The 144,179-nt window shown below is 43.5% G+C and overlaps 4 protein-coding genes and 1 long non-coding RNA gene across 9 annotated transcripts; 2 read left to right on the top strand and 3 right to left on the bottom strand.

Moving 5' to 3' along the window:
• Positions 1-67: 67 nt before the first annotated feature.
• Positions 68-48,174, bottom strand: LOC129811488 (transcription regulator protein BACH2-like). Its single transcript, XM_055862844.1, has 5 exons — positions 47,821-48,174; positions 10,879-11,154; positions 6,167-7,744; positions 3,895-4,101; positions 68-3,140 (listed from the first exon to the last, which is right to left on the bottom strand). Exons 2-5 carry the CDS (start codon positions 11,140-11,142, stop codon positions 2,646-2,648), a joined length of 2,544 nt encoding a protein of 847 aa, XP_055718819.1. The 5' UTR covers positions 11,143-11,154; positions 47,821-48,174; the 3' UTR covers positions 68-2,645.
• A 6,726-nt stretch (positions 48,175-54,900) lies between these two features.
• LOC129811486 (mitogen-activated protein kinase kinase kinase 7-like) lies at positions 54,901-74,403 on the bottom strand. Its single transcript, XM_055862843.1, has 15 exons — positions 74,170-74,403; positions 73,907-74,003; positions 72,612-72,722; positions 72,297-72,362; positions 72,040-72,085; positions 71,553-71,691; positions 62,226-62,354; positions 61,939-62,063; positions 61,592-61,722; positions 61,294-61,381; positions 60,961-61,094; positions 60,730-60,886; positions 60,491-60,552; positions 60,123-60,238; positions 54,901-57,316 (listed from the first exon to the last, which is right to left on the bottom strand). The coding sequence occupies exons 2-15, from the start codon at positions 73,970-73,972 to the stop codon at positions 57,148-57,150; spliced, it is 1,539 nt and encodes a 512-aa protein (XP_055718818.1). The 5' UTR covers positions 73,973-74,003; positions 74,170-74,403; the 3' UTR covers positions 54,901-57,147.
• Positions 74,404-74,748: 345 nt separating this feature from the next.
• LOC129811484 (rab3 GTPase-activating protein non-catalytic subunit-like) lies at positions 74,749-99,606 on the top strand. 4 transcript variants are annotated; one of them, XM_055862839.1, is made up of 35 exons: positions 74,749-75,150; positions 76,373-76,455; positions 76,585-76,705; positions 76,883-76,964; positions 80,345-80,392; positions 80,513-80,588; positions 80,677-80,778; positions 80,882-80,981; positions 83,119-83,139; positions 83,387-83,485; positions 83,695-83,843; positions 84,314-84,393; positions 84,767-84,856; positions 85,045-85,184; positions 85,581-85,776; positions 85,915-86,058; positions 87,721-87,803; positions 87,917-87,981; positions 88,114-88,204; positions 88,584-88,711; positions 88,881-89,094; positions 89,219-89,316; positions 89,476-89,581; positions 89,709-89,869; positions 89,999-90,173; positions 90,311-90,484; positions 90,581-90,687; positions 92,465-92,531; positions 92,615-92,685; positions 96,090-96,125; positions 96,231-96,305; positions 96,599-96,814; positions 97,078-97,365; positions 98,382-98,546; positions 98,786-99,606. In XM_055862839.1, the coding sequence occupies exons 1-35, from the start codon at positions 75,042-75,044 to the stop codon at positions 98,936-98,938; spliced, it is 4,113 nt and encodes a 1,370-aa protein (XP_055718814.1). In that variant the 5' UTR covers positions 74,749-75,041; the 3' UTR covers positions 98,939-99,606. The 4 variants fall into 4 exon arrangements, with proteins under 4 accessions (XP_055718814.1, XP_055718812.1, XP_055718813.1 ...); XM_055862837.1 differs by having other exon boundaries at positions 96,231-96,377; XM_055862838.1 differs by lacking the exon at positions 83,119-83,139 and having other exon boundaries at positions 96,231-96,377.
• Positions 99,607-100,125: 519 nt separating this feature from the next.
• On the bottom strand, positions 100,126-120,533 carry iars2 (isoleucyl-tRNA synthetase 2, mitochondrial). 2 transcript variants are annotated; one of them, XM_055862841.1, is made up of 22 exons: positions 120,122-120,533; positions 119,726-119,848; positions 119,408-119,561; positions 118,911-119,059; positions 118,738-118,787; positions 115,703-115,903; positions 115,479-115,594; positions 115,224-115,393; positions 114,317-114,407; positions 114,051-114,202; positions 113,534-113,694; positions 113,347-113,449; positions 111,963-112,056; positions 111,384-111,464; positions 110,417-110,519; positions 110,188-110,290; positions 109,930-110,055; positions 109,574-109,812; positions 109,277-109,422; positions 109,002-109,192; positions 108,686-108,830; positions 100,126-100,852 (listed from the first exon to the last, which is right to left on the bottom strand). In XM_055862841.1, exons 1-22 carry the CDS (start codon positions 120,380-120,382, stop codon positions 100,707-100,709), a joined length of 3,105 nt encoding a protein of 1,034 aa, XP_055718816.1. In that variant the 5' UTR covers positions 120,383-120,533; the 3' UTR covers positions 100,126-100,706. The 2 variants fall into 2 exon arrangements, with proteins under 2 accessions (XP_055718816.1, XP_055718817.1); XM_055862842.1 differs by lacking the exon at positions 111,384-111,464.
• Positions 120,534-122,657: 2,124 nt separating this feature from the next.
• On the top strand, positions 122,658-124,386 carry LOC129812142 (uncharacterized). Its single transcript, XR_008752991.1, has 2 exons — positions 122,658-122,917; positions 123,448-124,386. It is a non-coding gene; the product is annotated as an uncharacterized LOC129812142 (long non-coding RNA).
• The last annotated feature ends 19,793 nt before the right edge of the window (positions 124,387-144,179 follow it).

Below are 144,179 nucleotides of genomic sequence, written 5' to 3'. Positions count from 1 at the left end.
GAATGTTGGTGAGTATGCAAACCATGGAAAATGTCATCTTGTCCCTGGAAAAACTTTTATATGAGCATTCACTTTTATAAACCTTTTATTTAGTTTGAACTTTTTTAAGTTAAACATTCAACAATAGATTCTTATGAGTGTGTAGTTGTTTGATACACAATCTTAATTCATGACATTAAATGCTTATTTACTAAAACTGAAAATCACTTTTTGTCATCGTCTTTGATGGATTATTTTTGAGATATATCATAATTTTACACTAAAAAATATACAAAGAATTGGCGCATGCTATTTGTTTTAATCCGTAAACAGAAATTGCGTCTTGACAAAAAGTTTTCTTCCAAAACATTTGCATGTCAAATTAACAAAAACAACAGTTACATAATATTTACAATATAACAAACTCAGGCAATTTGAACATTAAAAGCTAAAAAGGGAAAAGTGAAACAGCTGATATCTTTCGTCTTGCGGTTTACTCAAATTACACATAAAAAATATCTCACCAAAAATCTACAAATACAATAATAACCATAGAAACAAAACCACACACAACGTATTCCAACTGTACAGTCCTTGACCAAAAATGAGAGGTATGCAGAATTGCAGGTAGATAAGTGTAAGAGTCCATAAAGTTCATGAGGCATAACCTCTGCATACACTCAGGCTGGGATTCAATCAAACCTGCACCGTGGAAAAATAACATTGTTAATGCACATTAAGAGAAAATGCGACTATGTTTTCCCCAAACAAGTAAACATTGTGGTTGTACTGAAATCAGTCATTTCTTTCATGGTATGGACAGAATGTTATTTTTCCACAGTATGGTTTTAAATTGACACCTTCCCTTCCCTTTCACGTGAGTTTGGCCTTTGAAACCTCTAAGGCAAGACTTGGAGCTGCATTTGTCAAACATACGTTTAAAATCTTGTGTGAACACATCATCCACTTACAATTGTATGTTCCATTTTAAAAACAGTTCAAAACCCAAACGTATCAATCCAATGATGCAAAGTCTCTTGTCATGGAAAAATCCTTAAAAAACACAAACATGTTACACAGACTTTTGTAAACACTTTTACCGCTTTAAACGTTTGCTTAATTTGTACTAAATAAGGACATTGTGAATCATAAAACAAAGAAAAGATTTGTCTTTCATCCAAATTGTCAGTAAAAACAACAACCATTAAAAATCACAAGAATCAATGTTAGGAAATGTACAGGCCTACATTTTGTGCCAACAATTCATCCCCACAGAAACATTGTCAAAATAAATAACTGAACATGTTTTTATTTATTTTTCAAATTCAAAAATATCAAAATGGGGTGATCGGTATATTCAGTGTACTCAGAGTAACAGTACATTCTGTGGAGCTCTGTCATTGGTACTTTATACTGTGAGGAAAACTAAAGGATGTCAATTGAAATTCCCAGAATATGACATTGGAAAGTTCCTAGAGAAAACAACAAAGAAACCACTAATCTAACCATGACACATGCTACAGAACGATCTTCCACAATGGAATAATTTGGCATTACCATGGACCAACAACTATCTAAGCATCTCTTTGAATTAGTATTCAACATTTCATCTGATAATACACCATTAGGAATACTGGACAAGTTTAGAGGATAAATTGCACTCTTATATTTAAGGATTATCAAACCAGGAATATGTGGTGACTTCCACTTCCACCCCAATTCTTTAATACATCTGATTCACACTAAATGTAATGGAAAATACCTCAGAACAAAATATTACATTTTCACCACGTGGGACAATACATTTCTACCTCTAAAAGAGCAATATGGTTTAGATAAGAATGATAGTCTTTGACACCATTTATATTTGTTGAATATAATTTAAGTAAGTACTTGGCTTGGGAGTTTTTCATTTCTAAGTGCCAATGTCAATGCATTTGCTAGTGTAAATGCATTGTTAGTATAAATGAGATAGATTACCTCTGAACGGTGCAAACGGTACCTCTACCGCTGAATGGTGCAAACGGTACCTCTACCGCTGAACGGTGCAAACGGTACCTCTACCGTTGAACGGTGCAATACGTTTTTGTTTTTCTTCTATTTCCCACTTTAGCTACTGTGTGTTGATTCCTTTCTTTCACCATAGATGTTACTGTGTGTTGATTCCTTTCTTTCTTTCACCATAGATGCTACTGTGTGTTAAAGGCAAAAGAGGAATGTACATAAACAATGCAGGAAAAAGAAAGTGAGAAATTAGAACTGAAGGAAACTTTGCATATGAGAGTTCATTCTACTCGCAGCTATATAGAAGAACTCTTCAGATGTACAATTTGAAATTAAATAGCTTTTTACAGAGACATTATTGAACATTATTAAACATTCAGAGGAATTCCTGAGTTTACTCCCATGATGGGAGAGAGGGAGGGAGGGAGGGAGAGACAGAAATAGAGAGAGAGAGAGGGGAAGCTGCCAGAGCAATGTTGTATGGAGTTTGATATCTCCAAAATACCTGTTTAAAAGTATTGCTGATAAGACAACTGTAGTGTCATCCTTTAAAAAACACAGAGAACAAATGTACTTCAAACTTTATACATCAAGGTAGCGATGTGTGTCATAATAACAATAAAAACACACCCTGTTACTAGCTATTCATTTTCCGTTGCTAGCTAGATACAGTCCTGTCTGGGCTGTTCTTCTGTTGTACATTTCTCAGTCATCTCCTGAGAGAAATCCACCGAAACAGTGGGGCTACACACACCCGTAGACGCTCCAGGCTCCAGGGAAGACTCAGGGTCCTCCTGCCCTAGGACAGATACATCTATCTCCCCACTGCCCTGCCGCCTCTGCCCAGCGCCAACGGCTCTCTCCATGGGGCTTTCAGAGGGGCAGGGGGACTTGACCTGGCTGCCCTCTGAGGTGGGGGAGCCTGGGTTGGAGGTGAGGTCGATGCTGGCCGTGATGGAGATGCTGTTGGTGGTGGCAGTAGGATCTCTGGACCTGTGTGTAGGGAGCAGAGCGTGGGTCTTCTCGTGGTTCCCCTGTACCTCCCTGCACACCTCCTGGGACACAGCCTGGGACAGGTAGGAGAGGTTCTGCCACAGCTCACCCATACACACCTTCAGCTGGTTCCTCTCACTCAGCAGCTTGTCCTTGTCATGCACCTGCAAGGACACACATACAGTACATGACTGTTATGGGTACACTGAGAATACACACACACCGTACACACATTGAATACACACATAGCTTACACACATTGAATACACACATAGTTTGCATACACTGAATACACACACAGCTTACATACATTGAATACACATACAGCTTACACACACATCTTACACACATTGAATACACACACAGTTTGCATACATTGAATACACACACAGCTTACACACATTGAATACACACACAGCTTAGACACATTGAATACACACACAGCTTACACACATTGAATATACACACAGCTTACACACATTGAATACACACACAGCTTACACAGATTGAATACACACACAGCTTACACAGATTGAATACACACACAGCTTACACACATTGAATACACACACAGCTTACACACATTGAATACACACACAGCTTACACACATTGAATACACACCTAGAGAATCAATATGTACACAGTACATAACCACAAACACACAGACAACCACATGCATAAGGAAACACAAATTAAACCATTTTTAAAAGTGACAGTACTACAAATGCTAACAGTAGAGATTAAACTTTTCATTGTATAATAAGTAGACCTGAGTCTTAACATGGACATTTTAGTCATTTAGCAGCCTTATCTAGAGTGCATACATTTTCATACTATTCCCCCGTAGGAGTGGAACCCACAACCCTGGCATTGCAAGCACCATGCTACCAACAGGACCATTACAACAGTGTATGTACCAGTCTGTGTATCTCCACCTCCAGGTTCTGGATGCAGTCCAGCTTTCTCTTGCGGCAGCGCTGGGCGGCGATGCGGTTCTTACTGCGCCGCCGGAGGTCGTGGATGAACTCCAGCTGCTCTGAGGTCAGTTTGTGCATCTTTATCATGATCTGGAAGTCATTACGCGGAAGATTGGTGATCTGATCCACCGGGAAGGGAAGTTTGACCTTAACAAACACAGAGGAATGCATTAGAGATATACAGTAGTTTCTACCTGGTGTACAATTCAAAACAACTTTCTTGTCCATGATACAGCAAGCAATGGACATTTGTCCTCTGCTCTCATTACTCAACTCCCCCAGATAGCATCCATCTCACACAGTTGTACCCACCCAGCCCACTAGGTGGCACTGTTATTCTACCTCTAATAGATGGTCAGAGCCTGTGCATGGTACTCCACTTATTTGAAATCAATCGCTTACAGTGTAATAGACAATAACTGTAGGATAAAATTAGTAATTTACTTACAATTGACACAAACTATTGTAGAAAAATACAGATTAACTGATGTTCTCAAATTGATGTTTGAGATACAATAAAGTTCTCAGTTTACGTCATAAGGAACTCCTCCATCGTCTGAATGATGTTCCCATTTGAAAGTGCTATCATTCAGTGTTTAATAATGGGTCAGTATATGCTGTGTGACGTTCTGCCATGTGTCTCACAGAGAGTTGGGTAGAGGCAGGGGACTGAGGGAGTGCTCCGTTTCAGCTGTGATCTTGGGGGGCCTTTTCTGTCTCTCTGTCTCTCTGTCTGTCTCTCTCTCTGTGTCTCTGAGTCTCTCTCGCTCTGTCTGTGTCTCTCTCTTTCTTCTCTCTCTCTATTGTTCTGGTTTCTCTTTTTAACTCTACATCCCTCCTGTCAGTTCATTACTCTGCTCTGTGAGTGGGCCAGCACTGACATGATGGCCTCATCTGTGTCAACTGGTGTGTGTCTGTGTGTGTGTGTGGGGGGGGGGGGGGGGGGGTGAGTGCGTGCGTGCGTGCGTATTATATGGGCCAGGTCCTGGCCCTGTCTTCAGGCAGGGGGCTCGCCTAGCACACTGTCCCAGTTAGGAGGGTCTAAACTGGGTGAGGGTGCCAGATGGTGGAGGGTACAGGGACACCTGTCCGTTCTGTCTGAACCAAGTGTCAGCGCTGAGAACTGCTATGAGCATATGGAGACACACAAACACACATGCACGCACACACACATTTCAGCTCCTTTTCCGACTTGAGAGAGAAAAATCGGGAAAGCATTAACCCTCATTATGAACGAAATCTAATTCAATAAAAAATTGACACCTCTACGGAACTCTACCTACCCGAGCATTATATCCATTGCTTTCCATTCATCTAAAAACAGCTGTGATAAAAAGCTCAATGATTCTGTCCATCACTGTTTGTGTATTTTCAGCAGTCATTCATTGTATTACATCAATCTCTTTCCCACTCACACCGTTCCACCAGCCTGTCTCTCACTGACTCACCATTGGTTCTGAAATAAAGTTGATATAGATTAGTTAATAGAAGACGCTGCTGATTGTGTGTGAGTCTCTCAGAGCGGCTGAATGACAGACTTCAGCACACAGTGGAGCACAAGAAGAATCGTCTAATTTCTCTCCACACAGCAACATGAGAGATGGAGTGGGCGCTTAAGCATTGCCATGGCAATCCCTGCGGTTCTCTTAAAGTAAACAAAGAGTTTGAAATCAAGGTCTTATCCTTAGAGGCTTTAGGCTGTGAATAGGGGAGATTGGCTTGTATGGACGGATGGAGTGTGCATGGATGGGCCATGACTATAGCTTTAGAGGTGAATAGCATCCAGACATTTTGTCAAACAGAAATCTCACAGATGACTGAGACTATTACTGTTCTAAGCTCTCTAGGCTCTTCTTCCCCAGAACAACAGTTGTCATATACTGTACAGTTAACTAGTCTATTCAATTTCCTGTCGCTCTCTCTCTTTCTGTCTTAAGTCTTCACCACTGCTTTGTTAGCAGTTCATAAAGAGGACTGGTCCTAGCTATTTGTTCAGATATTTATCCCTTTTGGTTTTAAGAAGTAACTCTGACAACCATCAAAACATAATTATTACAACACAGTTCATCTTCCCAGCCATAACACTAACCGTGTGGTATCTCTCTGACACAGTAACATTTTGTCAGAGCAATTTTAGTTGTTGGCAAAACGCATTTTGAATAGCACAGATCACAATTTCAATATGTAGTATAGATAGATAAATTATACTGACTTCGGGACCTGGCTCTCTGGCAGGGCCAGACTCACTGTCTCCCTCTGAGAAGGACCCGGATTCATCAGTGGAGTTGGCCCCATACGACCGTTCACACTTGATCTTGGTGCGGCCCTGAGAGAAGATGGCTTCCCCTACCACCATCCCACTGTGCTCCCTCTGCTCCCCCACCAGGCAGCGAGCCAAGCCTGAGCCCGACACAGAGCATGGGGAAGAGGAGAAGTCAAACTGAGGCAGGCTGGAGGGCGAGTCCCCACTGCCCCCGTCCTCCAGGTAGGAGAAAGATGAGCAGGAGCTGGAGGTGCGTGTGCGTGGCTCGCAGGCGGGGGAGCAGGGGGAGATCTTTATGGGCAGAGGGCAGCTGGTGGTGGGCCGCGGTCGGCAGGCCATAGTCGGCAGGGGGTCCTGGAGGGCGGTGGGGGGGGTGGTGGAGGAGGGTAGGGGAGAGTATGTCTGGTGGAAGGGGAGAGACTGACTAACCCCTGTCCACAGGGATTTCGAGGTGATCTCCAACAGATCTTTTTCCAGAGACTTCCGGTCAGAGTAGGATTGAGATGGTGTTCCCAGATGGTCACATGCCCCGGGGGAGAAAATGACGCTGCTGCGGCGATCCAACTCTACTTCCTGTTTGCTGACTCCGTCTGAGACAAGGGGCTTCATTGCCATGCCCTCTACTACCCCCTCTATGTCTCCAACAGAAGATCCCACTGTCTCTGCAGACACCGCCCTGAGGTCCCTTCCACCCTCCCCCTGAGATGCCTCCCTGTCTCTGTCCCTGTTATGGGCTAGTGAGAGTCTGTTGGTCAGTAGCTGCTGGGTGAGAGGAGTGGAAGGTAGGGTGCTGGCTCGGTTGTTGAGATCCAGGAGGCCCCTCTGGAGGTAGGAGTGCAGGCAAGATGGAGAACCTCTGCTGGGGGGATGCGCTGAGGGCTCCGGCCTCCCCTCCCACTCCAGCTCCAGGACATTCTGGCTATCCTCTGACAGTCCTGGGGGGCTCTCCTCTCCCTCGCCCCCGGAGCGGGGCTCGTCTTTGATTCTGGAGGGGGAGAGGGGGTGTATCCCTTGGTGGGTGCTGCTGGTCTCTGAGCGGCCTGGGGAGGCTGAGGCATGGCATAGTGACGAGGCGGCCGAGGTGACGCTATCATCGTCCTTGTTCTCTCCGTTGTGCTTGGCGCAGGCCTGCTGGTACTTCCTGTATTTGGGGCATTGTGGGAGGTCAGAGGTCAGGCTGCTGGTGAGGGGCATGAGGGTAGAGTGATTGGGTCGCCACCTCGTCGAAGAGGATGACGTCACTCTGGGGGTCTCGGACGACACAGAACCACCACCGTCACCGTCCTCCTCCGTGATGAGGTCATCTGTGTGCGCCGACGGCGGCAGCTCCTTGCGACAAAGGCCATTGTTGTGATCAGTCGTGTCGCTATGCAGCTGGGCCTGTAGAAAGCGGAAGCAGGAGTCTTCTAGGTTGTGAACGCCCAGGAAGTCAGCACAGCGGATCACCTCATGGATGTTCTCTCTGCTCAGAACCAGTTTGGCTGTGTAGGCAAACTGTAGCAGCGGGGCAAACCCCCTGGCTGTGATCTGATGAGAGGAGGAAACACAGTGTTATCTGTTGTGTTGTTACTCGTCCTGGGGATTTTGTGTGGAGAGTGAGAGTTTGGAAAAATCTGCTGCTAACACACACAGTTAAACAAACCCTGAATTGTGTAGACTACACATTCATGTTTTATTTTAACACATTTTGACAAAAAATTGAGATGGGGGGAGAGAGCAAACTAACTGGAGCACATCCCCTCTCCCTCCCACCATCATCCCAATGAGTGCCTATCATCCCTCTCTGAAGGTGAAAGTCACCCATCCTTAAAATATGTCTCTCACTTGTTGTCATCTCCCCCTTCAGCTCACCTACTCCCCCATCCTCTCCCCCTCCTTTTACCCTCCTAGCCCCCCCTATCCTCTCCTCTCCCCATCCTCTCTAGCTCCCCATCCCCCATCCTCTCCCCCTTCATCTCTCTCCTGTTCTCTCTCTTAGTAGCTGATAGCCAGCAGGCCTGGTGTATGTGTGTGTGTGTGCCCGTTTCTGTGTGTGTGTGTTTGTGTGCAGTGCGTGCTTGCCTGTGTGTGTGCGTGTGTGAGCGCAGTGTGTGCATGTCTGTGTGTGTGTGTTTGTGTGCACAGTGAGTGCTTGCCTGTGTGTGTTTGTGCGTGTGTATGTGTGTGTGTGTGTGTGTGTGTGTGAGCGCAGTGTGTGCGTGTCTGTGTGTGTGTGTGTCAGGGGCTGGGGGGGAGGAGGTAGAGTGCCGTTAGAGTGCTGAGTGTTCTGAGGGTCTATTTTCAGCTAGCGTCAGCAGCTGCCTCATGTGCCTGCAGAAGCATGTCTTTATGAACACACAGAATCATGTCTTTATGAACACACAGAATCATGTCTTTATGAACACAGAGAAGCATGTCTTTATGAACACACAGAAGCATGTCTTTATGAACACACAGAAGCATGTCTTTATGAACACACACAAGCATGTCTTTATGAACACACAGAAGCATGTCTTTATGAACACACAGAAGCATGTCTTTACGAACACACAGAAGATTGTCTTTATGAACACACAGAAACCAGACAAGCCTTTTTTAATGTTACTACTGTACCAGCCCTTCTAATGAGGACAGGCAGAGAAAGGGAAAACAGAATGAGAGAGAAAACGGAGAGAGAGAGAGAGGAAGAGATTGCGAGAGATACTACAAAGCAAAAAGGAGGCAAGTGAAAGGATGGATAGACAGAGTGAGAAAGAGAAAATCCACACTACAAAGAGACCGGTAGAAGGAGAGAGGGGATGTCTGTAGAGAAAGAGAAGAGAGAAAATAAGCAATGCTTTCTAGTCATTAGAGGATGGATTTTGACGTGTAAAGTCGTTGATAGTGATTACTGTATGAGGTAGAGTCAAAGAGACATACAGTATTAATCAAATTGACAGATCTAGGACATTACATGCTAATGGAGGCAGTGGAATGTGGGCCGGGGCTGTTCTGCCCACGATTAGTTACAGAGGCAGAAATATAATGTATCACTGATTCTAAAAATTCCCACAGGGTTTTCAGGAATCCTGCCAACACTACATACACAAGCAAAGGAGTGCTAAAGTGTGACAACTGAGCAAGCTACCCGGCCGCCTCCCTCCCTCTTACCCCCTCTTTCTCCCTCTCTCTCTTTTTCTCTCTCAGTCTCTCAATTTCAATTCAATTCAAATTGCTTTCAATTCAAATTGCTTTATTGACATGACATAACACTGTACATATAGCAAAAGAGTACTTTGGAAATTTCATGTAAGTTATTAATTGACAGTATTAACATAATTAAAATAATAATAATAATAAAGATTTTCAACGGGGCAATCATTAACAATAATAATCAAGAGTAAAAAATAACCATAAAATGGACAATAATAATGGCATAGAGATCATGCAGGTTGGTTGGTCTGTCCGACACTGTCACTCATCTTATGGCAGACAGCAATCTAGTGCACTGCCAACCCACAGCTCTCTGATTCCTCCCCCAACAGGATGGGTAGCCTATTCTCATCAGAAGTCTGAAACCTTGAATTAGGGTTTTGTCACGACTTCCACGGTCCCTCTCCTTGTTCGGGCGGCGTTCGTCGGTCGACGTCACCGGCCTTCTAGCCATGTGGCCGCAGAGGGCACACTGCTGGCCGGTGGTGGGGGGGTTCCTCAGGGAGTCGAGGCAGCAGGCAGGGCACTATCGTGTCACCCCAGGTGAGTTGGCACCAGGCTCACCCAGAGCCCCCTGTTGCTCACATGTATGTGTTTATTACATTTCCTGAGTTTTCCCCGCATTCCCAGCATAAGGCGCTTGTAGATTCAGGCGCAGCTGGGAATTTTATTGACCGTTCATTTGCCCTCTATCTCGGGTTCTGCTGTGGTGCAGTGGTTGCACAACCTTTCCTCTATAGGGAGACAGGTTTTCCTGTGTCTACCCTTCTCAATGGCAAGACTTTGCTAACTAAGCCTGTACTTTGTCAAGGCTTTTCTAATGTTTGGTACAGAAACCCAGGTCAAATAGTTTGCCATGGTGTACTGTCCATTTAGGGCCAGATAGCACTGTGTTTTGCTTTGTGCTTGTGTTTCCCAATAGGTAGTGTAGTTTTGTTTGACTGTGTTGTAATTTGGTTGTTATTCTGATTGATTGGGCTTCAGTGTGTAAGAAGAACAGGTTTGTGAACTCAGCCCCAGGACCAGCTGGATGACGGGACAATTTTTTTTGCTCAGCTCTCAATATTGCAGGGCTTGGATGTCACTGTATTTTAGACGTTTCCAAAACTGAATTGCTCTTTTTTTCTGTTTTTATTATGAATGGACATTGACTTAATTCTGTCCTGCATACATTGTTTTTAGTTTTCCTCTAGACATGTAGGAGAACCTCTGTCTGTCTGTCACATGAACACAAAAGAGAGTGAATTTTGAGACTCAATAAAAGTCTAGATTCTCTCTCCTTCTCCCTCTGACTGACACGCCCGTTTTACCACACTAGTACAGGTCTCTGAATGTAATGGAAGGGCTGTTATAATATAGCAGCATAACAGTATAAAAATGGCTACGCCGAGGGGAGCCTAAAGTCTGTCAAGTCAAGTCAGGTAATTAATGCTTTCTCAGGGTGTTACCGTCGACATACATATACATGTGCATCATTGGTCGTTACTCACCTTGTCAGACAGGCTGATGATTGGCTCCTGCTCGGGTTGTGTGTGTCCCAGCAGCACCTGTAGGAAGTATCTGCTGCTGGCTGCCAGGACGGCCCTGTGGGCCCTGATCTCTGTCCCCTCCACCACCACCGTCACATCACACAAGATGTTCAGCCGCCGCTGGTCCTCCAAACTCAGCAGCACGTTGGCACAGTGCACCGTCGACTCATACACATACATGGGCGTCTCCCTAGACCCGGCGTGGGCCCCCTCATCCAGAGACATCCCGCTCACACCCTGCAGAACAAACACACACACACACACACACACACAGAGACAAGACATTGGTTGGATGCACAGTCAATGGGCTCCAAGGATGAAAAGGACCCAATTACTTGGAGGTTGTAGAAATGCCATTTTTTTATATGGAGAAAATAAAACGTTCTCTCTCTCCTCCATACACGTACATACATGTCCATGTGCATGCACTCGCACACAAAATGGACAGGGGACATACCACAGGAATGACAAACCTCAAACATCTTTCTATCACCTCTCCGCCAATAGCTTCAACAGAGAATCCAAGATTCAACACCTCTTCAAGGCAGCCTGACACACATCCTCTGGTACTTCCTAATAGGATACAGATGTAGTCTCTGTACCAGTCTCTCTTGACCCACATTCATAGCTCAGACGCTCATGGAGATTTGTAAGCAGGCTTGTGAGATTACTAGCCTACTGCACAAACAGCATTATCTTGTTGTGTGCTGATACCTAGGAAAGGACAACGATGACATTAGAGATAAGGGCTGTAACGAGCTGTTTGTTTAGAGCACATTGGAAATCATTCAATGTGACAATAAAAGTATTGAAAATAAATATATTAAGTATGTGCAGGAAATCTTAGTCGGTGCAACTCAAAATGGTTCCACATTGACTTAAAGAGGTGCAATGCAAAGCCTTGCACTGTGCTCACCTCAACACTGTCGCACTTAAAGCTCCTGTAGCCTACAGTACAGACAGCTGAGGCTGCAGTCTGCCTGTCTGAGCCCAGGAGTGTGTGTGCACCTGTGGTTGAGTGTGTGTGTGTGTGTGTGTGTGTGTGTGTGTGTGTGTGTGTGTGTGTGTGTGTGTGTGTGTGTGTGTGTGTGTGTGTGTGTGCGTGTGCGTGTGCGTGTGTGTGTGTGGACTCATCAGGCTTGGAGGGCTTTCTTTCTGCTGAGTCATAGTGTTGTAATGTGCAGAGCATGGAGCCAGGGGCCTGCAGTAGAGGAACAGACTCCAGGTGGGAATCATCTCAGAATTATACATCTGCTATTTGCCATCAGGTTTCCTTTATAACTAAAAGAGACCCTAACACAATGCAAATCAAAGGACTATGGGAGAGAAGGCTCACATCATCATAAGAGGAGGAGGATCAGACTGTAGGCCTCTTTGTATCTCAATAAAGAAACGGTGATGCTTGCAAATATTATTCATAAGGCACGTTGGTGTTCCTCTCCTCATAATAGTTTAGTTATTGCAGAAGATACATTTTAGCACTGATGTGTTTTCTCCTGGTCAACATTAAACATCTAGTGTATTTCTCTAGTGCAGTGTTGTTCAGTATGACTACAGTAATACACCTTATTCCCTTCATCAGAATCTTGATTGAAAAGAATCAGAACTTGATTGAACAGATTGACTGCTCTAGTCTCGAGTTTCTCTCTGTGAGCTAAACAGGCCAGCAGCAGAACATAACTAATGTCTCTGTATCAGTTTGAAATGTGGAGGACAAACCACAAATCAGCCACAGGCAAAGAACTTGCAACACACCGATATGTCAACGGAAATTTGCCATCACTGCGACCCAGTGACAATACCTTCACAATACCTTTGTACATTAGACTAACAAACTCCATGCCATACCTTTGTTAATTAGACTAACAAACTCCATGCCATACCTTTGTTAATTAGACTAACAAACTCCATGCCATACCTTTGTTAATTAGACTAACAAACTCCATGACATACCTTTGTAAATTAGACTAACAAACTCCATGCCATACCTTTGTTAATTAGACTAACAAACTCCATGCCATACCTTTGTTAATTAGACTAACAAACTCCATGCCATACCTTTGTAAATTAGACTAACAAACTCCATGCCATACCTTTGTACATTAGACTAACAAACTCCATGCCATACCTTTGTTAATTAGACTAACAAACTCCCATGCCATACCTTTTGTCACGCCCTGACCTTAGATATCTCTGTTTTTCTATATATTTTGGTTAGGTCAGGGTGTGACTAGGGTGGGTACGCTAGTTTTGTATGTCTAGGGTTTTTGTATGTCTAGGGTGTTGTATGTCTAGGGGTTTTGTATGTCTATGTTGGCCTGATATGGTTCCCAATCAGAGACAGCTGTTTATCGTTGTCTCTGATTGGGGATAATATTTAGGTAGCCATTTTCCTCGTTTAATGTTGTAGGATCTTGTCTACATTGAGTTGCCTGAGTGCACACCTGTAGCTTTGCGGTTCGTTTGGTTGTTTGTTGTTTTGTTAGGTGAGTTTCAGTTGATTAAAATTATGTGGAACTCTACTCATGCTGTGCCTTGGTCTCATCTTTACGACGAACGTGACACCTTTGTAAATTAGACTAACAAACTCCATGCCATACCTTTGTTAATTAGACTAACAAACTCCATGCCATAACTTTGTTAATTAGACTAACAAACTCCATGCCATACCTTTGTTAATTAGACTAACAAACTCCATGCCATACCTTTGTAAATTAGACTAACAAACTCCATGCCATACCTTTGTTAATTAGACTAGCTATCATTGTTATTCATGACACTTGCTCTTGGCTGTCAAAGTCCTTAACTCACCACAAACACCGGATACATTTGTTAAAATAGTCTGTTTCTGTAAACAAGCTGTTGCAGATTGTTTCATCATGTTGCCTGCTGTGTGTGGGTGATATATTTCAACATCATGTTTGTCTGCCAGACAGACAGCTTATAGACAGACAGGCAGCTATAATCTCACAAGCTGTAAACTGTATAATCATTACTCCAGGCTTCTGGGAGTCCAACTGTTAATACTTGATGAGAGCCAGGGGACTAGAGTGTATCCTCCTTCTAACCCCTTCCTCCTCACCCCCTCCTTCTTACCCCCTTCTCCTCACCCACTTCTTCTTATAGGGTGTGAACTGAGGATGGGTATTCACAGTATAAATTAGGACTTTGCCTTGGTTTGTCTGTAGGCGACTATACTGCAATAGGATACAGTGTACCAAGACGTTGTATAGGCAAAAGCAGACATAAACTCAGTGATATACACCAGTCGTCATTTTAGAGCACAGTAGGCTGATATAGAGGACGAGAGAATCAGTCTCTCAGATGATGAGAGAGATAATCAACTGATGATACTGACACTATTATATGAGCAACGACTATCAGCCAAGTGAGGAACTGTGTGTGTGTGTGTGGGGGGGGGCGGGGGGGGGGGGGGGGGGGGGGGTGACATTACAAAGGCAATAAACAAACACATTAACAAAGCCCCCCCCACCAATTCCCCTTTGTAGATGACTTATGAATCTGTATTAGTGGCAACAATTAAATATTGAACAGCTCTTCTGGGCCACTCTGTGTCTGCCTGCGGTGCAAATGAACAAGATCAGCACTAGATAGCACAGCTGTGATAAAACCTCAGAAGCTCAACTCAAAGGAAAGCAGCGGTGTAAAGTACTTAAGTAAAAATACTTTAAAGAACTACTTAAGTAGTTTTTTGGGGTATCTGTACTTATTTATATTTTTTGACTACTTTTACTTTTACGTCACTACATTCCTGAATAAAATATTGTACTTTTTACTCCATACATTTTCCTTGACACCCAAAAGTACTCAGTACAATTTGAATGCTTAGCAGGACAGGAAAATAGTCAAATTCACACGCTTATCAACCGAACATCCCTGGTCATTCCTACTGCCTCTGATCTGGTGGACTAACTAAACACACATGCTTTGTTTGTAAATGATGTCTGAGTGTTGGAGTGTGCCCCTGGCTTTCTGTAAATAAAAAAAACAAGAAAATGGTGCCATCTGATTTGCTTAATATAAGGAATTTGAAATGATTTAACTTTTACTCTTGATACTTACTTTTACTTGAGTCATTTTCTATTAAGGTATCTTTACTTTTACTCAAGTATGACAGTTGGGTACTTTTTCCACCACTGAAGGAAAGTCACGTAGACCCACATCAACTCCCATAGTAACAATTCCAAAAGAAATCGATACAAAAAAAGAATAATCACAATATAAAAAAATTATCCAGTCGAGTCACTGAAAATAAATGCTCTATTATACATTTTTCAACCTGGAATTTCCACAGGGAATGCACGGAAACGTAGAGTAATTTAGTGAGCAATATTATAACGATATTATAACATGATAGTTAAAAGTGAGGCTAGCCTATATTCAACCTATCTGCATCCATAAACAGCCACACATCTAAGGCTGCCCCCTGAGTGAGAGGGAGAGAGAAAACACACCCCTCGTGGCCATCGGCAGATCTGATAGAGATTATCAGCAAACAAACGTAAATTATTTATCACAGAGCACAGAGAGCGGGGCCACAGTCTTCCTCTGGGCTGGCAGAGAAATATTAATTAACAAACAGTAATAATTCAGGGCTCCCCACTCGAGGGCCGATAGTGGTGGTACACTATACACCACTGACAACTGTTATGCCCTACTTCCCTCTCTCCTGTCTTCTCTCTGCCCTGAATATGTCTTATTTTCAACTCACCAAAATGTGTGTGTCTGCATGTGTTTGTGTGTGTGTGCGCTCATTGGGGGTGTGTGAGAGAGAGAATAAGAAAAGGAGGGTTTGAGAGTGGCTTTTATATGATACCCAGCTCGACGGCTACATCTGAAATCAATAACACAATGTTTGACTTATTTTCTTCCAAGACATAATCAGTAAACAATAGGGCCATTAGGTTGCATGAGACATTAAAAGAGTGACATTAAAAACGCAAAAGGATCTGGGCAACAGAGTACATTACCAGGGCCCTTGCTCAGAGCTGCTGGGCCGGAAATGCACCAGTCACATCATCTGTGTTTAACAATACCTCTTTGTTCCAGAATCAGGGTTAGGATGTCTCACTTTCAGAAGGTCAGTGTAAACCATGATATATGTCTTCTGAGGTCATTCCTAACACTGTTTGTGCAACTCTCAATCTTCTTTATTGCTATAAGTCACCCTGGCATTGTCAAGTATCTTGCCCTGCAGACAAGATAATGGCATATTTAAGGGTTACTCGAGAGGCAACTGAAGGGCGAGACGACCTGTGCATGGCCAGCCTGTTCAATTTAAGGGACTGATTCATTTAAAATGGACTAAGTAAGAGCATATGTCATGTGAAATGTATACATCATGAAGAATAGAGATCATCCTTTATGAGTAGTTCATGATTTAACTACAGAGTGGAGAGAAAAAGCCAGCGAGAGATAAGGAAAAAGTGTGCTTGTGTGTGTGTGTGTGTGTGAGTGAGTGGGTGAGTGAGTGAGTGAGTGAGTGAGTGAGTGAGTGAGAGTGCACAGTAGTAGTAGTGGTGTAAGTTACAATCTACTCCCATCTAGACGCTGACATGATACAGTGGCTCCCATCCCTGGCCACTCACTATCAATACTCAATTTCACCTTGTTCGCTACTTCAGCATCCACCACAACCATGACTCATGCAATGCATACCTCAGACAACTTTACAGAGAAGTATCATGTCTCTCTCTAGTCCACGGCAAGGTCAGTGACTCCAGTTAAATGTGCCGTAGTAAACCCTCTCCCTCAGAGGGCATGGGCTGGTATTTCTCATGGCTAACAGCAGGAAGGCATCCATGCTAGCCAGCCAATCAGTGGGGAGCGCTGTCACGGTGTAGTAGGCTGTAAAGAACTTTTGCCGTATGGTGATGACTAAACTAAAGTGAACTAAGCGGAGGGTGCAGGAGGAGTGAATCATGACCTACCACAGCTAAGTGTTATGTTGGTCAGAGCCCAGCCAACCCAGGGTGATTCACAACCACAGCCCAGTTTAAAATGGTAACAGACAGCTCAGCAAGCCGACCGGCCATGTGATAGAAACACACACTGCTGCGCTGGCAAGGAATAACCCCAGCAGTCAGTGAGTGTAGAGAACTATTCATTCATGGTCAAACATGGACCGGCTACTGAATGGGTGTGTGTTTGTGTGTGTCTGCATGGCTGCTTCATGACTGACAAAAGCCAAGTCAGTACAAACAGATATTTTTTCTGAATGCATCAGTTTTGCCTCGCAAAATGCAAGAACCTTACAAATTGAAGATTTATACATTGAGAACGATTCCACAAATACAGTCCACACCTACGTATTGGATGAAAGCAAATGGAAAAATAAATCATCTCAGATTCAATGGTGCATAAAACCTCAAAGTTTTCACTCTCGGCCCCCTGGGAAGTGTGTGTGGTCCCTGGCTGGCGCTGGCAGCACACCAGGAGATCTGTGGCTGATCATGTTTCACCCCAGAGCTGGGTGACGACCTCACAACAGCCGGTGTGTGTATATGTACCAGAGAGAGTGAGAGGGAGAGAGGGAGAGAGAGAGAGAGAGAGAGAGAGAGACTTTACTTGCTTTGGCAATGTTAACATATGTTTCCCATGCCAATGAAACCCCTTGAATTGAACTGAATTGAGAGTGAGAGAGAGAGAGAGAGAGAGAGGAGTGAGGAGAGAGTGAGTGGAATGTGACTTCAAAACATGAAAACATCAAATATCTGTAAATTGCAACAACAAAAAATGAAATGCCATCAGGGGTCCACTCATATTTGCCCTGTGGTTAACAAGTTAAAAACAGTACAGGTCAGGAACAACAACGACATGCCTCCACAGTTTATCGCGCCTCCATTAGTATAGCATCCGTTGTCAGATCAAGTGGAAATAGTCTGGGGGAGGAAAGGAGGTTTGGGCTGTGACAGAAAGCACAACCTTAATGTCACTGTGAGGGAGGACCTGGTGTAATATCACAGCAGGGAAAGTCAAGAGGACATTAAGGGCCAAAAACGTGAAGGAAGTGAGAGAAAGTCTGTGAGACAAAACCACAGGGTGACTTTCTGTTAAATACATTCTGGTTTTGGGGTACTTTCAGAGGGAGAAGAAATACAGGGAACTGGGTCTTTAGCAGCTCTGAGCGTCAGGTCAACAGCCACCGTTTCCACTTCCTCTAAAACATACATGGAAAACAGAACATCACTCAAATAATCATCTTGAATCAATATCATAATCCATAGGGACAATTAATTGGGGCGGCAGGTAGCATAGTGGTTAGAGCGTTGAACTAGTAACAGAAAGGTTGCAAGTTCAAATCCCCAAGCTGACAAGGTAAACATCTGTCCTTCTGCCCCTGAACAAGGCGGTTAACCCACTGTTCCTAGGCTGTCATTGAAAATAAGAATTTGTTCTTAACTGACTTGCCTAGTTAAATAAAGGCTAAATGTATCTGGATATTTTATAATTTTACTCATGTGGAAATGATCAGAACTAATATTGATGTATGGGGACAAAATAAATGTAAAAATAGTAATTGTAAAAATAGTTTGAGTGAATACCATGAAGGTGTAAAACCTCTCCAAATCGCTTTCATGTAGGATATTTCATTCACTGGTTAACACTATCATTCTCTGCAGCTGAAAGCGAAAGTACACGTGTGGGTCGTTCCACACCCACAGTGTTTCCATAAAGGGAAATATACCTGTTTAATGTGTTAAAGAAGGATAATGCAGTACACAATGATGTGATCTGTTATAGTTATCAGGATCTGTAAATGTATTCTGTAAGGGCCAAATCCTAACTCAGATATTTGTGGCAAATCATGCATTGACGTCAACAGCACATTTAGGTTACACGTGCGTTTAGGTTACATGTGCGTTTAGGTTACACATGTGTTTAGGTTACACGTGCGTTTAGGTTTACACGTGCGTTTAGGTTACACGTGCATTTAGGTTACACGTGCATTTAGGTTACACGTGCGTTTAGGTTACACGTGCGTTTAGGTTACACGTGCGTTTAGGTTACACATGTGTTTAGGTTACACGTGCGTTTAGGTTACACGTGCGTTTAGGTTTCACGTGCGTTTAGGTTTACACGTGCGTTTAGGTTACACGTGCATTTAGGTTACACGTGCGTTTAGGTTACACGTGCGTTTAGGTTACAAGTGCATTTAGGTTTACATGTGCGTTTAGGTTACACGTGCGTTTAGGTTACACGTGCGTTTAGTTTACACGTGCGTTTAGGTTACACGTGCGTTTAGGTTACACGTGCGTTTAGGTTACACGTGCGTTTAGGTTACACGTGCATTTAGGTTTACACGTGCGTTTAGGTTTACACGTGCGCTTAGGTTTACACGTGCGCTTAGGTTTACACGTGCGCTTAGGTTTCACGTGCGTTTAGGTTTACACGTGCGTTTAGGTTACACGTGCGTTTAGGTTACACGTGCGTTTAGGTTACACGTGCGTTTAGATTTACATGTGCGTTTAGGTTTACATGTGCGTTTAGGTTACACGTGCGTTTAGGTTACACGTGCGTTTAGGTTTACACGTGCGTTTAGGTTACACGTGCGTTTAGGTTACACGTGCGTTTAGGTTACACGTGCGTTTAGGTTACACGTGCGTTTAGGTTACACGTGCGTTTAGGTTTACACGTGCGTTTAGGTTACACGTGCGTTTAGGTTACACGTGCGTTTAGGTTACATGTGCGTTTAGGTTTACACGTGCGTTTAGGTTACACGTGCGTTTAGGTTGCATGTGCATTTAAGTTACATGTGTGTTTAGGTTACATGTGCGTTTAGGTTACACGTGCGTTTAGGTTACAAGTGCATTTAGGTGTACACGTGCGTTTAGGTTACACGTGCGTTTAGGTTACACGTGCGTTTAGGTTACACGTGCGTTTCAGCCCTAAAAAGAGAAGATATAGACTTTTCATCTATGAAATCAGAGCGTAGTCAATTGGTGTATTTCATCCAGGGACTGAGTCACTGTGAACTGGTTACTGGATCCGAGGATATTGCTAAGAAGAGATATTCTTAAGAAGAGACATCTCACCCCCCCCTCTCTGTCTACTCCTCCCTTCTCACATGAAGACAGTGATTATGACAACTACTGACCCTAATAAAAGCTGTAGGCCTTGATGATCAAGTCCCAACCAACAAGGTGAGTGTATACATTACACATGTCCTAACCCAAACAGGGGAGTTTCCATCTGTAGGGACTTACTCTTCAATGGCTATCAGTGCATTTCCTGGCTGAAGTCGTCCATTCTCCTCTTCTTTCAGCTCTGCGTCTGACATCATTTATGGCCTGGGGCTTTTGGTTCTGTCTCCATGTCGTGCACACTAGGGTTTCAGGTAAACTCAGGTGTTCCTCGAATATGATTGGATGTCTCACATCTGTGGATTAACGCGATGGGAGAATTCTAGAGCATCTAGTGCCAACACAAAAGTTATCGGCTAGGAACCCACCCAAAATGAGTTATGGGTGATATTCAAACAAGTAAGAAAGACAGGTTACGGATCACACGGTATCAATGTACTTCCCCAACAATCCTCAACATCCTCCCGACTAACTGTACCTTTTCGATCTCTCTCCTTCTAGCCTAGGGGTGTCAAAACGTATTTTTACCAGCGGGCCGCATTCGGTCTTTACCATGGTCTGGGGGGGGCCATACTTAAAATGCATAATATTTCCTCGCCGGGAGAAATTTGCATGTTTTTACTCAAACCTCCCGCAGATCGGATTGATGTTTGACACCCCTGCTCTAGCATATGCATCAAAATATGGTATTTTCTCTATAATCGCTGTCCCTACCAAAGTCATTAGATTACGCCCAAAGAAGCGCCTCTTAGGGCCTTCACAGCTCCATCAATGTTAATGGAACATGATGAGGAACATTAACACGAGCCCCAAAGACCAACTAACTGCCTTGTGTCATCGCAAAATGATCAGATTATGCACCACACATCGCAATTAACATGACACAGCAGCCATTTCTGCATCATTATCTGTAATATATTCACAGCTGGCCAAAAGATTCCAGGCTATTTCATAGAGAGACATGAATAATGTCAATCTCTAAAGGACCTCTCAAATGTGAGTATATGTCATATATTGGATGTGTATGACAGTGCTGTGGGGGCTTGTGAGACCTCTTACCAAGAAACTAGAAAAGAGACAATGTTTGGCGGCAGGTAACCTAGCGGTTAGAGGTTGGGCCAGTGAACAAAAGGTCGCTGTTCGAATACCTGAGCCGACAACAGTCTGACGATGTGCACTTGAGCAAGGCATTTAACCCTCATTTGCTCCAGGGGCGCCGTACTACGACGTCTGACCCTGTAAAATAACCCATTTCACTGCACCTATCCAGTGCATGAGACAATTTGTTTTTAAATTGTGAGCATTCCAAGTAAAAGGTTAAAAAAAATACTTGTAGGAGGATGTTGTAGGAGGATATAGCATGTTGTAGGAGGATATAGCATGTTGTAGGAGGATATAGCATGTTGTAGGAGGATATAGCATGTTGTAGGAGGATATAGCATGTTGTAGGAGGATATAGCATGTTGTAGGAGGATATAGCATGTTGTAGGAGGATATAGCATGTTGTATGAGGATATAGCATGTTGTAGGAGGATATAGCATGTTGTAGGAGGATATAGCATGTTGTAGGAGGATATAGCATGTTGTAGGAGGATATAGCATGTTGTAGGAGGATATAGCATGTTGTATGACGATATAGCATGTTGTAGGAGGATATAGCATGTTGTAGGAGGATATAGCATGTTGTAGGAGGATATAGCATGTTGTATGAGGATATAGCATGTTGTAGGAGGATATAGCATGTTGTAGGAGGATATAGCATGTTGTAGGAGGATATAGCATTTTTAACCTAAGCTTGTTTTCATATTGGAGGGTGAAAGCATGGTGGTGTATGACTGCATGCGAGTATGACCAAGTGGTTGTTAATTTACCTCCTACTGTACTATATAATCTGTCCCAGGGCTGTCGAGGCTCACAAACACTAATCCCCTCACATCAAAGACCAAACCATGTCTTGTTACAGTCACAAACATGAAAATGAATGTGGGAGCATAATAATGTGAGAAGACAGGTGTAACCTCCACCACATAGGGCACAGTCTCACATCCTTCAGTATTGGCACATTATTCTCCACGGTTATATCAAACATTGCTATGTTCCGTAGTCTTATTTCAAACCGAGGGGAGAGAGAGAGGGAGAGCGAGAGCGAGAGAGACCGAGAGAGAGAGAGAGACAGAGAGAGAGATCTTTCATCACTCCACCTCCGCTCGGCACGAACCAGGGGGGAGGATTTCACCACTGTGACTGCAACTAGGAGAAACAGTGAAAAGAGTGACATCACATCATGGATTCAGAAAAACTAGCTGAATGAAAAATCTAAATCATTTAGCAAAGTATTTTTAAGTTTAGTTTAGTTTATTAGGATCCTCTTTAGTTACTGCACATGCAGAATCTACTCTTCCTGGGTCCACATAAAACATACAAATACATGACAAAGTACAGAAGAGTTATAGACAAGAACATCATAAGATATTACATTACATTACATTCAATAAAATTAAAATTAAAGTTATATTAGAAAGACACCAAGAGACAATTAAAATACTATTTACACACTATTCATATAATCATTTTCAGATTCTTATATATAGTCATGTTAAATTAGGCACTGTGAGAAAATGTGTTTTTCTATCTGTTTTTTAAAGCTAAACTTGCTTTTTGCCTGAGTAACCTCTGGTGGCAGAGCATTCCATGATGGCATAGCTCTATACATAACTGCACAACGCATGAAATCTGTTTTTGGTTTGGGTACAGTGAAGAAACCCATAGTGGCGTGTCTGCTGGAGTATGTATGTCTGTTTGAAGTGTATGCAAATAGATTATACAAGAGGTTAGGCATTTTCAACACACAAATGTTTTTTAAAAAGACTAGAAGGGAAGAATTCAATTTCTTCTCAACCCTTAACCATGCATGTTGTTGATGTTAGTTCTGTGTGTGTAGTTAAGGGCAAGACGTGCTGCTTTGTTTTGAGCCAGCTGCAACTTTGCTAGGTCTTTCTTTGCTGCACCTGACCATATTACCGAACAGTAATCAAGATGGGACAAGATCAGAACCATCTTTTTTGTAACAGACATTATAAGGGCACAAGGCGAGACCCAGATGCAGACACGGGAGGCAGATGGTTTGAGTCTTTGATATTTATTAATCAATCCAAAAGGGGTAGGCAAGAGAATGGTCGTGGACAGGCAAAAGGTCAAAACCAGTTCAGAGTCCAGGAGGTACAGAGTGGCAGGCAGGCTCGAGGTCAGGGCAGGCAGAATGGTCAGGCAGGCGGGTACGGAGCCCAGAAACAGGCAAGGGTCAAAACCGGGAGGACTAGCAAAAAGAGAATAGAAGCAGGAGTACGGCAAAACACCCTGGTTGACTTGAATAACATACAAGACGAACTGGCACAGAGAGACAGGAAACACAGGGATAAATACACCAGCGAAAATAAGCGACACCTGGAGGGGGTGGAGACAATCACAAGGACAGGTGAACAGATCAGGGTGTGACAGACATACCTCTGCCCATCTTCACAACTTTGTCAGTATGACTTGACCATGATAACTGACCACCCAATGGTAATCCTAGGAGTTCAGCTTCTTCCAACTTGTTCAATGGTCACACACTTTATGCACAACTCCAGTTGAGGTTTAGGTCTAAGAGAATGCTTTGAACCAGATACAATGCTTTTGGTTTTAGATGTATTTAAGGCCAATGTATTGTTAATTACCCATTCTGACACTGACTAACTACTTGGTAAGATTCTCATTGAACTCCCTGGCTTCAGGTGCTGATGTGCAATCATCAGCATACATATTCCTTTTAGCTTCTTGTATGACAAGTGGCAAATAATTTGTAAGAATAGAGAAGAGTAACGGCCCAAGACAACTGCCCTGAGGGATACCACACTGTACATATCTGATGTTAGAGAAGCTTCCATTGAAGAACACTCTCTGGGTTCTATTTGATAAGTTACTCTCCAACCATGTGATGTCAGGTGATATAAAGCCATAGCAAGTGAGTTTTTACAATAACAAATTATAATCAATAACATAAAAAGCTGCAATGAAATCTAACAATACATCTTAAACTATCATCTTTTTATCCATTTAATTTTTGCCAATCATCAGTCATCTGAGTCAGTGCAGTACAACTTGAGTGCTGTTCCATATATGCATGCTGAAGATCAGTGGTTAATTTGTTCTTTGAAAAATAGCATTATATTTGTTCAAACACAATTTTCTCCATCAGTTTACTAAGAACAGGCAGCAAACTGATTGGTCGGTTGTTAGAGCCAGCAAAGGGTGCTTTACTATTTTTAGGCAGTGGAATTACTTTAGCTTCCTTCCACATCTCTTGACACACACTCCTTTTCGCTTTCGTTAAAAACATGGCAAATAGGGGTGGCAATACAGTCTGCTACCATTCTCAATAGTTTCCCATATAGGTTGACTATACCTGGTGTATTATCATTACTGATGGATAAAAATGTTTTTTTCCATCTCTTCCACACAAACTTGACCAAATTCAAAACAGCAATTCTTCTCTTTCATTATTAGATCTTCAATACACAAATATGATGGTTCACTCTTCAATGTTGTCATTTCACTTCTCAGTTTGTCCACTTTACCAGTGAAATAGTCATTGAAATGATTGGCTATATCAAAAGGTTTTGTTATAAATGACCCATCAACTTCAATGAACGATGAAGAGGAATTGGGTTTTCTGACCAAAATATCATTTGAGGTGCTAAAAAGTATTTTTTTCCCATCGTTTTTTTATATGATTTCTTATTTATGTAATATAATTTCTTATTAAAAAAATATTTATTCACAACATTTCTCAATTGACAGTATGTCAACCAATCAGCCTGACTTGTTTGCAACCTCTTGTATAATTTCTTTCAACTATACAATTGAGCAATTCATCATCGATCCAGGGGGCTTTAACAGTTCTCTGCATGTTTGTCAACAATTGGCAAAAATAATTTTACAAATACTCCAAGTGCTGCATCTGGATTCTCCTCATAAACATCAGACCAACATACAGTACCAGTCAAAAGTTTGGACACACTTGCTCATTCAGGGGTTTTTCTTTATTTTTCACATTGTAGAATAATAGTGAAGACATCAAAACTATGAAACAACACACATGGAATCATGTAGTAATCAAAAAAGTGTAAAACAAATCAAAATATTTTTTGTTTGAGATTCTTCAAAGTAGCCACCCTTTGCCTTGATGACAGCTTTGCACAAACGTTTGACAGGTACTGTACATTTTTTTACATCTTCAACAAAATAGTCCTGAAAAAACATTTTGAATGATGTCTTATGAATAACTTTAGACCATGTCTTTGGTACTTTGGCTTTCCTTGTTATTGCCACACTTGTTATGGTCACTACAGCCAATGGGAACTGATATTGCTTTGGAGCAAAGCTCTGCAGCATTAGTGACGATATGATCTATACAAGTGGATGTCACAGATCCAACACTATTGGTATGCACTCTAGTTGGTTGTGTGATAACCTGGGTCCTGTTAACGGCATTAGTTACAGTAAGAAATGATAGTGCAATTTTGTATTGTATTGCATTGTATTAACATGAGGTTATTAATCGATAACTTATCAACAGTTACCACAACTCCTGCAAAACAAAATATTTTTAGAATAAGAACCTGTGAAGAGAAGTGGAGCAGGACAACCATGTTCTTTCCACATTCAAATAAAAGAGGTGGAAACGCTGACTAAGTGATCAAACATAACAAAGATGACCTGTGTGTCACGATCGTCTTGATGAGGAAGAGTGGACCAAGGCGCAGCGTGATATGAATACATCCTCTTTAATAAATGAAGATGAAAACGAACACTAATACACACTAAACAAAAACAACAAACGACCGTGAAGCTACAAACAAAAGTGCATACACAAGCTACAAACGTTAGACATAGACAATTACCCACAACAGCCTAATGCCTATGGCTGCCTTAAATATGGCTCCCAATCAGAGACAATGAAAGACAGATGTCTCTGATTGAGAACCACTCAGGCAACCATAGACATACCTAGACACCTACACTGAACACAACCCCATAATCTCTACAAAACCCCCTATACAATACAACCACCCAAGACGAGACAAATACACACAAACATCCACCCTGTCACACCCTGACCTAACTAAAATAATACAGAAAACAAAGATAACCCCGTGTGGCTCAGTTGGTAGAGCATGGTGCTTGCAACGCCAGGGTTGGGGGTTCGTTTCCCACGGGGGGCCAGTACAAAAAAAAAAAGTATGAATGTATGTACTTGTAAGTCGCTCTGGATAAGAGCGTCTGCTAAATGACTTAAATGTAAATAACTAAGGCCAGGGCGTGACACTGTGTTTGTTTACTTGATTGGACTGGTTTTCCTTCTCAATTATTTTTTATTTTTTACCTTTATTTAACTAGGCAAGTCAGTTAAGAACAAATTCTTATTTTTAATGGCGGCCAGTGGGTTATAACTGCCTTGTTCAGGGGCAGAACGACAGATTTTTACCTTGTCAGCTCAGGGATTCAGATCTTGCAACCTTTCGGTTACTAGTCCAACACTCTAACCACGAGGCTACCTGCCACCCCTCAATGACCCCTCGGTGTTCGTAGAGCACATGACTCTAAGTCACAGAGTCTGACTGGTCGGCTGGCTCACAGGAGGAACCTCACAGCCCTACTCAGGTTGGTTAATGACTGACAGCATGTACCACGTAGCCACAGTTAAAGTGCATTCCAAGGACCCAGCTCATTCTCTCAAGCTCTGCCTGTGTTCCTTCCCGTGGTTCTGTAGGGTTTCCATGCCTGCCTGCCTAACTCCTCTCTCTGCATGAAGCTTCTCAAGGTTTCATCTCTCACTCTCTTCGTTCACACACTCGCAAAGAGCTTGATGAGTTCTACAGGCCTTTTTCCTAGAGACATGTTCTCTGGCTTCATGCTGGCTCTTCGACTGCAAGGCCTTTGTCGCTGTTTTAACCAGTGGTGCCGAGACTCATTCTCATATCAAATACGGCCTATCTGTAACTGGAGGTCCCATAGAGAAGGATAGAGGATGGGGATAAACAACATGGGATTTGGCTTATCTGGAGGCCCACCCATGAAATGCATGGATTAATGCACCCCCCAAAACAACAATGACCCAGGGTATGATCATCTTACCATCTGATCCCCGGCTATACTAATCATGCCCTGCCATGCCAGATGGGTTGCCAGATCTATGGAAAGGTTATTCAACCCCAACCCAGTAGCCATGAGCTGTGCGAATACTGGGCCAGAATGCCCAGACTTGGGACATAATCGGTAAGCCTGGTGCAGTCAATGGCAGAAAGTAGCTACAATGGGGTGGAAGCCTGGTGTAAATCAGTGATGCGGTGCACAATTGGCCCAGCGTTGTCCGGGTTTGGCCAGGGTAGGCCGTCATTGTAAATAAGAATTTGTTCTTAATGAACTGACTTGCCTCGTTAAATAAAGGAGCTCCAATAGGGATGGCAGGGAAATCGCAGATTCTCAATTTCGATAAATCACAGACTGTCGGCCACAGTTTACCATAGCCTGAAATGTGAAATGTGCTTTTCTTTCAAAAACAAGGACATTTCTAAGTGACCCCAAACTTTTGAACGGTAGTGTATAATTCAAGAGGATTGAAACAGAGGAGTTGTAATGCCTTTATCGACTTGATTGGTCAAAAAACAGAGACGAACATTAGACTTGATGCAGCACCCATTCTACGGGCAAGGGGGGAGGGTTCTGATGTGCCAAGAAGCCCAAATATTCAACCACAATGTCAAAACAACTGTCATGCTGTGAACATGATTCGTCAATAGTTGATGACTCAACCAAAAACAACGCCTATTGAATATGATGTACTTGCAGCACAGATACGAGTGCATGGAACAGCATGCATCAGGACTTGGGAGGTGCTTTAATGTCAGGAACACATACTTTAGACACATTTCTTTTGTGCAAGTGACACATTTTCCTTGTTGCAAGGTGCAAACAGATGTATTCATCAAATATTGAATGAGCAACAGTAGAAAAGGCCAACACGTTTTATCAATGTGTGTACTTTTATAAATCTTGCATTAAAATGCATAAATGTGTATGTCATATAGGAATTTGAAGGAATATAGGTTTAGATGTAGGTTTGCGGAGCCTTATTTAGGGTAGCCATAGGCTCTCATTGGGTGTGGGTAATTGTCTATGTAAGAACGTTTGTAGCCTGTTTGTATGTGCACAACGTTTGCAGCTTCACGGTCGTTTTCTTGTTTTGTATAGTTTTTGTTATAGTGTTTCGTGTCGTGTTCATCTTCGTCTTTTAAATAAAAAAAGAGAAGATGTATTCATATCCAGCTGCGCCTTGGTCCTCATTCTCTCCAGTACACGATCGTGACAGAATTACCCACCATCAATGAGAGCCTATGGCTACCCTAAATAAGGCTCCCAATCAGAGACAACCGAAATCAGCTGTCTCTAATTGGGAACTCATTCAGGTAACCATAGACTCTTCCAGATCACTCACCAACATAAACAACTCTAGACATCTACACTAAACACAAAACCATATATTACACCCCATAACCCCTTTACCAAATAAACACCCAAAACCAACAAAACATAAACATTACCCATGTCACACCCTGACCTAACTAAAATAATAAAGAAAACCAATAATACTAAGGCCAGGGTGTGACATAACCCCCCCCTTGAGGCGCGAACTCCGGGCGCACCATACACAGTCTAGGGGAGGGTCTGGGTGGGCTTCCATCCACGGTGGCGGCTCCGGCTCTGGTCGCGGTCCCCACGTCACCACAGTACCTAAACACCTCCTAGGCTTCCACCAAACGACCCCCCTCCACCTTAACCCCATTGCATTCAGGGGCAGTTCCGGACTAAGAGGCAGTACCAGGGTAAGAGGCAGTACCAGGGTCAGGGGCAGTACTAGGGTCAGGGACAGTACCAGGGTCAGGGGCAGTACCAGGGTAAGGGGCAGCACCAGGGTAAGGGGCAGCACCAGGGTAAGGGGCAGCTCCAGGGGAAGGGGCAGCTCCAGGGTAAGGGGCAGCTCCGGACTGAGGAATGGCAGCTCCGGACTGAGGGACTGCAGCTCCGGACTGAGGGACTGCAGCTCCGGACTGAGGGACGGCCCATGGCTGGCTGACAGATCTGGCTGCTCATGGCTGGCTAACGGATCTGGCTGCTCATGGCTGGCTAACTGATCTGGCTGCTCATGGCTGGCTGACTGATCTGGCTGCTCATGGCTGGCTGACGGATCTGGCTGCTCATGGCTGGCTGACGGATCTGGCTGCTCATGGCTAGCTGACGGATCTGGCTGCTCATGGCTAGCTGACGGATCTGGCTGCTCATGGCTAGCTGACGGATCTGGCTGCTCATGGCTAGCTGACGGATCTGGCTGCTCATGGCTAGCTGACGGATCTGGCTGCTCATGGCTAACTGACGGATCTGGCTGCTCATGGCTAGCTGACGGATCTGGCTGCTCATGGCTGGCTGACGGATCTGGCTGCTCATGGCTGGCTGACTGATCTGGCTGCTCATGGCTGGCTGACTGATCTGGCTGCTCCTGTCTGGTTGGCGGCTCTGGCAGATCCTGTCTGGTTGGCGGCTCTGGCAGATCCTGTCTGGTTGGCGGCTCTGGCAGATCCTGTCTGACGGACGGCTCTAGCGGCTCCTGTCTGGCTGGCGGCTCTAGCGGCTCCTGTCTGGCGGACGGCTCAGTGGGCTCATGGCAGACGGGCGGCTTTGCAGGCTCATGGCAGACGGGCGGCTTTGCAGGCTCATTGCAGACGGATGGCTCAGATGGCGCTGGGGAGACGGATGGCTCAGATGGCGCTGGGGAGACGGATGGCTCAGATGGCGCTTGGCAGACGGGCAGTTCAGTCATTGCAGTGCAGACGGCAGACTCCTGCCGGCTGAGGCGCACTGTAGGCCTGGTGCGTGGTGCCGGGACTGGTGGCACCGGGCTGGGGACACGCATCTCAGGGCTAGTGCGGGGAGCAGCAACAGGACGCACAGGACTCTGGGGACACACAGGAGGCTTGGTGCGTGGTTTAGACACTGGTGGTAAAGGGCTGGAGACACGCACCATATAGCTAGTGCGTGGAGGAGGCACTGGTGGTACTGGATTGGGGCGGGGAGGTGGCGCCGGAAATACCGGACCGTGCAGGCGTACTGGCTCCCTTGAACGCCGAGCCTGCCCAACCTTACCTGGTTGTATGCTCCCCGTCGCCTGACCAGTGCGGGGAGGTGGAATGACCCGCACCGGCCTATGTAGGCGAACCGGGGACACCATGCGTAAGGCTGGTGCCATGTACGCCGGCCCGAGGAGACGCACTGGTGACCAGATGCGTTGGGCCGGCTTCATGACATATGGCTCAACGCTCAGTCTAGCCCGGCCGATACGTGGAGCTGCAATGTACCGAACCGGGCTATGCACGCGTACAGGAGACACCGTGCGCTCTACTGCGTAACACGGTGTCTGCCCGTACTCTCGCTCTCCACGGTAAGTACAGGGAGTAGGCGCAGGTTTCCTACCTGACTTCGCCACACTCCCTTTAAGGCCCCCCCCAAGAAATTTTTGGGTTGTACTCACGGGCTTCCAGCCTTGTCTCCGTGCTGCCTCCTCATATCGCCTCCTCTCGGCTTTCGCTGCCTCCAGCTCTTCACGAGGGAGGCGATATTCTCCAGGTTGATCCCAAGGCCCCTTACCATCCAGTATCTCCTCCCATGTCCAGAAATCCTTTGTGGGTAGGTCCTGTTGCCGCCTTCCATGCCGCTTGGTCCTATGGTGGGTAATTCTGTCACGATCGTGTGGCGGATTGACAGACCAAAATGCAGCAGTTGGAAAATAAGCCATCTTCTTTTATTTAACAACACGAAGATGAACACGACACGAAACACTATAACAAAAACTATACAAAACAAGAAAACGACCGTGAAGCTACAAACGTTGTGCACATACAAACAGGCTACAAACGTTCTTACATAGACAATTACCCACACCCAATGAGAGCCTATGGCTACCCTAAATAAGGCTCCCAATCAGAGACAACCGAAATCAGCTGTCTCTAATTGGGAACTCATTCAGGTAACCATAGACTCTTCCAGATCACTCACCAACATAAACAACTCTAGACATCTACACTAAACACAAAACCATATATTACACCCCATAACCCCTTTACCAAATAAACACCCAAAACCAACAAAACATAAACATTACCCATGTCACACCCTGACCTAACTAAAATAATAAAGAAAACCAATAATACTAAGGCCAGGGTGTGACATGATGTCTCGTATTGATAGATTCTGTACTAAATGGGTAGATTCTGTAGTAAAATGCCAGATGTCTTTCTCTGGTTGGGTTGAATCTAATGCATTGGTTTCACTGTCTGCATCTCCCCCTCTGTGTGGCAGCACTGAGAAACACCTCACAGTGCTTCACCACACATAATGTAAGAAATTAGATATGCAGGATGCCCTCCTCAGAAAGATAGAGTTCTGAGGACGTTTTTTCCCCACTGTAGATATACAGTGCATTCGGAAAGTGTTCAGACCCCTTCCCTTTTCCACATTTTGTTATGTATTAAATAAACAAATCCTCATCAATCTACACACAATACCCCATAATGACGAAGCAAAACAGTTTTTACTTAAACAGAAATACCTTACTTACATAAGTATTCAGACCTTTTGCTATGGGACTCGAAATTGAGCTCAGGTGCATTCTGTTTCCATTGATCATCCTTGAAATGTTTCTACAACTTGATTGGAGTCCACCTGTAGTAAATTCAATTGATTGGACATGATTTGGAAAGGCCCACACCTGTCTACATAAGGTCCCACAGTTGACAGTGCATGTCTGAGCAATAAACCAAGTCACGAGGTCAAAGGAACTGTCTGCAGAGCTCCGAGACAGGATTGTGTCGAGGCACAGATCTGTCTGCAGCATTGAAGGTCCCCAAGAACACATTGGCCTCCATCATTCTTAAATGAAAGAAGTTTGGAACCACCAAGACTCTTCCTAGAGCTGGCCACCCGGCCAAACTGAGCAATCAGGAGAGAAGGGCCTTGGTCAGGGAGGTGACCAAGAACCCGATGGTCACTCTGACAGAGCTTCAGAGTTCCTCTGTGAAGATGGGAGAACCTTCCAGAATGGCACTCCACCAATCAAGCCTTTATGGTAAAGTGGTCAGACGGAAGCAACTCCTCAATAAAACGCACATGCCAGCATGCTTGGAGTTTGCCAAAAGGCACCTAAAGGACTCTCAGACCATGACAAACAAGATGTTCTGGTCTGATGAAACCAAGATTGAACTCTTTAGCCTGAATGCCAAGCATCACATCTGGAGGAAACCTGGGATCATCCCTACGGTGAAGCATGGTGGCGGCAGGGACTGGAAGTCTAGTCAGGATGGAGGGAAAGATGAACGGAGCAAAGTACAGAGAGCTCCTTGATGAAAACCTGCTCCAGAGCACTCAGGACCTCAGACTGGGGCAAAAGTTCACCTTCCAACAGGACAACGACTCTAAGCACACTGCCAAGACAATGCAGGAGTGGCTTGGGGACAAATCTCTGAGTGTCTTTGAGTGGCTCAGCCAGAGCCCGGACTTGAACCCAATCTAACATTTCTGGAGAGACCTCATTCATCACAAAACCGACTGATGTTACTTTAATGAATGTTACTGAACTACTTTCATGATTTTTTCATTGGCAAGATTAAACAGGAATTGCAATTTTAAATTCGGTAAAGTTAGTGTGGAAGAGCTGAAAAAAGAATTGTTGTCTATCAACAATGACAAGCCACCGGGGTCTGACAACTTGGATGGAAAATGACTGAGGATAATAACGGACGATATTGCCACTCCTATTGGCCATATATTCAACTTAAGCCTACTAGAAAGTGTGTGTCCTCAGGCTTGGAGGGAAGAAAAATCCATTCAGCTACATAAGAACAGTAAAGCCCCCTTTACTGGCTCAAATAGTCGACCAATCAGCCCGTTACCAACCCTGAGTAAAGTTTGGGGAAAAATTGTATTGACCAGATACAATGCTATTTTACAGTAAACAAATTGACAACAGACTTTCCGCACGCTTATAGGGAAAGACATTCAACAAGCACAGCATTTGACTGATGATTGGCTGAGAGAAATTGATGATAAAAAGATTGCGGGGGCTGTTTTGTTAGACTTCAGTGCGGCTTTTGACATTATCGACCTTAGTCTGTTGCTGGAAAAACGCATGTGTTATGGCTTTACACCCCCTGCTGTATTGTGGATAACAGAGTTACCTGTCTCACAGAACAAATAGGGTGTCTTTAATGGAAGCCTCTACAATATAATCAATGTAGAATCAGGAATTCTCCCGGGCATCAGTCTAGGCCCCTTACTTTTTTCAATCTTTACTAACGACATGCCAATGGCTTTGAGAAAAGCCAGTTTGTCTATGTATGTGGATGACCTAACACTATACACATCAGCTGCTACAGTGACTGAAATGACTGCAACACTTAACAAAGAGCTCAAGTTAGTTTCAGAATGCTTTGTCCCAAATAAAAGCATTGTATTTGGGACAAAATCATTCACTAAACCCTAAACCTCAACTAAAACGTGTAGTAAATAATGTGTAAATTGAGCAAGTTGAGGTGACTAAACTGCTTGGAGTAACCCTGGATTGTAAACTGTCATGGTCAAAACCTTTTGATACGACAGTAGCTAAGATGAGGAGAAGTCTGTCCATACTAAAGTGCTGCTCTGCCTTCTTAATAGCACTATCAACAAGGTAGATCCTACAGGCCCTAGTTTTGTCACACCTGGAATAATGTTCAGTCATGTAGTCAGGTGCCACAAAGAGACGTAGGAAAATTGCAATTGGCTCAGAACAGGGCAGCACAGCTGGCCCTTGGATGTACACAGATAGAAAACATTAATAATATGCATGTCAATCTCTCCTGGCTCAAAGTGGAGGAGAGATTCATCAATACTTGTATTTGTGAGAGGTATTGACATGTTGAAAGCACCCAGCTGTCTGTTTAAACGACTAGCACACAGCTCAGACACCCATGCATACCCCACAAGACATGCCACCAGAGGTCTCTTCACAGTCCCCAAGTCCAGAACAGACTATGGGAGGTGCACAGTACTACATAGAGCCATGACTACATGGAACTCTTTTTCACATCAGGTAACTGATGTAGGCAGTAGAATCAGATTTTTAAAAAACTGATAAAAATATGGAACAACGGGGACTGTGAAGCAACACAAACATAGGCACAGACACATGCATACACACACATGATAACATACACACTATACACACACATACACATGTATTTTGTGTTGTAGATATGTGGTAGCGGAGTAGAGGCCTGAGGGAACACACTTAGTGTGTTGTGAAATTTGTTATGAATGTATTGTAATGTTTTTAAAATTGTATAACTGCCTGAATTTTGCCGGACCCCAGGAAGTGTAGCTAATGGGGATCCACAATAAATACAAATACAAAATAGCTGTGCAGCAACGCACCCCATCAAACCTGACAGAGCTTGAGAGGATCTGCAGAGAAGAATGGGAGAAACTCCCAAAATACAGGTGTGCCAGCTTATAGCCTCATACCCAAGAAGACTCAAGGCTTTAATTGCTGCCAAAGGTGCTTCAACAAAGTATATATTTTTTATTTTTTATTTCACCTTTATTTAACCAGGTAGGCCAGTTGAGAACAAGTTCTCATTTACAACTGCGACCTGGCCAAGATAAAGCATAGCAGTGCGACACAAACAACAACACAGAGTTACACATTAACAAACATACAGTCAATAACACAAAATAAAATAAAAATAGAAAGATCTATGTACAGTGTGTGCAAGTACTGAGTAAAGGGTCTGAATACTTATGTAAATGTGATAAATAAATATATATTTTTATATATAAATTACAAAAAATGTCCACAAACCTGTTTTTGCTTCATCATTATGGGGTATTGTGTGTCGATTGATGAGGGGAAAAAACTATGTAATACATTTTAGACCAAGGCTGTAACGTAACAAAATGTGTGAAAAGTCAAGGGGTCTGAAAACTTTCCAAATGCACTGTAGATATATCTGTATGCTGTATCTCTATTTTGGAGTTGAAACTAGGGCGATATGGCCTAAAACTTATATCTCAATATTTTCAAATTTATGGGCAATTCACAATATACATTACCAGTCATATGTTTGGATACACCTACTCATTTTCTTTATTTTTACTATTTTATACATTGTAGAATAATAGTGAAGACATCAAAACTGTGTAATAACACATATAGAATCAGGTAGTAACCAAAAAATTGTTAAACAAATCAAAATATATTTGAGATTTGAGATTCTTCAAAGTAGCCACCCTTTGCCTTGATGACAGCTTTGCACACTCTTGGCATTCGCTCAACCAGCTTAATAAGGTAGTCACCTAGAATGCATTTAAATTAACAGGTGTGCCTTGTTAAACATTAATATGTGGAATTTATTTTAGTCTTCAGCCAATCAGTTGTGTTGTGACAAGGTAGGGGTGGTATACAGAAAATAGCCCTATTCGGTAAAAGACCAAGTCCATATTATGGAAAAAACAGCTCAAATAAGCAAAGAGAAACGAAGAGTCCATCATTACTTTAAGACATGAAGGTCAGTCAATACAGAAAAGTTTCTTCAAGTGCAGTTGCAAAAACCATCAAGCGCTATAATGAAACTGGCTCTCATGAAGACCACTAGAGGAAAGGGAGACCCAGAGATACCACTGCTGCAGAGGGTAAGTCCATTAGAGTTAACTGCACCTCAGATTGCAGCCCAAATAAATGCTTCACCGATTTCAAGTAACAGATATCTCAACATCAACTGTTCAGAGGAGACTGCGTGAATCAGGCCTTCATGGTCAATTTGCTGCAAGGAAACCACTACTAAATGACACCAATAAGAAGAAGAGACTTGCTTGAGCCAAGAAACACGAGCAATGGACATTAGACTGGTGGAAAGTCCAAATTTGAGATTTTTGGATCGAAATGCCGTGTCTTTGTGAGATGCAGAGTAGGTGAACGGATGATCTCTGCATGTGTGGTTCCCACCGTGAAGCATGGAGGAGGAGGAGGTGTGATGTTGTGGGAGTGCTTTGCTGGTGACACTGTCTGTGATTTATTTAGAATTCAAGGCACACTGCATTCTGCAGCGATACGCCATCCCATTTGGTTTGCGCTTAGTGGGACTATCATTTGTTTTTCAACAGGACATTGACCCAGCACACCTCCAGGCTGTGTAAGGACTATTTGACCAAGAAGGAGAGTATTGGAGTGCTGCATAAGATGACATGGCCTCCACAATCACCCAACCTCAACCCAATTGAGATGGTTTGGGATGAGTTGGACCGCAGAGTGAAGGAAAAGCAGCCAACAAGTAATCAGCATATATGGGAACTCCTTCAAGACTGTTGGAAAATCATTCCAGGTGAAGCTGGTTAAGATAATGCTAATAGTGTGCAAAGCTGTCATCAAGGCAAAGTGAGGCTACTATGAAGAATCTAAAACGTACAATATATTTTGATTTGTTTAACACTTTTTTGGTTACTACATGATTCCATATGTGTTATTTCATAGTTTTGATGTCTTCACTATTATTCTACAATGTAGAATATAGTAAAAATAAAGAAAAACCCTTGAATGAGTAGGTGTGCCCAAACTTTTGACTGGTACTGTATATCTCCATTTTGTACGTTTTCTTTAAATAAGCTTTGTTGTACAATTACAGGTAAAATACACTGCATTTCAAACAGTCAGCAATAATTTAATGAATTAAGAGCTTATACCTAGGCTGGATATATGCCTTTGTGGCCTGCTGGAGGTCATTTTGCAGGGCTCTGGCAGTGCACCTCCTTGCACAAAGGCGGAGGTAGCGGTCCTGCTGCTGGGTTGTTGCCCTCCTACGGCCTCCTCCACGTCTCCTGATGTACTGGCCTGTCTCCTGGTAGCGCCTCCATGCTCTGGACACTACGCTGACAGACACAGCAAACCTTTTTTGCCACAGCTCGCATTGATGTGCCATCCTGGATGAACTGCACTACCTGAGCCACTTGTGTGGGTTGCTCTCACTCTAGTGGTAGTCTCATGCTACCACTAGAGTGAGAGCACCGCCAGCATTCAAAAGTGACCAAAACATCAGCCAGGAAGCATAGGAACTGAGAAGTGGTCTGTGGTCACCACCTGCAGAATCACTCCTTTTTTGGGGGTGTCTTGCTAATTGGCTATAATTTCCACCTTTTGTCTATTCCATTTGCACAACAGCATGTGAAATTTATTGTCAATCAGTGTTGCTTCCTAAGTGGACAGTTTGATTTCACAGAAGTGTGATTGACTTGGAGTTACATTGTGTTGTTTAAGTGTTCCCTTTATTTTTTTGAGCAGTGTATTATCTTCTGGGCCTGAGTAGCAGGCAGTTTACTCTGGGCACGCTTTCATCCAAACGTGAAAATACTGCCCCCTATCCCAAACAGGTTAAAGAACAAATTCTTATTTACAACGACGGCCTACCAAAAGGCAAAGACCTCCTGCAGGGACCTGGACTAGGATAAAAAATTACAAATAAATTAAATAAAAATATAGGACAAAACACACATCATGACAAGAGAGACAACACAACACTACATAAAGAGAGACCTAAGACAACAACATAGCATGGCAGCAACACATGACAACACAGCATGGTAGCAACACAACATGACAACAACATGGTAGAAACAACATGGCAGCGGCACATGGTAGCAGCACAAAACGTGGTACAAACTAGGGTTGCACATTTTGTAAAATATTCAGAGATGGAAACTTTCTGTGGGAATTAACGGGAATATATGGAAATATATGCAAATTAATGTAGATATTTTTGCATTGGATATATTCACCATATCATATGAAGACAGAAACATAAACCTTTTACCTTATCATAAGTAGACATAATTGCACATTTTTAAATCCTTCCAATATAAACTTTAATTAAATGAGTAGACTCTTCACATGGGATTATTTCACTGAACAACAAAAGAAAGGGAATATTGAATGATCACCAATGATCCATCGCATCTCCCAAAAACGTTTTCAACATACATCTGTAAAATGATAGTCTAAAAACTAAAGCTTTGGTTGTCTTCCTCTCAGGCTTCCATGTCTTCTCCCTGGACATCTATGACCACTTCTTGAACATCAGACTCTGAGGCCTCATCTCCACTGTCACTTTCCAACCTTGTTGAGGATGGCTCATTGTCAGGCTCCAAAAGCCTCAAATTTGCCTGGATGGCCACCAATTCTTCAACCCTTGAATTGGTCAGCCTGTTGTGTGCTTTGTGTGTTCCAAAACAAGGACCAGTTGCGCTCTGAGGCGGCTGATGTTGCTGGGATTTTGGAGGATGATGGAGGCAACAGGGGAAAGAGCTTCAGATCCACAAAGTCCCTTCCACCAGGTGGCTGATGAGATATGTTGGCACGACTGCCATATCGCATCTCCATCCCAAAGCCCTTGCTTGGAAGTGTACTTCGCCAGAATGCCAAGAACCTTGTCCTCATCCAGGCCAAGGTGGCGAGACACGGTAGTGATGACACCTTAGGCCTTGTTGATCTCTGCACCAGACAGGATGCTCTTGCCAGCGTACTTGGGGTCCAACATGTACACTGCGGCGTGTATGAGCTTCAGGCAGAATCTTCAAGCTTTTTGATGTATTTCAGAACGGCAGTTTCCTCTGCTTGGAACAACAGTGAAGTGGGCAGGGCAGTATGGATTTATTGTTGGCATTGTCTCCCTCAATCCGTGCAATGGCTACTGCTATTGGTTTCAGGAGTTTCAGGCTGCTTACCACTCTCTCCCAAAATACAACATCCAGGAGGATCCTCTTGATGGGGCTGTCCATATCGGCAGACTGTGATATGGCCATTTCTTGGAGAGACTCCTTTCCCTCTTGGAGACTGTCAAACATGATGACAACACCACCCCAACGGGTGTTGCTGGGCAGCTTCAATGTGGTGCTCTTATTCTTCCCACTTTGCTTGGTGATGTAGATTGCTGCTATAACTTGATGACCCTTCACATACCTAACCATTTCCTTGGCTCTCTTGTAGAGTGTATCCATTGTTTTCAGTGCCATTATGTCCTTGAGGAACAGATTCAATGCATGAGCAGCACAGCCAATGGGTGTGATGTGAGGGTAGGACTCCTCCACTTTAGACCAAGCAGCCTTCATGTTCACAGCATTGTCTGTCACCAGTGCAAATACAGTTGAAGTCAGAAGTTTACATACAATTAGGTTGGAGTCATTAAAACTAGTTTTTCAACCGCTACACAAATGTCTTGTTAACAAACTATAGTTTTGGCAAGTCGGTTAGGACATCTACTTTGTGCATGACAGAAGTCATTTTTCCAACAATTGTTTACAGACAGATTATTTCACTTATAATTCACAGTATCACAATTCCAGTGGGTCAGAAGTTTACATACACAAAGTTGACAGTGACAATACGCCTCCGTACATACACAGCATTTTAATGAGTTTAATGAGCAGGCTTTCTTTCATGATACAGCCACATATCACAGTCTCTGTAAGCACATTTTTCCTCAATAAAGAAGTTATTAGCAAAGTCGGTGCTTGGGCTGTTACGATGATCGTATTAACGCCACACTGGCAGTCAAGAGACATGACCACAGTAAAATTCTACATGACCGTTGAGTCACGGTAATCTCCGCTAATGCACTCTGGACATGGTTCTTGTGGAGGTTGTTTCAAAGCCTAACAACTAAATGGACAGTGCTTTCTAAGGTAATGATTAATTCAAAACACCCATATGCAAATTAGAGCTTGTGCATAAGCATAGGCCCATACCGTATATGAGCACAAGTCCAAAAAAAAAACTGATTTAAAATAATGATTGTGCCTTTATATATACATAGCCAACAGCATATTACACAAGTCAGAAAAACATAATGCTGATTTAAGATATCTTTGGTACATAATTGGTCTAGCCTAAATTAATCTAATTCAAATAAAGCCTACAATTATAGTGAATTTGTTTTAGATTTTGAATAGCCTAGTAATATGGATTTTTCTCAAATGTAATAATTAATAGACTGACACATTACCTTTAGCTACAGAATATCTCACCACCATGAGTTTCCATCTCTTCACCTCTCTCCTTCATTCCTTTCTCCAGCACGCAGAGGGGCTGTCAACAGTTCAATTAAATATGCTTCGTTGTGAAAACATGTTACTATCGATGTTCCCGAACATATTTCACTTGGTTTCACAAATTAAGCACGGGGTAGTTGCAAGAACAGAGCCCATTGGGAGAATACAGAGTTTGGGCGGAATATCACCTGTGGTGCAGCGAAATTACTGGAGTAGCCTACCCAACATAAGTGAAAAACTTATCGGCGAGAAAGTGGCCTCCATTCGCTATTCCAGTGCATATGTATAACATGTATTTTTCGTATTTCCCCTGTTCTTGCCCATTTGATAATGGACCATTCTATACTGAACAAAAATATAAACGCAACATGTAACATCTTCAACGATTTTACTGAGTTACAGTTCATATAAGTAAATCAGTTAATTGAAATAAATTCAATCGGCCTTAATCTATGGATTTCACATGACGCAGCTGTGGGTGGGGAGTCAGGCCCAGGCAATCAGAGTGAGTTTTTCCCCACAAAAGGGCTTTATTAGACAGAAATACTCCTCAGTTTCATCAGCTGTCTGGGAGGCTGGTCTCAAACGATCCCGCAGGTGAAGACGCCAGATTTGGAGGTCCTGGTCTGCTGTGGTTACACGTGGTCTGCGGTTGTGAGGTCAGTTGGACATACTGCCAAATTCTCTAAACCGATGTTGGAGGCAGCTTATGGTAGAGAAATTAACATTCAATTCTCTGGCAACAGCTCTGGTGATAATTTCTGCAGTCAGCATGCCAATTGCACACTCTGCAAAACTTGAGACATCTGTGGCATTGTGTTGTGTGACTAAACTGCACATTTTAGAGTGGCCTTTTATTGTCCCCAGCACAAGGTGCACCTGTGTAATGATTATTCTGTTTAATCAGCTTCTTGATATGCCACACCTGTCAGGTGGATGGATTATCTTGGCGAAGGAGAAATGCTCACTAACAGGGATGTAAACAAATTTGTGCACAACATTTGAGAGAAATATGCTTTTTGTGATTATGGAACATTTCTGGGATCTTTTATTTCAGCTCATGAAACATGGGAACAACACTTTACATGTTCTGTTTATACTTTTCTTCAGTATAAATCTAAACTAATTTTACATATTAGTAAAGACAAGATTAAATTGAGAATAGTCTGATAGGTGAAAATATGATCTCTTGATGAGAAAACAGTGTGTGCAGCCTGAGGTAAGGAACAGAGAGCAAGCTTTTTTTTGCAATTTTCTGAAATCATCAATGGCCTGTAGTCACATCATGCAGCCCATACAGTATATATTTTGATTTCTAATGCATTCTAAGGTTTGTATCATTCACAGCTAAAGATGACAAATAACTCTAAATCTAGCGTATAGGACCTGTTTCAAATGATCCCTTTTACGCTCAACATCGCCACTTCATATGCACACACTCTCACTCCGGAATGGGAAATATATCCATTGTATTTTATTCAGCTGTCCAAATATATTCTTCTTACTATAAAATTATATAATATAAAATAATGGCACAGGACTTATAAGCATATCCTGTCTGCTAAATGAACAAGCCTACAGCCTATGGCATGGTACATAACCAGATAACATACAGTAAGCCAACTCATATTCTATTCTTCTGAAATACATTTTCTTAATATAATAATGTTTCTTTAGACCTGACGAAAATAAATAATGAATTTATTGTGATGGTGCATATTCAATTGACTTATCAGACTTTTTAAAATGTAGATGTTCCAATGGCGTGCATCAGAGGATTGTATGAGTGGAGCCTTGAGATGCTAAACATGTTTATGTTAATTAATGGTCAATTACCTTGAGACCGGCAGTCTTTTGCATGACAATAACCAGCTGACAGAATTTCATGACCGCCACAGCCCTAGTTGGTCCTTGTTGGAAAACTCAAGTCAATGTTTAGTTTTTTTGTCATATCAGCAACACACCATAGATTTGTGGAGCAAGATTGAGCTTTGACAATACGCCTTAAGGAGGATATTATTGTGTCAAGTGTGGCGTGTGTTCTACTTCCGTGACTTTGAGTGAGTGAGTACGTGTGTGTGTGTGTGTGTGTGTGTGTGTGTGTGTGTGTGTGTGTGTGTGTGTGTGTGTGTGTGTGTGTGTGTGTGTGTGTGTGTGTGTGTGTGTGTGTGTGTGTGTGTGTGTGTGTGTGTGTGTGTGTGTGTGTGTGTGTGTGTGTGTGTGAGGTGGGCAGGTTCAGGTTGGTGGTTTGCATCCTGTGACCGGCATACAGGTGGTTGGGAGGAGAGTGAAGGTGTGAAACACACTTCCTGCGCTGTGTATGTACGGAGGCGTATTGTCACTGTCACTCAGTAAAATAACAGGATTCACTTGTAACTTCTCACTGCCTTGTCATTTACATTTCAGACATTAAGCAGACGCTCTTATCAAGATCAACTTACAGTTAGTGCATGCATCTTAAGATAGCTAGGTGATACAACCACATATCACAGTCGTCGTAAGCACATTTTTCCTCAATAATGAAGTTATCGGCAAAGTCAGTGCTTGTAGGAAAAGTCAAGTGCAAGGTTTACTTTTTTGTCATATCAGCAACACACTGTAGATTTGTGGACAGCTTACAGAAAAGCAAAATACATCTCACAGAAACATTTTGACAATCACATACTGTATAGCAGGGCTCTTCAACTCTGTTCCTGGAGAGCTACGGTCCTGTAGGTTTTCACTCTAACCCTAATCTAGCACACCTGATTGTAATAATTAGCTGGTTGATAAGCTGAACCAGGTTAGTTACAACTGGGGTTGGAGCGAAAACCTACACGAGGGTAGCTCACCAGGAACAGGATTGGAGACCCCTGGTATACAGAGTGTAGGCTGTGGATTGCGTCTGTATATTTTGTGGCAGCATATTGAGTCACTGATGGTAAACTGAATAACTAGGACTGGCTGAACTGAATGCAGGTCTATTTTCATCTTAGCTCCGTCATGTGAGGAAATTGCCAGAGGGTGTTTTGTGTGTGTTCGTCCGCCTGTGTGTGCAAGTGTGTGTGTGTTTGTATGTGGACCAGATTCCACTGGTGGCTCAGAATACCTCATCATCTTGTCAGTGTGCCTGCCACCACTGGTTGCACCCCAGTGTATAAGAGCCAAGATGGGAGCCACAACCACACACACACACACGCACACACACAATCAGACAGGGATTTTCTATACCGCACAGAGAAAACATATACACAACTTCTGTACAAATCTATTTTTTTGTCTGTTTGTTTTCACACAACACTTCTTGGGTAGCTCAAGTATTGCCTGTTAATGAGAGAACAGTCCTGGTTCAACAACCAACTAAAGCATATATTTATTGACCCAGGCCAGGTCCGTTCAGAATGAGGTTGAAGCTACAGATCCCTTCTCCGCACCACATAAACACCCTATCCCCACTGGAACGGCCTTAAAGTTAGCATCCCTCCAAATACACTGTCCCCGAGTCATCCAAGCTCAAGTACAGAGATACAGAGTACAGAGACACTGTACATCACAAGGGAAAGGTACAACCAAAGGGGAATTGAATGGGGCTAGGCAGTACAGTCCGTGGGGGGGTGATGGGAACTGACTGGGAATGGGGCTAGGCAGTACAGTACGTGAGGGGGTGATGGGGACTGACTGGGAATGGGGCTAGGCAGTACAGTACGTGAGGGGGTGATGGGAACTGACTGGGAATGGGGCTAGGCAGTACAGTACGTGATGGGAACTGACTGGGAATGGGGCTAGGCAGTACAGTACGTGAGGGGGTGATGGGAACTGACTGGGAATGGGGCTAGGCAGTACAGTACGTGAGGGGGTGATGGGAACTGACTGGGAATGGGGCTAGGCAGTACAGTACGTGAGGGGGTGATGGGAACTGACTGGGAATGGGGCTAGGCAGTACAGTACGTGATGGGAACTGACTGGGAATGGGGCTAGGCAGTACAGTACGTGAGGGGGTGATGGGAACTGACTGGGAATGGGGCTAGGCAGTACAGTACGTGAGGGGGTGATGGGAACTGACTGGGAATGGGGCTAGGCAGTACAGTACGTGAGGGGGTGATGGGAACTGACTGGGAATGGGGATTGGCAGTACAGTACGTGAGGGGGTGATGGGAACTGACTGGGAATGGGGATTGGCAATACAGTCCATGAGGGGGTGATGGGAACTGACTGGGAATGGGGATTGGCAGTACAGTACATGAGGGGGTGATGGGAACTGACTGGGAATGGGGATTGGCAGTACAGTACGTGAGGGGGTGATGGGAACTGACTGGGAATGGGGATTGGCAGTACAGTCCATGGGGGGGTGATGGGAACTGACTGGGAATGGGGATTGGCAGTACAGTACGTGAGGGGGTGATGGGAACTGACTGGGAATGGGGATTGGCAGTACAGTATGTGAGGGGGTGATGGGAACTGACTGGGAATGGGGATTGGCAGTACAGTCCGTGAGGGGGTGATGGGAACTGACTGGGAATGGGGATTGGCAGTACAGTATGTGAGGGGGTGATGGGAACTGACTGGGAATGGGGATTGGCAGTACAGTATGTGAGGGGGTGATGGGAACTGACTGGGAATGGGGATTGGCAGTACAGTACGTGAGGGGGTGATGGGAACTGACTGGGAATGGGGCTAGGCAGTACAGTCCATGAGGGGGTGATGGGAACTGACTGGGAATGGGGATTGGCAGTACAGTCCGTGAGGGGGTGATGGGAACTGACTGGGAATGGGGATTGGCAGTACAGTACGTGAGGGGGTGATGGGAACTGACTGGGAATGGGGATTGGCAGTACAGTACGTGAGGGGGTGATGGGAACTGACTGGGTATGGGGATTGGCAGTACAGTACGTGAGGGGGTGATGGGAACTGACTGGGAATGGGGCTAGGCAGTACAGTCCATGAGGGGGTGATGGGAACTGACTGGGAATGGGGATTGGCAGTACAGTACGTGAGGGGGTGATGGGAACTGACTGGGTATGGGGATTGGCAGTACAGTACGTGAGGGGGTGATGGGAACTGACTGGGAATGGGGATTGGCAGTACAGTATGTGAGGGGGTGATGGGAACTGACTGGGTATGGGGATTGGCAGTACAGTCCGTGAGGGGGTGATGGGAACTGACTGGGAATGGGGATTGGCAGAGGAAGATACACTGGTTGTTGTGGTCCTTTGTCGGGTCATCCAGTGTCAACTCCAAAATAGAGATACAGTATACTGATAAATCTATATCTACAGTGGGGGAAAAACGTCCTCAGAACTCTATCTTTCTGAGGAGGGCATTCTGCATATCTAATTTCTTACATGATGTGTGGTGAAGCACTGTGAGGTGTTTCTCAGTGTTGCCACACAGAGGGGGAGATGCAGACAGTGAAACCAATGTATTGGATTCAACCCAACCAGAGAAAGACATCTGGCATTTTACTACAGAATCTACCCATTTAGTACAGAATCTATCAATACGAGACATCACCTCATATGTTATTCTTCCACACACTGTCTGGCAAGCAGTCTTGAAGCACATCCCTTTAGTATGTACAGAGTGCAGACAGTACTGTGAGGTGCATGTATAATTTACAGTGTACAGTGTAGTGAAAGTCAAGCGTAGGGTGTGACTGAGGGTGTATCAGGATTCCCGTTCGTCTGAGAGGTTTGCTGAGGTGCATGAAAAGCGATTGGAGCGACGCCTCCTCTCCCCTTTACTACTCCCATCAACCCGTCCAAGGTGATAAGGACAGACTGTCTCTGGGGACGCCTTAGCGCCAGACCAAACTGTGTAGAGAAGGATGAATGTCCCTGTCTCTCCATCTATTGCTTTCATTTGCTCTCTCTTTCTGTACTCTCGCTATCTTTAGCTTTCCCCCCTTTATGCACCTTGATGCGTTCTCTCTCTCTCTCCTGTGTTCTCTCTCTCATTATGTTCTCTCTCTCTCTCATTATGTTCTCTCTTCATTGCTCTCTCTCTCTCTCTCAATTCAATAGCTTTATTGGCATGGGAAACATATGTTAACATTGCCAAAGCAAGTGAACTAGATAATAAACAATAAAAATTAACAGTAAACATTACACTCACAGAAGTTCCAAAATAATAAAGACATTTCAAATGTCATAGTGTGTCTATTTACAGTTTAGTAGCTGTAAGTACAAAAGGGAAAATAAATAAACTTAAATATGGGTTGTATTCTCTCTCTCATTATGTTCTCTCTCTCTCTCTCATGTTCTCTCTCTCATTGTGTTCTCTCTCTCTCATTATGTTCTCTATCTCTCATTATGTTCTCTCTCTCTCATTATGTTCTCTCTCTCTCATTATGTTCTCTCTCTCTTTCCTCCTGTCTCTTTTCTCTGTTTTTTATGCCTGCTGTATTTACAACATTACATTTTACAGTAGTATTTGTGGTTTAATAGTTAAGTTGCTGAGAATATTGTTTAGAATAGTGAGGTTATATGAAACAGGTAGGTTAATTTGAGGAAAATTCCTTTCAAAACAATGATGTAAGACTGCTTCCCGGGAATCCAGTAACTCAAGTATTTGAGTTAATATTCTCAAGTATTTGAGTTACTGGTGCACCCAGTCACCCTTTCTCCATCATGTGAGACCTTAAACAGGGAAAATTAAGGGAAAGCAAATGACCTTATTAAGATCAGATGCAAAAAAACATGGCAGGAAGTGACACCACATTTCAGATTGAAAGATTACAATATTATTAGATGGCCAGAAGGGGTAGACCAAGAGGAACATTGAGGTTCATGCGTGGCACTGAAACTAAATCCATTATATTCAATACAATTTGAATCAATCCATAAAAACCTTTAGGTCATTCAATCGGTGATTCAAAAAGTATAACTAGAATTAGGCATTCATCTGCATTTGTTAAGATTTATTGTCAGCTTTAATTGGTGTTTGTAGCCTAACACGTGGGGAGCAGAGCGACATCTAGCCGTGACACAGTTCTCTATGGAAATTCTTATAGTAGCCTATTTCAATAGCTGAGCATATCACGGCGGTTTACTGGCATCTAACAAGCATAAAACATGTCCATGTGCAATCTATTTACCGTTTTTGTTCGTTAAAATCAACACTGCATTATTCCAGGTCACTAATTCGTTGAAAACAAATAATCAAATGTCTTTCTATAGCGGCCAATGGCGGGAATACGAGCTACTCGATGAGATCCTTTGTCCCACTCTGCTCCCGCTTTCCGCAAAATGACAGTGCCCTATCATGTCATATTGACCATGTAGCGACCACAGCCTCGTTCGAAAACATTCCCTGCACAACAAAGCGCACTGTCACCGCTCTGCGCAATAGGAAGACCACCTCAATGTATTAATAGCAAAACAAAGGCTATTGGTGCGCTAAACTGATAATTAAACAACAAAAAACAAGCGTCTCCATGCATATTTATGATTTTATATCAACAAATGTATAAGAAATGTAATGCACTAGCAGAAAAAAATCACTGCAAATGGGAAAATGCAATAAAGGGGAAAGGACGCACTCTAAACCAAAGCCATCGTGTAATTGGATATAGGCCTAGGTAACAAAACAGTAATAAGCTCACCTTAACTTTCCTGTTTTCTTGCACGTCAGCGCTCCGTCCGTCTCTTACAAATTAGATTGATTCCACATGGTGACTTCAGCAGCACAGACTCCAAACTGCTGAAAGCGCGCGTTTAGCAATAGTCATCAATATTTCGTATTATAACGTATAACGTGTGGTTAGGCCTAATATGTGTTACGACTGCTCTTAAGTGAATGTTGTCGTTTTTGTCTCTTTGAAAAACAGCGTGCAGCTTCCTCTGCTGTTTGTATCCCTCGTATGAAATGCTTTCGCCCAGCTCTACATTGTTGACATCCGAGCGCTGACGTCACCCTGTCCCTCATTCACAACATTGCGCTGTGCAGAAATTACACCACAGCCCCCGTAGATTTTAAATTTTACTCCAAATCGTGGGCGCATTTGGGATTGGTGAATTGCCTTTACAACCATGTCACCGTAAATTCCGTTATTATTGTAGATGTGTGTGATTCATCGCGGAGCAAGGAACGGGAGAATGGCTAGGGATAATGAAGCGCCTACAAATGATGATCCTTTGAACCACCATCAACAGGCTAAAATAACATCCTTTGGATGCATATCATCATGCCAACCCGAAGATATACATAAAAAAAATAAACACTACATTTTGACAGCATAATTTAAGAATAATACATCTCACTTATGACATTTATTACCAACCCCCCCATTAACTGATTATAACCACTCAGAGAAAAACAATCTCATAGTGCACATCATCAGCTTCCCCTTGAGTAGATGCTCTTCAGACTCATTCACACCCCTGTTAGCCTACACCTAGGACACATAAAGCATAATCTCATCCTGCTATAGATCCTTGACTGACTGAACAGTCTCCAGCCTTTTTACATTTTATTTTTTAACCTTTATTTAACTAAGCAAGTCAATTAAAAACAAATTCTTATTTACAATGACGGCCTACCCCGGCCAAACCCTAACCCAGACAACGCAGGTCCAATTGTGCGCCGCCCTGTGGGACTCCCAATCCCGGAAGGTTGTGATACAGCCTGGAATCAAACCAGGGTGTGTTGTGATGCCTCTAGCACTGAGATGCAGTGCCTTAGACCACTGCGCCACTCCGGCGCCTACTCTGAGTCAATATTCACATCATAAAAATGAATTCCCTTCGACCACACCCACAAATTGGGGAAAACAGACATTCTTTCCCATTGAGCCCCATTGTAAAATAGCCAACTTTGTCGTCGATTTTATGTTATACAGAGCTAACCAAACATTCAGAAAAGCTGCTGTGTTATTCAATGTACATGTAACCTGGTAAAAAATCCAAACCTATGGTTCGCAATGCTCGTCAGTAGAGAAACAGAGCCCGCAAGATGAGCCCTGTAGCTTCAGGCTATTCGGTGTGGGAGCGTGGGAAATGTGGGGATCCGGTAGGCCACACTTAGCTATGTGCGAAAACGTTTCATCACAGGTAAGACATTTACAGTGTCTTCAGAAAGTATTCATACCCCTTGATTTATTCCACATTTTGTTGTGTTACAGCCTGAATTCAAAATGTATTAAATATCTGTTTTTTTCTCACCCATCTACACACAATACTCCATAATGACAAAGTGAAAACATGTTTTTAGAAATGTTTGCAAATGTATTAAAAATGAAATACAGAAATATCGAATTTATATAAGTATTCACACCCCTGAGTCAATACATTGTAGAAGCGGCAATTACACCTTTGCGGCGATTACAGCTTTGAATCGTCTTGGGTATGTCTGTATCAGCTTTGCACATCTGGTTGTTTTAGGAATTTTCTTCTATTCATCCTTGCAGATTATCTCAAGCTCTGTTAAATTAGATGGGAAGCAGCAGTGAACAGCAATGATCATGTCTTTCCACAGATTTTGTATGGGATTAAATCTGGGCTTTGGCTTGGCCACTCAAGGACTTTCACATTCTTGTTCTGAAGCCATTCGAGCTTTGCTTTGGCTGTGTGCTTGGGGTCATTGTCCTGTTGGAACGGAAATCTTTGCCCCCAGTCTAAAGTCATTTGCACTCTGAAGCAGCTTCTCATCAAGGAGTTCCCTGTATTTAAATCCATTCATTGTTCCCTCTATCCTTGCCATTCTCTGAGTATCCCCATAGTATGATGCTGCCACCACCATGCTTCACGGTAGGGATGGTGTTAGACAGGTGATGAGCTGTGCCTGGTTTTCTCCAGACATAGCGCTTTTCATTCAGGCCAAATAGTAAATGTTTGGTCTCAGACCACAGAATCTTTTGCCTTATGATCTCAGAGTCTTTCAGGTGCCTTTTTGCAAACTCCAGGTGTGCTGTCATGTGCCTTTTTATCAGGAGTGGCTTCCATCTGGCCACTCTCCCACAAAGCCCAGATTGGGGAAGTTCTGTGGAGACTGTTGTCCTTCTGGCAGGTTCTCCCATCTTGGCCAAGGAACTCGGTAGTTCTGTCCAAAAATCATCCTCAGTGACAATTATTTGGATGTTATGTGCACAAATTGTTTTTCATATCCAATTCAAATCTGTTTTGCTTCCTGCAGTCTGAACAGCCGAAAAGCACAAGGAGTCAGATATTTCAAACCACATTTCAAACCTCCTTTTTAAGTGGTTTGAAATCAGATTATAAATCAGATTCCTGGCCATGCAACTGATTTATTTGCTCTCAAGTGGTTTTTAGACTGCTATTTGACATATCTTGTTGCTTGCTAGCTTCTCTGTTCACAGTTTGACAAGAACATGTGGTAGCTAGCTAACTAACTTGTTAATTATTTACAGACAAATTAGTGAATGCTAGAGAGCTAAACAGCTGCCTAGCTAGCTAGTTGACTGCTGTGGCTTGTTTTAAAAGTTGGATCAATGTATCCTTTGAGGCTTTAAAAGTGTTCTTACATTGTGATTTTGAACACCTAAAGCAACTGGGAAACATCCATGGCAGGCATTGTTGTCAACATATTAGCTTGCTAGCTACCTCACTTCTGAGCTATGGGAAGCATGAGCACCACAACCAATCATCCTACACCACTGCGCACACACCCGCCATGACAATTAGCGTAGCCATGTAAACAAATGACTGCTGGCTGAACTCACACCAACCAGATTTAGTCACTTGTAACTTGCAGTTTGGGCAGTCAGTATTCCAAAACGGATTTCAAAAACAAAACTGAGAATTTGAGCATTAAGCCTTTGAGCATTAAGGCCTGTGAACAAGGCTTTAGTCACCCACAGTGAAACATCCAGACAACCTATTTCAAGGTAATTGTTCCAGGCTGTAAGACATAATGTGTGAGTCTCCACCAGAACAAGAATCTCACCTGGACAAACAACAGAGCTACATTTCATATGAATGATCAATTATAGACAATCATAATTTCAGTCATCATTTATGGCCATATGTTACATAATTAGACAGATATGATTCAGAGGTTGAGAGAGTGTCCTCTCCTCTGCATTATGCAGAAACGTAGGACTATTGGTTCAGTACGGAGGCTGCATTAGTCAGGCAGAGAGAGCGTGATTTATAATATAGAGACAGCAGATCCCCAAGGAGCTGGCAAGCTATTACGTTTTATCAGGTTGCCACAGACTTGCTGCTCCTGGAGCCCATGTATTTTCCCTGGGTGGTATTCAGATCAGCCCACATTCTCAATGTCAAGTGGTATAAATAATCAAAGCTGATTCAATCTGCTCAACAGCAGGAAATGATGTACAAAGTGGTAATGCAAGGAGCCAGTGATGGGGATAATCACACAATTTACCTATGCTTCAAATACAGTGTAAAATTGACAAGGAAGAAACACAGATTTTGCTTTGCTAGTCATGTCCCATATACGCTACTGCCAACAACGCATTTTTACAACAGATACTGGAGACAAAATAGACAGGGAGACACAACTACACACAGTCAAACTGACAAGGCTCTCAGAAAACTAAACAACATGAGACCATTGCCTACGTTTGAACATGACCTGATATTGAACAAGACACTTCTGCAAGTGAAAGAAAATAGCAGAGCTCTCGATAAAAGGAAGTGGAGGACTAGGCTTAGCCACACTGGGGGGCTTTGAGGAATTAGTCTGTCACCAAACCATACTGTCAATTCCCTCGTTTCCTCTACTCCTTTCTTTTTAAAGGAGAGATTACAGATGATACAGCAGTGACAGACAAGCTTGTTATTTGTCTTGATGGAAACATGTAGGCTACATTCCTGTGTGGGCAGGTTGGTGGGTGTGGCCTTGGGTTCAAACTGTCCAAATGTTTTGTTTAAGACTGAATGATTGTATGGAAGCATTCATACACAGAACTTGAAATTGAACAACCATATCAAATTATTGCATCCAAGATTATTATACTCCAGTTTTGACCTAATCAAGCTACTGAAATATGATGGTAACTTTTGAAACACTTTCAAGAAAAGTGTTTTGCAAACATTATGAACACAATATCTATCATACATACTTCACAAAATAATGTTGTAGTTTTTGGATATAACTTCATACTCGCAAACAAGTCAATGTAAGGGTCAAAGACAAAGCATATTTATTCACCATGCAGGGTATATCCCTCAGGTTAATGTCAGGCTGCTCATCATACTGTAGCCACGACATTTACCTTCCAGAGAACAATATAACATTTACAGGAAAGAAACAAGTGAATGCTCCATGTGATGAAGATACTGTAGTAGGTTTCTTACTTTAACTATATTTTCACAGTAGCTAGCTTGTAACAGGAATAGCAGGAATGACGGAGAGTGAGATCATCAGTCTTCTTAGCCAACACAAGCCAGTCATATTAGTCACAAGTCAGTGATATAGCCGTCATCCTCACTGCACTGCAGACAAAGCGAACCCCCTCTATTGTCACTGTGCTGTTTCAACTGGGAGACACAAAAACGTACTTGTAACGGTCATTCTCCTCCTCTTCGTCTGAAGAGGAGGAGTAGGGATTGGACCAAAGCGCAGCGTGGAATGTGGACATAATGATATTTATTAAAGTAAAGACGAAAGACGAAAACACTTCAACAAACTACAAAACAAATAAACGATGTAGACAGACCTGGACTTGAGAACTTACAAATGTACAAAGAACGCACGAACAGGAACAGACTACATACACGAACGAAAACGAAACAGTCCCGTGTGGTGCGACATACACAGACACGGAAGACAATCACCCACAAACAAACAGTGAGAAAAGCCTACCTTAATATGGTTCTCAATCAGAGGAAACGTCAAACACCTGCCTCTAATTGAGAACCATATCAGGCAACACATTAAACCCAACATAGAAACACAATACATAGAATGCCCACCCCAACTCACGCCCTGACCAACTAAACACATAAAAAAACAAGAGAAAACAGGTCAGGAACGTGACAGTACTTCAGAAACATAAAAATGCTTTCAGATTTTGTTCCATACCTTCCTCATATATTTAATTTACACTGAACAAAAATATAAACGCAATATGTAAAGTGTTGGTCCCATGTTTCATGAGCTGAAATAAAAGATCACAGAAATGTTCCATACGCAGAAAAATCTTATTTCTCTGAAATTTTGTTTACATCCCTGTTAGTGAATATTTCTCCTTTGCCAAGATAATCCATCCACCTGACAGAAGCTGGTTAAACAGCATGATCATTACACAGGTGCAACTTGTGCTGGGGACAATAAAAATAGACTAAAATGTGCAGTTTTGTCACACAATATTGATGTCTCGAGTTTTGAGAGTGAGTGCAATTGGCATGTTGAAACGAGGGAATGTCTACCAGAGTTGTTGCCAGAGAATTTAATGTTAATTCCTCTACCATAAGCCACCTGGCAGTACTTCCAACCGGCCTCACAACCGCAGACCATGTGTAACCACGTCAGCCCAGGACCTGCACATTTGACTTCTTCACCTGCGGGATCGTCTGAGACTAGCCACCCAGACGGCTGATGAAACTGTGGGTTTGCACAACCGAAGAATTTCTGCTAAAACTGTCAGAAACCAGGGAAATTCATCTGCATGCTCGTCGTCCTCACCAGGGTCTTGTCCTGACTGCAGTTCGACGTCGTAACCGACTTCAGTGGGCAAATGCTCACCTTCGATGGCCACTGGCACGCTTGGGAAGTGTGCTCTTCACGGATGAATCCCGGGTTCAACTGTACCGGGCAGTTGGCAGACAGCGTGTACGGCATCGTTAGTGCAAGTGGTTTGTTGATGTCAACGTTGTGAACAGAGTTCCTCATGGTGGCGGTGGGGTTATGGTATGGGCAGGCATAAGGTACGAACAACAAACAGAATTGCATTTTATTGATGGGAATTTCAATGCACAGATACCGTGACGAGATCCTGATGCCCATTGTCGTGCTATTCATCCAAAGGTATCACCTCATGTTTCAGCATGATAATGCACGGCCCATATCGCAAGGATCTGTACACAATTCCTGGATGCTGAAAATGTCCCAGTTCTTCTATACTCCCCAGACATGTCACCCATTGAGGATGTTTGGGATGCTCTGGATCGACGTGCACGACAGCTTGTTCCAGTTCCGGACAATATCCTGCAACTTCGCATAGCCATTCCACAGGCCACAATCAACAGCCTGATCTACTCTATGTGAAGGAAATGTGTCGCACTGCATGAGGCAAATGGTGGTCACACCAGATACTAACTGGTTTTCTGATCCACACCCCTTTCCTGTTTTGAAGGTATCTGTGACCAACAGATGCATATCTGTATTCCCAATCATGTGAAATCCATAGATTAGGGCCTAATGAATTTCTTTCAATTGACTAGTTCCTTATATGAACTGTAACTCAGTAGAATCTTAGAAATTGTTGTGTTTATATTTGTGTTCTGTGTAGCTTTAAAAGGAGTTCATTACTTTACTCAGTAGTTTTGATAAGCACACATGTGAACAGGGGCTACCAAAATGATTTGTTATGCATCACGCGCATGACAGAGGACAAAACTGAAATAAAGGAGATTAAAAAACAGTGCTCAAAGGGTGTCACCAAGTGGTTTAAAAAAAGGGACAAGTCAATTGAAATAATGACATTTGTGCAGATATTATTCTACAGAATATACAGAATATACCAAAACCATTGAAATCGTAGATATTAGGAACTGTTTTATGCACTTAAGTATACAGGCATTTCAGATACACTGAGTGACACACAAAGTGCAAATTAAATCAAAAAGATATGCTAGGGAAACATTATTTTAGCGATGTCCTTTATACAAATAATGTAAAAATAGCCTTTTCTTGTGTGCATTACCTTTTATTTGAGTACTTTTGAAATCCTTAGATATACAGTGAGCTCCAAATGTATTGGAACAGTGACATCTTTAATTTGAGGGTAATTTCATCCATATACAGTGAACTGTTTAGAAATTACAACACTTTTTGTACATAGTCCCCCCATTTACAGTTCTAATGAGCACAAAATAACCTGAAACAAACAAAACAAAGAGCAAATACATCCAACAAGTGACTCCAAAATGACACAATACATTATTTACCATTCATTTCTATTGGGCACAAAACAATCTGAAACACAACCAAAACAAACAGCAAATTATTTTCAACAAGTTTGTAGAGTCACAAGCTTGATGAAATCATTGTGTACTAGGAAATGGGACCAAAAATAGTGAATTTGTTCTTTTGGTCCCCTAAAATGCGGGGGGTACTATGTACAAAAATGTATGTAATTTCTAAACGGTTCACCTGATATGAAAATAAATAAATACCCTCAAATGAAAGCTGACAGTTTGCACTTCAACCTCATAGTCATTGTATCATTTCAAATCCAAAGCGCTGAAGCACTGAGCCAAAACAACAACAAATGTGTCAATGTCCCAATACTTTTGAGCTCACCGTACATTCAAAAGTGCATTGACGACATCTGGTTTTGCAAGTCAAAACGCTATTTTTAAAAATACAGTACAGAAAGTGAGATATAGCCTAAGGCAACTTGTGAACACGCGCACACAGAGGGCAAATAAAGCGAACAAAAGTGTATAACACATTGGTGGAAGTGCTAGAACAAGACCAAACTCTTAGTCCACAACCAGCACATACACATTTAACACTATAGGGGTGAATACAAAAGTGAAATAATTGACTAAATTAACAAAATATAAAAACTAATACTTAGTGGTGGTGGCATTCTAAATTTAGAAAATGAGAAGAAAAAATATCTAAAACCTACAAGGCAGAAAGATTGAGAAAAATCTCAAAACAAATGTAAAACTTTGCTGATTCACCGAACATGGAGAAGTATAGGCTATATAAAATAAAAATGAAGATACATTTAAAATAGTGTCATTACTTCTCAATGAGCCAGTGCATATGAAAAGAGGAAAAGATATAAGAATGCCATAGAAATTTAAAAAGACGCAAATATATATCAAATGACAGCCTTTTGTGCACATCTTAGTCATCCCCATACAAAGCTAGCTGTCACAGAGAGGTCAGAGCCAGAGAAGAACAACAAGCTGAGCCACTTCTTTCAATACTAGCACCTCTACAACAGCCCTGGGGAGGGGACAGACATCTGCCGCAAGACAGGAAACACCTCAAGTCGTCTGAGGTGTTACTGCAAGTCATCCATCTTAACAACACCAACAACACTCTGATGCTTCCTGGATGCCACACTAAGAGCAGAAATTAAACTTAGGCACAGATCTAGGATCAGCTTGTCCTCCTCAAATCCTAACTTTAAACATTGGGGAGGGGAATACAAAACTGACCAAAGATCAATCTCTAGAGGCAACTGCATTTATTTTGGATGTCGACAGCTACAGTAGGAGAAGATGTTACAGGGCCTCCAGGCTTCCCTTGTTCAACGAGTCCACTGTTCCTCTGGCAGAATAGAATAACGTCTTTGCGAGACATGCGTGCAAATGAACTGAGCTGTTAATGAGACATCTTGCACAATATTATTGTTGTACTGAATGCGGCAGAGTATCTTAACTGTACAGCGCATTGGGGAGCAAGGACCTGAGGGGAGACCTGCTGTGTGCAGTCTGCTGCTGACTGTGGATCAGTTGAGGATCCACAAAACATTCATAATAGTATGGCTTTCCTCTTTGGCCAATGATCCAAGAACAGTTTAAGAGCAACAGGGAAGTGTTAACAAATGGCCAGTCTCTTTAGCTGCTCATCCGAAAACAGTTAATGAGCAATATGAAGCATTCATTACAAATATGGTAGGTATATTTGGCTGCAGCTGATCCCAAAACAGCTGAGGGTCAACAGAAGAGACATCACAAAATGGCCACTTGACAGACAGTGTCTTCGGCTGCTGCTGATCTGAGGACAGTTCTAGGGCAACAGGCACACATCAGGAGGCATTCTAACTCGTCTGTTGCTGACTCTGGATCCGCTCCAGCTTGTTCTTACAAATGTGGAAGTAGGTGGAGAGACTCTTGTTCTCGTCCAACAGTTTAGTGTGTTCCTGAATCAGACGGGACGTGTTCTGCTGCTGCCTCTCATCCTGGTGCAGCTCAGAGATCAGCTCCTTCCTACACATCACCACCACAAAGGGAGAGAGAACATGTTTAGCATTTAGGTAGCCTATATTCACTGTAACTGTACAATAAATGACTACACAGTAAAATATTATACAGTTTTGGAAACAAATTCTAATGAATTTACTCATGTTAAGAGTAACTGGTATCACAACAGATACAACAAGTAAACCAGTAAGTCATTAGTCACACTAGAGTACAGTGCCATCTGAGGTATAGTGTCTGCAAATTGGATGAACATCTTCTGTCAAAGCAACGGGAAGCTGGGTAAATATTTATTTATTTGAAAATGTGCAGGATGAAATCTCGAGATGCATCATCTTTTTTTCTAGAGTACCCCCCCCCCCCAAAATGTTCCAAGAATAATATGCAATTACTGTTAAATAATAATAACAATAAAAAACTGAAACTTACATTTACACCATAAATAGTTGTGAACTACTAATAGGCCTAAAACTAATAAAAACTACTGCTACAACTACCAAGAAAACTAAATACCTATAATTAATATACATAAATAATGTGACTTAAGTGACTGTGAATATATACAGTGTCTTCAGAAAGTATTCATACCCCTTGACATATTCCACATTTTGTTGTGTTACAGCCTGAATTCAAAATTCTTATTTATTTCACCTTTATTTAAACAGGTAGGCTAGTTGAGAACAAGTTCTCATTTACAACTGCGACCTGGCCAAGAATAAAGCAAAGTAGTTCGACACATTCAACAACACAGAGTTATACATGGAACAAACATACAGTCAATAATACAGTAGAAAAAGTCTATATACAGTATGTGCAAATGAGGTAAGATAAGGGAGGTAAGGCAATAAATAGGCCATGGTGGCGAAGTAATTACAATATACCAATTAAACACTGGAGTGATTGATGTGCAGAAGATGAATGTGCAAGTAGAGATACTAGATACTATACGATGTACTGTACAGTCGTGGCCAAAAGTTTTGAGAATGACACAAATATTAATTTTCACAAAGTAGAGATACTGGGGTGCAAAGGAGCAAGATAAATAAATAAATACAGTATGGGGATGAGGTAGTTGGATCGGGTATATTACAGATGGGCTATGTACAGGTGCATTGATCTGTGAGCTGCTCTGATAGCTGGTGCCTAAAGCTAGTGAGGGAGATATGAGTCTCCAGCTTCAGTGATTTTTGTAGTTTGTTCCAGTCATTGGCAGCAGAGAACTGGAAGGAAAGGCGGTCAAAGGCGGAATTGGCTTTGGGCTTTCGACTCTGTCAATCACCACATTCTTATCAGCAGACTCAACAGCCTTGGTTTCGCAAATGACTGCCTCGCCTGGTTCACCAACTACTTCTCTGATAGAGTTCAGTGTGTCAAATCGGAGGGCCTGTTGTTTGGACCTCTGGCATTCTCTATGGGGGCGCCACAGGGTTACATTCTCGGGCCGACTCTCTTCTCTGTATACATCAATGATGTCGCTCTTGCTGCTGGTGATTCTCTGACCCACCTCTACGCAGACGACACCATTCTGTATACGTCTGGCCCTTCTTTGGACACTGTGTTAACTAGCCTCCAGACGAGCTTCAATGCCATACAACTCTCCTTCCGTGGCCTCCAACTGCTCTTAAATGCTAGTAAAACTAAATGCATGCTCTTCAACCGATCGCTGCCCGCACCTGCCCGCCCGTCCAGCATCACTACTCTGGACGGTTCAGACTTAGAATATGTGGACAACTACAAATACCTAGGTGTCTGGTTAGGCTGTAAACTCTCCTTCCAGACTCACATTAAGCATCTCCAATCCAAAATTAAATCTAGAATTGGCTTCCTATTTCACAACAAAGCATCCTTCACTCATGCTGCCAAACATACCCTCGTAAAACTGACCATCCTACCGATCCTCGACTTCGGTGATGTCATTTACAAAATAGCCTCCAACACTCTACTCAACAAATTGGATGCAGTCTATCACAGTGCCATCCGTTTTGTCACCAAAGCCCCATATACTACCCACTCTTGCGACCTGTACGCTCTGGTTGGCTGGCCCTCGCTTCATACTCATCGCCAAACCCACTGGCTCCAGGTCATCTACAAGTCTCTGCTAGGTAATGCCCAGCCTTATCTCAGCTCACTGGTCACCATAGCAGCACCCACCCGTAGCACTCGCTCCAGCAGGTATATTTCACTGGTCACCCCCAGGGCCAATTCCTACTTTGGCCGCCTCTCCTTCCAATTCTCTGAAACTGGAAACACTTATCTCCCTCACCAGCTTTAAGCACCAGCTGTCAGAGCAGCTCACAGATCACTGCACCTGTACATAGCCCATCTATAAATAGCCCAAACAATTACCTCATCCCTTACTGTATTTTTGCATCCCAGTATTTCTACTTTGCACATTCACCTACTGCAAATCTACAATTCCAGTGTTTTTTAATTGCTATATTGTATTTACTTCGCCACCGTGGCCTCTTTATTGCCTTTACCTCCCTTATCTCACCTCATTTGTTCACATTGTATATAGACTTATTTTTGTACTGTTTTATTGACTGTATGTTTGTTTTACTCCATGTGCAACCCTGTGTTGTTGTATGTGCCGAACTGCTTTGCTTTATACTGGCCAGGTCGCAGTTGTAAATGAGAACTTGTTCTCAACTTGCCTACCTGGTTAAACAAAGGTAAAATAAAATAAACAAAGATGGGTGAGAAAAAAAAGCTATTTAATCGATTTTGAATTCACGCTGTTCGACAACAAAATGAATAAGTCAAGGGGTATGAATACTTTCTGAAGGCACTGTATATATGGTAATATGTGACATACTTTCTTTGGGTGAGAAGGGCGATTTCAGTCTGCACTTTAAGGTACTCCTGGGCCATTCTGCAGTGCTGCTCAAACACAGCCATGGACTCTTTGGAGTTAGAGAATGGGGCCAGGGGCTAAACACAACCCAGAAACACACATCACCGTCATGCACTTACAATTTATCACATTGTTCTTATTGTACATTACTTAACTTCTTTAACATATTTCCTATTTCAAGTAGAGGACACATGAAATCCCCAAAAAGGTAGTAAGTAAGCTTTTAGATAGTGTGTCAAATGTGACTGGTTTGTTATCAGTATCAATAGGATTTAGTATCAGTCAGCATTGAAGATGAATGGAGAAAGAACTCCCCATTCCTGCAGTACCTGCAGCTGGTGATCCAGTGTCAGATAAGCCATGGGGATGGAGCTGTCCAAACCATTTATATCTGAAGACATAGAAAATGTACTGGTAAGTATGACATGTTTACTGTATGTTGTACGGTACTGCCCCCTGGTGAACACTGCAGTGACATAATGTGTCAGACATACAGTAGATTCCGGTCATATAACATATTTTGTAAGCTAGCTCTATTACGACAACCAAAACTAAATAGGGCCCATACCTGTGGGACTGATAGGCACCCTCAGCTCTGGCCCCGATTGGCCAGCACATTGCACTTTGATCTCAGTGGGAGCAGGACTCTGGGTACGCTCACGATCAGGCAGGCTCTCCACACTAGCCCTTCTGGACGAGGGCAGGCTGGGGCGTAATGTTCCCCCCTGAGAAGGTACATGAACAGCATGAACATTGGTATGGATGAAATAACTTAATACTCCAACTATATCTGCATCACCTTTGATTGTTTGAACTGAAGTGGAAATCTAGCTTCAATGCTTTTCAGGGTGTCATCTCTCCCTTGACAGTTTGTTCTGTGTTCCATGTTGCTTTCAGTTCGGTAGCTGTTGATAGTGTTGTCTGCATAGGAACCTACAGAAGAGACGATGGCGTTTCCAATCTGTTTTTACAGAAACTTCTGCAATAACAGAATCTTCTGAATTTCATTCATATGCATTTTGAAAGCAATTACTACATAGCACAATGTTAGTACAATGTAAAGTGATACTTGTCAACAACTGTTTATAAAATCCGTCAACCTTCACAGAGTATTTAAATCTATGGGACTGGCCTGTGCTTGTGGCTGAGGATGAGCCACTCCTACTGTTGCCTGGACACTGGTGAGGGTACTGGAGAGGCTCATCAGAGCCTGGGAAGTACTGCATACACATGGAGGAAAGAGTACACAATGCTAACAGGAATCGCAGATCTAAAATCAAACTCTCAAACTGTGGAACAAACACCATTTGATAATAACTAAGAAATAAGTTGTTCAATTGCAGGTTTTTACTAACATCTATGGGTTATTATTAGTGCCGTGAATGTGAAGTTCTGACCTCATGGGTCTGTGGGGTTTTCCAGTACTGTACCTTCATGAGGCTTGCCATGGTGTTCCTGACCTCCTCCATGGAGGGCCTCTGGGCAGGGTCTTTGTCCCAGCAGTGTGTCATCAGATTCTCGATGGGCTCCGGGAGGTCCTTTATCAGGGGGGGCCGAGTCCCTGATAACCCATACAAGAGAATGGCATGTCAGTGGGGGAATATCAAGAGCCTAAAGTGGCTTCCTCTACTCATCTTCTTTCCTTCCTCTAACAACTAGGTAAGATTTTCTTTCAAACCTATATTCCACTTCACTACATAGACATTTTGCGGTTTCGGTTTTATTCCTCTGTATGTATGTAACTACACTAAGCGTCTATGGCTCGGTAACCTCTCACCTCTGTGCACGGCCCACATGATGCAGAAGGCCGATCCTCCAATCTCATCAAAGGGCTTTCGACGAGTGATCCCCTCCCACAGGATGATGCCCCAGCTGAACACATCACACTTCTCACTGTAGTTACTGCCTGGACAACAGAGTCAGAGAGATACAGGTGAGTGAAGGAATACAGGTTAGAGTGAGATCCTAGATTATTCTATTGGTGAAACAGAGAGACTTAGTGCTTGGTCCATTTTGGTCTTCTGGTTTTGAAGGAAAGGAGGAAAACCCCTTGCTAAAGGTTACTTGCCTTCAAACACTTCTGGTGCCATCCAGGCTGCACTTCCTTTGTTGTTGGTCATGTGTGTCTGGATGTCACAGGCTGTCCCAAAGTCGCAGATCTTCAACACTGTGCCACCCTGTACAAGTAGCAGACTGAAACACATGGCTATGGTTTAGGTTCAGAGAGTACAACCTCATTAACCTCTAGAAGTCTAAGCTGTTGGGAAGAATTGTTTTGCGAAGGCGATCTTAACATGGATCATTTAGCTATTTGATTTAGAATTTTGCCTTTACTACTACTACTACTACAGCCCATGGAAACACATTGAATAACACATACATATTTAAAAAAGACTGTCAAACAAATAAAACATAAGCAATAAGGTTTTGAAGTGTCTGTCCTATATTTGGAGATATAAGACAGCTCAGAAAACATTTTCGTTTTTTTGTACACAAAACTACCTTCATTTGTTGTATGGGTTACCTTCAGACGAGTCCCATGACACTTGCGGGGGTCATAGAGCAAACGTGAGTCTCTCCTTTCCATAGTGGGGTCATATTAGTTTGTAGCGCAAATGGTTCAGACGCTACAGACAGAAGTTGGCACATCAGCGTTACAGACTTCAGACGAGTCCAGTGACACTTGTGGGGGTCATAGAGCAATGAGAGTCTCCCCTTTCCATAGAGTGGTCATAATAATTTGACGCTACAGACATTTCGGACGCTACTGACATTTTAGTGAGACTACCGACTTTCAGGATCTGAAAAACACAGCTGAGGCTTGGCCACTTTCCACCCAAGATGCAGAAGGCTGACATTGGCGGATGCAGTGGATTGAGACGCAGCCTATGCAAAAAAACTGATATCTCTATCTTAAACTGACGGATTCTGATGGGATTTAAAAAAATGTTACTTAGATGTGTTAATAGACTCTTCAGGATATACAGTACCAGTCAAAAGTTTGGACACAGCTACTTATTCAAGTGTTTTTCTTTCTTTATTTATTTTTTACTATTTTCTACATTGTAGAAAAATAGTGAAGACATCAAAACTATGAAATAACACATATGGAATCATGTAGTACCCCAAAAAAGTGTTAAACAAATCAAAATATATTTTATATTCTTCAAAGTAGCCACCCTTTGCCTTGATGACAGCTCTGCACTCTTGGCATTCTCTCAACCAGCTTCACCTTGAATGCTTTCCCAACAGTCTTGAAGGAGTTCCCACATATGGTGGGCACTTGTTGGCTGCTTTTCCTTCCCTCTGCGCTCCAACTCATCCCAAACCATCTCAATTGGGTTGAGGTTGGGTGATTTTGGAGGCCAAGTCAGCTGATGCAGCCCTCATCACTCTCCTTCTTGGTCAAATAGCCCTTACACAGCCTGGAGGTGTGTTGGGTCATTGTCCTGTTGAAAAACAAATGCCAGCCCCACTAAGTGCAAACCAGATGGGATGGCGTATCGCTGCAAAATGCTGTGGTAGCCATGCTGGTTAAGTTTGCCTAGAATTCTAAATAAATCACTGACAGTATCACCAGCAAAGCACCCCCACACCATCACAGCTCCTCCTCCATGCTTCACGATGGGAACCACACATGCAGAGATCATCCGTTCACCTACTCTGCGTCTCACAAAGACATGGCGGCTGGAACCAAAAATCTCACATTTGGACCAAAGGACAGATTTCCACCGGTCTAATGTCCATTGCTCATGTTTCTTGGCCCAAGCAAGACTCTTCTTCTTATTGGTGTTGTAGTGATGTTGGTACCATTAATGCGATGACGATTATTTTATCAAATCAATTAACTATGTTTAATTATTACGATGATTAAACTAATCATATAACAATTAACTCTTTAGCAATCTTGGGTCACCACGGAAAAAGTTTGATTAATGAGTTACCGTTTCCCAAATTAACTTTACAGATATAAATATATCGTTATACAAGTCATCCATTAATTATCATTATTACCTCATCAGTCTCATTCTGAACGTCGTTGACTTCAAATCTGCACCAAGCCTACTCTCCAGGATAAATCAGCGATACACAAATTGGCTTAATTATTTATTTACTAAATAAATAAATAACACAGAATTAAATAAACACACACAGGATAGATTATACATTGGTTACTAACATGATGCAATGAAAAGTCCCTAGTGGACTAACCCGAGATGACAACTGGTTACACAATTTTTACATTTTTAATTATTTTTAATTTAACATTTTTTAAACTAGGCAAGTCAGTTAAAAACAAAAATTCTTATTTAAAATGACAGCCTACCGGGGAACAGTGGCAGAATGACAGATTTTTACCTTGTTAGTTCGGGGATTCGATCCAACAACCTTTCGGCTACTGGCCCAACGCTCTAACCACTAGGCTACCTGCCGCCCCAATGAAAGGGGATGGGGAACGAAAGAGCGGAAGGAGAGACAAAGGAATTCAACTATCGTACATACAGTTGAATAATATGCTCTTTGTAAATGTGGATATTTAGCACCCTAACAACCGCTCATTCGGATTTAGAAATACAAAGTACATATTTACGCTTGTATGTCTTTGTCGTCTCACTCTGGTGAAATCACTTGCTCAGTCTGTGGAGAGTAGTTATTCAGAAAGTCTCTGGTTGTCCACCAGAGGTCACCATGTCCTTTGTAGTTGTAGTAGGTTGGTCTCGGAGTGTCTGATAGAACGCATCTTCCAGAGGTGTACCACGGGGTGTTCAGCGGGCTTTAATCTTCACTCTGTTTGTTTAGAATAGATACCCCACTTTTGGAATACCTGCTCTAGGGTATGTGCAATGCCGTTGGGGGTGCGCCAAATAAAAATGTGATTCACATTTTTTTCCCCTTCACATTTTCAAGCAGTATATTTACATTTTCTAACGGGGCTATACATTTGGGTGAGTTTTTTCTCTCGCCTGAGTAGCCTCGTTTCACTGGCAAAAATCTAACTAAACCATCTAGTGTTCAGTGTAATAACAACACAATGTCAAATATAGGTAGCCTATTCAAATAATTAACATCCAATCACATTAACCGTTACTCTCTTGCGGGAAACCTTCACTCTTGCACAGACATTCAGAAATTAAACATGACAATTTGAAAAATAACCCACAGGAATTTTTTGAGTGAGAATAAAGACGTCTTTCATTCAGAAAGACATGTATAAAAGCAAAAGATACCATTTTTGTATATATCTTTTTATTTAACTAGGCAAGTCAGATTTTTACCTTGTCAGCTCGGGGATTCGATCTAGCAACATTTCGGTTACTGGCCCAATTCTCTATCCACTAGGCTACCTGCCGCCCCATTAACCGAGTGGCTAGGACAGGTAAGCCCCATACCATTGTGGAGGACTTAATTCTTCCTGCTTCCACGGATATGGCTGGGACAATGCTGGGGGAAAAGGCCCAAAAAACTATTCAGACAATGTCTTCATCAAACAACACTGTTTCACAATGCATCAGTGACTTGGCAGGAGATGTTTTGAAACAATTACTGCTTCGCATATAAGCCAGTGAATTATATGCATTACAGCTGGATGAGTCAACAGACGTGGCGGACCTGGCACAGCTCCTGGTAAATGTCCGTTACGTTTATGGGGGGGTCAATTAAGGAAGACACCCTCTTCTGCAAACCACTGAAAACCAGGACACCATGAGAGGATATTTTTAAAGTACTGGAAATCTTTGTGACATCAAATGGACTTTGGTGGTCAAGATGTGTTGGTATCTGTACTGATGGCGCAAAAGCCATGACAGGGAGACATAGTGGAGTGGTAACGCACATGCAAGCAGTTGCTCCCGACGCCACTTGGGTACACTGCAGCATCCACCGAGAGGCTCTTGCTGCCAAGGGAATGCCTGACAGCTTGAAATACGTTTTGGGACACTACAGTGAAAATGGTTAACTTTGTTAAAGCAAGGCCCCTGAACTCTTGTGTATTTTCTGCATTATGCAATGATATGGGCAGCGACCATGTAACGCTTTTACAACATACAGAAATGTGCTGGTTATCAAGGGGCAGAAATGTGAAATGTGCTGGTTATCAATTATTTTTTTGCTGAGTTTAGGATTTTACATTTATTTTTATTTCACCTTTATTTAACCAGGTAGGCTAGTTGAGAACAAGTTCTCATTTGCAACTGAGACCTGGCCAAGATAAAGCAAAGCAGTTCGACACATACAACAACACAGATTACAGGGACTCTCCAAAACTATATTCAATGTGTGAGACAGAATTGAGGCTATGATTAAGAAGTTGGAGCTCTTTTCTGTCTGCATTAACAAGGACAACACACAGGTCTTTCCATCATTGTATGATTTTTTGCTTGCAAATGAACTCAAGCTTACGGACAATGTCAAATGTGGTATAGCAAAGCACCTGAGTGAGCTGGGTGTGCAATTAATCAGGTACTTTCCCGAAACGGATGACACAAACAACTAGTTTCTTTATCCCTTTCATTCCCTGCCTCCAGTCCACTTACCGATAGCTGAACATGAGAGCCTCATTGAAATTGCAACAAGCGGTTCTGTGAAAATTTAATTTAATCAGAAGCCACTGACAGATTTCTGGATTGGGCTGTGCTCAGTTTCTTACCTTGGCAAATCGCGCTGTTAAGACACTGATGCCCTTTACAACCACATTCCTATGTGAGAGTGGATTCTTGGCCGTCACTAGCATGAAAACTAAATACAGGCACAGACTGTGTGTGGAAAATGATTTAAGACAAGACTCTCTCCAATACAACCCAACATTGCAGAGTTGTGTGCATCCTTTCAAGCACACCCTTCTCATTAACTTGTGGTGAGTTATTCACAATTTTTGATGAACAAATAAAGTTTCATATGCAAGATGGCTAAATAAAGAGCAAAATTATTGATTATTATTATTTGTGCCCTGGTCCTATATGAGCTCTTTGTCACTTCCCATGAGCCAGGTTGTGACAAAAACTCACACTCAGTCTTAAATGTAATACATCATATAGTGTGTGTATAGTATTGTATAGTGTGTGTGTGACAGGCTTACAATGATGGCAAAAAACAACACTTGAGAGTGCGCTGACCATGGTGCTAGAGGGGGTACGCAGCTGGAGGTTGAATGTTTGAAGGGGTACGGGACTATAAAAAGTTTGGCAATGACTGCCCTAGAGATACCTATAACGTAAACTCACTCATTTTTGTACATCGCCTTGGTCCGTACAATTGACCTTATTTTAGCACCCCAAAAACATAATACTTCCAGATCAACTGTAATGGCAATACCATTGTAAAGCACAATTTCTCCCATTTCCAACAGAATCAATTACATGACCCCCACGCTGCCCGTTTCTGCATGATTCAAGATGGCAATAAGCCCCGTCGGGTCGTTTAAAAAAAAATGACTAGGTATCCCCCTTACCCCCTTCACTGTCCATTTCTTGTTTTTAAACGATGAGAGAAGTGCTACACCTGGTGGAGAGAGATTGTAAGAGAGAAATAGTTGCTTTATGCGTGCTGTACGTTACGGCATGACACGTCACGATGTAACGGAGGGCCAGTTTTTTCTACATTTCTCCGAATACAATAGAGCCATTACCATGTCGACCAACGCTTGAATAGAAACCTAGTTCACACCCCCGATTTTGAAGTCAACACAGTCGCTACAGTCCCATTAGTTTTCTTTGTAGCCGCGTTTGAATGTTGCGGTTGCGCACATTTATTTTATTTTAAATTTTTTCCCCTTTTCTCCCCAATTCTCGTGGTATCCAATCGCTAGTAATTACTATCTTGTCTCATCGCTACAACTCCCGTACGGGCTCGGGAGAGACGAAGGTCGAAAGCCATGCGTCCTCCAAAGCACAACCCAACCAAGCCGCACTGCTTCTTTAACACAGCGCGCCTCCAACCCGGAAGCCAGCCGCACCAATGTGTCGGAGGAAACACCGTGCACCTGGCCCCCTTGGTTAGCGCGCACTGCGCCCAGCCCGCCACAGGAGTCGCTGGAGCGCGATGAGACAAGGAAATCCCTACCGGCCAAACCCTCCCTAACCCGGACGACGCTAGCCCAATTGTGCGTCGCCCCACGGACCTCCCGGTCGCGGCCGGCTGCGACAGAGCCTGGGGGCGAACCCAGAGACTCTGGTGGCGCAGTTAGCACTGCGATGCAGTGCCCTAGACCACTGCGCCACCCGGGAGGCCCACGGTTGCGCACATTTGTACGGAATGGGTTGAGTTTACGTTAGTGGTGAGAGAAAATTGTTCTTTGCCTCTCGTCTTCAGTCCAGTTTCCTAGGCTAACAGTGCATAAACAGCTGCAGAATGAATGCTCCTGTGAAGTCTTCTTCGAGTTTCAGAGGGTCTTACCATTTTCTGGTATTGTAGTTTCAAACCATTTTGCCATATCCAGCTCGCGCTGTACTTTGGCTGGTCTTTAGTTTTAAACCATTTCTCAGCAGTGCAGCCACCACTTCACGCTGTCTGGTTTGGTATAGATTTTCTTCTTCTCTGTTGAAAGTTTCTAACCATTTCGTATCTTTCAGCTCACGCTGTCGGTCACGCTGGTCTAATGTAGTCTAACCATTTTACATGTCCGGCTTACCGTCCGTATACTGGTCTGTAGAGTTTCCAACCATTTCAACGTGTGGCTGGTCCTCACGTTCTCTGGTCGAATGTACATTTTGTTTGCGGTCTTTTTATGTCTTCGCCTTGGAGGGCGGTTCCATCACGTTGCTAAAAAGTCTGTTCTCACGTGGGCATGGTTACTAACTGGGTAAGCCTTTACATGAAAAACAACTCTGATTTAGAAGGCTAAAATTACATTTCATCTTCTCACAAATAGTTTAATATTTAATCGTATATGTTCCACAACATTTAGATGTAAATCTGATAACGGTGACATATACATTCGTAGAGTTAACGTTATTTGGTTATACCATCCTTAAAGATATCAAACAAACAACTTATTTGACATGATTATTGTTTCGAGCCCCACCAACCGTTTCCCACGTTATTTTTGTTAGGAATATTGTGTCATTATCCACATTCGGATGTTGTAGTTTTGGCGGGAGGAATCTCATTGTAACAAAAGGGTTCTTTCCCCTCAATCTTGCAGAGCCCAAACGCAGAGTTTCGGCAAGGTAACCTCAGCAAAAAAAGAAACGTCCCATTTTCAGGACCCTGTCTTTCAAAGATAATGTGAGACACCTAAGACAGCGCTACGGGGCGACAGGACGGACAGCTGATCGACCTTGCAGTGGCAGACCAGGTGTAACAACACCTGAACAGGATCGGTACATCTGAACATCACACCTGTGGGACAGGTACAGGATTGCAACAACTGCCCGAGTTACACCAGGAACGCACAATCCCTCCATCAGCGATCAGACTGTCCGCAATAGGCTGAGAGAGGCTGGACTGAGGGCTTGTAGGCCTGTCGTAAGGCAGGTCCTCACCCAACATCACCGGCAACAACGTCACCTATGGGCACAAACCCACCGTCGCTAGACCAGACAGGACTGGCAAAAAGTGCTCTTCACTGACGAGTCACGGTTTTGTCTCACCAGGGGTGATGATCGGATTCGCGTTTATCGTTGAAGGAATGAGCGTTACACCGAGGCCTGTACTCTGGCGCGGGATCGATTTGGAGGTGGAGGGTCCGTCAGGGTCTGGGGCGGTGTGTCACAGCATCATCGGACTGAGCTTGTTGTCATTGCAGGCAATCTCAACGCATGCGTTACAGGGAAGACATCCTCCTTCCTCATCTGGTACCCTTCCTGATGGCTCATCCTGAAATGACCCTCCAGCATGACAATGCCACCAGCCATACTGCTTGTTCTGTGCGTGATTTCCTGCAAGACAGGAATGTCAGTGTTCTGCCATGGCCAGCGAAGAGCCCGGATCTCAATCCCATTGAGCATATCTGGGACCTGTTGGATCGGAGCGTGAGGGCTAGGGCCAATCCCCCAGAATTGTCCGGGAACTTGCAGGTGCCCTTGCTGGAAGAGTGGGGTAACATCTCACAGCAAGAACTGGCAATTCTGGTGCAGTCCATGAGGAGGAGATGCACTGCAGTACTGGTGGCCACACCAGATACTGACTGTTACTTTGATTTTGACCCACCCTTTGTTCAGGGACACATTATTCCATTTCTGTTAGTCACATGTCTGTGGAACTTGTTCAGTTCATGTGTCAGTTGTTGAATCTTGTTATGTTCATACAAATATTTACACATGTTAAGTTTGCTGAAAATAAACGCAGTTGACAGTGAGAGGACATTTCTTCTTTTTGCTGAGTTTATTTACGACCGTCATAAAACTGCCCAACTCCATCCCTCTCCCCCTCTGTGTTGAAGACGGAGGGCGCTGTAGAGCTGACCCACTGATCCTTCGGATCTGCACAGGAAAGTCATGAGTGTCCTTTAGCTGTGGTTTCTTTGCAGCAATTCGACCATGAAGGCCTGATTCACGCAGTCCCCTCTGAACAGTTGATGTTGAGATGTGTCTGTTACTGGAACTCTGTGAAGCATTTATTTGAGCTGCAATCCGAGGTGCAGTTAACTCTAATGAACTTGTCCTCTGCAGCAGAAGTAACTCTGGGTCTTCCTTTCCTGTGGTGGTCCTCATGAGAGCCAGTTTCATCATAGCGTTTGATGGTTTTTGAAACTGCACTTGAAGAAACTTTAAAAGTTCTTAATTTTCTGAATTCACTGACCTTCATGTCTTAAAGTAATGATGGACTTTGCTTACTTGAGCTGTTCTTGACATAATGGACTAGTCTTTTACCAAATAGGGCTATCTTTTGTATACCAAACCTACCTTGTCACAACACAACTGATTGTCTCAAACACATTAAGGAAATAAATTCCACAAATTAACTTTTAACAAGGCACACCTGTTAATTGAAATACATTCCAGGTGACTATCTCATGAAGCTGGGTGAGAGAATGCCAAGTGTGCAAAGCTGTGATCAAGGCAAAGGGTGGCTAATTTGAAGAATGTCAAATATATTTTGATTTGTTTAACACTTTTTTTAGTTACTACAAGATTCCATGTGTCATTTCATAATTTTGATGTCTTCACTATTCTTCTACAATGTAGAAATTAGTAAAAATATAGAAAACCCCTTGAATGAGTAGGTGTGTCCAAAATTGTGACTGGTACTGTATATTTAAAACAATGAAAAAGTACTGTAAACAGATTGCAAAATTCTGGTAACTTTGCCACAATTCCCTGGTTTTCCATAAATCCTGGTTGGAAGACTCCTGAATTTTCTGCTTATTCCCTCGTAATTCCAGGAATCTTCCCACCAGGATTTTGCAACCCTGAAACAGGCAGTTAACCAACAGCACAAACAAAAGGGCCATACTTGGGTGGTTTGAGGTCTCTGTGAATGAGGGCCTTGGGTTTCATGGCGTGGAGATAGGATACACCCTGAGCACACTGCAGACACCAGCTCATAGCGTGGGATGCACTGTACTGGGGCAGGGGCTCAGCTCCATGCAGCACTTGGAATGAACAGACAACACAGTCAAGACAGAGAGAGAGAGAGACAGAAAGTCAGGCGGGGTGCACAGAACAGACAGAGATACAATATTAACATGGTAACTGGCACAGACCCTCACAGATCATAATTGAACAATGACATACAGTAAGAATCACTTGCACAAGACACCACACTGAACTACACAGAAATATAGTGGGAGATTGATACACTGTTAATTGCACTTCCACTAAGATGAGGGATACAAGCTATGGTTGGCAAATAGAAGTATTAACAATACACTTATTGAAATAGCTAAGAAATTACATAAAAGAAAATACTATGTTGAAATGAAGCTGAATTGATTTCTTACCATTGTATAAGGAGCCACCCTCAGCATATTCCATAACAAGACACACCTGTGTGAGAATGTTACAATCATTTTGATAAAAAGGGAAAAACACTTAGTGTATGGGATTGCAAATGTGGTGTCAATATAGAGGAAAATCTGTAGACCTATTCAATTAATAATACATCACTAATAAATGAATAATTACACATGGGCCTAAAGTATATAATTGAACACCAGGCAAATCATACTAAGAAGACAACTCTCCTGAATGTACTTACTGGATTATCACATGAGCCATAGAGCTTGACAATATTTGGGTGATTTACTCTAGAAAGCTGGCGGAGCTGGATGAAGAAGAGACATGGATAAGTGAAACGGATCGCACCATCTTAACATTCATGAATTGCTTCATTTACATTGTAATTGGATATCATTTGACTGCTGCTACCTAATATCAAAAGAGTCCATAAATGTTCAGTGGGAATTTTTATATTGGGATAGCAAAACTTATTTCAACAATAGACTATACCCAAAAAACAGGGTTAAACGAAAAACTATGCTTTACAGCAGGTAAGGAGAGGATGTTCCTCTACCTCTACTACAAAAGCTTTCCTCTCAGATTCACTCTCTATGGTCTTGATGGCCACATCTTTGCCTTTCCATTTAGCCTTGAAGACAACTCCAAATGTCCCTCTGCCAACAACCTGGAGATACACAAAGAAACAAATGTCACACATATAAAACACAACAGCTCTGGTCTAGTAACATGCTTTCAAGGAAAATGTTGTGTTTTCACAATAATGTATATAAACCCTGGATTGCTGATGCTATGTATTGGCCAATGAGAGGCTTTGATGCTGCCAGAAGAAGCAGTCATCCATAGGAATTAATAGAATTCTACAGTATTTCAATTAAGGTAAAAAATATACAGTACCAGTCAAAAGTTTGGACACACCTACTCATTCAAGGGTTTTTCTTATTTTATACTATTTCCCACATTGTAGAATAATACTGAAAATGTAGAAAATAGTAAAAATTATGAAAAACCCTGGAATGAGTAGGTGTCCAAACTTTTGACTGGTACTGTATTTTTATTATACGTTAAAGAAAATGTTTTTATATTTTGTTTAATGTTTACATAATATTATTTGAAACTATGCATTAAGGTGTCTGTCATAGAATAAATATGGAAAAAACTAATGTAGACATTAATAAATGCATTTCTATAACTTCCAAAATATTTCTTACAATGGTGGGGTAGTGCCAAGATGGACATGCGGTGGTATATATAAATAGTGAGTATAGAAATAATTGTGTTTTAATTTCTGTCCCTTCTGTGAGTCCTGGACAACGGGTCCTCTTCTAGGTTATAATCTGACATGTTGCTGAGTGGTGGTCGGTCTCGTAATTTTCTATATAATCTACTTAAGCAATAAGGCCAGAGGAAGTGTGGTATATGGCTAATATACCACGGCTAAGGGATGTTCTTAACCACAATGCAACGCGGAGTGCCTGGACACAGCCCTTAGCCGTAGTGTATTGGCCATATATCACAAACCCACGAGGTGCCTTATTGCTATTATAAACTGGTTACCAACGTAATTAGAGCAGTAAAAATAAATGTTTTGTCATACCCGTGGTATACGTCTGATATATCATGGCTGTCAGCCAATCAGCATTCAGGGCTTGAACCACCCCGTTTATAAAAATCATTAGATACTGCTGGTGTTTTGAAAGAGGTAGCCTATCTTGGCTCCATAGTTGAAACTGGCACATAAGTGGCATGGATGATCACAACACTAAACTTCTATTCAACAAGGTTACTGTAATTTCCCCCCATAAAAGGCTAATTGTTTGGTACTATAGGCAGCTATCATGCGACACTTACCTCTTCAACTTCTATGTCCTCATATTCTATCTCTTCGAAGGGATAGCCAGGAGGTGTCTCAAGCATCTTGAAGGCTGTATTGATTCCGCAGCGCAAGCTAGAATACAACAACAGACTGTATTAGCATACTGTCTGCCGTTAAACTGACCAGTCAGTCTTTTAGACACAGGATTTATTTTTATGTTGCAGCCCTAGATATGTCATGCCACAAACTGGGTTGCACAACCCCTCCATAATAATTTCCATTCGCTGTTGAAACCTACATCAGGAAGTATGAAGCTGTCCACTCCAGCGAGCCGCTGTTTCGAACACTCAGGACGAAGAGTTACATTGTATCAAATGCGATCAACTAGGACAAGCTGTTTATCATCATTATGTATGATGTTTTGTTACATCCAACGTGGAAAAATCAAATGGCATGAACAACAAATTAGAACGAGTTTGATAATGTCAGAGTCAAAACAAATGCCGTTTGTTCCACGGTTTGCGCAGTGAAATGTTCGAAGCTTTGGGGTGCATTCAAGAACAGTACACGGTTCATATTATGCAAACGCCGGTGCGGTCCTCTCAAGACGCATCCCAGGTTTAAACCCCGTGTGAAAAGGCAGCACCAATAGTTATCACATATTATTATTTTACTGGCACCAATGTAATGATCGATTCAAGCCTGAAGGGTAGGCGTTTTTGCTGTGTTGGATTGTCAACCTTTGCTGACCTTGAACAAAGCTTCATTTTATTTGTTGAACCTGCCTTCCTGAGCGATAGAGGGCGACGTACACGAAATCGTCTCTGTAAATGTGCCTCGAGATTGTATTTTATGGTTAGCGATGTGTCATCACAATACAGTCAGTCATTGGTCATCACCAAAACACTTAAAGTAAAGGGTTGAAACGGTGCAAATATTAACGAAATCCACTGACAGCAACACCCTGTACATGTATTTGTTTACTAACATTCCTGGAAACGATACATATTTCAACGCAAAGGATCCCTGAGGAGTCTTGTCTTCTTGATTAGCGCTAACTTCATCATACTGCAACGTTGTTGATTCCCCGTTGGACTGCAGCTGCCAGCTAACGTTAGCTTAGCTGGCTAATTCCCTGTATCCCCTCTGCCTGGTCGGGACGGGAGCGAAATGTCCTGCTGCCTGCTCGACTTCTGCCGGGTCCAGGAACTCAAAGCAGTCCGGGAGTTTTTGTTCCAGAACCAGCAAAACAACCCTTCTTTGGAGGACAAGAAAACAGGTAAGTTATCTAGCTAACGCTCAGCTCTGGGCGAGCTAAATTGCTGGTATGACCAACTTGTTTGATTGCTGTTTGTAATCCTCGTCTCTTTTTTCAAAGCAATGTTAGAGTAGCTACGAACATTGCTATAGACTTGTATGAAGTGTGTGTGTGTGTGTGTGTGTGTGTGTGTGTGTGTGTGTGTGTGTGTGTGTGTGTGTGTGTGTGTGTGTGTGTGTGTGTAAAAAAAGAGACCAGATAATGGTTCACAAATTGCACAATTTGTAGATAGTGTTGTTGACAATCCAGTTGAAATTAGACTGTAATTTGTTCTATGGTCTACGTCACTTGTCATCTCATGCCTGTAGAATCTGATAACTCTCGAAGTCGCAAATTTTGTTCCAGCGATCTAAGTGCTACAAATACCAGGGAGTGTAAAGAATGCACGTATTCCTATGTCTCTTTAAATCTTTGACCTGTCACATCATGAATAATAGAATTAGAAATTATAGCAGTTGATGAGCGCAAGGTGTAGTGAAGGTGAGACCTGGAGAGCTGCAGTACCAGCGGGAGGCAGATGAGGATGGAAAGAGGGAGGAAGGAGGGGGGATTTGCCCTTTGTCATATGAGTCATCCTACAGGAGGGCGCTTGAACAGATTTCCGCATGATGCTGGACAAAGGAAGACACACGCTCACACACATAAGCATACATACTTACATACACATACTCAAAGCCCTGAGCCATTGTACATGCATGTTGCAGTCAGACTATGTCAACAGGAGTCCCACTGTCAATGCGAGTTCTGTCAATCTCTTCCCTCCTCCCACTTACTGATATTTATAGCATCTCTAACTTCATCCCTTCTCTCTTTGGGTCGGGGGAGGTCTCTTGTCCTTGATGCTCATCTTTCTCTCCGCCTTCTTTGTTAGTTTGCCCCTGCCAGTCCAAAGATGTGTGTGTATCATTTATCACCTGATTTTAATAAATGTTCAGCTTTATAGCCTAACTATAATAATATAATAATAATAATAGTAATATATGCCATTTAGCAGACATCCAAAGCGACTTAGTCATGTGTGCATACATTTTACTTAAGGGTGGTCCCAGGAATCAAACCCACTGCCCTGGCATTACAAGTACCATGCTCTACCAGCTGAGTTACAAAGAACCACTAACATTTTAACTGACAATTGACTCTGGATTGCACCACCTAATAATTGTGATTGATCTCTCTCGCTCAGAGAATGAGCTGGCCTGGGACGACTCAGACTGGGGGTCATGGGATAACCCTGAGGCCAAAGAAGATGGCAGTGGCACCACCACGGTCAGTTTGTCTGTCTCTTACACTATTTCTCTTCTTTAACTAAAGACTAGCTTAAATCAGACAGCACCCTTCCATAGCCCTCTGTGATCTATAAGGTTTGGTCCTGTTGTGTTGTGTTGTGTTCCGTAGGGGGTGGAGGAGGACAGTGCTGCAGTGACTGCCCCCTGGCTGCAGGACTGTGTGGTTTCTCTTTCTCCCTGCTCAGACCTGATGGTCGTTGCCAAAGACCACAAGGCTGTGTTTCTCTCAGGTATGTGTCCCAAAACACAGACACGCATGTTAATGTACACACAAATTCTCCCTAACCTACCCTTATTAAAGCTACATGAAACAAAGTCAGTGTCCTCAAATACATAAACATCTCCTCAATGACACATACTCTGCTGTTGGCGGGGTGTGTGTTGACATTGTCTCCTCTTTCTTGCAGCGAAGTGGCGGACAGATGATGGTGGCCGAGAGGAGATGACCCTGGCTGTGTCCTGGAGTGGAACTCTCAGCACCGAGGAGGGGTGAGAGAACGGGGGGAGAATGGGGTGAGGAGGGGTTGGAGAGAACAGAAGGGGGAGAGAACAGAGGAGGAGGAGGGAGAGAACAGAGGAGGAGGAGGAGGGAGAGAACAGAGGAGGAGGAGGAGGAGGGAGAGAACAGAGGAGGAGGAGGAGGGAGAGAACAGAGGAGGAGGAGGAGGGAGAGAACAGAGGAGGAGGAGGGGGGGGAGAGAACAGAGGAGGAGGAGGGGGGGGGAGAACAGAGGAGGAGGAGGGGGGGGGGAGAACAGAGGAGGAGGAGGGGGGGGGGGAGAACGGAGGAGGGGGGGGAGAGAACAGAGGAGGAGGAGGGGGGGGGGAACAGAGGAGGAGGAGGGGGGGGGAGAACAGAGGAGGAGGAGGGGGGGGGGAGAACAGAGGGGGAGGAGGGGGGGGAGAGAACAGAGGAGGAGGAGGGGGGGAGAGAACAGAGGAGGAGGAGGGGGGGAGAGAACAGAGGAGGAGGAGGGGGGGGAGAGAACAGAGGAGGAGGAGGGGGGGAGAGAACAGAGGAGGAGGAGGAGGGGGGGAGAGAACAGAGGAGGAGGAGGAGGGGGGAGAGAACAGAGGAGGAGGAGGAGGGGGGAGAGAACAGAGGAGGAGGAGGAGGGGGGAGAGAACAGAGGAGGAGGAGGAGGGGGGAGAGAACAGAGGAGGAGGAGGAGGGGGGAGAGAACAGAGGAGGAGGAGGAGGGGGGAGAGAACAGAGGAGGAGGAGGAGGGGGGAGAGAACAGAGGAGGAGGAGGAGGGGGGAGAGAACAGAGGAGGAGGAGGAGGGGGGAGAGAACAGAGGAGGAGGAGGAGGGGGGAGAGAACAGAGGAGGAGGAGGAGGGGGGAGAGAACAGAGGAGGAGGGAGAGAACAGAGGAGGAGGGAGAGAATAGAGGAGGAGGGAGAGAATAGAGGAGGAGGGAGAGAATAGAGGAGGAGGGAGAGAATAGAGGAGGAGGGAGAGAATAGAGGAGGAGGGAGAGAATAGAGGAGGAGGAGGAGGAGGGAGAGAATAGAGGAGGAGGAGGAGGAGGGAGAGAATAGAGGAGGAGGAGGAGGGAGAGAATAGAGGAGGAGGAGGAGGAGGGAGAGAATAGAGGAGGAGGAGGAGGAGGGAGAGAACAGAGGAGGAGGAGGAGGGGGGAGAGAACAGAGGAGGAGGGAGAGAATAGAGGAGGAGGAGGAGGGAGAGAATAGAGGAGGAGGAGGAGGGAGAGAATAGAGGAGGAGGAGGAGGAGGGAGAGAATAGAGGAGGAGGAGGAGGGAGAGAATAGAGGAGGAGGAGGAGGAGGGAGAGAATAGAGGAGGAGGAGGAGGAGGGAGAGAATAGAGGAGGAGGAGGAGGAGGGAGAGAATAGAGGAGGAGGGGGGAGAGAACAGAGGAGGAGGAGGAGGGGGGAGAGAACAGAGGAGGAGGAGGAGGGGGGAGAGAACAGAGGAGGAGGAGGAGGGGGGAGAGAACAGAGGAGGAGGAGGAGGGGGGAGAGAACAGAGGAGGAGGAGGAGGGGGGAGAGAACAGAGGAGGAGGGAGAGAATAGAGGAGGAGGAGGAGGAGGGAGAGAATAGAGGAGGAGGAGGAGGAGGGAGAGAATAGAGGAGGAGGAGGAGGGAGAGAATAGAGGAGGAGGAGGGGGGAGAGAATAGAGGAGGAGGAGGAGGAGGAGGAGGGGGGAGAGAACAGAGGAGGAGGAGGAGGGGGGAGAGAACAGAGGAGGAGGGAGAGAATAGAGGAGGAGGAGGAGGGAGAGAATAGAGGAGGAGGAGGAGGGAGAGAATAGAGGAGGAGGAGGAGGAGGGAGAGAATAGAGGAGGAGGAGGAGGAGGGAGAGAATAGAGGAGGAGGAGAAGGAGGGAGAGAATAGAGGAGGAGGAGGAGGAGGGAGAGAATAGAGGAGGAGGAGGAGGAGGGAGAGAATAGAGGAGGAGGAGGGAGAGAATAGAGGAGGAGGAGGAGGGAGAGAATAGAGGAGGAGGAGGAGGGAGAGAATAGAGGAGGAGGAGGGGGGAGAGAATAGAGGAGGAGGAGGAGGAGGAGGGGGGAGAGAACAGAGGAGGAGGAGGGGGGAGAGAACAGAGGAGGAGGAGGGGGGAGAGAACAGAGGAGGAGGGGGGAGAGAACAGAGGAGGAGGAGGGGGGAGAGAACAGAGGAGGAGGAGGAGGGTGGAGAGAACAGAGGAGGAGGAGGAGGGGGGAGAGAACAGAGGAGGAGGAGGAGGGGGGAGAGAACAGAGGAGGAGGAGGAGGGGGGAGAGAACAGAGGAGGAGGAGGAGGGGGGAGAGAACAGAGGAGGAGGAGGAGGGGGGAGAGAACAGAGGAGGAGGAGGAGGGGGGAGAGAACAGAGGAGGATGAGGAGGGGGGAGAGAACAGAGGAGGAGGAGGAGGGGGGAGAGAACAGAGGAGGAGGGAGAGAACAGAGGAGGAGGGAGAGAATAGAGGAGGAGGGAGAGAATAGAGGAGGAGGGAGAGAATAGAGGAGGAGGGAGAGAATAGAGGAGGAGGAGGAGGAGGGAGAGAATAGAGGAGGAGGAGGAGGAGGGAGAGAATAGAGGAGGAGGAGGAGGAGGGAGAGAATAGAGGAGGAGGAGGAGGAGGGAGAGAATAGAGGAGGAGGAGGAGGAGAGAATAGAGGAGGAGGAGGAGGGAGAGAATAGAGGAGGAGGAGGGGGAGAGAATAGAGGAGGAGGAGGAGGAGGAGGGGGGAGAGAACAGAGGAGGAGGGGGGAGAGAACAGAGGAGGAGGGGGGAGAGAACAGAGGAGGAGGAGGGGGGAGAGAACAGAGGAGGAGGAGGGGGGAGAGAACAGAGGAGGAGGAGGGGGGAGAGAACAGAGGAGGAGGAGGGGGGAGAGAACAGAGGAGGAGGAGGGGGGAGAGAACAGAGGAGGAGGAGGGGGGAGAGAACAGAGGAGGAGGAGGGGGGAGAGAACAGAGGAGGAGGAGGGGGGAGAGAACAGAGGAGGAGGAGGGGGGAGAGAACAGAGGAGGAGGAGGGGGGAGAGAACAGAGGAGGAGGAGGGAGAGAACAGAGGGAGGAGGGGGGAGAACAGAGGGAGGAGGGGGGAGAGAGGGGGAGAGAACAGAGGAGGAGGGGGAAGAGAACAGAGGGAGGAGGGGGGAGAACAGAGGGAGGAGGGGGGGGAGAGGGGGAGAGAACAGAGGAGGAGGGGGAAGAGAACAGAGGGAGGAGGGGGGAGAACAGAGGGAGGAGGGGGGAGAGTCAGGAGGGAAAGAAACATAAGGGTGGATGAATGAGAGAGGAAGGGGTTAGACTGAGAGAATGTGAGGAGAGGAAAGGACACAGAAATAAGTCAAGATTAGATTCCAGATTCACTGTGTGTGTGTGTGTGCGTGTCTGCCTCTTTACAGGGAGAGTGTGAGCAGTGTCATCTGTATACCTCTGGCCAGCCAGAAAAGGTAAGCCACCTAGTGTGTCCGACACTGTCCATGGGTGTTCACTTGTGTGTACATATCAATGTGTATGTAGGTTTGTGTTCTAATGATGAGTATTAACTCTGTCTGTCTGTGTGTGTTCAGGAGTTCCACAGGTCGGCCAGACTGGACTTGTATTGTAGTGGGCTTCTCATCTGGTTATGTCCGCTTCTACACAGAGGTGCAGTACAGCAGTATTTACTTGTTACCTGGAAGGCTGGCTGGTGAGGTAATGTTATTCTAACAGTGGTGTTGTGTGTTTTTGTCAGAGTGGGGTCCTACTCCTAGCCCAGCTGTTGAATGAGGATCCTGTCCTGAGGCTCAAGTGTCGCACCTACGAGATCCCCCGCCACCCTGGTGTCACCGAGCAAGTACGGCTGTAGCACACACCAAAACACTGACAGCTGCCTGAGTATCAAGGTTCTTTTGATGACACTTTGTATTTATGAATTTCTCTCTCTCTCTCTCTCTTAGCATGAGGAGCTGAGCATTCTTTACCCAGCAGCCCTGGTCACTATTGATGGCTTCAGTCTCTTTCAGTCGCTACGTGCCTGCAGAAACCAGGTGGCTCGAGGTACTGCTCTGTGTGTGTGTTTTGTGTCTGTCGAGGTACTGCTCTGTGTGTGTGTGTGTTTTGTGTCTGTCGAGGTACTGCTCTGTGTGTGTGTTTTGTGTCTGTCGAGGTACTGCTCTGTGTGTGTGTGTGTTTTGTGTATGTTGAGGTACTGTAGTAGCAGTAGAGGTACAGTGCTGTCAAAAAGGTTTTTCCCCCTTTCTAATTTTCTCTATTTTTGAATAATTTTTGATACTGAATGTTATCATATCTTCAACCATAACCTAATATTAGATAAAGGGAACCTGAGTTTACAAATAATAACAAAAATGTATACTTATTTTATTTATTTAATTAACAGAGTTATGAAACCCAATTCCCCTGTGTGAAGAAGTCATTGCCCCCTTACACTCAATAACTGTTGTGCCACCTTGAGCTGCAATGAATGCAACCAAGTGTTTCCTGTAGTTGCTGATCAGTCTCTCACATTGCTCTAGATTAATTTTTGGCTGTGGATTAATTTTCTGCTCATTTAAAGTCCTGCCACAACATCTCAATTGGGATTAGGTCTGGACTTTGACTAAGCCATTCCAAAACTTCAAATGTGTTACTTTTTAACAATTTTCATGTAGACTTGATTGTGTGTTTTGGATCATTGTCTTGCTGCATGACCCAGCTGCCCTTCAGCTTCAGCTCACAGACGGATGGCCTGACATTCTGCTGTAGAATTCTCTGATACAGAGCAGAATTCATGGTTCCTTCTATTCAGGCAAGTTGTCCAGGTCCTAAGGTAGCAAAGCATCCCCAAACCATCACACTACCACCACCATGCTTGACCGTTGGTATGGCAACACAGTGCCATCACTAACACAGCTGCCTACATACAGACTTGAAATCATTGGCCACTTTAATAAATGGATCACTAGTCACTTGAATAATCCCACTTGAATAATGTTTACATATATCTTGCATTACTTATCTCATATGTATATACTGTATTTTATACCATCAATTGCATCTTAGCCTATGCCACCCTGTCATTGCTCATCCATATATTTATACTTATTCCATTCCTTTACTTAGATTTGTGTGTATTAGGTAGTTGTTGTGGAATTGTTAGATTACTTGTTAGATATTGCTGCACTGTCGTAACTAGAAGCACAATCATTTCTCTACACTCGCAATGACATCTGCTAACCATGTGTATGTGACCAATACAATTTGATTTCTGTGGAATGCAGTGTTTGGTTTTCGCCAGACATAATGGGACCCATCTCATCCAGAAAGTTGACTCAAGTCTGCCAAAAAGCACCTGGAAGCACCTGGATGATCATCAAGACTCTATAGAATGTTCTATAGACAGATGAGTCAAAAAGTATACGTTTTTGGATGACATGGGTCCCATTATGCCTGGCGAAAACCAAACACTGCATTCCACAGTAAAAACCTTATACCAACTGTCAAGAATACATTCTGCTCTGTATCAGAGAATTCTATAGGAGAATGTCAGGCCATCTGTCTGTGAGCTGAAGCTGAAGGGCAGCTGGGTCATGCAGCAAGACAATGATCCAAAACACATAATCAAGTCTACATAAACATGGTTAAAAAGCAACACATTTGGAATGGCATAGTCAAAGTCTAGACCTAATCCCTATTGAGACGTTGTGGTTGGACTTGAAACGAGCAGTTTATTATTGAAAACCCACATATGTCACTGAGTTAAAGCAGTTCTGCATGGAAGAGTGGGCCAAAATTCCTCCACAGTGACGTGAGAGACTGATCAACAACTACAGGAAGTGTTTGGTTGGAGTCATTGCAGCTAAAGGAAGCACCACCAGTTATTTAGTGTAAGGCAATTACACACAGGGGCATTGCGTGTTGCATAACTTTGTTTATAAAATATGTATGTCATTGTTGTGTTATTTGTACACTCAGGTTCCCTTTATCTAATATTAGGTTTTAGTTAAAGATCTGATAACATTCAGTATAAAAAAAATGCAAAAGTAGAGAAAATTCGAAAGGGGGAACTACTTTTTCATAGCGCTGTAGGTTAGTGTTCGTAGTTGTAAAACTAGTTGTAGTACCATAGTAATTGTGCTATAAAGGTTACATGATGTTTAATAGAACCATGTTCTCTATTTGCTGGCTGGGTTGACAGAGTTCGCCAGAAAGGATGCAGGTACTGACACACGCACAAAAGCTAGTATTTGACACTTAGGCTAGTACATGTAGTATTTTTGGGGGGTATATTTTGTGTATTGTGGCTTGAGGTGATAGTCATTCCACACCATTTACTCAACTCTTTCCCTCATCTCCTCTTTCTCTGGCAACCCTCTCTTCCTTAATCTCTTCCTCCAAACCCCTTCTCTTACTCATTATCCCTAACTTTCTGTGTCTTACCCCTCTCTCCCTACTCCCCTCCTCAGCGGCGGCAGCAGGCAGTGAGGTGGTCCACCCTCCTCCTCTGGCCTATAAGAAGTGGGGTCTACAGGATATGGACACCATCGTAGACCACAGCAGCGTGGGTGAGAGAGTCGAGGAGGGAGGGTCAGATGGGTGGAGGGGCACAGGGAGTGTGGGGGGGGGCTGGAGGGAGAGGGGCAGGGAGTGGGGCAGGAGCATGGTGAGCAGAAGGTGGAGAAGATCATGGATTCTGGTTGAAAGACAGTGAAAGTGTAGCTATGTTCTCCATTGTAACGGTGCTCTCTCTCTCTGTCCCTCCCTCCCTTGTCAGGTATAATGACGCTGTGTGTGTTTGACCAGATGAAGAATGCATCTATCCTGGGGGGTTTCCATGCCTCTGTGAAGGGCAGCCCCCCCGCCATGAGTCAGTACATAACTGTGGGGGGAGGACCCTACACAGGCTTCTACTACGCCATAGAGGTGTGTGTTTGTTTCGGTTTGTCTATCTTTTTCCTCACCTCATGCCTGTCTATTTATCTCCTTGAGAGATTGGTAGTTACTCTTTAATAAGTAAGCACAGTCGGCATTAGTTCAGACCAGTAGCAGTGATTTTTGACTTTTCCATTCCCTCTAGAGCAGGGATGGGCAATAATTTTGGCTCGTGGGCCATATCATAATTTCTAAATTCAGAGGGACGTTATTTTGAGAAAGGGCAGTTATTTGAACATTATAAAGGTCCATTATAATTTCTACATACTTTCTATCTAGCCTGTAGTGTTATTTTAACCCAAAATAGTTTACCCCCCACCCCCAAAAAATGTTTTTTACTCAAATCTCCCTCAGACTGGATTGCCTTATTTTGCCCACCCCTGCTGTAAACAGAGCTGAGATTTCCACCAAAGCAGCACAAAAATGTCCAGTCATAAAATATTGTTTTTATCTCTTTCCAGGGTAGCTCCCAGCCTCTCCTCTCCCATGTGGCTCTGGCTGTGGCGAGCAAACTCACATCGGCCTTGTTCAGCGCTGCCAGGTGCGTGTGTGTTTTTCTTGGTGATTGTATGTATGAGTCTTTTCTCGGTTGTCAGTATCCTGGCCTCCTACTCCCTTTAATCATGGTGAGTATTCCCTGTGGTGCTGTGTGCAGGTGTGTTGATACGGCAGGGGCCTTCACTGAGCCATGCTACCTCTGATACAGCCACACAGGACACAAAGCAGCAAAATCAATACACTGATATATAGCCTCTTTCCTGACAACTAATTCATTATAACTCTGTATGTCCTCTCCCTCTTCTCCCTCTTTCTTCTGCATTGCTTCTTTCTTTCTGCACCCTTTCTCTCCTCTTTCCTTCTCTCTCTCCTATCTTTCCTTTCTTTCGCACTGCTCTCTTTTGCTCTCGCGTCAGTGGGTGGCTGGGCTGGAAGAAACAGAGTGAGGAGGAGCCAACTCAGAAACAGAAGCCCAAGGTGGAGCCGGCCACGCCCCTGGCAGTCAGGTGACCAACACCATCCCTTTTGTCAGAAGAACTAGGGAACTGTTTGTGCTGCACACGCAATCTACGCAATCAAATTGCCAAGTTATCTTTTTATCACTAACATTAATCAATGAGCCTTTTTTTTTTCATTTCTCACTTAACTGATTGCTTAGCCCAACTCTTTCCTCCCTCTCGTGTCCCGCCCTCAGGTTTGGTCTCCCAGACTCGCGGCGTCACGGGGAGTTCATCTGTCTGTCCCCCTGTAACACTCTGGCTGGGGTCACGGACGACTTCGGCAGGGTCACGCTGCTTGACGTGGGGAGAGGCATAGCTATCCGCATGTGGAAGGGTGAAAAAGAATTCTCCCTTCAGCACTCAACAGTAGGGCCGGAACGATATCAGTATCGTAGCAAGAAAACAAAACATGAAAACGGGCCTAATGTTGGAAACAAACACCATTATGATGTCATCCAGAGTCACATGTATTTATTTCCACGCTATAGTACACAATATTCAACATACAGCAGGTTTTTAAAGGACCAAAGAGTTTGGTCTGCTTCGTGTTTTCATTTTTGCCATAGAAAAAATATTGCGATACTGGTATCATCACAGCCAAACTCATCAGTAAATTAATTATCCGGTTTAGTATAAAGACAGCTAATGTTGAGTAGGGTCTAGTGTTTGACTTGGAAAAATGCCCTACTTATATATCTAGTTATAATAACCTATTTCTGTGTTTTCCCAGGATACCGTGATGCCCAGCTGGGTTGGGTGCAGGTGTCTGAGGGGCGGGGCGAGCGCGAGCCCTCGCCCTCTGCGCCCCTCCCTCGGCGCCACGCCCAGTTCCTGGTCATCTATGCACCCAGGAGAGGCATCCTGGAGGTGTGGGGCACACAGCAGGGTCCCAGAGTAGGAGCCTTCACTGTAGGGAAACACTGCAGGTACACACACACACACACACACACACACACACACACACACACACACACACACACACAGTTCTAATCGTATGTTTCTAAAGCATTTGAACTACTTTAACCAGTAACAATTTCCTTATCTCCTATGTGTGTATGTGTCAGGTTGCTGTATGCAGGCTACCGGCTGATGGGGGTGAACAGTGTGACTAGTCAGGGCTGGCTGCTCCACACACAGCAAGTGTGTCTGTTTGACCCTGCTACTGGAGCACTACGCACTGTCACTGTCCCCTTCCATCTGGCCCTCAGGTGACTTTTCACACTAACACACACTTCGTAGTACGGTTGGGACATCTTGGGAAGATCAGGAGTATAATTCTTGTATTGTGAAAGATTCTACACATACAGTGCATTCGGAAAGTATTCTGACTCCTTGACTTTAACCACATTTTGTTTCGTTACAACCCTATTCTAAAATTAATAAAATCGTTTTTTTTTGTTTTTTTGGTGCAAATGTATTACAAATAAAAAGCTGAAATATCACATTTACATAAGTATTCAGACCCTTTACTCAGTACTTTGTTGACGCACCTTTGGCAGCAATTACAGACAAGTTTCTTTGGGGTATGACGCTACAAGCTTGGCACACTTGTATTTGGGGAGTTTCTCCCATTCTTCTCTGCAGACCCCATCAAGCTCTGTCAGGTTGAATGGGGAGCGTTGCTGCACAGCTATTTTCAGGTCTCTCTAGAGATGTTCGATCGGGTTCCTGTCCGGGCTCTGGCTGGGCCATTCAAGGACATTCAGAGACTTGTCCCGAAGCCTCTCCTGCGTTGTCTTGGCTGTGTGCTTAGGGTCGTTGTCCTGTTGGAAGGTGAACCTTTGCCCAGTATGAGGTCCTCAGCACTCTGGAGCAGGTTTTCATCAAGGATCGCTCTGTACTTTGCTCCGTTCATCTTTGCCTCGATCCTGACTAGTCTCCCATTCCCTGCTACTGAAACAACTCCCCACAGCATATTTCTGCCACCACCATGCTTCACTGTAGGAATGGTGCCAGGATTCCTCCAGACGTGAAGCTTGGCATTCAGGCCAAAGAGTTCAATCTGTTTCATCAGACCAGAGAATCTTGTTTGTCATGTTCTGAGAGTCCTTTAGGTGCCTTTTGGCAACTCCAAGCGGGCTGTCATGTGCCTTTTACTGAGGAGTGGTTTCCGTCTGGCCATTCTACCATAAAGGCCTGATTTTAGTGGAGTGCTGCAGAGATGGTTGTTCTTATGGAAGGTTCTCCCATCTTCACAGAGGAACTCTGGAGCTCTGTCAGAGTGGCCTTTCTTGGTCACCTCCCTGACCAAGGCCCTTCTCTCCCGATTGCTCAGTTTGCCCGGGCGGCCTGCTCTAGTAAGAGTCTAGGTGTTTCCAAACCTCTTCCATTTAAGAATGATGGAGACCACTTTGTTCTTGGGGACCTTCAATGCTGCAGACATTTTTTGGTACCCTTCCCCAAATCTGTGCCTCGACACAATCCTGTCTCGGAGCTCTATGGACAATTCCTTCGACCTCATGGCTTAGTTTTTGCTCTGACATGCATTGTCAACTGTGGGACTTTATATAGACAGGTGTGTGCCTTTTCAAATCTTGTCCAATGAATTGAATTTACCACAGGTGGACTCCCAAGTTTTAGAAACATCTCAAGGATGATCAATGGAAACAGGATGCACCAGAGCTCAATTTCGAGTCTCATAGCAAAGGGTCTGAATACTTATGTAAATAAAGTATTTCAGTACATTTTTTAATACATTTGCAAACATTTCTAAAAACCTGTTTTCGCTTCGTCATTATGTGTAGATTGATGATTGATGTAACGTAACAAAATGTGGAAAAAGTGAAGGGGTCTGAATACTTTCCGAATGCACCAAACACAGCCTGTGTAGTTTTACCAAAAGGACGTAATGATTATGTTCCCTATGTCAGTGATAAGAAGAGTGAGAGGGCGAAGGACATGCACCTGCTGAAGAGACTGACCACACTACTGAAGAGCAGAGAGGTGGAACCAGGTACGACAGAGATGGAGGGGGAAAATGAACAGATGGGAGGATACCCTTTACAGAAGTATTTGAACAGGGAAAACCAGAAGAGCTCTTTCTTACCTTTGACCTCCTCTCCACAGATATCCTGGAGAGCGAGGCCCAGAGTGTACTGCTGGACATCAAACACCCTGCCGTTAAGAAACAGGTCAACACATATACACACACACACACACACACACACACACACACACACACACACACACACACACATAGTGGGGTCAACACACCCATGGAATGTGGTGTACTACTACTTACTGCTCTCTGTCCTGTCCTTTAGGCCCTGGAGTCTTTGCTAGCCAATAAGAATGCTCCAGTCTCCTGTCTGACCAACATCACCCGAGTCTTACTGGCCAGTCTCAAAGGGCAAGGTACCGTGTATTTCTGGATATTTATTGAGGTTGAATATTATTAAACCGTGTACAAATAGGTGTCTTAGTGCCTGTGTGTGTTAATGCCTGTGTGTGTGTGGGTTAATGCCTGTGTGTGTGGGTTCATGTCTGTGTGTGTGGGTTAATGCCTGTGTGTGTGGGTTAATGCCTGTGTGTGTGGGTTAATGCCTGTGTGTGTGGGTTAATGCCTGTGTGTGTGGGTTAATGCCTGTGTGTGTGGGTTAATGCCTGTGTGTGTGGGTTCATGTGTGTGTGGGTTAATGCCTGTGTGTGTGGGTTAATGCCTGTGTGTGTGGGTTAATGCCTGTGTGTGTGGGTTAATGCCTCTGTGTGTTGCCCGTGTGCGCTGTCCCTGCAGACCCTGAGGCGGTAGATGAAGGGTTGTTCCAGTTGTGTTCCTCCCAACTGAAACTGCTGCAGCTCTACACAGACATCCAACAGCTCCACTCTACTGGGGAGGCCACCACAGACACACACACTGAACCTGTGAGTACAACAAACACCACTGGTTGTACAGCAGTCTGACACTGAATTAACTAGCTACATTCAGAGCAGTAAACGGCAGGCCAATGCTGAGTTGTCAGCAACACTCACCAATTTTGAATCTATTTTCTCTCCCTCTTCTCTTGTTCCACATTCTCCTCTTCCTTTTCAGACGGAGGTTGCAGGTATAGAGGAGGAGCTGGCCCGTGTCTCCCCTACCCTGCAGCGCTACGCAGAACTCACGTCCGGCTCCCGCCCCTCCGTCTCTTTCGCCCAGGACTCCCCTGACGCATCACTTCCTGTCCGGAGCTTCCTGTCCCAGATGGAGTGTGAGGGAGAGGAGATCAGAGTGGTGCCAGGGCCCAACGCAGACTGGACACAGCTTGGTAGAATGAAAACGCACACACACAACACAAAGACGCGCACAGACACACACACACAAACACACACTCACACTATTACCTATAAGTGTATTAGAGGTTAGTTTGTGTGTGTGTTTTTCCCCTGTAGGGAGCTTTCTGTTCTGGGGCTGTCTGACAGGAGAGAGCCCTCTACAGAAAGTCTGTAACACACTGCAGAAGACCGGCATCAGCCCACAGCAACTACTGGTGAGGAGAGGCGGGAGAGAGGGTGAAGAGGTGGTGGAGGAATAAGAGGAAGCCGATTCTAGAAAGGGATGATTTGGGTATGGGAGGAAGAATAGACTGTTTGAAATAGAATGAAATGTAACTCATCCATGTTGTTTGTCCGTGTGTGTTTTCCCTCAGTCTCTGCTGCTGAGTGTATGGCTGCACAGAGAGAAGGAAGTATTGAAAAAAACAGAGGCCGTCAGACACCTACACACACTGCTCACTGCCCTCAGCTCCATGAAAGGTGTGTGAGCACATTTTATTTCCAATGTTGTCTGTGCTGTGACGACATTGAGTTAGCTTGTGGTTAGATGGTATGTGGCTAGACTCCCATTGACTTCTGTAGACGGCTGTGTTCCTCCTCTCCCTAGGTGCGGTGGAGGAGTCGTGGGACATGCAGTGTGTCTCCCCCTGGTGGCAGCAGGTGCGTGCTGCATGTGTCCAGTCCCACAGTTCTGCTGCCGCCCTGTTGGCTGCAATAGTGGCTCACCGCGCTGCTAAGGCTAACATCACCATCCTGGCTGAAACCAAGGTCACACACCACACACACACATATAATCACCTGGCTCTGGCAAAGAAAAGGGTGAACACACACACCCTAGCACACACACACACTGATATGTGTGCTTCGTCACTGACTCTTTGTGTGTGTGTGTATCAGTTCCAGCCAGAGTGGGAGGCGGTGTCGTTGGAACTGGAGCAGTGGGCGGTGTGTGTGAGACAGCTGGAGGACGTGTTGTCCCTGCAGACACTGCTGTGTGTGCCTCCTCCTCAGGGAACACCAGGGAGCGCCACACCACACTGCTCAGTCAAAGCCCTGCTGGAGGGGGGCCGAGGTACTGGATACGTACTATAAGAAATAAAAAGTCCATAATCCCGATCTGAGAGGGTTGGAATTGGTGAGAGAGATAATCACATATACAGTAGATCAGTGATTACCTACGCTCTCTCTCTCTCCTTCGTCCTCTCTCAGGTGGTATAGCAGACAGCGTGGCTAAGTGGGTGTTCAGGCAAGACTTGGCCCCTGAGCGGCTGAAGGACATGCTGCAGAGGAGGGGGGAGGCCGAGAGCACGGAACAGCCCTCCCAGCCAGAGCAGGGGGAGGGAGAAAAGAGCCAGGAGGATCCAAACTTCAACAGGGCAGCAGGTGAGTGTGTACTCCTGTGGTCACTAACCCAATTCCTCCATAGGGAAGTGTATTTGTTGTTGTTATATTAAAGTGTGTGTTCCTGTGTTCCTCCAGAGCTGCTGGTGTCTGTGTGTCAGCGTTTCCCAGACTCCCTCTCTCCTGACCTGCTGTTTGCCCACTGCTGCTGGGAGTACGTGGTGCAGTGGAACAAAGACCCAGAGGTGGGGCTCCATACAGTACCGGCACACAGACCTTCACATCCATAAACACACTCACATCTATACACATAGACATCCATACATACAGTGGGGAGAACAAGTATTTGATACACTGACGATTTTGCAGGTTTTCCTACTTCCTACTTCATACAATATGATTTTCTGGATTTTTGTTTTAGATTCCATCTCTCACAGTTGAAGTGTACCTATGATCAAAATTACAGACCTCTACATGCATTGTAAGTAGGAAAACCTGCAAAATCGGCAGTGTATCAAATACTTGTTCTCCCCACTGTATCTATATACACACTCACATTTACACACACAGACATGCATATACATACACATCTACAGTACCAGTCAAAAGTTAAGACACTTCTTAAAGAATGTTTTTTCTTTATTTTTACTATTTTCTACTATTTTCTACATTGTAGAATAATAGTGAAGATGTCAAAACTATGAAATAACACATATGGAATCATGTAGTAACCAAAAAAGTGTTAAACAAATCAAAGTATATTTTAGATTCTTCAAATTAGCCACTCTTTGCCTTGATGACAGCTATGCACACTCTTGGGATTCTCTCAACCAGCTTCCCCTGGAATGCTTTTCCAACAGCTTCACCTGGAATGCTTTTCCAACAGTCTTAAAGGAGTTCCCACATATGCTGAGGACTTGTTGGCTGCTTTTCCTTCACTCTGAGGTCCAACTCATCCCAAACCATCTCAATTGGGTTGAGGTTGTGGAGTCCAGGTCATCTGATGCAGCACTCCATCAATCTCATTCTTGGTCAAATAGCCCTTACACAGCCTGGATGTGTGTTTTGGGTAATGATAGTCCCACTAAGCGCAAACAAGATGGGATGGAGTATCGCTGCAGAATGCTGTGGTAGCCATGCTGGTTAATTGTGCCTTGAATTCTAAATAAATCAGACAGTTTTACCAGCAAAGCATCCCCACAGCAACACACCTCCTCCATGCTTCACAGTGGGAACCTCACATGCCGAGATCATCCGTTCACCTACTCTGCATCTCACGAAGACAGAAATCTCAAATTTGGACTCATCAGACCAAAGGGCAGACTTCCACCGGTCTAATGTCCATTGCTTGTGTTTCTTGGCCCAAGCAAGTCTTCTTATTGGTGTCATTTAGTAGTGGTTTCTTTGCAGCAATTCGACCATGAAGGCCTGATTCACGCAGTCTCCTCTGAACAGTTGATGTTGAGATGTCTGTTGCTTTTATTTTGGCTGCAATCTGAGGTGGAGTAATTTTTATGAACCTATCCTCTGCAGCAGAGGTAACTCTTGGTCTTCCTTTCCTGTGGCGGTCCTCATGAGAGCCAGTTTCATCATAGCGCTTGGTGGTTTTTGCGACTGCACTTGAGTTCTTGAGATTTTCCGCATTGACTGACCTTCATTAAGGAAATAAATTCCACAAATTAACAAGGCACACCTGTTAATTTGAAATGCATTCCTCATGAAGCTGATAGCGAGAATACCAAGAGTGTGCAAAGCTGTCATCAAGGCAACGGGTGGCTACTTTGAAGAATCTCAAATATAAAATATATTTGGATTTGTTTAACACTATTTTGGTTACTACATTATTCCATATGTGTTATTTCATAGTTTTGATGTCTTCACTATTATTCTACATCTAGAAAATAGTCCAAATAAAGAAAAGCCCTGGAATTAGTAGGTGTGTCCAAACTTTTGACTGGTACTGTATATACTGACAGTTTGAGGTGTACAGTCAAATACTTTGTTGTCTCTCTCTCTCTTTAGGAGGGGAGATATCTTTGTTGGGCGGTGGAGCACCTGAAGCTAGTCTCAAGTCCTCACATCCAGCTGGGTGAGACTATGCTTCACGTTATGCAATATTCACTCAGTGTGTCCCTTCGTTTGTGCTATAAGATGGTTCTCTTTCTCCTGCAGGCATCTCTTCAATGATGTGGAACACGTTCATCGTTAAATGTTTCTCAGCTGCTGCTTTCCTTATAGAGAAGGTGAGCAGAATATTAGGGATGTGCATCTTTCCCTTTCAACACAATTCGATATCTAGATGCACGGGCTCCGATACGATACAGGAACGATAAGTTTTAGTTTGAAACGAATCGGTTCGATACGATGCACTAACATTTGTTAGCATAAACACATACATTTTCCATTCCAAATTAAAATCTGCTGCTGATGGATCTGATGAGCTAGGACTCTGAGCTGTATCTGTCTGAGCTGACTTCTCTGTGTGTGTGCTGTATCTGTCTGAGCTGACTTCTCTGTGTGTGCTGTATCTGTCTGAGCTGACTTCTCTGTGTGTGTGCTGTATCTGTCTGAGCTGACTTCTCTGTGTGTGCTGTATCTGTGTGTGTGTGTGCTGTATTTGTCTGAGCTGACTTCTCGCTCTCTTTGTGTGTGTAAATTATGTACATGTACACTGAACCAAACCCTAAACACAAAATGCAACAAAGATTTTAGTGAGTTAGTTCATATAAAGGAAAAACAGAAAATTTGAACAATTCATTAGGTTCTAATCTATGGATTTCACATGACTGGGAATACAGTTCTGCATCTGTTTGTCACAGATACACTATATGACCAAAAGTACACATGTTTGTCTAACATCTCATTCCAAAATCACAGGCATTAATATGGACTTAGTCCATTCTTCTGGGAAGGTTTTCCACTTGATGTTGGAACATTGCTGCGGGAACTTGCTTCCATTCAGCCACAAGAGCATTAGTGAGGTCGGGCACAGGTCTTGGGCAATTAGGCTTGGCTCGCAGTCAGTGTTTAAATTTATCCCAAAGGTGTTTGATGGCGTTGAGGTCAGTGCTCTGTGCAGAACAGTCAAGTTCTTTCACACCGATCTCAACAAACATTTCTGTATGGACTTTGCTTTCTGCACGGGACATTGTCATGCTGAAACAGGAAAGGCCCTTCCCCAAACTGTTGCCACAAAGTTGGAAGCACAGAATTGTCTAGAATGCCACGGGAGCTAAGGGGCTTAGCCTGAACCATGAAAAACAGTCCCAGACCATTATTCCTCCTCCACCAAACTTTATAGTTGGCTCTATGCATTGGGGCAGGTAGTGTTTTCCTGGCAGCCGCCAAACCCAGATACGTCCTTCGGACTGCCAGAAATTTGACAAACTGACTTGTTATCTTATGACGGTGTCACGTTCAAAGTCACTGTGCTCTTCAGTAAGGCCCTTCTATCGTCAATGTTTGTCTATGGAGATTGCATGGCGGTGTGCTTGATTTTATACATCTGTCAGTAACGGGTGTGGCTGAAATAATAGCCTATCCAATCATTTGAAGGGGTGTCCACATACTTTTGTGTATATATAGTGTACCATAAAAAAAAAAGTAGGGGCGTGGATCAGAAAACCAGTCAGTATCTGGTGTGACCACCATTTGCCTCATGTGGCGCAACACATCTCCTTCGCATAGAGTTGATCAGGCTGTTGATTGTGGCCTGTGGAATGTTATCCCACTCCTCCTTTAATGGGTGTGCAAATTTTCTGAATGTGGTGGGAACTGGAACACGCTGTAGTACATGTCAAATCAGAGCATCCCAAACATGCTCATGTCTGGTAAGTATGCAGGCCATGGAAGAACTGGGACATTTTCAGCTTCCAGGAATTGTGTACAGATCCTTGCGACATGGGGCCGTGCATTTTCATGCTGAAACGTGATGGCGGGCCTCAGAATCTCGTCACGGTGTCTGTCCATTCACAGTGCCATCGATAAAATGCAATTATGTTTGTTGTCCGTGCTTATGCCTGCCCATTGCCCATACCATAACTCCACCGCCACCAGACATGTGGTTTGCCATCTACCCGGGACAGTTGAAACCGGGATTAATGCGTGAAGAGCACACTTTTCAGCGTGGGGCCGTGCAGCATTTGTCCACTGAAGTCGGTTACGACGCCGAACTGCAGTCAGCATGCCAATTGCATTGTGTTGTGACAACTGCACATTTTAGTGGCCTTTTATTGTCCCCAGCACAAGATGCACCTGTGTAATGATCATGCTGTTTAATCAGTTTCTTGATATGCCACACCTGTCAGGTGGATGGATTATCTTGGCAAAGAAGAAATGCTCACTAACAGGAATGTAAACAAATGTGTGCACAACATTTGAGACAAATAAGCTTTTTGTATGTATGAAAAATATCTAAGATATTTTATTTCAGCTCATGAAACATGGGACCAACACTTTACATGGTGTGTTTATATTTTTGTTCAATATGTATGGTGTATGTAGGGCTAAGCCACATGGAGACTGGGCACCTACCACCCCACTACCAGATAAGGGGGGGCAATGTTTGCTCTTTGTCCCCCCCACTTTTGATCTGAAATCACTAATTCATTTATAATTTTTGCAGATTCAAAGTGTTTGAGCTAGTAATGTAACAATATTCCTCATTAAAATGAATATATATATATAGCACAGCTTTTGATTTATTTTTTGCCAAACTCGACTTTTTCAAACTTTTTAAACAAAAACAACCACTAACTGTTTGCTCAGATGGCAACTCGTCGCAAATGCGCATGTGCCAATTGAATCTCAACAAGGAAAAAGTTGGTGGTTGTATTTGATTAACATTTATTGAAAATGTATGGATTTCAAAGAACAAAGGCACGCAACTACAGAGGACAAACATAGGTACAAGGTAGGCGTTCGATAATTAAATGCATTTGAAGTATTGACCTTGGGCGAATCGATGGAGTTGGTCCTAGGTTCCACAAAGCCTGGAGCTAGATTCCACAAACCCAGGTCTCTGCTCCACTGTTTGTGGAGTCATCAGAATCTTCCTTCACCATGGAGTGGAGTTTAGTTCACTATATCCAAATGAGAGTTGTCTCCAGCGGTAGCTTAGGCTATTCCGGTAAAATGACGTTTTCAACAGCACCTTTGATAACAATAACCTTGAAATTACATCGGTTTAACTTGTCACTCAACTAATAAAGCCTAATATTGCGCAAGCCATTTTACAAACATTTGAATGCTGAAGGTGACAGGTGGCCTACCTCTTGTTAGGCAATGTGCAGTTTGACTAGGCTACTGATATTGCCTGGAGTTGTTGACTTGTTGATCAATGACTGTCAACACAGTTACATGCTCGACACTAAAGGAGAGGAAATAAAGTAATATGAGCCATGTTAGTGAACCGGCGATACGTAACGTTTAAATCGAGTTTGACTGATTCAGTCCTATCTTAAAAATTTGAACCGGGGATCGATGCGTATCTGTGAATCGTTACACCCCTACAGAATATGTTCATCAGAACTGTCACATACATAAACATATTCTGTAGGGACGTAACGATTCAAATCAGTCCCAGTGTGTCCTGATTCTGATCACGATTCTCTTTATAGTGCTCCAATTGTTTGTTTCCTCTCCACAGGTGGGGAAGGCCCCTAAGGACCGCCTGTGTCGACGGGTGAGCAGCCCTGCCTATTCAGCCTTACATGTTTGCCTCTGATTGGGACTTGTGTTTTGGTTGTGAATAGACGTGTACATAACGTCTGTCTGTGTGTGTATTCAGGATGTGGGAATGGGAGACTGCGCCATGACATCATTCCTGGGGTCCTGTGTTCAGCTGCTACAGATTCTGATGGAGGTACGGATCAAAAAAGATGGATGGATGCATACAGTTGGGCAGATTAAAATGTTTCCCTGCGCTGCAGCACAGGTAAAAAGCATGTGCTGCATGCAAAGTGGGTATATGTGCATGTCACCATGCAAGAGAGTTTGTCACAGTGTACCATTACTGCAGCACAGGGATTTAGAAAAAAACTTTTTGAACTAAAGCATCTGTAGTTGCACAGATATACTGCGCTTTGGATGGTTTTTAATAGTGATACTGGCAAGTGAGTCTGGTCCTTGGTTACTCTGAACCCCTCTCCCCTCCAGGCAGACTCGGGGGTAGAAGAGGTGCCTCCTCCAGAGCTGTGTGTGGAGGAGGTGTGGGGGGGAGCAGAGGGACCTGCCTCCCTAGCAGAGCTAGCCCTGGAGCAGAAGGGAGTTCACTACCCCCTTGTACAACACCACTATCTCCTGGCCTCTCTACTCCACACTGCTATGACCTTCAGTCTCAGGGTCAAACCACTCAGCCTGTTCGACAGCAAGGTGAGACAAACACGTAGTGTAAATCAAAGAGTACACACATGCATAACACCTACAGCAGTGTTTACCAACCCTCTCCTCTGGCCCCCCCAGATGTTTCACATGTTTGTTTTAACCCTAAACTGGCACACCTGATTGAATTAGTCACAGGCTTGATGATTAGTTGACAGAGAGGTGTGCCAGTTTTTAAATGTCTGGGAGGCCCTGAGGAGAGGGTTGGGAAACACTGACCTACACTATACACTGCAAGTCTTTCCTTCTTCCAGGGTAAGAATGCCTTCTTTAGAGAGCTGTCGTCCATCCAGCTGATGCCCAGTGGAGACATGGACCCTGGCCTGGTCTCCCTCAGACAGGAGTTCCTGCTCAGGGTGTTGACAGGCTGGGTGACGAACCAGAGGGAGGCGGTGGAGGGCCCTAGGTCTGGGTCAGGGGACAAGACGTGGCCTTCTCTGTGTCTGGACCTGGGACTCCTGCTGCAGGTCAACCCGGACCTCCTGCGCAGACATCTGGTGTGTGAGCTGTACAACCAGGGCCTGGACCCCCGGGCAGAGCAGGTAGGTAGTCAAACACCAACAGGTCCCTCAATACACATCTGCTGGTAACTGGATAGAAACTGATACACATACTAACACATATAACATAAACCCCCCAGTGAGTGTATTAGGTACACCCATCTAGTACCAGGTCGGACTCCCCTATGCCTCCAGAACAGCCTGAATTCTTCAGGGCATTCTACAGGGTGTTGGAAATGTTCCACATGGATTTTGGTCCATGCTGATGCGATGGCATCACGTAGTTGCTGCAGATTGGACGTTGGTATGTTCATGCTGCAAACAGCCCGTTCCATCTCATCCCAAATATGCTCTATTGGGTTGAGGTCTGGGGACTGACCAGGTCACTCAAGTAAACGGAATGTTCTTCCACTCCTCAATTGCCCAGTGCCAACACTGACCGTGTTCTCACTGGAGCTCTCTTGTTTTTATCTGGTAGGAGTGGACCCAGGGTGGTCGTCTATGACAATAGTCCATCCCTGACAAGGATCGAGGAGTTGTGTGTTTCTGAGATGCCGTTCTGCACACCACTGTTGTTCTGTTCCGTTATTTGTCTGTTTGTTGCCCTCCTGTTAGCTTGCACGGTTCTTATCGTTCTCCTTCGACCTCTCATCAACAAGCTGTTTTCGCCCCAAAGGATTGCTGCTGACTGGATGTTATTTGTCAGTCTCACCATTCTCTGTAAACCTGGGTGGCTGTTTCTGAGATACTGGATCCAGAGTGCCTAGCATCAATGATCATACCTCGCTCAAAGTCACTTAGGTCACTGGTTTTGCCCATTGTAACGTTCAATAGAACAGTAACTGAATGCATCGATGTCTGTCTGCTTTATATAGCAAGCCACGGCTACGTGACTCACTGTCTGTAGGAGAGATCCATTTTCGTGAGCGGGTGGTGTACCTAAAACTACATATTCATACACTCATTTCACTTGTCATATTTAATAACTTTATACACACAATGAATATGATCACTCACACAAAATATGACATTGAAGCCTGAGGTGTGTGTGTTGTCAGGTGATGTTTGAGGTGGAGGATAAGGACGTTTTGGGTTCCCAGCTGTTGGTTCTAACAGGCCAGAGGCTGAGCTACTCCCTGCTCCACACCCAGACCCAGACCCGACCCGCCATGGAGCTGCTGGCACGCCTCCCCCCCACACTCTGCACCTGGCTCAAGGCTATGGTGAGATCAACCTCTGTGTTACCTTATAACATGTTATAACCACTGTAGAACACCTGGCTCAAGCCTATAGTGAGACTTACCAGCCTCCTGAATACACACTATAACACCTGTCTTAAGGCCATGGTGAGACCAGCTAGTCTTCGGCGTCAACCTATAACCACTGAACAGCATATTGTGTAACTAATTCAACCCCCTAGTTTTGTGTGGGCTACTGATGCGTATCTGTGTGTTGTCCCCAGGACCCCAGTGAGCTGGGGTGCCCGTCAGTGCCCCTGAGTCAGACCAGCAGGCTGGTGAGCCGCCTCATAGAGATCCTACCTGAGAACCACGGCCAGTACAGCCTGGCACTACACCTACTGGAGGCTGTGGAGGACCTGCAGAGAGAGGACTGAGAGAGGGGGAGGAGGACAGAGAGGGGGAAGAGGGGGAGGAGAGAAAGGACAGAGGGAGTAGAAGCGAGGGAACTAGATGGCTTCTGTGCATTTTCGTTCTTGCTAGCATCCAATATAGGAGTGAGAGAGGGGTAGTGAACTGGTATATTACCTATCATGTACAGGAAGCAGAGGTACCCTGTTTTTATGAGAGGCTTGTGCTCAGTTGAAAAGAAAAGGTTGAATCTAATTAAGTGTAAATGATAGAGGGGGGGGGTAGGATGGGTTTTTAATTTAATCCAGTGCTCAGTCATCTTACTCCAATTTCAAATAACATTGTATTAGGTTGATCAATGTCCAAGTCTGTATTTCAGAATGGAATATGGGGGGCCTAGATGGAGTTGGATAAGTCCTGTCACTTTGTCTCCCAGCTATACCTAGCAGCCCCTGTACTCTCCCCTTTAACATACTTAATGACACACTCAAAAGGGGGTTGCAGGGTGTGTGCCATATGATTGTTCAGTAAGCATCCCTTCCTCAGCTGTCCCTCATTAGTGATGTATGATAAACAGACCTGTTATTTATACATGCTGCAGTACTACTAGCTGTGCCTGTACCCACTGTACTGTTCTGTAGTTGTAATCTAGACACTGGGGGCAGACAGCAGAATAAAAAAAGTTAAATGCTCAGCATGGTTTCTCTCTCTCTCTGGGCCTGGGGTAAGAACAGTTAACACTGGTCATGATGGTCATTTCCAAATGGTAGCAGGACATGGCTGCGTTGAGTACGGGGGGAAAAACTGCACCGTTCAGTTAAATGGAAACCGTGCTGTTCTGAAAAATGGGGAGGTTGGGTTGTGGGTTAAATGCATCACTGCCCTTAATACGTCATGCATTGCTTCAAGCCACACACTAAATGAAGCAAACTTACTTCAATGTCTGTTCCAAGAACGTTTTGGGGAAACGTGGCGTCCAGTCCAAACCGCCATGAGATTCAGTCCAAACCGCCATGGGATTCAGTCCAAACCGCCATGGGATTCAGTCCAAACCGCCATGGGATTCAGTCCAAACCGTCATGGGATTCTCTCCAGACCATTCAGGTAGACTCAGATTTGTACCCTACTGAATGACACCTTGGTTTTCAAAGGGTGATAGGAATCACTGGTTTAAGAGGATTTTTATGAATATTGCACCTATTTGGCTTCCGAGTGTATTTTAATGATAATCCTTTATTTAATAGATTTGATACAAGTGGACAGGAGTACTATACAGATTATCATTAAACATGAATACAAATAAAAAAAACAAAGCGCTCAGTGTTGTACCATCCCCTATATATCCTTCTAATACATACAATAATCAGACCCGATGACTTGATTCTCTTAGTAGGTATATTTCTGCACTCTGTGCCTCATAGGAGGGGTCCAGGACTACCAATACATGTCCCTTTCTAGGAAACATCACTGAAACCTTACTGATGTGCCCTTCTTTGGGAGGTGTCTTATGAACTCAAAAGTACTGCATAGCTCTTAAGACAATTCCCTCGATCAAAATAAAATGTGTGCTTTGTTTTACGAAGCCTGTCTCGTAAACCATCCATCCTCACTGCATGCGGCAACATGCTAGAGTCAATGTCAGTTGAAGAGCTGAAGAAATGTCTGGCTGTTACCCTCTCTGTGCGTTGCTAAGCAGGGTCTTTCTTTGTTGACCCCTGGTTGTCTGGAGTCAGTTCAAGCAGACAGACCGGGTCAGAGGGCAATTTGCAGGTTGTCATGGTGCGGGTGGACGTGTCACTGCGCCCTAGTAAGGATGGTCTGGCAGCGGGGGCAGGGGCAGTCTGGAGAGTTTGAGGTGTACCGGCGGCACCTCGGGCACCGGGCCATGGAGGTAGGCACTGCCGCTACTTGGTAAGCACTGTCCTCACGGATAACCCCACCTGATTGGACAGAGAGAAAAGGTTACTAGGGGCTATGATTAGGGCGGATAGAAGGTCATATTCATTAGTGCCCACCAGACACCATATTAAAATGTTTTTCAAGGGAAAACGTTTCACAAAAACATTTCTTGTTTTGAACACGAACCAGGTTACTGTCTTGAACACGAACCAGGTTACTGTATGACCCCTAAAATACTTGGGTGTTTTGAACAGACTATGATTGCGTTAAACCGGCAGCCCAATTTTGATATTCTTTACACTAACACTAATTAGTGTTGACCAATCACATCAGCTCTTTAAAGACCAATTAGTGAAAACAAAGTTCAGAATTGGGCTGCCTGTAAAAAAAAAAGAGCCTAAGGCAAAGATTCAATCAGATCCAGTGTTAACTGGCGATAGCAGACACCCGCATAGCTGAAGTTTGAGGTGTCTGAGGTAGTGGTCACGATACCAGAATTGACTTAGATACTGATACCAGGTTTAGTATCACAATACAAAAACAAACCACAGCGGAAAAAGGCATATTAGCCAAAGTCACAGAGAAACTCAGCTACTGCTCTGTTCAATATTACATTAGATTTCTTTGGGACAATTGTTTTGGAGAGACAGCCATGTATGCATTAATAAATCAACTACACAATCAATTTAACTACATAATGGTAATCATTTATTTGAACAGTAAATCAAGATGTAGCCTAGGCCTATTCACAATACAGGTGAATGAATGCATATTCAATAAGAGGGTGTGCATGCACTGAGTTATTGAGCTTGTTTTGGCTGATTTCATGGTGCTACAGGTTACAAATAATTTGGCCTCCCTTAATAAAAAAAGTATATAATAATAGCCAATCAGCATTGAGAAACTGAGTGAGCTCAACTGTGAATGGTCCTGGCACACCAAAACAAAAGTGTAAAGGGAAACCTGTTTGGACTTGGCTTCACACCAATCCCATCAACCCAAACTTCATTGGCAGAAAAAAATGTAATTGTTGCCCTCTGGTGGCTAGCTAGCTAAAATTGGACATTTCCTAAATTAGCCATATGACAGATATAGGGATTTGGACTTGTGGTTTTACTTAATTTTAAGTACTGGCCAATGAATATAACGGCAAATCTGATCCAACCATAAATCCATACATTGTGCCTCTGGCCTGGCCAGGTAGCCTAGGAAGACTAAGTGTGTACTGTATGACAGAGTCATAAACCATTTCGGGCAACATGAGAGGATGGCATTGGCGTTTCTCTACAAGTAGGGTAAGTCAACTGTGTTTTTTCTACTTACGCACACACAGAAATCAGTACCATGGACAGCCATGTGATATCTTACGTTGATTGGACTAAATTGTTTTTGGAATCTTTTAGTTGTCACTGTATTAGACTAAGCATAAGTGATTTGATGATGTTGAAACGTTCACAAAGCAATTTGCTGAAATGGTGCTAATAGTGGAGGCAGCTCCTGTTTTCTTTGTGACTTGCGGTAACTTTCCATGGTTCTAAATCAATAGTTGTTTAGTAGTCTGAAAATGTCAAACGTTAACTTGCTTGACCATGCTGTAGGTCGTGTAACTGTTTATTACATGCAATATGCTTTGTGGACTAAACCGGATGTTGCTCTCTGGTTTTGTGATGAAACAAAGGTGTGGCTAAATGTATACTGTCTCTGACTTAGTTCATATGCCTTCCCACTGTGATAATATAGGCCTAACAGGTTATAGAGCAAACAATGCAATTATCACAACACATAGGTTGTAATTCAGGGATGTAGTGGTAAAAAAAAGGGGCAGGGGTAAATTATAGAGAAGACTAACAACCACCGATATAAACCAAAACGTATTACATTTTTTGAACTGTATTGCTTGATTGCATTTTCATGCAGGTCTATTGGGAAGGCCTAATGTAACTTTCTGTAGTAAAAAAATGACTAAATGCATATCACGTTCTTAGTATCTCATGTAATTCAATTCTGTATTGTAAACACCTAAAGTGCACCCGTATAAAAAACCCTTAGTTGAATCTAAAATGTTGTAGTCTATAATGCCCTACCAAGAAAAAAGGCAGTAACTGCTCATTTGGTCGAAAATGTGTCATTTTTGCTAAATTAAATACATGCTTAAATATGTGGACAAGTATCCTACCTCGTATTGTGTTTGAGGAAATGGGGGGTCATGTTAGCAGTAACTGCATAAAGTTACTGTGAAACCAAGGTAAATAAAAGCAATTTTTCTCAGTTTCACACTATGAGCAGTTACTGCCTTTTTGCTTGGAAGGGCAATATACCCATTTGAAGATGAACTTGTTATTGTGTTAAGATTAGATTCTCTGGGGACCCCACCAACCAAGTTTGGGAACCACTGTAACCTCTGTTTGCTTCCTCTCTCTGCCTCCTGCATTGCAGCCTGCCTCAGCCTCACCACTGTTTGTGTCACTACTATCTGTAGAGCAGTTTTATATTTCAATCAATTTTAGGTCCCACAGGCTGTCCCAACACATAATGACATTAAAGTACATTCTAACAGTAAAAGTTTACTCTAAAATATTGGATTCTATACCCATTTAAAGATAAAGAAGTTATTAATGTGTTTGATAATATCAACTTTAGGGGACCCCATATGAATCCCGACCCCAAGTTTGGGAACCACTGTACTACTAATCTCTCTCTGCTTGTATCCGATCTGTGTCTCCTGCATCCAAGAAAGCAAAGGTAACTGAACTAAATGACTATCGCCCTGTAGCACTAACTTCTGTCACCATGAAGAGCTTTGGGAGACTAGTCAAGGATCATATCACCTAACTTAGGCCGTCATTGTAAATAAGAATTTGATCTTAACTGACTTGCCTAGTTAAATAAAGGTGTTAAAAAAATAAAATCGGCATCCAAAATGACCAATTGTTATGAAAACTTGAAAATCGGCCCTAATTAATCGGTCGACCTCCACTGCGGTCCCGTCGATGTGGATAGGGGGTGCTCCCTCTGCTGTGTCCTGAAATCCACAATCAGCTCCTTTGTTTTGTTGACATTGGGTGAGTTTTATTATCCTGGCACCACAATCCCAGGGCCCTCACCACCTCCCTGTAGGCTGTCTCGTCATTGTTGGTAATCAGGCCTACTACTGCTGTGTTGTCTGCAAACTTGATGATTTGAGTTGGAGGAGTGTGTAGCCACGCAGTCATGGGTGAACAGGGAGTACAGAAGGGGGCTGAGCACACACCCTTGTGGGGCCCCAGTGTTGAGGATCAGTGAAGTGGTGTTGTTTCCTACCTTCACCACCTGGGGGGGGCAGCCCGTCAGGAAGTCCAGGACCCAGTTGCAGAGGGCTGGGTTCAGACCCAGGGCCTCAAGCGTAATGATGAGCTTGGAGGGTGCTAGGGTGTTGATTGCTCAGCTATAGTCAATGAACAGCATTATTACATAGGTATTCCTCTTGTCCAGATGGGATAGGGCAGTGTGCAGTGCGATGGCGATTGCATCGTCTGTGACTATTGGGACGGTAAGCAAATTGAAGTGGGTCTAGGGTGTCAGGTAAGTTATATGTAACCTTTATTTAACTAGGCAAGTCAGTTAAACACATTCTTATTTTCAATGACGGCCTAGGAACGGTGGGTTAACTGCCTTGTTCAGGGGCAGAATGACAGATTTTTACCTTGTCAGCTCAGGGATTCAATCTTGCAACCTTACGGTTAACTAGTCCAACGCTCTAACCACCTGCCTCACGAGGAGCCCGCCTGTTACGCGAATGCAGTAAAAAGCCGAGGTAAGTTATTAGCTAGCATTAAACTTATCTTATAAAAAACAATCAGTCATAATCACTAGTTATAACTACATGGTTGATGATATTACTAGTTTATCTAGCTTGTCCTGCGTTGCATATAATCGATGCAGTGCGCATTCGCGAAAAAGGACTGTCGTTGCTCCAACATGTACCTAACCATAAACATCAATGCCTTTCTTAATATCAATACACAGAAGTATATATTTTTAAACATGCATATTTAGCTAAAAGAAAACCAGGTTAGCAGGCAATATTAACCAGGTGAAATTGTGTCACTTCTCTTGCGTTCATTGCATGCAGAGTCAGGGTATATGCAACAGTTTGGGCCGCCTGGCTCATTGCGAACTAACTTGCCAGAATTTTACGTAATTATGACATAACATTGAAGGTTGTGCAATGTAACAGGAATATTTAGACTGATGGATGCCACCCGTTAGATAAAATACGGAACAGTTCCGTATTTCACTGAAAGAATAAATGTCTTGTTTTCGAGATGATAGTTTCCGGATTCGACCATATTAATGACCTAAGGCTCGTATTTATGTGTGTTATGTTATAATTAAGTCTATGATTTGATAGAGCAGTCTGACAGCGATGGTGGGCACCAGCAGGCTCGTAAGCATTCATTCAAACAGCACTTTCGTGCGTTTTGCCAGCAGCTCTGCTGTTTATGAATTCAAGCCTATCAACTCCCGAGATTAGGCTGGTGTAACCGATGTGAAATGGCTAGCTAGTTAGCGGGGTGCGCGCTAATAGCGTTTCAAACGTCACTCGCGCTGAGACTTGGAGTAGTTGTTCCCCTTGCTCTGCATGGGTAACGCTGCTTCGAGGGTGGCTGCTGTCGTTGTGTTCCTGGTTCGAGCCCAGGTAGCGGCGAGGAGAGGGATGGAAGCTATACTGTTACACTGGCAATACTAAAGTGCCTATAAGAACATCCAATAGTCAAAGGTATATGAAATACAAATCGTAGAGAGAAATAGTCCTATAATTCCTATAATAACTACAACCTAAAACTTCTTACCTGGGAATATTGAAGACTCATGTTAAAAGGAACCACCAGCTTTCATATGTTCTCATGTTCTGAGCAAGGAACTTAAACGTTAGCTGTCTTACATGGCACATATTGCACTTTTACTTTCTTCTCCAACACTTTGTTTTTGCATTATTTAAACCAAATTGAACATGTTTCATTATTTGTTTGAGGCTAAATTGATTTTATTGATGTATTATATTAAGTTTTGACCCCACGGGGTGAGATCTTGCGTGGAGCCCCAGATCGAGGGAGATTATCAGTGGTCTTGTATGTCTTCCATTTCCTAATAATTGCTCCCACAGTTAATTTCTTCAAACCAAGCTGCTTACCTATTGCAGATTCAGTCTTCCCAGCCTGGTGCAGGTCTACAATTTTGTTTCTGGTGTCCTTTGACAGCTCTTTGGTCTTGGCCATAGTGGAGTTTGGAGTGTGACTGTTTGAGGTTGTGGACAGGTGTCTTTTATACTGATAAGTTCAAACAGGTGCCATTAATACAGGTAACGAGTGGAGGACAGAGGAGCCTCTTAAAGAAGAAGTTACAGGTCTGTGAGAGCCAGAAATCTTGCTTGTTTGTAGGTGACCAAATACTTATTTTCCACCATAATTTGCAAATAAATTCATTAAAAATCCTACAACGTGATTTTCTGGATTTTTCCCCCTCATTTTGTCTGTCATAGTTGAAGTTTACCTATGATGAAAATTACAGGCCTCTCTCATCTTTAAGTGGGAGAACTTGCACAATTGGTGGCTGACTAAATACTTTTTTGCCCCACTGTGTATATATATATATATATATATATATATATATATATATATATATATTATTATTTTTATTTTTTTAATCGGCATCGGCTTTTTTGGTCCTCCAATGTATCGGCGTTGAAAAATCGGTCGACCTCTAGTGGAACGCTTCAATTTCCCCAGCATACACATAACTGGTCCACCAACACAGACAGTGTGGTTCTTCAACCTCAGGAGACTGAAGAAATTTGACTTGGTACCTAAAACCCTGAAACTTTTACAGATGCACAATTGAGAGCATCCTGTATCACCACCTGGTACGGCAACTGTACTGTCCACAACCGCAGGGCTCTCCAGAGGGTGGTGTGGTCTACCCAATGCATCACCAGGGGCAAACTACCTGCCCTCCAGGACACCTACAACCACCTGAGCCTCTGCCTGTTCACCCTGCTATCATCCAAAAGGCGAGGTCAGTACAGGTGCATCAAAGATGCGACAGAGCCTGAAAAACAGCTTCTATCCCAAGGCCATCAGACTGTTAAACAGCCATCACTAGCACATTAGAGGCTGCTGCTGCCTTATATACATAGACTTAATCACTGGCCACTTTAATAATGTTTACACATTTTTGCATTACTTATCTCATATGTATATACTGTATTCTATTCTTAGTCTATGCCGCTCTGACATTGCACGTCCAAATATTTATATATTCTTAATTCCATTCCTTTACTTTAGATTTGTGTGTATTGTTGTGAAATTGTTAGATATTACTGCACTGTTAGAAACACAAGCATTTCGCTACACCTGCAATAACATCTGCTGTTTTTGCCACTTAGAATTATCAGCCCACCGAGTGAAGCACGAGATTGAACTTCACTCAACTTTCTAGAGCAGTGGTAACCAAAAAGGTGAATAAATGCTTTTTCACAAATAAAAAAAGGTGTAAACAGTGTTCACCCTAGACTACATCACTGGTTGTAATATGGCTTTTTAGTTTTTATTTCTGGCTTGGCTTCCCATGTGATTTTACCCACGAGCCACTTCTGGAAAGTAACAAAAATTATAGTACAAACCCTTTTCATATTCTAGTTTCAAAAAGTACAGAAGTTTCAGTATACCGTTCAACACTAGTCTGAGGTGTAAAAGCCAATACATGCCTGCTCCGGGTTGGCTATCCAGAGGCTCCGTAAGGTGGGTGTGATGCAATTTCGTAGTTTCTGGAGCCTCATCGCCATGCACTTCCCAAAATGTGTAACAATGTGGAGGACTCCTTATAGCTCCATATGTCCATGATTAGTTGACGGTAGGTGGGGGCAGTAGGTCCTGTATAAACACAATATAGGTGTAGGCCTAAAAGGTCAATCTGACACCTGCAGTGGCTATACAGAATTCACCGTGATGCGGCCGCCGTAGAGGTAGTCAGAGCATTCATACTTCTTGAGCTTCGCTGAGCAGAGCTGTTGTCAAGAAAGTGAGTGTTTTATACAGGACCTCCTGCCCCACCTACCATCAACTGTGTCAAACCCTCCCTACGGAGCCTCCGGATCGCATTGCTAGAGCAAGTATAAATGGGCTATTAACTGTGTTGGAGCTGTCAAATTGGTGAGCAGCTTATCTTGATCAGTGTCACAAAGCCACACCCATCCCACTCGCGTTACAAGTTCAGAATGAGAAAGTGTAGGCTATATAGAAATAATGATGCTCAAATTTAAAAAATCCTTTAACTAAACAATGAGGATTTGCATCATAATAAAGGTGTAGATTACATCTCACATTCTAGTGTTCGAACTTGTAAACAAGGCTGCATGGGATTTCTTAAATGGGACTCCGTGCAGCCAATGGCAACGTCCGCTTTAGGTATAATGCCAGGCGCTGCTTGTGGATTTGACAGCTCTAACGCAGTTCTACCTCCTACACTGCCAAAACAACCGCTTTGTAGATGTCAGCTAAAGCGGATATGTTTGTATCTAAAAAACATTTTTAAAGTAACCTTTATTTAACTAGGCAAGCCAGTTAAGAACACATTCTTATTTACAATGACGGCCTACCCCGTCCAAACCCGGACGACGCTGGGCAAATTGTGCGCCGCCCTATGGGACTCCCAATCACGGCCGGATGTGATGCAGCTTGGATTCAAACCGGGGACTGCAGTGACGCCTCTTGCACTGAGATGCAGTGCCTTAGACCGCTGCGCCACTCGGGACCCCTATAGAACCCCGAGTTTCATTTTGGATTCAGCTACTACAGCATTGTAAATGTGCTAGTGTTAGCTTAGCTGGGACTCACCCTCAAGGTTGATGAGGAAACTGCCGTTGCTGATGAGGGCATCAGCGGGCAGGTCTCTGGGCAGGGCGCTAGTCAGGGTTGTCTGCGATGACATCATCAGCTCTGTTAGCTGAGAGTAAGAGGAAGTAGGTTCGTCTTGGAGAGACTGAGAAAGAGAGAGATTAGATGGGTATTAGATAAGATAATTTTGTGGTAGCCAACTTGGAGTCGCCTTTCTGAGACCTGATAGACCGTCACTTCCATACAACTACATCTCAGCCGTTTCTGGTATAGTGATTATGAGGAGGACATCAGAGAGCGCATTCTGCCCCCTTACCTCAATGAGTTCAAACAGTAGGCCAGGCTCAATCTCTATGGTCAGCTCATATTCGGCTGCATTGCGTCCTGGGATAGAGGACAGGAAGGAATCCCTGATAGCGCATGCCCCCTCCACGGCTTCCTCCAATCCCGGCCTCCGCCACACAGGACTGCTCTTAATCCAGCCACTCCTGAACAGGGTCTCCCCCTCTGAAGATAGAGACTTTCAGTCACTGAGACACACACACACACAGGTACAGGCAGGCAGGCACGCACACACACATAAGGCCATACCGTTATGTCCTGGGGCGTGTAAGTAGACCTCTTCGGCCAGGTGAGGTAGGATAGGAGCGATGGAGCGCGTCACTCCGTCCAGAATCTCCTCTAGAACCGTCTGACAGGACCGCCGACCCAACGAGTCCTCAGGATCACAGTACAGCCTGGGAGAGGGAGAGAGTAACAGACTATTAATAGTGCCATATAGTAGCAATGACATTAGTCATTATAGTGTTGTCATAAGTGTAACAGAGTAGTAGTAGACAATGTAATAACAATAGTAGTGGTAGTAGTATTTAGCAAGAGTATCAGTACCTGTCCTTGATGATGCTGAAGTAGAACTTGGAGAGGTCTCTGGTGATGAAGGCTTGGAGCAGGCGGATGGCCCTGCCCGCACCAAAATCATTGTAGGCATCTGTCATCTTCATACTGTAGTTCCGTAGAAGGTGCAGTAGGTACTGGTCGATGTAGTGCATTTCTTTAGGTTCCACTGCCTGAGTACGAGGGTCAAAACCCTGCAGATTCCCTAGCAAGAACTTCAGGGTATTCCTCAACTAGAAAGAGATGAGGAAGAGTTATTATAGCAGAGTGGAGAAGCAGGTAACGAGACTTCTACACAGATAGACCTTTTTTCAGACAGACTCAATGATAGTAGACACCATGAGACTCACCTTATTGATGCTGTCTCTGGCTGAGTTGAGCACGTTGGGGCCGATCTGGACCTCAGAGAAGACGTTGGACTCTGCCACCCACCAACGCAACACATCCACTCCATAGGCAGGAGACACACTGGGGTCCTGGGAGAAATAAAGGGAAAGAGATAGGAGTGTGGAGTTGGGTAAAAGCCTTTAAAGACTAACACTGTTGATCACCCCGGGAGTGTGTGTATGTTTCTCCAGAAAGGTTAGGTCTCATCCACAGCCTCTCACCTCCCCCCCGTGGATGACTGTATCGGGGTCTACTACGTTGCCTAAAGACTTGGACATCTTCTCTCCTTTCTCACTTATCACAAAGTCATGTATCATAAGAGCCCTGAGAGAGAAAGAAATGTAACATCAGAGCCCTGAGTGAGAAAGTTATGAATACAGATTCTTCTCTGGCTTTCTTACGGACACATTTACAACAAGCACACATAGATATAAAAAGTATTTCACTGACTTGTAGGGTGCCATTTTCTGTACGGCAACACTGGTGAGCAGAGAGGACTGGAACCAACCACCTATCTGGTCCTTTCCCTCCACATACACATCAGCCCTCGAGTCTGACGAGAGAGAGGGAGAGCGAGAGAGAGAGAGAGAAAGAGAGCGGAAAAACATGTTTAGTTCTTTGCAGTGTTTTGTTCTTAACCAATTCATGCGAACAGAGAGGAAAGATAGATGGTTAGTATCAGGGGAACTTCACTGTCTTTGTCCACAAGAGGTAGGACAAGTCTAGAGGGACAGAGACCACAGCCACTGGTAGTGAGGACATTGAGACAATGGATGACAAGTATACTGAGATTGTGCCACCATGCCTTGACCAATGCCCTGCATGAAAGTAGTAGCGACAGACATTCCACCTTGGCCAGCCTTGAAAGAGACAGTACAGAAACGTTACATGGCGAGGCAGCCTTCCAAAGCCACGGGGTACTGTAGAGGTTGGAGAGAGGCTTAGAGACCGTAGTGCTCCTGCCTTAGACAGTAGCACAGATACAGCCACCAGGCTTTCAGGGGGAGATCCTCCCTTGCTGCCAAAGAGAGAGACTGCTGACTAAACAGAGAGCACAGCCAGGGAGTGAATCTTATAGATAACCAATCTTTAAGGTGCTCAGCTCCCAAACAAGGTGCTCAGAGTCCCACATGCTGAGGAGAGAAGGGGAAGAGAGCAGGAGAGAGTCAGAGAGAAAGAGAGAGAGAGGGGGGATAGTAAGAGAAAGAAGGGAGGGATGAGTAGAAAAGGGGGGAAAGAGGGATGAGTAGAAAAGGGGGGGAGGAGGGATAAGTAGAAAAGGCGGGATGAGTAGAAAAGGGGGGGAAGGCGGGATGAGTAGAAAAGGGGGGGTGAGTAGATAAGGGGGGGAAGGCGGGATGAGTAGAAAAGGGGGGGAAGGAGGGATGAGTAGAAGAGGGGTCTGGGGGTTATTAACCTGGCACCAGGGGTTTGCGTAGGGAGGTAGGGAGCCAGCTGAGCCGTGACTCAGAGTCAGTGTCACTCTCCTCCTTCATTTCTGAAAACACAACACAACCACTCACATGGACAACATGGGTAAACCTTGGGAAATTGTGTGGTTGTATGTTGGATGTCAGTCTTGCCAAATGCCACAACAAGAACAATATCCAAACAAATTAAAGTCTTCCTCATTATCTGACTATAAAACACTTCAGTAAGGTGTCACAGCGTGTTCCAGAGAGGGATAAAGCTAATGGCTGATATACGAGTACTAGACACGCTTCATACGAGAGAAGTCATTTCTAATGCATAAACAATTCATGATAAGCCATGTGCCAGAGAGAGATAGCATTACCAGGCAGTTTGTACAGTATTCAATAACTGGTTAGTGCAGTAAGGACACTTAGCAAACTGTGATTTAGCTAGGCCTAGCTAAGAAAACAACCTTCAGACACAGCCTTGAATTCTAAGAAAACACAAGTGTAATTGCTAGTGTAAGAATACTTGGCAGATGTAGTACGTAGCTGCGCCAGGTTAGCTAAACACAGAGCCTCACCTTCAAGAACAGCAGCCCAGGAGGTTCCACTGTCAAACCAGATGTCCAACACATCATCTCCACGCTCGTAGTCGGTTACCTCTCCTGCTTTACTCTGACAAACACACACATACAACCTTCATTCTCCTTCTGGTCTGGGTTGGCGCCCCCCCTTGGTTTGTGCCATGGTGGAGATCTTTGTGGGCTATACTCGGCCTTGTCTCAGGATTGTAAGTTGGTGGTTGAAGATATCCCTCTAGTGGTGCGGGGGCTGTGCTTTGGCAAAGTGGGTGGGGTTATATCCTTCCTGTTTGGCCCTGTCCGGGGGTATCATCAGATGGGGCCACAGTGTCTCCTGACCCGTCCTGTCTCAGCCTCCAGTATTTATGCTGCAGTAGTTTATGTGTCGGGGGCTAGGGTCAGTTGGTTATATCTGGAGTACTTCTCCTGTCTTATCCAGTGTCCTGTGTGAATTTAAGTAAGCTCTCTCTAATTCTCTCCTTCTCTCTTTCTTTCTCTCTCTCTCTCTCTCTGAGAACCTGAGCCCTAGGACCATACATCAGGACTACCGGGCATGATGACTCCTTGCTGTTCCCAGTCCACCTGGCATTGCTACTGTTCCAGTTTCAACTGTTCTGCCTGTGGTTATGGAACCCCTACCTGTCCCAGACCTGCTGCTTTCAACTCTTAATGATCGGCTATGAAAAGCCAACTGACATTTATTCCTGATTATTATTTGACCATGCTTGTCATTTATGAACATTTTGAAAATCTTGGCTCTTTCTAATTCTCTCCTTCTCTCTTTCTTTCTTTCTCTCTCTCAGAGGACCTGAGCCCTAGGACCATACGTCAGGACTACCGGGCATGATGACTCCTTGCTGTCCCCAGTCCACCTGGCCTTGCTGCTATTCCAGTTTCAACTGTTCTGCCTGCGGTTATGGAACCCCTACCTGTCCCAGACCTGCTGTTTTCAACTCTTAATGATCGGCTATGAAAAGCCAACTGACATTTATTCCTGATTATTATTTGGCCATGCTTGTCACTTATGAACATTTTGAACATCTTGGCCATGTTCTGTTATCTCCACCCGGCACAGCCAGAAGAGGACTGGCCACCCCTCATAGCCTGGTTCCTCTCTAGGTTTCTTCCTAGGTTTTGGCCTTTCTAGGGAGTTTTTCCTAGCCACTGTGCTTCTACACCTGCATTGCTTGCTGTTTGGGGTTTTAGGCTGGGTTTCTGTACAGCACTTCGAGATATTAGCTGATGTACGAAGGGCTATATAAAATAAACTTGATTTGATTTGACATACATACATTAACCTTCACACACACAAGGTGCTAAAATCCTCTTTTAATCATACAACCATATTCACTGACTTGTGAGTGGAAGTGCTGCGGTGACTCACCTTCTTGAGCACCTCTGGTGGCAGTAGAGATTCCAGGGGGAGCTCCCACCAGCAGTCACTGCCCTTCTCTGAGAACAGCTGGGTCACATGGGATACAGTGTGCCTTTAGGGGGAGAGTGCAGGGGTCAGAGCGGGGTGGCGTTGTGTGTGTGTGTGTGTTTGAGAATGTTTGTGGGTGTGTAGTTACTTGTTAATGAGAGGCTCTCCTGTCTCCTTGTGGTAGAACACAGGTATGGGCACACCCCAGCTCCTCTGGCGTGAGATACACCAGTACGGTCTTCTGTCCAGGTGGGCCAACAGACTGCCCCTCGCCGATTCTGGGATCACACGCACCTTAGCCAGCGCTTCCTACACACAGTCAGAATGAGTTTCTTAATCCTTTAGAGCAGGGTTCCACAACTAAATGTTTTAGTCAAATATTCTCTCTCTTTGGACTTCTTGCAGTCTACAAATGATTTGTAATTATGTTCCTGACCATCCGATGAAGAAGAAAAAAATCACCCTGCAGCTGAATTTAGTTGATCCCTGCTCTATAAGAAGAATCATTCTCAGTTTCTAAGAGTCTAACTTACTGAGTGGGACCTGTTCTAAGTGTATGCAAGTGACAATCATCACCTGTTTGAAAGAATCATTCTCAATGTATCGCAGTGAGAACTGAGATTCATCCCTGTTTGTAAGAGTTATCCTCAGTGTGTGATTCCTACCTTGGCCTTGTCTTTGAGGCTGGCGATGTTAATGAACCACTGTTTGCTGGGTCTGATGACTACAGGCTCTTTACTCCTCCAGTCGTACGGGTAACTGTGGACACACTCCTCCTCCTTCACTAGAGAACCGACAGCCTTCAGCATGGAGATCACTGACATGCACACAAAACACACACAAAAGCTTGTACAAAGAGAGCAAGAACATAAACTAGACAATATAAGTTAAGCATTCTCCTCCCTGTCTCTCTCACACCGTTTCTTCCTACCTGTATCGTTGCCCTCCCCCATCACAGACAGACTCTGTAGCTCAGGCCCAGCCAGCTCAGTGAATCTGCCTTCCTCATCCACGATACACTCCTAGAACAGAGGAAACACACACAGCCATACAAATTAGGGGTGGGTAATTTAAATGATTTTACTATTCGAATAATAGCATGACGTTCAGATATACGGAGTCAAAATTCTCATTGTTATTTAAAGAATTACACAGAAAAAAAATTATAAACTACCGACCAATCAGAACGACACAAATGCACACGGCAGGTAAACAGCGGCCATGCTGCTTTACTTCAGTAGTTTGGCTAACAGCAACAGTGAAAGAGAAGTGTGATTTTCGCTAAGATATAACTGATTGTTACAAAAAGTTTTTCTGGTGAGTGTTTTGCATTGATCTGTGTCAGGTATTGTGGAAACTCTTAGATGAGCGCCTGTAATTGCTATTTGAAGTGGGGCAATAGCAATGTAATGCACCATTATAAAAACTACACTCAAAAGTTTGCAGTTTCATTAAATTAGGAATTTAAAATGTAGTGGTTATTAAACTCTTTGGTATATCATTGCAGGTAAAAATGTCACAAGGATAATGTAATTTAGACAAAGCTTTTTCATTGTTAAAATAGTTCTGAAATTTGTTCACTCTGAAAATGAACACCCACTCAAGTATTCGAATACTAACATCCGTTCGGACATTTGATTAACCCCAGGAAGAGATTGGACGCCAGGATGAGCTAATGGGAATCCTTAATAGAAATACAAACCATGCCCATCTCTAGGACAGATGTCATTGGAAGTTCATGAAGACTTTTAGCCTGGAAGCCAGAATGTTTTTGAAGTTGGCCAACTCATATTGTTCTGTCAATCCCATTGATATATTAGTCAACTAAAGGAACGCACCACTGATAGTTTAAAATGTGAGGCCACACTGTAGTCCTCCATCCCATGGGCAGGAGCTGTGTGGACCAATCCCGTTCCTTTGCCCATGGTCACAAAATTGGCTGGAAGCAATGGAACCTCCTTCCTGGGAATGGTGGGATGCTGGCAGACTCCTCCCTCAAGATCTGCACCTGGAGGTGGGGATGGGAAGAGAAAGTGACAGAGTGACATGACAATGTTTATGTGTCTGTCTGAGTGTGTGTGTGTCCAGTTTACCTGTGAAAGTGCCCACACTCTCCAGCTCTGTGCTCAGCAGTGTTGCCAGGCTGGAAACGCGCTCAGTGGCCACTAGGAGGAGCTGTGAGCTGTCTCTCCTCTTCACTACTGAGTACCTGTGTGTGAGATATTAGAACACATTTACAAAAGATGGGAGTTATACCGTATAGTACTGAAGATGCAGGTATGTGTGTGGGGGGATGTCTGTTGACAGTAGCACTTACTGGGCATTGGGCATAAAGCAGACAGCCTGGTTGGCTGGGATGGTCCATGGTTGGGTGGTCCACACCAACACAGAAATGCTGCCCAACTCCCCTACAGCTTCCACCATCTTAGGGGGCAGGGTGGCCAGGGCGAAGGTGGCATAGATTGCTTTGCTCACGTGCTGTGGGTTATACTCCAACTCTGCCTCCGCAAGAGCTGTCCTGGGGAGAGAGAGAGAGAGAGGGGAAGAATGAGAGGTAAAGAGGAGGAGAATGAAAGGAGGGGTGGGGAGGAGATACGCAGCAGAGATACACTACATGGCCAAAAGAATGTGGACACGCCGAACATCTCATTCCAAGACCATAGGCATTATTATGGAGTTGGTACCCCCCTTTGCTGCTATAACCGCCTCCACTCTTCTGGGAAGGTTTTCCACCAGATGTTGGAACATTGCTGCGGGGACTTGCTTCCATTCAGCCACAAGAGTTTTAGTGAGGTCAGGCACTGATGTTGGGCGATTAGGCCTGGCTTGCAGTCGGCGTTCCAATTCATCCCAAAGGTGTTTGATGGGGTTGAGGTCAGGGTTCTGTGCAGGTCAGTCAAGTTCTTCAACACCAATCTGGACAAACCATTTCTGTATGGACTTCGCTTTGTGCACGGGGGCATTGTCATGCTGAAACAGGAAAGGGCTTTACCCAAACTGTTGCCACAAAGTTGGAAGCACAGAATCGTCAAGAAAGTCATTGTATGCTGTAGCGTAAATCTTAACTAGAACTAAGGGGCCTAGCCCAAACCATGAAAAAGAGCCTTGAAAAACAGCCCCAACAGCCTTGAAAAACAGCCTCAACATTATTCCTCCATCACCAAACCTTACAGTTGGCACTATGCTGACATCCGCCAGGAGCACACCATTGGTGGAATCGGAAAATAGCCGAATCCACTAATTTGAAAGGCTATTCACAATGTTTTCTACAGAGAAATAATTGTCTATGGAGATTCGTCTGTCAGAGTGCCAAATGCTGAGGTGTGATTCATTACTCCAGAGAATGTGTTTCCACTGCTCCAGAGTCCAATGGCGGCAAGATTTACATCACCCCAGCCGATGCTTGACATTGCGCATGGTGATCATGGTTACTGATCAATTCATTTATAATTAGAAGTTTTTGTTATCTGTTTTAAAAACGTTTTTATTTTTGTACTTATGTACGATATCCTAACCACCATCGATAAGAGACAGTACTGTGCAGCCGTCTTCATCGACCTGGCCAAGGCTTTCGACTCTGTCAATCACCGCATTCTTATCGGCATAGCCTTGGCTTTCCCAAATGACTGCCTCGCCTGGTCCACCAACTACTCAGATAGAGTTCAGTGTGTCAAATCGGAGGGCCTGTTGTCTGGACTTCTGGCAGTCTATGCGGGTGCCACAGGGTTCAATTCTCGGGCCGACTCCTCTCTCTGTATATATATCAATGATGTCGCTCTTGCTTCTGGTGATTCTCTGATCCACCTCTACGCAGACGACACCATTCTGTATACTTCTGGCCCTTCTTTGGACGCTGTGTTAACAACCCTCCAGACGATCTTCAATGCCATACAACTCTCCTTCCATGACCTCCAACTGCTTTTAAATGCTAGTAAAACTAAGTGCATGCTCTTCAACAAATTGCTGCCCGCACCCTCCCGCCCGACCAGCATCACTACTCTGGACGGTTCTGACCTAGAATATGTGGACAACTACAAATACCTAGGTGTCTGGTTAGACTGTAAACTCTCCTTCCAGACTCATATTAAGCATCTCCAATCCAAAATGAAATCTAGAATTGGCTTCCTATTTCGCAACAAAGCATCCTTCACTCATGCTGCCAAACATACCCTCGTAAAATTGACTATCCTACTGATCCTTGACTTCGGCGATTTCGTTTACAAAATAGCCCCCAACACTCTACTCAGCACACTGGATGTAGTCTATCACAGTGCCATCTGTTTTATCACCAAAGCAACATATACTACCCACCACTGCGACCTGTATGCTCTCGTTGGCTGGCCCTCACTACATATCCGTCGCCAAACACACTGGCTCCAGGTCATCTATAAGTCTTTGCTAGGTAAAGCCCCGCCTTATGTCAGATCACTGTTCACCACAGCAACACCCACCCGTAGCACGCGCTCCAGCAGGTATATCTCACTGGTCATCCCCAAAGCCAACATTTCCTTTGGCTGCCTTTCCTTCCAGTTCTCTGCTGCCAATGACTGGAACGAATTACAAAAATCACTGAAGCTGGAGTCTTACATCTCCCTCTCTAACTTTAAGCATCAGCTATCTGAGCAGCTTATCGATCACTGTACCAGTACACAGCCAATCTGTAAAATAGCACACCTGACTACCTCATCCCCATATTATTTACCCTCTTGCTCTTTTGCACCCCAGTATCTCTACTTGCACATCTATCACTCCAGTATTAATGTTAAATTGTAATTATTTTCAACTCTAGGGCCTATTTATTGCCTACCTCCCTACTCTTCTACAGATCTTTATTTTTTTCTTTTATTTTGTGTTATTGACTGTACATTTGATTATGTGTAACTCTGTGTTGTTGTTTTTGTCGCACTGCTTTGCTTCATCTTCATGGGCGGCAGGAAGCCTAGTGGTTAGAGTTTTGGACTTGTAACCGAAATGCAAGATCGAATCCCCGAGCTGACAAGGTAAAAAACTGTCGCTCTGCCCCCCTGAACAAGGCAGTTAAACCACGTTTACAAAATAGCCCCCAACACTATACTCAGCAAACTGGATGTAGTCTATCACAGTACCATCTGTTTTTATCACCAAAGCCCCATATACTACCTAGGCCGTCATTGTAAATAAGAATTTGTTCTTAACTGACTTGCCTAGTTAAATAAAGGTTAAATAAATAAAATACACCTGTCAGCAATGGGTGTGGCTGAAATAGCCGAATCCACTAATTTGAAGGGGTATCCACATGCACTACATGGCCAAAAGTATGTGGAAGAGCTATGTAGCAGAGACTATATCCAGAAGCCACTAAGTGCTGCCTACCTGGAGGAAGGAGACCAGAAAACTGGCTTGTAGTCCTGGTAGATCAGACCCTAGAAATTACAACACAAGAACAAACAGTTAGCTCCTGGGGGAGAGAGAGCGAGCAAGCGAAATAATGAGTGTCCGATCTTCTAGAGAGGCAGGCTGACCCAAATTGATAGAATATATCCCACCTTGCTGTGCATGTCCTGGAAGACCTTAAGCTGAGCTGCCTCATAAGTCCCATCAAAGGTGTAGTAGCACTTATCCCAGTCCGCCATCACGCCCCAGCGCTGGAAGGCAGCGCGCTGACGAGCGATAGCCCCCTTCGCAAACTCCCGGGCTGGAGAGCAGAGGGGACCAGAGTTCATCAACAGACACACACAGCTGATTTTCTGGTGTCATACATACACAGGGGGATATCAGATTCTATTAAATCAATAGGCAGAGCTGTTTTTGTGTTTCAGTGAACCACAGTCATGTCATGGGTAATTTTGTCTGAGATGTGAATATTTGTGTAAGCTCCAAAAGCGAATGCCTACGCTTTTAACAGCCTACACTTTCAGCTCAATAGGCTAACATGATCCTTGCCAGGTCTCACTGGTGACCTGGGTTTGATACCTAGTCAGTTCCATCCATCCACAATAAGTGACCAGTAATATATCAGCTGTCTGTTCCCTGCCTCACTGACCTTTCTGTCTTATCTGCAGAGGGCTCAGTCCACTGGTTCCCAGCTCTCCCAGTGCCTTCAGCTCAATGGGTAGCCCATGGCAGTCCCAGCCTGGGACATAGTGAACCTGTTTCCCCCTTAGCATCTCAAAGCGGTTCTGGATGTCTTTGAGGATCTGGAACAAACAACACCAAAGAATCATTATGATAAAAGCCTTGTCTTGCCAGTGAGAGCCAGCACTGATTAATCTCTGTTCTGGTTTCAAGTCCAGTTGAGAAATAATGCACAGCTGGATTCTCTGCTAAATGACTAAAATGCAAATGTAGCAAATAACAACACCTTATTGAGGGCATGTCCCACATGTGGGTCCCCGTTGGCGTATGGGGGGCCATCGTGGAGACAGTATTCCTTCTTTGCCTTCCTCTCTCTCTGCCATGAGTAGAGTTCTGCAAAGCCACACTCCTAGACACAGACAGAATCAATACACTGACATATTACTGTCAAGTCTATAGTCATAACACAGGCACATAGCTGAATTTCAGACACCGTCTCATTGAGAAAGGTTAGTTAGTTAGCTAACCAAAATGAGTCTTGCAGTGGCTAGTAAACCTCTTGTTTGTTTATCTGACATTCCTTAGCAATCGGTCACACGCGCCCGTTTCGAAACATGTGGCTCACTGGTAAGCTAACTAGTTAGTATGACATTAGCAAGCTAGACTAGAGCACTCTTCTTACCTGTTGTATCTGTACCTCCCGGTCTATGAGATTCTGTCCGGTTAGTTTCATGGGGAATTCAGTACGGGGAAGCAACACGCTGTCGCGGTACGGCCCGGCACCCTGGGCGGCTGCAGGGTGAACGGTACCTTCGGTGGAGCTGACATTTTGACAACGGTTGGAGTTGAAGGAGAGTGCGGGGTGGAGAAGGGCGCCTCTCCGAACACTCGTTCCCCATCTCGCTACGCTCTGGCTCACTGCTGAAATGCGGCACAGCAGCATGGAGAGGCAAACACTTCGTACTATTCTACCTACCAAAATTCGAAACCAGGTTTGTTGTTGTGATATTGTCCTCGATCTGACTGCGACCTCTTAGAGCATTGGATCGCTTTTTTCTTGTTTTCCGGAAGTACTGGACGTAAAACGCTACTACGGAAAATGTGAAAGGACAAATGAGTTGTCTTCTTCGATTAGGTTTAACGGCGGTTGGCATCCAATAAATGTTGCATTACCGCCACCTACTAAACTGGAGTATAACTCCCTTATACTTAATTAATTTGGTGTTTAAAAAAAAAAAAAAAAAAAAAAAAAAACCCTACCATCTAACACTACACTCACAAAAATAATAATAAACGCCATACTCCACTATTTAAAGGCATTTTGTCATACTTCAAGCCAACAGCCTGAAAAGATGGGACACAACCACTTGACACACTGTGTCTCGCACACACAAATACCTCTCTGCAGCTGCACCACAACCTCTATTTTCTGCGACTTACTTTCCATCCCTGCTGTACAGTTGATAACCATTACTATAAATTCCAAAAATCCAATCTTACTGAAACATATATCACTTTTTGACCCATCCCTCTGTACTGGTACATATCTACTACTCACACCACTCCTCTCAGATCCCTCCCCCTTGACCAAATCTTTTTCTACTTTCTTCACTGCCTCAGCATATGACAACTTCTGTACTACTCTAACCCTGGAAACCTCAACCTGCCTATCTCGCACAGGACATTTTTGATCCCCAGCCCCATGGGCACCCCAACAATTAGCACATACCACTACTTTCCCCAATGCTACACATTCCTTTGTCTCATGCCCTCTGCACACCTAGGAACCTCCTACACACGGCTGCCACATACCCATAAGCGTGACACCTGTAACAACATAATGTAGTCGGCATAAAAGCTCATACAGGATCATTTATATATCCTAACATCACTCTGTTGGGCAAAGAATCAACATCAAAACTCAAAAGAACAGACAATGATTTCTGTTTCTCCACACATGCCACCCTGTCTGTGTCGCACCAAACGACAAGCATCACAAACACCAGGAATATTCCCCTTCAGTTGGTCAGCTTTCACATTTACCACTACCCCAGTAATGACTCCTTTCAATGGCACCCTATTTTTGAGAGCAAAACAATTCACATCTCTTGCCCCCTTTCGTTTAACACGGAGCGCCTGCTCCCTCTGACCAGCAGAAACACATGATCGCAATACAACTTTTGGTTACCCTCACCGATTCCACAGCCACCAACTCTGTTTTCACCGACCATGAAACCTCAAATGGATAAGCCAATAGACAAGGGTCCACTTTTTCCAAAAACTCCACAGACTAATCTTTATCCTGTGCAAGCCTCGGGCCCCGAGAACTTCATCACACCTACCACCTCCAATACTTCGCCCTCACTCACTTCCATTTCTCCTCCTGTCCAACTCGCTCTGCTTAAACTTTCTACCATTCTTCTTTAACAAACCATCTTTTTCCCCCATCATTTAACTGACTCAAGCTCACCCTCTTCCTCCCTCTCGCTCTCTCTTTTCCCCTCATATTCCAAGTATAACTCTCCTTGTGATAATACTGCACTTCTCCTGACAAACATCTTGTTCTTGCATTGTCAAGGGACGCCATTTAACCGGCTGTCACAATCTCCGTACAATCAGCACTAACACCTCGGGATGTAGCTCTCAACAGTGTAAACAGTGTGAACATGTAAAGGCCAAATTAATTGTCATTGTGGTAGATAGTTTATATTTACCACAAGAGGTCACTATAAGACCTGTTTTTGTGTAATACATTTATTTGACATTTATCATCAGGATATAACATAATAGCCAATATTTTGAACATCATAAACTACCTATAGGCCTAGTGTAGAAAATGCCCCCATTATGTTCAGGGAGGACAACCGGTGATTAACTCTGAGGAGAGATCATAATAGTATCAAGCTCTTCAAATTATAAACTTGTGAATTAAAAGGCATATTCACTGACCTTGATATATAGGCCAAAAAAAGACAGTGATTAAAAACACAAAGGCTATGATTTGAATTGCTGACAGTAAATCAAAGACGCTGTAAAGCACGTGTCAAACTCATTCCAGGATGGGGCCGAGTATCTGCAGTTCGCTCCGCCCTTGTACTTGATTGATGAAATAATGTCGCTACACTAATTAGTAAGGCACTCCCCTCACCTGGTTGTCTATGTCTTAATTGAAAGGCCAGGACCAAGTTTTAGAAACCATGTTTTATGGGAGGCTTATGGTAAATTGTAGGTTTCCATTGGAGGGGCAAGATAGACAGATGGTTTTGGGGACGAGCCCTGTTGACCTGACGTCGCAATCGGTCGAGGTATAAAATCCCCTGGATTTACACTCTAATCATTTACATTGAGAGTGGAAAAAAGCCAAAGACAGACCGGTTACGCTACTCACCTAATTGAGGCTAAGAAAGAACCCGACAAAATGACTAAAATGGTGATCACTTACATTGGCTTCCTTCTCCTTGCCATGCAGTTATCACAAGTAAGAATTTCTTCTGAAATTATTTGCAATGGTTGATTTGTGAAATATACCCACTTTATTTAATTACACTGATGTTAGGCCTACCCAACATTCTGGGGAATAGGCTAGGCATTTCGAAAGGTTAAATAGCATAGGCTATTCCATATAGTTTACAAATAGATGCGTTCTCAGTGACACGCTAATGATGATGTGGAATATTGGCTTCAGGTGTTTTCCAGTCTGACTAGAATGCCAGAATGTTTAATCTAAAGTGCCTTTAATAATTTGAGACGAGCACAATGTGAAACAGTAATGCCTCCAGATACTGAATCCCAGATATAAAGTTAACTTATGGGAAAACTGCCTGTTTCATAAGGTGATGGCACTTAATTGTAATGTCTCAATTAAATATTGGCTGCCATAGGGTTAACTTCACACGTTTTTGCTCTTTTTTAAATTGGTCGGACGAAAGTGAGATTTAAGTTGGGGAATGTATTTTTTCTATATGTGTAGTTTGTTGCCACTGATGCGCCCCTATGCTCATGTTTTAGGTCTTTTCACAAAACATTAGGCGTAGGCCTACAACAAGGTCCCCGGCGACGACTCTGAACACTACCAAAGTTGAAGGCGGCGCGCGTTCCAATATGACCAAGGTACCCGATGTTGTCACTACCACCAACATCACCATCCCCAAAGGAGCCTGCACGTCCTTGCAGTCCAGTGCGTTCACGCTGCTCATTCTCATGGTAGCGGGCTTGCTCCTACAGGGCTGCTTATAGAGGGTTCATCTGCACTAAACGCACTGCCACGAATAACATCGGCGGCACACTTTTGTATGTTCTCGAAAGGCAGTGTACCTAAACAGAGTGAACACGTGGAGGAGAACACCTTTCTACTGATGGGAATTATTTGGATCACACCTCCCGCACCATTTCAACCCAGTGTAGGCAGGCTTACTGGCCCTATGGTGTGGTCCCCTCAATGGCGGCAGGCCATGATGAGGATGTACTAAACTCTGCTCTTTGACTCTGTTGGTTCCTGTGTCCAGACAGCAGGCTGTCGTTTTGTAACTTCTGAAGCTAAATGTTGGCTGTGCCTGGGAAATCAACTGCATATAATGAAATGTTGTTTGAGATGCAGTCTGTAATTAATGTAACCTATATTTGTCTTATCTCTGGCACTTGAGTCCTAGCTCCAACCTGGGCTTGAACTAGTGACCCTCTGAACACAACTGCATCCCACTGTTAACCAGCTAAGCACGTTACACTTGCTATTTCTACTCCTGATACTGCACTGTATACTTTGTCAAAGGCTTGATGTACTCTTGTGATTTGTAGAATAGCTACATTTTATAGTTTAAGTTCTCGGCTTTTGATTTTAACTTAAGCGGTGATGTAATATGCTTAGATTTATTATGTATTGCCAGATTTAATAAAGCTATGACATGTACAATTAATATTCAATGTTGTACAATAAAATGAATAACCTTACTACTTTACTGTCAAGTGGATATCCTTATTTTAGCATGGTGTAGAAATAAGACTTGAACTTTTTTCCATAAACTAAAATAACTAGTTTTGTTCTTTGGCTGGCTGTGAGTAGAGATACTTGTGGCTGATGGCTCAATCTTTATTTTCATGACACTGTGACCGTAGGCTTACTTAAAGGCTGCTACGCAACATGGCCAAAAGTATGTAGACAAACCTTCAAATTGGTGGATTTGGCTAGTTCAGCCACAGTGCATGCAGTCATACTAAAACAACTTGGCAGCAGAATGACCTGTACTGAAGAGCTCAGTGACTTTGAATGTGGCACTGTCTTTGGATACCACCTTGCCGATAAGTCTTATTTGCTGCCCTGATTAAGTGCTGTTATGGTGGCAACCAAACCTCTAGAAGCAACAATGGCTCAGTGTTATGGCACACAGAATGGGACAGCCAGGTGCTGTAGCGTGTGGAAATCGTTTGTCAGTTTCACTAGGGTTCCAGATTCCTGGAAGTAACGTCGGCACGAATTGTTCAGGCGCTTCATGAAATGGGTTTCCATGGCTGAGTAGCCCCACACGACCCTAAGATAACCATGCTCAATGCCAAGCGTCGGCAGGACTGGTGTAAAACCTGCCGTCAACGAACTGTGGAAAGGCGTTGTCAGGAGTTTAGAATGAGCCCCTTCAAGTGTAGGGAGAATTTAACGCTACAGCATACAATGATATGTGCTTTCAACTAACATTTGGGGGAAGGCCCTTTCCTGTTTCAGCAAGACCAGGTTTGATTATCGGTGTAGAGGAACTTGACTGACCTCAACCCCATCAAACACCTTTGGGATAAATTGGAATGCTGACTAATTGCCCAACAGTGCCCGACCTCACTAATGCTCTTGTGGCTGAATGGAAGCAAGTCCCCAACATCTAGTGGAGGCTGTTTATAGCAGGAAAGGGAAACAACTCGATGCCCATTTTTTAAATGAGATGTTCGACAAGCAGTTGTCCACATACCATGTAATGTATCTTGGTCAATATTTTTTTACTAGACCTTTAGGAAGTGCTGCTTCCATGATGTGAGACATGGTTCTTTGATATGAAGCAATCACATATTATAAAACAAACTCTTTAATCCCATCCCTCAGCCACACTCAGCCCATCCCACCTATCACCGTAGACCACCCTCGTTTGGTTTCCATGTGCCGTATTTTTCAATTGTGCTGTGATGTTTAGCATATTTTTTACCTTTCTAATTGTATAGTATCCACAGATTGTGAGCTAAAGATAAACCTTTCCTACGAGTGTAAAATTATTGACTATGGTTTTCCAAATTACCCAACACTGCTATTTCTAAGGTTAACGAATGTAATATGATTTTTTTTTAACCATTCCTGAACCTGTGACCAGAAACAAGCTACATAGGGGCAATACCAGAATAGATATTTTTTCATAAAGAATTTTTTGATTCATTAGTTTGAGTTTAACCATAACATTTGTTTTTATATTTGTTCTACCTTTTCTGGAGGATATAACTGAAATTGTAACCAGCTTTGTATGGCTTGTTTAAGAAAGGGCGATACATTAAACAATTTAATTTTCAATTATTCGGGAAACGAGAAGTAATCTGTATAAAGGCCATTTTTAAAGAAAGGTTCAGCCTTAATCTACTGGAGAACCATTTTGGCTTTAAGTATAATTGCATGAGTGAAGCTTTTAGTGGGAGGTTTAAAGCATTAATATTTAATTTTAGCCCCCCAAACACATTCAATATATAAATAGGCAAGTTTAATTTTGTCTGGCTTAGGATTCCAAATAAAATGTTTTTTTTGCTCATATGATTAAAAAAGGAGTCGTCTGGAGTAGGCAGCACCATTAGTAAGTAAACTGTTATAGGACGAAAGAGTTCATAAATGTGATTCTTTCCCCCATCAATAGACAAGTATTCACCTCCATGGTTGCAGAATTATATCAATTTCTGCAAACTTCCTATTGAAATTGACTACGGTAAGTTCATTAATATTTTTTGAGATTTGAATACCAAGTATGTCTACTTTAACACCCATTTTATTAGTAAACGTTGTCTTTTAACGAACCAATACGTAATACGTACTCTTCTCATAATTAGGTTTTAGTCCAGAAAGGTTAGAAAAGTGATCAAGATCTTCCATGAGACTGTGCAGGGATCCAGTTTGAGGACTTAAGAAAACTTGAGTCATCGGCATACATTGACATTTGTTTTATCCCCTGGATTTCTAACCCCTTAATGTTTTTGTTGGATCAAATTTTAATGGCCAGCATTTCAATGGCCATAATAAATAGATATGGAGACAACAGACAACCTTGTTTTACTCCTTTTAAAAGCTCAATACTTTCTGATTTAAAATCTCAATACTTTCTGAGAAGTAACCATTATATACTATTTTACATCTGGGGTTTCTGTACATAACTTTAACCCATTTGTATAAGAGATTCAACAAAATGAAAGTAATCCAGGCATTTATATATAAATTCTAGTTGTACTTTATCAAATGCCTTTTCAAAATCTGCTATGAAGACCAGGCCTGGTATCTTTGATGTTTCATAAAGTTCAATTGTTTCAAGTAATTGTTGAATATTACAGTTGAAGTTGGAAGTTTACATACACTTAGGTTGGAGTCATTAAAACTCGTTTTTTCAACCACTCCACAAATTTCTTGTTAACAAACTATAGTTTTGGCAAGTCGGTTAGGACATCGACATTGTGCATGACACAAGTAATTTTTCAAAAAATTGTTCAGACAGATTATTTCACTTAATTCATTGTATCACAATTCCATTGGGTCAGAAGATTACATACAATAAGTTGGCTGTGCCTTTAAACAGCTTTGAAAATTCCAGAAAATGATGTCGTGGCTTTAGATGCTTCTGATAGGCGAATTTGAGTCAATTTGAGTCAAAGAGGTGTACCTATGAATGTATTTCAAGGCCTACCTTCAAACTCAGTGCCTCTTTGCTTGACACCATGGGAAAATCAAAAGAAATCAGCCAAGGCCTCAGCATTTTTTTTGTAGACCTCCAATTTCCAAATGCCTGAAGGTACCACGTTCATCTGTACAAACAATAGTATGCAAGTATAAACACCATGGGACCACGCAGCCGTCATACCGCTCAGGAAGGAGACGGGTTCAGTCTCCTAGAGATTAATGTACTTTGGTGCGAAAAGTGCAAATCAATCCCAGAACAACAGCAAAGGACCTTGTGAAGATGCTGGAGGAAACAGGTACAAAAGTATCTATATCCACAGTAAAACGAGTCCTATATCGACATAACCTGAAAGGCCGCTCAGCAAGGAAGAAGACACTGCTCCAAAACCGCCATAAAAAAGCCAGAATACGGTTTTCAACTGCACATGGGGACAAAGATTGTACCTTTTGGAGAAATGTCCTCTGGTCTGATAAAACAAAAATAGAACTGTTTGGCCATATTGACCATCATTATGTTTGGAGGAAAAAGGGCGAGGCTTGCAAGCCGAAGAACACCATCCCAACCGTGAAGCACGGGGGTGGCAGCATCATGTTGTGGAGGTGTTTTGCTGCAGGAGGGACTGGTGCACTTCACAAAATAGATGGCATCATGAGACAGGAAAAGTATGTGGATATCTTGAAGCAACATCTCAAGACGTCAGTCAGGAAGTTTAAGCTTGGTTGCAAATGGGTCTTCCAAATGGACAATGACCCCAAACATACTTCCAAAGTTGTGGCAAAATGACTTAAGGACAACAAAGTCAAGGTATTGGAGTGGCCATCACAAAGCTCTGACCTCAACCCCATAGAACATTTGTGGGCAGAACTGAAAAAGTGTGTCAAAGCGAGGCCTACAAACCTGACTGAGTTACACCAGCTCTGTCAGGAGGAAGGGGCCAAAATTCACCCATTTTATTGTGGGACGCTTGTGGAAGGTTATCTGAAACGTTTGACCCAAGTTAAACCATTCTAAGGAAATGCTACCAAATACTAATTGAGTGTATGTAAACTTCTGACCCACTGGGAATGTGATGAAAGAAATAAAAGCTGAAATAAATCATTCTCGCTACTATTATTCTGACATTTCACATTCTTAAAATAAAGTGTTGATGCTAACTGACGTAAAACAGGGAATATTTAGTAGGATTAAATATCAGGAATTGTGGAAAACTGAGTTTAAATGTATTTTGCTAAGGTGTATGTCTGTATCTCCAATATATTGTCCGTGTAAAAAATGTGTCTGATCAGGATGAACAATATCTGGTAAAACCACTTTTATTCTATGTGCTATGCATTTTGCCAGGATTTTCACATCACAATATAAGAGGCTTCCAGTTTTTTAAAATGGACTGGATCTTTATACTACTACCTGGGTAATGTTTTAGTAGTAATGAAATCAGACCTTGATGAATACCTGAAAGTCTGCTATTTTTGTAGGTGTAATTAAAACATGCCAATAATGGATCTTTGAGTACATAAAAAAAAGTTATTGCCTCGAAGTTCCTCTTCTATGAGTTGGCCTTCACACAGGTCTTTCTGTAAAGTTGTTAATTTTACATTATTATTATTAAGTAAGGAAAGAAAGAAATCGTTACTGTTAACATCATTCTGTGGATATGGAGGAGACTAAAAAGAAAACATGTTTAATATTTTGCTTCCTCTTTCAAAATATGATTTGAATCATGGATGACTATTTGCAAAGCATTTCAGCATATTTTTGGTAGCATTTCTCTGTTAAATTCAAGAAACATTTTGTGCATTTTTCACAATTTTCCATCCAATTCGCTTTCTTTTTGTATTACATTACACTTGATATCTCCTTAAGTGTTTGAGGGTGATTGTTTGTAGTGTGATTTCCTTTATGATCCATTGAGGTACTTAAACCCGTATTATCTCTCACCATAATAATAGATTAATTTGTTGCATGTGAGCTCAATAGATTATTATATATATTTTCAAAGAAGTGTGGATCCTCATTATTTGGCCCATATAGATGAATTAGCCAGATCTGTTTTTGGTCCAATAACATATTTAAAATAATCCATCTTCCTTAGGATCTGTTTGCACAGTTTTCACAATCGGTTCACATTTTTTGTTAATTAGTATAATCACCCTTTTGAGTTTTTTTGCCCATGACAAAAATATATTTCTCCCTCCCAGTCCTTTTTCCACCCAACCTCATCTTTATTTGTAGAGTGAGTTTCCTGTAAACAATAGATATTATATTATTTCTCTTTTAGCCAGGTAACAATTTCATTTTTTATGATCTGCTAAGCCATTAGAATTGTAACTGGCTATAGTTATTTCCCCATTTACCATAATGATACCCAAGGTTCAATTATACTTAACACAACCAATGTTTGGAAACTTACCTTTACAAAGCACCATGATGATTAATTGTCCATATAGCTGTACCATAATATTTGCACTGTTAAGCATACCGTAGCTGCAACTTTGTAAACCTCCAATTGTCCTAATATTCCACCCACTAAAACCTCCATATTTTGGTCTGTTGTCAGGAAGACCATCTCCCTGACTCATAACGCATAGGCAAGAGGGAAATATGGGCAGTCCAATGAAAACATAATTCAATACTTCACTAACACATTCAAAGCCCCATAAGTCTATTGCATATCTATGAGAGTGCTTTTAAAGGGAACTAACCAAATAACATGGAAAACCTTTAAATATTAACAATAGATCATATTAATAGAAATATTAACAGCACAATATTATAAATTCATGCTCATATTTAGAAAGTCCTAGCAAGGCTATAAATAAGCATGTCAGCACAGCCTGCTCAGTTCATTGGATCCAATTGTTTGAAAAAAATACATACAAATTGAAGAGAAAATGACCTAAGATATCTATCTATCTATCTATCTATCTATCTATCTATCTATCTATCTATCTATCTATCTATCTATCTATCTATCTATCTATCTATCTATCTATCTATCAGTACCAGTACCAGTACCAGTACCAGTACCAGTCAACAGTTTGGACACACCTACTCATTCAAGGGTTTTTGTTAATTTGTACTATTTTTGTATAATAATAGTGAAGACATCAAAACTATGAAATAACACATGTGGAATCATGTAGTAACCAAAAGTGTTAAACAAATCAAAATCTATATTTTATATTTGATATTCTTCGTACTATTCCCTTTGCCTTGATGACAGCTTTGCACACACTTGGCGTTCTCTCAACCAGCTTCATGAGGTATTCACCTGGAATGCATTTAAATTAAGAGGTGTGCGTTGTTAGAAGTTAATTTGTGGAATTTCTTTCCTTAATGTGTTTGAGCCAATTAGTTGTGTTGTGACAAGGTAGGGGTGGTATACTGAAGATAGCCCTATTTGGAAACAGACCAAGTTAATATTAGGGCAAGAACAGCTCAAATAAGCAAAGAGAAATGACAGTCCATCATTACTTTCACTTCACTAGGGTAGGGGGCACTATTTTCATCTCCGGATGAAAAGCGTGCCCATTTTCATCTCCGGATGAAAAGCGTGCCCAAAGTAAACTGCCTGCTACTCAGGCCCTCAGGCCCAGAAGCTAGGTTATGCATATAATTGGTAGATTTGGATAGAAAACTCTAAAGTTTCCAAAACTGTTAAAATAATCTCTGTGAGTATAACAGAACTGATTTGGCAGGCGAATACCTGAGAAAAATCCATCCAGGAAGTGGGATTTTTTTATGTTGTAGTTTTCTATTGAATGCCATTACAGTATCCATTGACTAAGGACTCAAATTACACTTCCTATGGCTTCCACTAGATGTCAACAGTTTTTAGAAATTGTTTCAGGCTTGTATTCTGAAAAATGAGAGGGTAAGACCACTCTGAATGAGTGGACCCTACAGTGTCCCAGAGGCTTTTAATGCTAGCGACCGAGAGCACGCCTTTCTTGTTTACCTTTTCTATTGACAACGTTATTGTCAGGTTGAAATATTATCGATTATTTAGGCTAAAAACAACCTGAGGATTGATTATAAACATCGTTTGACATGTTTCTATGAACTTTACGTATACTATTTGGATCTTTCGTCTGCCTGTTGTGACTGCGCTTGAGCCTGTGGATTACTGAACAAAACGTGCGAACAAAACAGAGGTTTTTGGATATAAAGAGGAACTTTATTGAACAAAACAAACATTTATTGAGTAAATGGCAGTATTGTGAGTGCAATTATATGAAGATCATCAAAGGTAAGTGACTAATTTTATCTCTATTTCTGACTTTTGTAACTCCTCTACTTGGCTGGTAACTGACTTTTGTAACTCCTCTACTTGGCTGGTAACTGTTTGTAATGACTTGTCTGCTGGGCGCTGTTCTCAGATAATCGCATGGTATGCTTTCACCGTAAAGACTTTTTGAAATCTGACACTGTGGTTGGATTAACAAGAAGTTCATCTTTAAACCGATGTATAACACTTGTATGTTTTATGAATTTTTATAATAAGTATTTCTGTTTTGGAATTTGGCGCTCTGCAATTTCACTGGATGTTGGCCAGGTGGGATGCTAGCGTACCACAGACCCTAGTGAGGTTTTAATACATGAAGGTCAGTCAATACTGAAAATTTCAAGAACAGCCCCCAGCCGCGGCATATTGGCCACACCCCACACCCCATCGGGCCTCACCGCTTAAACATATAATATACCTCTCGCTTAGAGAAGTGCTTCATAAGCCAGTTATTGTATTGGTTCTATCATTAACTTTAATCAGTTTATCCCTGTGTTAACCAGCCCGACACACACTAACAACCCTGTTACACACCGGCAAATGAATTGGGTATTGTATCGGAACAATGTCCTTTACATTTTTGATAGGGATTTTTTTTCTCAAATGTAGAAGGATAATGACACCAATTATTTTAGAAACGTATAGGCCTACTCCAATAGAAAACATAGGCAGGTTTTACATTATGTAGTCCTTTATCCTAGCCATTGGCGATTTTAGCATGTAAATCTTGGTGTAGCAAAAAAAATGTGGGATGCATGCCAGCAAAGCCACTACACAACACTAAACAATACATTAATTGCACTATAACGGTGACAAACGGTGCCCACAAACTGTTAGGGCCTACATAAAGCTGTACCAACAGCAGTCCCAACACCTTACCACTGCTACACCTGGCTTTCAGCTGAGCCTTGTCTGGCAGTGAAACAGTTCATTCAGCCTCATTTACTGCCTTTAAAAAAAACATAGCTGATATGGCAGACTTGTTTAAAGAAATTTGTTTTCTACTGACAAATGAGATGGCATATAAGGTGACAAACTGTGGCATATAAGGGGAGGATAAGAGGCAATCTGTAATTAAGACATTAATGAGCAAGCGACGATGAACGTAGTCAGTATAACTATTTGTTCAGCACTTTTGAAATGTACAGCGACAGAATTCAGAACATGGGCCATTTTTATAGTGTACTACCTGTCAGAACCGTAGGATAAATAAAGGAGTCATATAAACAGGCAATGGAAGTTCTTACAATATTTGATGATTACATTTCTCTAAAACAGGTTATAGGCTATATGTGCACCTCCAAGTTAGAACAGTAGGCTAAATTAAGAAGTGAAAATAGACCAAATTACTAGGGTGAGGCACATTGAATGCCGTTTGGGTCCTTGCGTGTCAGAAAAGATACATGTCATATAACACTTTGGCGCGTTAAATAAGCTTTTTAATTTGACACGTCAAATAACACAGTTCTATTATAGAATGTGTGTGCTGAATTTGCACGTGCAAACCAAGCGCCACCACTACTATCAGTAGCACTGTCAAAGTTGTACAAAACAGTAGCCAAACAAGCAGACACCGCGCCATGAACGAGCTTTTAAGTCGTAATATACCCGTACCTCTACAATTAGGACATATCCTAATTGAAAATCAATTGTATCTACCTGTTCATCATCTTGAGATTACGTTTCATGAACACTGACCTTTTCCTCCATTGACTGATAGTTGTTTTAATCCTTATTTATTCCCCTTATAAATTATTCTTCATACTTCTGCACTTTACATCAAGTAATTCGGCTTTCATTGTTTTATTATCATACCGTAGCCTCTCTGTAGTGTCTTTTAGGGAGTCCACGGTAGTTTTTAATATCTTATTTTCAGCTTGTATTTCTTCCATTTTATTACTGTAATCGATTCCTGTTTTGAAGGCCTCAACCTCCCCCAGTAGCCCAGGTAATAGATCCAGCTTTTTGAACTGCTCACTCATGCTCGTAAGCACTGCTCTATCTTCTGGAGACATAGTTATTAAAACGTCCCCCTCCATTGTTACATTTAGAATTTTAGACAGCGGCTTCCCTTCAGTTTCGCTCGAGGAAAGGTCTTCTCTTGTTCGCTTTGATGTATGTATCTGATTCTTTTTCGAGTATATCAAAATACGGATCAATAAATAAAGGTTCTCTATATTATCCAAAATGTTTGTTTTGCAGTTATCATCTAATTCTCAATTTTAGTATTATTTATCTAATTGATCAATTAAATTGTAAATGTGGTTGGGTACGCTACATCATTCAATGATTACGGTATTGTACAAGGTAAACACAGGAGTAGTCTATAGTCTACAATAATAATGTAATTGAATGTGCTATAATTTAATTGATGAATACAATTGTAAATGGGGATGGGTAGGCTACTTCATTCAGTTAATACTGAATGTATTGCTATCTCTGGGAGTATGTTAATGACGGATTGAACTATGGAAATGTCAAACTAATTTCTAAATCTTTCTTTTAGTCAAGATGTGATGAGCAACCAAACATCTTAACTGCAGCTGCTCAACCCACCACCCTCACTGTTCTCCGGCTATAAGTAACCACATCCTCTTCTCCTGTTCAAAATGGTGGTGGCATGTTGCGTGTTATCTTGAATACCAGGCAGATGTTTGAGTACAGAAAAAAATGGTGTAAACTTAACAGGCTAAACTTGTTGAGTACACTCTTTGAGAAAGGGGTTCCAACAGGGTTCTTTGGCTGTCACCAAAAGATAACTTTATAGAAGGTAGAAGGTAGAGGTCTTTTTGGTTCCATGTAGAACCCTCCGTGGAATGGAGCCCAAAAGGGTTCTACCTAGACACAGAAGGGGTTCTACCTGGAACCAAAAACGGTTATCAGCAGAAGAACTGGAACCAAAAAGGGTTATCAGCAGAAGAATCCTGGTAGTTTGTAGATAGCACCTTTTTATCTGAGTGTAGGCCTATATTGCACTGGTGTTTCTGTGGTTTTCTGTAAAAAATCTAATTCATTGGTGGTGGTGAGCTAAGATAATCAGAAATACTATGAAACATCCCCACTTTTAGCACACATTTGCCATCAGGCAAAGTAACCTTTTATGTGTGCTGAGGCATTTGGGCAGTGCAAAATTGGCCCCGCATCCAGGTTAGGGCTTGGCTGGTATAGATCGTCATTGTAAATAAGAATTTGTTCTTAACTAACTTGCCTAATTAAATAAAGTTCAATAAAAAAAAATAAAAAAAACATGCAAACAAAAGATAACGTGTCTAACTTGCATCGTTATGCAATTATTCGGAGACTAGATACAAATAGCTAATCCTGGCTACCAATGTTCCAGCATTAATTTATTGAGGCAAGCAGATCAGAGATGTCAAGGTGGTACTCAAGCATATGCCATGTGTACATGTGACACACACACATGTATGGTCATATTTTTTATGTTTTATTTTGTTTATTTTGCCTCCCAGGTATTTGCATTTAATGTATGTATATAATTACTGCTGCTAGAGGAGCTGTGACGTCAATGGAGTGCGTTAGTGACAGTTCGTCTTCATTATGGAGAGTGACTAGATCTGAAAACTAACGTTTCTCCCTCATCATTTTACCCTATTAATTCAAGTATGTAATGTGCAAAAGTGCAATATGACTCAAAATATTGAGGTAACATGGTTAATTACATAGTCCATGAGTTTGATGACGTTTGAAGGGAGTTTTAACAGAGTGAAAAACTGGTTGGCATTTCCTCCATTGTAAGTAATGGAGTTAGGCTAGGTTGCTAATGGTTTACATGTAAGAGAAGGAATTAAGATGTTTAACTTTCTGTACTTTTATTTTACAAAATTTGAGATCCAATTTGTTTTATTTTCTATGAACAAAGGCTCAGTTTACTTAAGGTAATATATGTAAATATGTGATGTCACGATAAAATGTGTTAATATTTGTACGAAAATGGTGTTTAACAGTTTGATAGCTTGACTCTAACCAAATTTAGCTTGGCTAAGCGCTAGTTAGTTCTAGCCTAGTTGGTTTTAGTCAATGTCAGCTTACATGTTAGTGGTTAATAATGTAATGATTGTACCAATGTTTCGCATAGGCGTCCAGTAATTGAGTTCTTTTTTTCTCAAAATTGACACAGTATGGTGAGAGATATATAATGTGAATGTGTAGATGTATGGTGACTCCAGGTTTGGATGAACGGACCAACGGGACAGCCATGGGCAAGTCCCTTGACGTGTAACCAGGAATGGTGGAAAGACAACCTAAAGGTAATTATCTTTGCACACAAAAGCAGCGTCCAGGCCTCCAGAGTATTCACTTTATTTCCTGCTGTTTACTGAGTTAAACAATGCAATTGTATATACAGTTATTACCTGTACTGTAGTATAAAAAATGTGTGATTGACTTCGTTTTTTTCTATTTTTGTATAACGTACTTTGAGATCACTGATACTCCACCTGATGTGGTGGAAGTTGTCGAACCAGATCAGAACGCCTTCAAGGACCACCTTCATGCAGGGACTGAGAAGGATGTGGAGGATTTTGACCAGGTTAAAATTATTGTCCACTGTGAATTTATTTTCTGGCCGTCCAAGAGATATAAGAGATGTATTTGTAATATTCTGAAATATATAATTGCATGCATTTCTATCAATCAAGGTGAGACTGAACATGAAAAAGGAGAGCCACCGGAGGAGAATCAAAGGGACCAAGTGCTTTGACATCTGGGTGAATGACTTGGCTTGGAAGAAGGACGTAATGAAGGTGAAATCTGGGAAAGCTTGGTGCTCTTTCGCTCTGAGCTGGGGTCAACATCCGTTAAGATGAATATAAAAATCTCAGTTGATAACTATTTGCATTTGCCACCTCGTGGTGGGTGGCATCGCCATTCTGTCAGCAGTACTAACACTGGCCCAGGGGTTTCTCCAAATCTCAAACCTCGAGGTTAACCACTGGGTCACGTTAAGTAACCGCCACTTCCAGGAAGGTACTGTTAATTAAGGTGTATGACTCCAGTGGACATGACAACACCCTGGAGTTGCTCTCACAACCAGGGACCATCCCTTATCTCCCTTATCAACCCCACTGACATAAAACATTTGACGTGTATCCTTTCTTTTCTGTCTGCCATTAACATTATTGCATGTCTAATCAAAAATGTGAAATTAAATCATTCCATAATTGTATTTTTACATACATGATAATCCTTTAACCTGTGTGTTTGATTTTTTACATCTGTCTCCTACCCTGTTCCCTTTACTCTGCTCCTGTTCTCCAAGACCTAGGGGCTCTGCCTAACACCCAGGCATGGATCCATCTGATTTCCTCCATTACCAACCACCGTCCAACTTTTCATTACATCAGCTACTGTTATTGTCATGTTGTCTTTATCTGCTAAGAAAGAGCAAGACAGGGGTGAGACAATTAATTGTAAATCATCTTAATGTTACATTGTTGTTTGCAGGTGCACTATCCATCTGACCCTATGCAGCCAGGTCCAATCTACTTTTTAACTCCTCACAAGTGTTGCTTGTTTGGTGTCTGCTATGACAATGCCACTTTAAACAATGCCACCTAATATAATGTTTACATACCCTACATTACACATCTCTTATTATATGTATATACTGTACTCTATATCATCTACTGCATCTTGCCATCTTATGTAATACATGGACCACTAGCCACTTTAAACTATGCCACTTTATGTTTACATACCCTACAGTACTCATCTCATAGGTATATACCGTACTCTATACCATGTACTGCACCTTGCCTATGCCGTTCTGTACCATCACTCATTCATATATCTTTATGTACATATTCTTTATCCCTTTACACTTGCCTGTATAAGGTAGTAGTTGCGGAATTGTTAGGTTAGATTACTTGTTGTTATTACTGCATTGTCGGAACTAGAAGCACAAGCATTTCGCTACACTCGCATTAACATCTGCTAACCATGTGTATGTGACTAATAAAATTTGATTTGATTTGATTTGATTTGAAGGAATACCACAACAAGTCAGCTACAGTTGAAGTCGGAAGTTTACATACATCTTAGTCCAATACATTTAAACTCAGTATTTCACAATTCTTGACATTTAATCCTAGTAAGAATTCCCTGTCTTAGGTCGGTTAGGATCACCACTTTATTTTAAGAATGTGAAATGTCAGAATAATAGTAGAGAGAATGATTTATTTCAACTTTTATTTCTATCATCACATTCCCAGTGGGTCAGAAGTTTACATACACATGGGTCAAATGTTTTGGGTAGCCTTCCACAAGCTTCCCACAATAAGTTGGGTGAATTTTGGCCCATTCCTCCTGACAGAGCTGGTGTAACTGAGTCAGGTTTGTAGGCCTCCTTGTAGGCCTCCTTTTCAGTTCTGCCTACAAATGTTCTATAGGTTTGAGGTCAGGGCTTTGCGATGGCCACTCCAATACCTTGACTTTGTTGTCCTTAAGTCCTTAAGTCATTTTGCCACAACTTTGGAAGTATGCTTCCATTTGGAAGACCAATTTACGACCAAGCTTTAGCTTCCTGACTGATGTCCTGAGATTTTGCTTCAGTCTATCCACATAATTTTCCTCCTCATGATGCCATCTATTTTGTGAAGTGCACCAGTCCCTCCTGCAGCAAAACACCCCCACAACATGATGCTGCCACCCCCCGTGCTTCAGGGTTGGGATGGTGTTCTTCGGCTTACAAGCCTCCCCCTTTTTTCCTCCAAACATAACGATGATCATTATGGCCAAACAGTTCTATTTTTGCATCATCAGACCAGAGGACATTTCTCCAAAAAGTATGATCTTTGTCCCCATGTGCAGTTGCAAACCGTAGTCTGGCTTTTTTATGGCGAGTTTGGAGCAGTGGCTTCTTCCTTGCTGAGTGGCCTTTCAGGTTATGTTAATGTAGGACTCGTTTTACTGTGGATATAGATACTTTTGTACCTGTTTCCTCCAGCATCTTCACAAGGTCCTTTGCTGTTGTTCTGGGATTGATTTGCACTTTTCGCACCACAGTACATTAATCTCTAGGAGACAGAACAACTCCTTCCTGAGCGATTTTTATTTTTTTATTTTTTTATTTCACCTTTATTTAACCAGGTAGGCAAATTGAGAACACGTTCTCATTTACAATTGCGACCTGGCCAAGATAAAGCAAAGCAGTTCGACACATACAACAACACAACATACAACAACACATGGAGTAGAACAAACATACAGTCAATAATACAGTGAAAAATAAGTCTATATACAATGTGAGCAAGTGAGGTGAGATAAGGGAGGTGAAGGCAAATAAAATATATTAATAAATAAAAATATAAAAAAGGCCATGGTGGCGAAGTAAATACACTGGAATGGTTGGTTTGCAGTGGAAGAAGGTGCAAAGTAGAGATAGAAATAATGGGGTGCAAAGGAGCAAAATAAATAAATACAGTAGGTAAAGAGGTAGTTGTTTGGGCTAAATTATAGATGGGCTATGTACAGGTGCAGTAATCTATGAGCTGCTCTGACAGCTGGTGCTTAAAGCTAGCTGGTGCTTAAATCGGCTGCGTGGTCCCATGGTGTATATACTTGCGAACTATTGTTTGTACAGATGAACGTGGTACCTTCAGGCGTTTGGAAATTGCACCCAAGGATTAACCAGACTTGTGGAGGTCCACAAATTTTTTTCTGAGGTCTTGGCTGATTTATTTTGATTTTCCCATGATGTCAAGTGAAGAGGCACTCAGTTTGAAGGTAGGCCTTGAAATACATCCACAGATACACCTCCAATTGACCTCCAATTAGCCTATCAGAAGCTTCTAAAAACCATGACATCATTTTCTGGAATTCTCCAAGCTGTTTAAAGGCACGGTCAACTTAGTGTATGTAAACTTCTGACCCACTGGAATTGTGATACAGGGAATTATAAGTGAAATCATTTGTCTGTAAACAATTGTTGGAAAAATGACTTGTGTCATGCACAAAGTAGATGTCCTAACCGACTTGCCCAAACTAGTTTGTTAACAAGAAATTTGTGGAGTGGTTGAAAAACAAGTTTTATTGACTCCAATTTAAGCGTATGTAAACTTCCGACTTCAACTGTACTTGATGAAGGCATGTCATCCAGCAAAGGCAGCAGCACAGTCATCAACTACATGCACCATTTCTTCACCAACTGCGGAGTTGGGGAAACACGTGTGCATCTGAATTGTGATAACTGCAGTGGCCAAAACAAGAACAAGTTTGTGCTCTGGTATTGTGTCTGGCGGACCATGCACAAGCTCCACCACAGTCTGGACCTTCACTTTCTGATCACAGGCCACACCATGTTTGCCCCCGACTGGTGCTTCGGGCTCATCAAGCAGCGCTTCAGAAAGACCAGAGTGAACACTTCGTCTGAGATTGCTGGTGTTGTGAAGGACAGCACTGTGACAGGGGTCAACATCCCACAGCTGGTTGGACTGGAGGATGTTACAGTGCTGTTGGAAAGCTATGGCTTGCAACAACACCTGACTCCGTACTTCAGGCCACTGCCACATATCAAGCAGTACCAGCACTCCAGGTGAAATCATTTTCATTGCATTGTATGAGGTTATTCTTATTCTTATCTGAACTTGGGAGGTGAATTGATGTTGGGCAAGGTTGTAATGTCTTCTCATTTTTTAAATAATTTTTTATTTCCTGTTTTACAGCTTCAATGCTCTGGAGCCTGGTGTTGTCGCCAAGGAGCGTTCAGACTCAGTCAGGATCAGGTTTCAGCTGCTGCGCAACGCTGACATCCTTCGTTCCTGAGATGGTCTGCCTTTTCATGCACCATCTGGACTGGACACAGCTAGACAAACTTATATTCGAGAAGATCAGGGAGTTTTGTGATGAAGAGGCTATGGACATCACGTGACCTGCACCAAAGTCAAGGGCAGGGCAGAAACAGGCTCCCCGAATATAGATTCCCTTGTTCATTTGTGGTTCGAACGGAACAGTCATCAGCACTATCTGCAGTGTCTCTATTCAAATGACTCTCTCCTAACACGCCATATGTTGCTGCTATGATTTTTTTTTATCATGATCATTGATGTGTGTGATCGTAACATGATTTTGTGACATACCACAACAATATAATGTGACTGTATCAAGTGTCCACCGCATAAATATATGGGGCATGCATCTGTTTATGTACTGTACATCTGCACCTTATGCAGGTTTCAACTCAGGATGCATGGCCTTAACTTATGTATGGTTTACTATGTGATAAGTGCATGTGCTGGTGTGAAGGCATTTGGGCAGTGGTGTAAAAATACTTTAAAGTACTACTTAAGTAGTTTTTTGTGGTATCTGTACATTACTTTACTATTTATATTTTTGGCAGCTTTTACATTAATACATTCGTAAAGAAAATAATGTACTTTTTACTCGATACATTTTCCTTGACACCCAAAGGTACTTGGGTGTCAAAATTCACACACTTATCAAGAGAACATCCCTGGTCATCCCTACTGCATCTGATCTGGCAGACTCACTAGACACAAAATGCTTTGTTTGTAAATTATGTCTGAGTTTTGGAGTGTGCTACCTGTCAATTTAAAAGAAAATATATACAAAAAAAATACAATATACAGGGTCTTCTAGTGGTCCTCAATCCACACCTTGATTGACCTGGCTGTGTGGCATGGAGCATTGTCCTGCTGGAAAAAAACAATCCTCAGAGTTGGGGAACATTGTCAGAGCAGAAGGAAGCAACTTTTCTTCCAGGACAACCTTGTACGTGGCTTGATTCATGCGTCCTTCACAAAGACAAATCTGCCCGATTCCAGCCTTGCTGAAGCACCGACAGATCATCACCGAATCCTTCACCAAATTGCACAAATTGCACACACCAAATTGGAGAGGCCTACAAGCCACAGTGTCTCGCACCCACTGTGAAATTTGGTGGAGGATTGGACCCAGGCAGAGGGACCAGGTGAGGGCCCTGGATCAGGAGGTGAAGCCGCAGCAGCAGAGCTTGATGATGGTCTCAGCATGGCAGACGGGGAAGGTTCGGCTGCAGGTCTCGACGAAGCTCCCAGGACTTGAGAACACAGGTCCACAGCAGCAGAGCTCGATGAAGGTCTCTGGACTGCAGATGGCGAGGCCGCCCATCAGTGACAGGAGAGGCCCCGGGGACAGGAGTTGGGGTTAGCTGGATCTCCGCAGCAGCGATGGGGGAGATCTCGAGACAATAGACTGCAGGACCACCACGTCAGCGAAAGGAGAGTGCTCTGGGACCGGAGCTGAGATCAGCTGGATCCCCACAGCAGCAAGAGGCGAAGAACTCAGGAGAGGAGACAAAAGACCCAAATGCAGGAGAGTGTTGGACTCTGGGTCCAGGATAATCTGACTGAGTGCGCAGAGCTATTGACTTTGTGCCTGACTGGGCTACAAACTGTGAGCTAGGGGATGTTAGATCTATCAGGACAGAATGTTCTGGGCCTACTAGGATAGGAAACTGGGGACCCAGCTTAGCAGGAAACTGTGAAGCCACTAGGCGATCAGGGAACTGAGGACTAAGATACTCTGGACCTACTGGGGCTATAGACTGAGGACCTAGTAGGACAGCATGGGAGGTGTCTCCTACGACAGGATACTGAACACCTCGTCAGGAGGGTACCCCACGGGGATGTCAGGAAGGTTCGGAGAGGCTAGCAAGAACCCCAGGACTGGCAGGTTCCACCAGGCAGGGACTGACAGGGCCTGGACAGGGCCTGGACAGCAGACACACACCGAGCCCCTGCAGCAGAGACTGGAGGGGGCTCCCAGGGTGGAGCAGGGATACATCTTTGGACAGCAGTAGGCTGGACATCGAAGGTAGGACTAGGCAGATCCCACCAGACAGGGACCAGAGAGGTCTGAGTGGCAAGGCTGGACTTGGTGCCTTTAGCAGGCACATAGAGGGATCTCGCATTATGGACCAACTGACATTCAGAGGTGTCAGCTGGAGTCGGGTTCTCCCTCATGGTGAACTCGGGTATCTCCTTCATTGCTGGAGAAGGCCGTAGGTCTTCCTGCCTGCGAACAGGCAGGGAGGTAAGGATTCATCTTGGGTCCAGAACAATCGCCGGTTCTTGGGTTCTGCCATTGCCGTCTCGGTCACTGGAGATGGCGATGGCACAACTGTGGGAACCAGTTGATACTCTGCGACAGGAGCTAGTTGAAGCACAGCTGTGGGAGTGGCGAGATGAAGCTCCATGGCAGGAGCCGGCGTATTAACTTACGCGACATTGTTGGAACAGGCTGGATCTGCACGGCTGGGGTCGGCTGAAGCACAGTGGTAGGGTGCACCGCCAGGGTGAGCTCTGGTAGCTCCTCTGGCCCTGAGGAATCTCTGAGAATATGTCATCAACTTCTTGGGCAGCCTGGTGGCACAGGTCTCTTTTCTCCCCCTCTAAGACATCTTTCAGTTGTAAGAGGAGAGAACTGTTGAAGGACTGGTCGAGACGGTCAGGTGACAACTAGCAGTGTCCATCAGGTAAGTACTGTGATGGTGGTCGAGCGGACTGTAGGAATCTTCCATCTTCTGGACTGCTTCAATGAGCTCATCACACTGGCTGTGTAAACGCAATGAGACCTCTCTCTGGTTGTCACTGGTGGTTCACGCTCAGGTCGACGCTGATCACGGTGATCTCTGATCGAGGTTTTGACACTGATCCTGACAATCTCTGGTCGAGGTTAGCCTGAGGTGGGAACCCGGTGAATTAGCAACTAATGAAAAGGTTGAGGCGTTGTCCTCTATTCTGCTGGTCAGCCTGGGTGGTGATTTGGACTGGTGATGAGTTGAAGGGGAAGAAGTCCACTTTAACTGCAGTATATTCTGTCTCATGTGCTCACAAACATGCTCTAGCTGCTCTCCCTCGTAGGAGTGGTATTTGGATGTGTGTGGTAGTCTGTGCCTTGACTCGTAGCCATCGAAGTAATTGACAAGATATTGTGGCAGGTGAGCTGGTCGGCGTGGACGGACCACATCTAATGGAGGAAAGTCTCTGTTAACTGGCATCCTTGGGCTGTAGCAGTTACTGGATCCGTCTCGAAGGGCCGTGAAAAATAAAAGTGGGGTTGTAGCGAATCGAAGGACCATGAATGTAATACGAAATTTTAGGCACTGTCTTAAGGCCGGTAGCAACCACTACAGAATGTCAGGGCAGAACAAGGATGAGGTGGATGTCCAGGTTAAGGGGAATTTAATGGAAGAAGATGGCCACATTCACACATCACACACATCTGACTACTCATGTTTCAGATAACTGAGAATTATGTCCTGTGAGAACTGACATGAACTATGTGGTCATTTAGAGGCATGCACAATTAAACATCAGACATACAGGGATTCAGTCCACAGGAGGAAAAGTTCAGCAGGAGGGGAAACTGTGGAAGTGCTCATCAGGATGGGGAAAGCACGTTTCTAGCGTCATAGACTAACTGAAAAAGAAATCCCGGGAATCAAGGCCACTGATAGGCTGAAGGAGATGTGGTGGTAAGTATTAGGTGTGACCTTGACCAATAAGACACTAACAAAAGTGTGGGTCTAAGCTGCA

This window comes from Salvelinus fontinalis, chromosome 15 (assembly GCF_029448725.1).
Source record: "Salvelinus fontinalis isolate EN_2023a chromosome 15, ASM2944872v1, whole genome shotgun sequence".
NCBI lineage: Eukaryota > Metazoa > Chordata > Actinopteri > Salmoniformes > Salmonidae > Salvelinus > Salvelinus fontinalis.
The sequence above is the reverse complement of the archived record's forward strand: the minus strand, read 5'-3'. Positions and strand labels throughout refer to the sequence as shown.

Coding starts and splice junctions, on each gene's coding strand:
- LOC129811488 (XM_055862844.1), bottom strand. CDS start 11,142: ATGTCTCTGGATGAGGGGGCCCACGCCGGGTCTAGGGAGACGCCCATG. Junction 7,745..10,878: donor TCATCAGCCTGTCTGACAAG/GTGAGTAACGAC, acceptor TCCTCTCATCAG/ATCACAGCCAGGGGGTTTGC. Junction 3,141..3,894: donor AGGTGGAGATACACAGACTG/GTACATACACTG, acceptor GTGTCCTTGCAG/GTGCATGACAAGGACAAGCT.
- LOC129811486 (XM_055862843.1), bottom strand. CDS start 73,972: ATGCTTGAGACACCTCCTGGCTATCCCTTCGAAGAGATAGAATATGAG. Junction 62,355..71,552: donor AGAGACCTCAAACCACCCAA/GTATGGCCCTTT, acceptor CATGTGTTTCAG/TCTGCTACTTGTACAGGGTG. Junction 61,382..61,591: donor CCATGGCAAGCCTCATGAAG/GTACAGTACTGG, acceptor ATGTGTATGCAG/TACTTCCCAGGCTCTGATGA.
- LOC129811484 (XM_055862837.1), top strand. CDS start 75,042: ATGTCCTGCTGCCTGCTCGACTTCTGCCGGGTCCAGGAACTCAAAGCA. Junction 92,532..92,614: donor AAGTCCTCACATCCAGCTGG/GTGAGACTATGC, acceptor TTTCTCCTGCAG/GCATCTCTTCAATGATGTGG. Junction 92,686..96,089: donor CTGCTTTCCTTATAGAGAAG/GTGAGCAGAATA, acceptor TCCTCTCCACAG/GTGGGGAAGGCCCCTAAGGA.
- iars2 (XM_055862841.1), bottom strand. CDS start 120,382: ATGCTGCTGTGCCGCATTTCAGCAGTGAGCCAGAGCGTAGCGAGATGG. Junction 115,595..115,702: donor TGCTTTATGCCCAATGCCCA/GTAAGTGCTACT, acceptor TCTCACACACAG/GTACTCAGTAGTGAAGAGGA. Junction 111,465..111,962: donor CTGGGCTGCTGTTCTTGAAG/GTGAGGCTCTGT, acceptor TTGTGTTTTCAG/AAATGAAGGAGGAGAGTGAC.